This window comes from Tursiops truncatus, chromosome 7 (assembly GCF_011762595.2).
Source record: "Tursiops truncatus isolate mTurTru1 chromosome 7, mTurTru1.mat.Y, whole genome shotgun sequence".
NCBI lineage: Eukaryota > Metazoa > Chordata > Mammalia > Artiodactyla > Delphinidae > Tursiops > Tursiops truncatus.
In genome coordinates this window covers 66,234,793-66,378,971 of record NC_047040.1, presented here as the reverse complement: position 1 = coordinate 66,378,971, position 144,179 = coordinate 66,234,793, and the positions used below count along the sequence as shown (strand labels likewise).

At 35.6% G+C, this 144,179-nt stretch overlaps 1 protein-coding gene and 1 non-coding gene across 4 annotated transcripts; one reads left to right on the top strand and one right to left on the bottom strand.

Annotated features, from left to right (window-relative positions):
• Positions 1-27,216: 27,216 nt before the first annotated feature.
• Positions 27,217-121,364, top strand: SCN2A (sodium voltage-gated channel alpha subunit 2). 3 transcript variants are annotated; one of them, XM_073807621.1, is made up of 27 exons: positions 27,217-27,319; positions 29,125-29,335; positions 30,213-30,331; positions 40,872-40,961; positions 41,691-41,819; positions 42,395-42,486; positions 43,370-43,642; positions 46,596-46,659; positions 48,219-48,360; positions 48,502-48,708; positions 50,491-50,778; positions 55,720-56,067; positions 61,816-61,948; positions 66,198-66,436; positions 72,310-72,483; positions 74,392-74,748; positions 80,299-80,778; positions 90,464-90,584; positions 98,907-99,061; positions 100,653-100,826; positions 104,550-104,672; positions 105,670-105,951; positions 107,250-107,303; positions 110,291-110,428; positions 110,794-110,898; positions 115,662-115,932; positions 117,669-121,364. In XM_073807621.1, exons 2-27 carry the CDS (start codon positions 29,285-29,287, stop codon positions 118,862-118,864), a joined length of 5,805 nt encoding a protein of 1,934 aa, XP_073663722.1. In that variant the 5' UTR covers positions 27,217-27,319; positions 29,125-29,284; the 3' UTR covers positions 118,865-121,364. The 3 variants fall into 3 exon arrangements, with proteins under 3 accessions (XP_073663722.1, XP_073663721.1, XP_004314549.2); XM_073807620.1 differs by having other exon boundaries at positions 27,229-27,319; positions 29,018-29,335; XM_004314501.4 differs by lacking the exon at positions 42,395-42,486 and adding an exon at positions 42,208-42,299 and having other exon boundaries at positions 27,229-27,319; positions 29,018-29,335.
• Positions 97,923-98,028, bottom strand: LOC117313106 (U6 spliceosomal RNA). Its single transcript, XR_004527569.1, has one exon. It is a non-coding gene; the product is annotated as a U6 spliceosomal RNA (small nuclear RNA).
• Positions 121,365-144,179: the final 22,815 nt, after the last annotated feature.

The window sequence follows — 144,179 nt, the reverse complement described above, 5'->3', positions numbered from 1 at the left end:
TTAAGTATGAAATGACTAGGGCATTCAGTAGATTAGAATCCTTAATGCCAATAACCTGTATTTTTTTTTTCTATGTGAGTCAATTTTTGATGATATAAAGGAGGGGAATACATCAAATATTACCAGTGAGCATCTGTTATTTATTCCTTAAGGGCTAATTTGAGATGCATGTTGTCAACTTTATAGACAAAGGAAGACTAATTTTCAACTTTATCAATGGCTATCAGGTGAACTGAAGGCATAGGTTGGGTTATTCATATTCGACTTTCTTACTGTCAAGAAGTAAATTTGGGGCATTTGTGGTTTGCAGTGGCAAATAGACATGGTAATGATAAGTCATAGTCACACTTCTAAACAAAAAAGATTGCTTGAAAAATGATGATGGGATAGTTGCTGTGCTGGATACATATCATTTGTTCCTCTACTCTTCTAAACCATGCTTTGAGACCTGGGAGGTTCTTTGCTGGCACTGTATCAAGAGGCACACTTGGCCTGTGGCTTCTGGCAGGGATGGCCAAAGATGGGCACCAGCAGGGATTGGAGAGTTGGAAGAAAATGAAGTTAGGGTGTTTATTTCTCACATATCTCCCTGTCAGATTGCCATGGTAGAATATGAAGGCCATAGCTCTTGCCAAGAGGCCCCTACTCCCTCTTGATTGCAGGAATCACTTCCTTCTCTTGCTTCCTACTGCCCCTAGCCCTGCGGTGGTGACCATTGCTTTGTTGGTTTTCCTTAACCCTAACATGCCTTTGTGAATAGTCATTTTTTGTTTTAATCTCTTCAATTAAATTCTCTTATGCCATCTATTATTCTGTCAAGAACACAGGCATACCTCAGAGATATTGTGACTTTGGTTCCAGACCACCATAATAAAGTGAACATTGCAGTAAGGAAGTCACATGAATTGTTTGGTTTCCCAGTGCATTTACAAGTTATGTTTACACTACATTGCATTCTACTAAGTGTACAATAGCATTATGTCTAAAAAATGTACATAATTAAAAGCAACTTTATTGCTGAAGAATGCTAACCATCATCTGAGCCTTCAGTGAGTCAAAATGTTTTTGCTGGTTTAGGTCTTGCCTCAGTATTAATGGCTGCTGACTGATCAGGGTGGTTGTTGCTGAAGGCTGGGGTGCCTGTGGCAATTTTTAAAAATAGAGACAAGTTTGCCACAGTGATTGACTCTTCCTTTCACAGCTGACTTCTCTGTAGTAGGCAATGCTGTGTGATAGCTTTTTACTCACAGTAGAACTTCTTTCAAAATGGCAGTCAGTCCTTTCAAACCTTGTTGCTGCTTTATCAATTAAGTTTATGTGATACTCTAAATCCTTTGTTGTCATTGCAACAGTCTTCATAACTCCTTCTTTACCAGGAGTAAATTCCATCTCAAGCAACCACTTTCTTTGCTCATCCATAAGAAGCAACTCCTCGTCCACTAAAGTTTTATCATGAGACTGAAGCAATACAGTCACATCTTCAAGCTCCACATTTATCTCTAGTTCTCTGGCTATTTTCACCACACCAGCAGTTATTTTCTCCACTGAAGTGTTGAATCCCTCCAAGTCATCATGTGGCGTGAAATCAACTTCTTCCAAACTCTTGGTTATATTGATATTTTGGCCTCTTCCCATGAATCCGGGATGTTCTTAATGGTATCTAGAATAGTGAATCCTTTCCAGGTTTTCAATTTAGTTTGCTCAGATCCATCAAAGGAATCACTATCTATGGAAGCTGTAGCCTTACAAAATGTATTTCTTAAATAATACGACTTGAAAATCTAAATTACTGCTTGAGCCATAGGCTGCAGAATGGATTTTGTGTTAGCAGGCATGAAAACCACATTAATCTCATTGTATATCTCCATCAGAGCTCCTGGGTCACCAGATACATTGTCAAAGAGCAGTAATATTTTGAAAATAATCTTTTTTTCTGAGCAGTAATTCTCAAAAGTGGACTTAAAATATTCAGTAAACCATGTTGTAAGCAGATGTGCTGTCATCCAGGCTTCATTGTTCCATTTCTGGAGCACAGACAGTAAATTTAGCATAATTTTTAAGGGCCCTAGAATTTTTTAAATGGTGAATGAGCATTGGCTTAAAGTCACCAGCTGTATTAGCCCGTAACAAGAGAGTCAGCCTGTCCTTTGAAGCTTTGAAGCCAGGTATTGACTTCTCTTCTCTAACTATGAAAGTCTTAGATGTCCTCTTTCTTCCAATAGAAGGCTGTTTCGTCCACTTTGAAAATCTGTTGTTTAGTGTAGCCACCTTCATTAATAATCTTAGCTAGATCTTCGGGATAACTTTCTGCTTCATCTTGTAATTTGATGTTGTGATTATAACTTCTTTCCTTAAACCTCATGAAACAACCTTTGCTAGCTTCAGTCTTCTCTTCAGCAGCTTTCTCACCTCTCTCAGCCTTCATAGAATTGAAGAGAGTTAGGACCTTGCTCTGGATTAGGCTTTGGTTTAAGGGACTATTGTGACTGGTTTGATCTATGCAGACCACTAAAACTTTCATCATATCAGAAATAAGGCTGTTTCACTTTCTTGTAATTTGTATATTCACTGAAAAAAAAACCTTTTAATTTCCTTCAAGAACTTTTCTTCTGCATTTGCGACTTGGCTAGTTGGCACAAGAGGCCTAGCTTTTGGCCTGTCCTGGCTATCAACATGCCTTCCTCACTAAGCTTACTTATTTTTAGCTTTTGTTTAAAGTGAGAAACGTGATTCTTCCTTTCACTTGAACACTTAGAAGCCATTGTAGAGTTATTAACTGGCTTCATCTCAATATTGTTCTGTCCCAGGGAATAAGGAGGCCTGAGGAGAGGGAGAGAGACAGGGAACCATCGATTGGTGGAGCAGTCAGAATACACACAACATTTATCGATTTAATTCATCATCCTATATGGGCGTGTTTCTTGGTGCCCCTAAAAAATTACAATAATAACATCAAAGATCTCTCATCACAGATCACCTTAACAAATATAATAATAAGGAGACAATTTGAAATATTGCAAGAATTACCAAAATGTGACACAGTGGCACAAAGTGCTGTTGGAAAAATGGTGTCAATAGACTTGTTCAACACAGGGTTGCCACAAACATTCAATTTTTGTAAAAAATGCAATATTTGTGAAGCTCAACACAGCAAAGCATAATAAAATGGGGTATGCTGTATTTACTATAATATAGTCACTAGTGAAACAATTCACATAAATCAGATTATTTTATTCTCACAATGATCCTGTGAGTTAGGCACTATTATGACCACATTTAAAATATGAGGATTCTGAAAAACATAGAGTTTAAATAACTTGATGGTCACATAGATAAGAAATGTGTAAACCAAAATTGAATCTAGGGAATTTGACTCCATAGTTGAACTTAGATGTGGTAGTAAATTAATTAATATGCTTTAAAAGATAATCTCGTATATTTGGTATCTATATAAATCCCATAAACAAGACTAAGTACAGAAAAAAAATAGAATAAGTAGAACAAGACAGGAGATTTAGTTCATAGGTAATAAAACTAAACACATAAGACACAGAGATATGGATTTAGAAATAGTCTGAACATGCTCTGCATATCTGAATGCTTCAGGATGTTATTCAGTATCTTAATTTTTTTGAAGAATGGAACTGAGGACAGCCTTTTTTACAGTACACAAAGAAAACCTTTTATTAATATAAGTGTATCATAAAATTAATTAAAATAATGTATTTGCTGTCTGATTATTTTTTCAGTGATCAAAAACAGATGAATTAAAGGTGAAAAAAACTACTTAAGCCCCTAAATATTTGTAAATGTAAAATCAGTAAATGCATTTAACTTACTATCTCCCCAAATTCACACTCCCTGTTTATATATACATATACATTTATTTATTTTATTTTATTTTATTTTTAATTTTTTTGGCCATGGCATGTGGCTTGTGGGATCTTAGTTCCCCAACCGGGGATTGAACCTGTGCCCCCTGCAGTGGAAGCGCAGAGTCGTAACCACTAGACTGCCAAGGAATTCCCACTGTCTTTTTTAATTGACATTTCAATTTTTAAAAAAGCATCATGACTTTAAAACAAAAAGATGAAAACTTTATTTACTGGGAAATTCTTGCTGATCTTCGCATAAGGGTGTGTCAGAATTTATCGTTATTCCATCTACAGAAACTGGAAGAGAAGATGACAACTATTTTTCTTAAACCTTTCAGTGTCTCCTATCTACCTTTCCTAACCCTTATATTCAAAATTTTCTTCCCACTGATATCTAGTAGTAAAAACCTTTCTCCCATGAAGTTTCTGAAATTCTTCACGATGTGACATAGCCTCTGACAGTGCTGTCTGATCCGCATAATACTTATCTGAGTGATTTGTGGTAATACCACTGATAGTCCACTTATAACCTATATCAGGGGTCAGCAAACTACGGCCTTTTATAGCCTCTTTTGTTTAAAACAGTTGGGAAATAAAGAAGAATATTTTGTGATATGTAAAAATGATATGAAATTTGAAGTTTAGTGTCCATTAATAAAATTTTATTGGAATGTCCATGCTTATTTCTTTATATATTTTCCATGGCTGTTTTTCATGCTACAAAGACAGAGTTGCATAGTTGCAGCAGAGACCACATGACCCACAAAGCCTGAAGCATTTACTAAATGGCCCTTATAGGATCTGAGTTACAGACCTCTTGGCCTATATACTCACATTGCCGTCCAATTGCAAAGTGTAGGTGTTTGATAGTATTTAAACTTTTGGATGAATGATCTTTTACAGTGAAATGTGTTGGTATACCTGTATTACAGATATAACCTACTAATTTTACCATTTTTACAGTTGCTTCTTTTAGCCTAAGTATATAATTTTGTCTGTAAATAATTATGATAATTATATCTACTCTTTTCCAATACTTCTAATCAATGGTTGCTCTATTTAATCCTAAATATTGTTTTCTTCTAATTACTATTGGCAGATTATCCTGGCAAAAATTAATAGTGAAAATTTCTAGCTTTTTCCTTACTTTGAAATAAATATTTATAATATTTCATCACTAAAATATGTTGACATCAGTATCCATAGTGATGTAATTGTATTGATGCAATTTTGATTTGAGACAGATAGACATTATCATGTAAGGATGTTTATTTCTCTGACAAAAAGAATTTATAATAATTTACAAGTAAATGTGAGACATTAAATGCCATTTTAGCATCTGGATATAGTTCATATTCTTTATTGATCCCCTGACATAATATATTTCATGAATATATTTTCTTATATTATTTTTAATTGTTATTGATGTTGCTTTTTGGTGTGTTATTAAGTAGCTGATGAATTTTATTTAAGATTTTTATATCTGTATTCATTAGTGGTGTTGGTTGTAGATTGCATTTTTGGTAAAGTTTTACTATCAAGCTTATATTTGTTTCTTAAATCTTTTGAGTAATTTACTGCTTTTCTATGCTTTGAGTCAATTTAAAAATGTGGAAATAAAATGTTTCTAGATAATGTCAATATTTATTTTCTAGAGGATATCAATAACTCTTCTGTAAAACAACACCTTAATTGTTATTTTAAAGTAGTTTTACATATCTGTTCAATTAATTCCTTTACAATTTGCCTGGTCAAGTTTTCTACTTCTTACCTTATAATATTTTGACAATTTCATTTTCATACATGATAAACATTTCATAGAGGATTTTAACTATTTATAAATTTTAAAATAAGTTTTATAAGTTTAATGTACTGTAGTCAAGGAATGGGGGTTAGGTCCACAAATTCTACCTTCTAGAGTTTGTTAAGGTCAGATATTTTGGCTTGTATAGTTGCTTGTTTGTTTTTTGTTGCTTTGTTGCTGTGCAACTGATCAGTTTAGGAAATTATAAAAGAAATTTTTCTCTGTACAGTACAAGGTTTGGTACCTAGTTATTAAAATAACAGTAATAATTATTTTATTCAAATCTTCAATGCCTTTATCTTGCTTTTATACTTGATCTCTCAAAAACTGAGAAATGAATTGATGTCTTCTAAAATTGTGTTGAATTATGTTGAATTTCTAACAGTTCTGCATAATAACGTACTACTATTAACTTTACAAATTTATGACTAGTATAACTTTATTGGAAGATTTACCTTTATAAATATAAAATTACCTTATTTATCCATTTAAGTTATTTTTGCCTTGAAATATATTTTGTCTCAAGTAACATTGTAAAACCTACATTTTTGTTTGTATTTGCCTGATATATTTTTGCCTATTTTTTAGTTTTAATTTTGGCAATTTCTTCTATGCTTCTTTTAAATAAACAGCATCTGTTCAGCTTTTGCTTTGTGATCTAATTTGGTTCTTTTTGTTATTTAATATGAATAAACCAATTCACAATTTATTATCAAAAGTTTTAGGTATATTTGGTCTTTCTTCTGATAACTTGTTTTGTGATTTCTACTCTTATTCTTTAATATTTTTCCTGATTTGTCTATTGGACTATATCAGCTATCATTTTTACTTTTTTCTTTTTTTCTCCCTCTTGTTTTTTTTCTAGTTATTTGGAATGCATACATGGCCTTGTTTTCATTCCATTATTTTAAAAGAAATTGCCAGCATCATGAATGAAACAGTATCTATTAGTTACTTCCCTATATGATAAAAATATTTATTTTTCCTTCCCTGTACAACTATTTCCTAGTGTTTTTTTTTAAAGTTAATCTGGTATTTTATACAAATTTACAGAAACATTCTTAATAAGTGTATTGTTTTATATCCATGTTGACATGGATATACATATAGTGATTTACATATAGTCCTGTGGTTTAACTCTGTGTCCTAACTGAGAGTTCTTTTATACACAATTTTGACATATTTTTCGCATCATCTTCTGTAGAGCTGAAGTGTATCTTAAAATCATCTTTCCATGAAGCATACATTGATGATATATTTTCTTACCTCTCGACGTGTGAGACTGTTTCTCATATAGGCATGACAATTTCAGTTGGTATACAAATATTTTTCCCTATAATATCTTGTTCTTTTATTCTCTGACATCTAATGTGGGGAAGATAAGATACAGCCAGAATTTTGCTAGTGTTTTTCCTCTTCTTGCAAATTAACCATTTTTCCCTACCAGAAATTTGAAAAATTTGTATCTGTATCTTTTAACCTTCTCTAGCCTAACAGAATATGTCTAAATTTGGGTTTATTTTCATTAATGTATGTGTTATTTGCTGGCCCCTTTTAATGTTCAGACGCTTTTTGATATAAAATTTTCATTCTTGAGATTAGAAATTGTTGCAACTACCATGTTTGCTTTAGTTTCTCCTGAATTGCTAGCTTTAATTATATCATCTTCTGGGCTTTTGTCCTATACATTTTTTATATTTTTAATAATTATTTCTATCTCATTTTCTCCTCGCTCTTAAATCTGTGGAAATTTTTTGAGTTTGTCTTTTATTTAGTGGATTTAATTTTCAGCATTTTCAAATCTCTTGTTTATTGTTCATATTATACATATAAATTTAGCTATTTTTGGACGTATCCTTGCAGGCTCCAATTGGACTCTCTTGTTGTTGGCTTTACTTTCATATTTAAATTGTCCTCTTAATTATGGCTAATATTCCATTGTATATATGTACCACATCTTCTTTATCCATTCATCTATTATTGGACATTTAGGTTGTTTCCATGTCCTGGCTATTGTAAATAGTTCTGCAATGAACATTGGGGTACATGTGTCCTTTTGAATTATTGTTTTCTCAGGGTATATGCCCAGTAGTGGGATTGCTGGGTCATATGTTAATTCTGTTTTTAGTTTTTTAAGGAACCTCCATACTGTTCTCCATAGTGGCTGTTTCAATTTACATTCCCACCAACAGCGCAAGAGGGTCCCCTTTCTCCACACCCTCTCCAGCATTTATTGTTTGTAGATTTTTTGGTGATGGCCATTCTGACTGGTGTAAGGTGATACCTAATTGTAGTTTTGATTTGCATTTCTCTAATGATTAGTAATGTTGAGCATCCTTTCATGTGTTTGTTGGCCATCTGTACATCTTCTCTGGAGAAATGTCTATTCATATATTTTGCCCATTTTTAGATTGGGTTGTTTGTTTTTTTTGATATTGAGCTGCATGAGCTGCTTGTGTATTTTGGAGATTAACCCTTTGTCAGTTGCTTCATTTGAAAATATTTTCTCCCAGTCTGAGGGTTGTCTTTTCCTCTTGTTTACGGTTTCCTTTGCTGTGCAAAAGCTTTGAAGTTTCATTAGGTCCCATTTGTTTATTTTTGTTTTTATTTCCATTTCTCTAGGAGATGGGTTAAAAAGGATCTTGCTGTGATTTATGTCACAGAGTATTTTTCCTATGTTTTCCACTAAGAGTTTTATAGTGTCCGGTCTTACATTTAGGTCTTTAATCCATTTTGAGTTTATTTTTGTGTATGGTGTTAGGAAGTGTTCTAATTTCATTCTTTGACATGTAGCTGTCCAATTTTCCTAGCACCACTTATTGAAGAGGCTGTCTTTTCTCCATTGTACATTCCTGCCTCCTTTATCAAAGATAAGCTAACCATATGTGCATGGGTTTATCTCTGGGCTTTCTATTCTGTTCCATTGATCTATATTTCTGTTTTTGTGCCTGTACTATACTGTCTTGATTACTGTAGCTTTGTAGTATAGTCTGAAGTCAGGGAACCTGATTCCTCCAGCTCCGTTTTTCTTTCTCAAGATTACATTGGCTATACAGGGTCTTTTGTGTTTCCATACAAATTGTGAAATTTTTTGTTCTAGTTCTGTGAAAAATGCCATTGATAGTTTGATAGGGATTGTATTGAATCTGTAGATTGCTTTGGGTAGTAGAGTCATTTTCACAATGTTCATTCTTCCAATCCAAGAACATGGTATATCTCTCCATCTATTTGTATCATCTTTAATTTCTTTCATCAGTGTCTTATAGTTTTCTGCATACAGTTCTTTTTTCTTCTTAGGTAGGTTTATTCCTAGGTATTTTATTCTTTTTGTTGCAATGGTAAATGGGAGTGTTTCCTTAATTTCACTTTCAGATTTTTCATCATTAGTGTGTAGGAATGCAAGAGATTTCTGTGCATTAATTTTGTATCCTGCTACTTTACCAGATTTGTTGATTAGCTCTAGTAGTTTTCTGGTGGCATCTTTAGGGTTCTCTATGTACAGTATCATGTCATCTGCCAACAGTGACAGTTTTACTTCTTTTCCAATTTGGATTTCATTTATTTCTTTGTCTCCTCTGATTGTCATGGCTAGGACTTCCAAAACTGTGCTGAATATGAGTGGCAAGAATGGGCATCCTTGTCTTGTTCCTGATCTTGATGGAATATTACTCAGCCATGAAAAGGAACGAACTTGGGTCATTCATAGAGATGTGGATGGACCTAGAGTCTGTCATACAGAGTGAAGTAAGCCAGAAAGAGAAAAACAAATATTGTATTTTAATGCACATATGTGGAATCTTGAAAAATGATACAGATGAACTTATTTGTAGGGCAGGAATAGAGACGTAGACATAGAGAACAGACATGTGGACACAGCAGGGGAAGGGGAACGTGGGGCAAATTGGGAGATTAGGTTTGACATAAATACACTACAATGTGTAAAATAGATAGCTAGTGGGAACCTACTGTATAGCACAGGGAGCTCAGCTCGATGCTCTATGATGACCTAGATGGGTGGGATGGGGGTGGGGTGGGAGGGATGTCCAAGAGGGAGGGGATATAGGTTTACATGTAGCTGATTCACTTCATCGTACAGCAGAAACTAACACAACATTGTAAAGCAATTTTACTCCAATAAAAAAAAATTTGTCCTCTTAATCTTAGAGTATATTTCAACATTAGCATATCCTCTTTTGTAGTAATTTTGTTTCATAAGGAGGTATCTGCACCGATTATTACAAACATACACCTTACTTTAAACAATTATATGTCTGGAGATTTTTCTGTGTTCATTCATCCTTACAGAGAAAATTCTATGCTGTATAGTATTGGAATTTGTGATGGTTCTATCAAGTATTATTGGTTTCCTCTAATTATCTAGAGATCCTTTAGGCAGAAGAGAAAGCTTTAAATTCCCAGTTGTTATAACTTTGCCATTTGAACGGTCCAGTGGCCCAAGGAAAACAAGAGCTAATCACAGCAGGGACAGTGTAAGCTTGGCAGCCAGGATCGAATCTTGGGAAATAAAGCATTATTTCCTGAATTCAGTTGTCTTCATGGGGAGCAGTATTCCTGTTATTTGTCTGGCATGGCTGCCTGCACCTGTTGTAAGCTGTGCAGAGACTTTGCCATCCAGTGAACATCCCAGAAATATTGGTGAAATCTGCAGTGTCCTATGATTGCTACAAAACCTACTCTTCCTCCAACCTTTGCCACAGGCTCCAGCAGTGATGATGCTGTTCTATGGACACATTTTTCATTTATTTCTGAGTGAAAACTGATCTATCTTATGCCCGCAGTTCTGCATATGTTTGGCTTTCCTTCAGTCTGCTGCTGGTGGTCTATATCTAGAAAGACACTTATGGCATGTGCAGATCTGTCTTCCTAGTTTCCAGAAATGATACACATTTTCCCTCCTCAACTCGTCTCAGAGTGTGCAACGCTCTTTTCACTTGCATCTGACATTTGAGAGGGTGGTGCATTGAAAGGAGAGGAATTCTGTGTCTGTGATTGAGAGACTGTTTCACCCAAAGTAAGTGCCTTCAAAACCTAAGATTAGTCATGAATAAAGGAAAGAGATATAGTAGAAGTATTCACTGACTCTAATAAATATGTATAGTTTCATTAATAGAAAACAATTCCCATTTTTATTATTCAGTTCAAATAACTTTTGTTCCTTTTCTTTTTAAAAATCTCATAGCTTGTTTCTCTTCTTTAGAGATAACAAATCATTACCAGTGAAAAGAGGACTGGACTGGGAATCAGAAAAACAGAGCTCTGGGCCAGATCTGATACTAACTACCTATACTCTTAAATTCTATAAGCTTCAATTTTACCACCATTAAAGTGAAAAAAAAAATGGACTACATTCTCTCTGAAGTGCTCCATAGTTCTTCTAGTTCATATTAATAGAACCATTGATGATGACATGTTCAAAAAACTATAGAGTTATAGGTGGACAAGGTTATTTCTTGTTTAGAAGACACGAGGTTCCTCTCAACTCCACGTCTGGAATACTAGTAAAACAGAAGTTATGCAGTAGGTAAACAGAGTGCTGTAAATGATTTATACTTGGCTTTCCCCTACTAACTTTCTCGGTCCTATTGATTTTGTATCACTTGCAAAAATAAAGTATGCTGAATTACCTGAAGTAGGGGTACATCTTTGAGGTGAGAGTGATTCGGGGGATACCTCATATGGACCTTTTTTTTGCTGCAAATTATCCTTAATAGAGAATATTGCTATGGTTCCTTCTTCACATGCTTGAGCATCCCATCATTTTATCACTCTGCGTCACTGCGTATGATGTTGAATGTGTTTTAGCTGTTTGAAAAAGAGAAAAGTTATGATCTTTCCATCTTACTAAAGTGTTGATTTGTAATAAATTGTAATTTACTATCACTAATACTGTTTCTTTGGGTATTGCTTAATCTGTACAATGAAAAGTGGCTTTTGAGTACTATAGTTATCTCTCGAATGGAATGGCTTCTGTTTTTTTTTTTTTTTTGCGGTACGCGGGCCTCTCACTGTTGTGGCCTCTTCCGTTGCGGAGCACAGGCTCCGGACACGCAGGCTCAGCGGCCATGGCTCACGGGCCCAGCCGCTCCACGGCATGTGGGATCTTCCCGGATCGGGGCATGAACCCGTGTCCCCTGCATCGGCAGGCGGACTCTCAACCACTGCACCACCAGGGAACCCCGGCTTCTATTTTTTTTAACTGATAACGAAAAATATTGCAAGCGAAAAAAAAAAGTTGCAGTTCAAAGTCTTAAAGTCAACTAGTGTTTTATCCAGATGGCTATCCTGTTTGGAAATGGTAAAAATGTACAGACTACGGTTCACAAAATACTGAGGTCTGGATGTTTTGCTTTTCTGTGTGTATGTCTTTTATGTTCATCTCTAATAATGATTGGTACTCTTTTAGCATGCTCTTCCACCTTATCCCTTAATGATGAAGCTGCATTTTGTTGAATTTTTAAGTATTGGTGGCTTTTTTTTGTTTCATTATTGGCCTCTTTGGTGAAGCTTTAACTCAACTTTCCTTTAAATGAAAATTCCTTTATTCACTTTTTATATTGATTGACTGTTTAAAATATTCTTTCTTAATTCTTTCTTAATATTCTTTCTTAATACTATTTTCATGTTCAGCCAGGCTAACAAAATTCAAATAAAGGAAAAGGTTATTTTTTTACTTTTTTGTTACATTTCATTCTACTATAATAATTTTTTCAATATTTTATATTAGTAAAAGATAAATCTAATTTTTCAACTCCTTTTTCTGGAAGACTATTATTTTTTTCCTTATTATAGAAAAAACAGTCTATGATAATCTAATGAACTATGGAAATATCCACTTTTAAAAAACATATGTATCTTATATTAATAAAGGTTATGTTTATTAATCATTCAAACTTCACTCAGTTTTTTTTCTTTTATGAAATAATAAGAAATATTCATTCTTCACAGTTCAATATCCAGCTGACTTGGATTTCTTCCTGCAAAAGATTCCGCACTAGTATCCTTGATTTTACTCTTCCTCTTTCTCCAATATCTCAAAGCTGAATAATTTTTCTTTAATAAAGCTTCCATTCTTTTTCCTCTATAAATTTGGGATGGCTTCACGTGCAATTAGACTTTAAAGATGAAGATTAGTGAGGGCTGGGAAAACCAGAGAAGTTGTCTACCTCCTGTGCATCAAGTCCCCTGGACAAGAACCCTGGAGTCATTTTGAGCTTCTGCAGTTCTCCTCCACCAATGTGAAAACGTAAAGCTTTGCTGAAGCAACCTCAGAAATGCTCAGATCATCTCCTCCTGATCCCATCGCTTCTGCCTCATTTTGACATTCGTTTTCTTTCATCTGGGCGCTTACAATAGGCTTTTGTCTTACCTTGCGCCCTAAAAGGCTTCACACTCCAGACCTCTTCCACACTATCAGAATAATATCTAAGAAACAAACCTGGTTGGGTTGCTTTTCTGAATAATGTTCCCCAAGAATTCCTGTGCCCTTAGTATAAAGTCCAGATTGCTTAACTTGCACTTGAACTCCACCCCATGGACTTTATACTCCAGTCCATATACATCCAGTTCTACTGGATACAAAGCCTGGGGAGATGGCAATGGTCACAGTCTGACCTGGTATAGTAGACCTAAAATAAAATTTTGAAATCTTAACACTGTAGCAGGAAATAGAGCCATGGCTAACATTTTACAGTTTATATAGATGATTTTAGTCAGCGTGCATGGTTAAGAACTTGGACTCAGACATTAGGTTGCCCCAGTCTAAATTCTGACTTTTCTAGTTAGTCATCTGTTCTTGGGCAAGAAATAAACCTCTTTGGACTTCCTTGTGTGAAATAGTTGTTCCTACCCCATAGGTTATTGTGAAGATTGAATTAAATAATACAGTGAACATGTAAAACATTTAGAACAGTACTTGTCCTTAGTAAGATTTCAACAAGTATTAGCCTTTTTTGACTAATTTTTTTAAATGTTGGTTATTATGATGTTCTATTGTGTTACATTTCTGGAGAAATCAGATAGTAAATTTTTCCTAATTTTAAGCTTAAATTCATCTCACACAAGGACATCATATCTTCTTTTATTCAAATGGGGAAAAATGCTAATATAATAATGACACTATATATGTATGAATTATTATCTAAATTTATGTTTTTTTAAAAGTCTCCTCCATTTCTCTATTTTTATTATTATATCTTATTTCTTTTGTAAACAACCAAAAAATCTGCTTCTTATCAGTGATAATTTAAATGACCTTATTATTCTTCCCTGTATTTTCCAATCCAAATCTTTTCTTCTTTTTTTAAAATCAATATCTGCACAGGACTTTACTCAGAAGATTGAGGTGATCAGATGAATTTGATCTTCTCTGTTGTCAATCTTAATTTAACTGTATTTTCATCCATTTAATTGGACTTTTCCCCATACTTAATGTTATTCTTCTTGATTTCAAAGCTTAATGATTTATTCTTTGTTCTTGACCCTGTCCTATCCTCATATTCCAAGAGAAAGTCCCCTTAAGCAAGTACTCTCTCCATATCTTTAATTTCCTATTCTTCATTAACTCCTTTTGTTCTGCCTTCGAGCAAGCATAGCTCTCTCTTACATTGAAAAATGATGTGCTCTTTGGTTCTATTTTGTCCCTGTTTTTCTTCCCTTGAAAGTGAATTTCTTAAACAAGTTTTGTGTACCAATTTCCTTTATTTCTTTATAACATACTTGTTGCTTATCTACTCTCACTACTGTACTAAAATTGTAATCTTACATGTGTATTAGTTTAGTATTTTCATATTAATATTTTATAATATTTAAGATATTTTATAATACACACTTTTCTTCTTAATATTTCATTTTCCTTCTTAAAAACTTCAGCAAATTGCACTGACCTTTGACATTCTATTTGACACCTTCCCCGCTGTCGCCTCTAATATCCTTCCCTGATTAGATCTGCAATTTGATCTAGGCAAGACCTTCCACTTCAGTTCAATTGATCTTTTCATTTGCTATTGCCCTGACCTGTCTTGTTTTCTCTTGTAGGTCAGAGCCAAGCCCTGCTTAGGGCTGAGCCTTTGATTATGATTTCCCTTCCCATAGGAATGTCCTCTTCTTCTGGTACAGCTTTTAAAGCTTAGCCTAAGTTCCACCTCATCTAAGAAGCTTTTGTTGATCACTTCAGCCCTCAATGTCTTTAACCTCTTATAAACAGAGAGGGATATAAAATGAATTCTTTTGGGGGGAGACTCAAAATATGTAAGTTGCACTCTTGCATCTGTTGTGTATTTGCTGTGGCCAGTGACATAGCTGACTAAAAACTTTAGCTTCTTCATCTATTAGATGAAGTTATTCATACGTCCCTGATCTACCACCTAGGGTTTTTGTAAGTGATAAATACATAACATATATACAAACATTTTGTTAAATTAAAAAAAATCTGTCACAAACAAATCAACTTGTTAGCTGTATTGTTTTTGTACATTTTTCTCTTATACTGTTACTGTACTCAGTACTGTCATTTAAATTTCCATGTGTTTATTTGGACTAAATTAGGTTTCAAATTCTTTGGGCGGGGCTGGGGGGGCAAGGAAGATTGATAGTGATATGATCAAAGACCAAAAAGAGCCAACTCCCAATGATCTTAGAGCTAATTATCTTAGGTGCATAATTGGCTTGTACTTCCCTTTAAAGTGTGAATCCATGTCAGAGGAGCTTATAGTCTTATCTCGACCACATGGAGAGAGTAAATTGAAGATACCTGATAGAAACACTCTATCAACTGAAAGAGGGTCAACAAGAGAGTGAACAAAGATGGTTAGCTTGCCTCAGCTCACCCAGATCTGGCTTGGTGTAGTCACACAGACTTACTGGAAAACAGGAGGTAGAAGAAAGGCAGTAGAACTTGGGCTCATCCCATTTTCTTTAGTTGAAGTATAATTTGCATAAAATAAGATATGAATTAGTTCAAGTCTTGACAAATGTATTCCTTGTGTAACCACCATCTTGATCAAGATGTAGAACATCTCTATGCCCAGAACATCCCCAATGCCCTTTCCTGGGCAGTTCCTTCTGCCTCCAGAGACAAACACTGTTCTGATTTCTATCACCATATCTTAGTTTTGCCTGCTCAAAAACTTTACATAAATGAAACCGTGAAGTATGTGGTGTTTTTTTCTTGGCTTCTTTCACGCAACACAGTGTTTTTTTAGATTCAGACATTTTGTTGCATATATAAATAGTTCATAACATTTTGTCAAGTGGTACTCCATTGGATAAATACACCTTTATTTATTTTTCATTAACCTATTGATGGATATTTGAGTTGTTTCTTAGTTTTAGCTATTATGAAAAAGGTGCTATGAACATTCCTGTATAGGTTTTTTTCACTTCTCTTGAGATTCTCAGCAGACTGGATAAAAAACAAGATCCAATGATATGCTGTTTTTAAGAGACACATTTTAAGTATAAAAATACAGACGGGTTGAAAGTAAAAGAATGGCAAAAGATATAGCCTTTAAACACTAAGCAAAAGAAAGCTGAAATGCCTATATTAATATCAAATAAAGTAGACTTCAAGACAAGGAATATTAATACAGATAAAAATGGTCATTTCATTGGGATAAAAGGTCAGATTTGTAACGAGACATAGCATTCTTAAATGTGTATGACAAAATCATAACATTCTAAAACAGAAGAAAAAAATGACAGAACTAAAGTGAGAAATAGACAAATGCACAATTATTTTTAGAGATTTTAACAGTCTTCTTTCAGTAATTGATAAAACAAGTAGAAAAAAACCTGTAAGGACATAGGAGACAAATAGTATTATCAATTACCAAACATGAGGCTCAAATTGACAGTTATAGACTATTACAGTCAACTACAGAATATACATTCTTTTCAAGTGCACATGGAACTTTCACCAAAGATCATATGCTGGGCCATAAAATAAGTCTCAATCTATTTGATTATTTGGCTACAGTGGAATTAAGTTAGAAACCAATAACAATAAGACATCTAGAAAAAGTCCTTTTTTTTGAAAAATTAATCAATTCACTTTTAAGTCAATCCATGAATCAAAGAAATCATAAGGAAAATTAGGAAGTGTTCTATACTGAATGACAGACTACAACATGTTAAAAGTCTGTGTGTTTATGTCTTTTAACTATAATGTTGTCTCAGGAACTGATTAATCAAATTTACATTTTCTTCAGAAGAATTGGGGAAGAGAATGGGCAGAAAAGCAGACTAAAGGCTTAGAATTATAGGGATCAACCCACCATCAGCCAGTGGTTTTTTTTACTACAGTTGTTATTGAGTCACTGTACCTTGATTGAACTAATAGGTAATATCCTTTCAGTGTCAATAAAAAGAATGCTAAATAAATGTTTTGGCAATTTCACCCTGATAAATCCCATACTGAGATGTGTATGGTGCTTCCATTTCCATCCAATGAAACACTAGCAGAAATAGTCTGGATAGCGTTAATATTAACAGATTATAACTAAAGAGTAAGTTAGATGGTGATTAAAGAGTTGAATAGACAACCAAGGAAAATTGAGAAATCTCTGTTCTGAGATCTGAGACAAAGCCATCTGTCTCTGATTTTAGTTCAATCCTTAATGAATATAAGTAGTCTGACTAAATGATCTCTTGGGAGGCCCCCTTCCAAACACAAAACCTATGATTTTAATTAGCATTGGTTATGGTGCCAATACAAGGAAAATAATTTGCTCAGTGCCATAAAGAAAGTAGGGGTTTAATTCTAAATATAAATCATATCTTCTAATTTGCAAATTCTTTTATTTGGAAGAACATTTTCTTTATAGAACTCAAACCATTCTCTCTCTCTCTCTCTCTCTCTCTCTCTCTCTGTATCTTTTATGAGAAACCAAAAGAACATTCAGTTTGCAATTTGTGATCATGATTCGAACTTTTAAAAAAATGTGTGTCATTTCTTGCCCTTTGATAATTTCCAAGTGATGAGGCTGCTTTTACCGATCGGTTCTTGCTTTTAATGATTTCAGTATATTTTGGTTGGGAGTGAGAAAAATAAATGGGAAATGTCATTCATGAATATGAGCCTGGAAGTGAATATGTAGAAGGCAAATGATCACTTTATTGGGGAGAGGCTGTATGTTTTCCTGAGGCTTTTGCCCTTTTCCCTTTTTAAGCCTGCTATTTTTCCTGTTTTAGTTTGCAGATGAAACTGGTACAGCAATATGGTGGGAGGGAAATCATGTGACCTGACATATGTGGGCTTCTGCATCTATGTGCATGGATAGAGAGCTGTTCAAAATCTAACCATCTTATGAGTTCTAACCATACTTTTATAATTCACATACATGGAGTTATGTAGGGAAACTTTTAAACATAGAACGTAAGTGGTCATTTCTTTTTGTTTAAAATACCCTTTCTCCATTCATTTCTACAGGCAAATTTAATGTTTTAATAATATGAAGAAAAATAATAAAATGAGTAAACAATGTTATAGGGCTCTACAGTTCAAAAAATGGTTTACTTTAAATAATCTAATTTCATCCCAACAGCAACCTTATGGATTTGATCAGGACAGGAATTATCCTTGTTCTAAAGAGAGGGGGAAAAGAAAGAAGAAATAGAAATAAAGAAAGAGAGAGAGAGAAGGGAGGGAGGGAGAGAGGCAGGAAGGAGCCCTTAAGGCTTGAGGGAGGAGTGGCTAATTCTCTATTTGTTCTCTCTAAAATGTATTAGGAGTGATTAGAAGCCAGGGAATATGCTAATGAAGATAGCTGCCACCATGTTGAATAGACAAATGCATTAGCAGCACACTTTTCATACATAAAAACAAACAAACAAAAAGTTTTGTAAGCAATACCTGTTTCACAGCTGTGATTTTAATTGGTGCTATATCTTTTCATTGGTCTATTTTAAAACTGCATCACAGTCCCAAAGGAATATCCCTTTTCTAATCTTTTAAAATTTCAACAAATATTTCTAGGCATTAAGGATAGGCAGCATTTTGCTTTGCCTGCTTCTCTGATGTTGAGCTGTTTCTAGCTGCTAAATTTGGCTCCTGTATACTCCGTTTCTATCCATAAGGCGGTTCTTGGGTCCACTCTGCAGACGGCCATCCAGGTTTAGATTTTTCTCAGGCACCGGGCATGGCTATCCTGCTTTTAACATCCCCATTTTGTGCTCAGGCTAAGGACATTGAGTAGCAGTGAGCTTTCCTTCATTTCTGGTATGATTGTTGCTTCTCAGGTTCTGGCTTGGGCTCTGATCTTGACATTTATGTCACAGGTGTCCCCGGTGAAACTGCTGGGAAAGCAGATGGCAGGCCTAACTGAGGTTGGCAGCATCTGCTGCTATGCTCACTGTCCCTGCTACCTGCTCCACTTTCTTCTTCCTGTTGATATGTGTTGCTTTGCATGGTCATTTCATTCCTTCAATGTTATTTACCTTTCTTTAGGCCTTTCCAAACCTGAATACCTTTTTGCAACTCTCGATGCGTTTGCTTTGCTTGCGACCCTGTCGTCCAGGAAGGCTCATGACATGGCTGGCTTCTGTGAGTCCTTCAGGGATTTTGCTTGAATGTTACTTCCTCAGCAAGACTTTCCTTGACCACTCTATTTCAAATTACAACACACCCTTCTTCTCCCTCACTCTCTACCCTTTTTTTTTCTCTCTCTCTCTCTTTCCTACGTTATCTTTTTCCATAGCAATTACCACCACCTGCTATATTCTATAATTAATTTTCTTGTACATAATCTGTAGTACTAGGATACATAAAATATAAGCTTCATGAGGGCAGAGATTTGTCTGTAAGCGTCTGGAAGAATGCTGGGTTTTAGTGAGCGCTTAAAAATTTTTTTGGTAAATGATAAACTGGATTGTAAATAGCAAAAGATCAGACTTCTAGCTTTATATTTAGTCTTATTTATTCTGCTTCATACGGTGTTATTTGTAAGAACTTGAAGGGGTCCTAGCGTCTGTCATACAGAGTGAAGTAAGTCAGAAAGAGAAAAACAAATACCGTATGCTAACACATATATATGGAATCTAAAAAAAAAAAAAAAAGGTTCTGAAGAACCTAGGGGTAGGACAGGAATAAGGACGCAGACGTAAGGAATGGACTTAAGGACACGGGGAGGGGAAAGAGTAAGCTGGGACAAAGTGAGAGAGTGGCATGGACATATATACACTACCAAAAGTAAAATAGATAGCTAGTGGGAAGCAGCAGCATAGCACAGGGAGATCAGCTTCGTGCTTTGTGACCACCTAGAGGGGTGGGATAGGGAGGGTGGGAGGGAGATGCAAGAGGGCAGGGATATGGGAATATATGTACACATATCGCTGATTCACTTTGTTATACAGCAGAAACTAATACAACATTGTAAAGCAATTATACTCCAATCAAGATGTTACAAAAAAAAAAAAAGAACTTGAAGGGTATAGGAAAAAAATGGAATACGTAGCATCTTCTGTGTGTGCTGGGTAATTTACTTATCATCTTCAATCCTCATTATAATTCAAGTACTTTGTTCAAAGAACCACAGCTAGAAAGTAGCAGAGTAAGGATGCAAACTAGTTCTGTCTGGCTCCAAAGTTACTGCCTTTTCTTCAGAAGCCTGGTGTACACCAAATAAAAGTAAGTCAGTTAGAGCTCCTCAAAATGAGTGATGTTGCATAAATCAAGAAGATGAGTGCCAAAAAAGTTTGGTGGGAAAAAAAAGAACCTTAAATTAGCTCCCTAGAAAATAAGCAACAACCCCAAAAGAAGGAAATCCCAAACTATTTAGAGCCATAACCCTCTTGGCTTAAGTGCCTGGACCTCCAAGGTAACTAAGTTTTAAAAGGAAGACATGTATCTGGACACATATTTGCTGAAAATATATTTTTTACCATGTGAACTCAACAAAGACAAATAGATTCATTCTTTATCCTAAAAAGAGGCAAGAAAAACTTCTACCATTGCTTTTCAGTGTTTTCTTATTGCATTCCAAGAAGCAGTAATTGATTGTATTTTTAAAACAAGCCAGATTTTATGTTAAGATCCTTTTTTACTGTGTCTTCTTTCTGACCTCTTTTGGTCTAGTTATGCAAATGCAAATTAAGTCTCATTTTTAATTCAGTTCCACATATTTATGGAGAAACCACATGATGCAATAAGCACTGGAGAAGAAGGTGGTTAGCAGGTCCAGACAAGTTCCCTGCCCTCATGCTGCTTATTACCAAGCAGCGGCAACCACTGATCAGGGAGACAAAATGTTTTTATCACCATCTTCTGGATATTGTTATCTCTAATCCAGAATTTATGTAAAATACCATAATAACTAATTTAATTTTGTCTCCATTTTTCTTACTTTAGTAAAAGATAATTTGATGCTCTGGTTTTTAGGCAATCATACAATCTGGAGGTTGGAAATATTTTTGGAATTGTTTATTCCAATTATTTGCCCAGACAAGCATCCTTTCTACAGTATCAGCTTGAATATCTCTGGTAACTGAGAATTACTTCTTATTAAAGAGTAGCTGTTTTGCTTTATGCAGGTCTAAGAATTTGAACATTATTATTTATATCGAATCAGTTTTTTTCCTATGACATTCACATGCATCTTAGATCTGTTCTCTTGAGTCACAAGAGCCTGTTGTACATCCAGGCCCCCTTCAACATCACAGCTTGTTCAATACTGTCTCTTTGAGATCTTTTGTTATTCATTTCTTTTATTGGGTATCTACTTTGTGCAAGGTATTGCTTTATGAACTTCAAGAGTTACAAAGAGGGGGACATCATCCACTTATCTCAAGGCAGTTACATAAATACAACAAATAATGTGTAAAAAACAAGTGTTATTTAGCTCAAAAAAGTGAAGAACATAACAGGATGGAAGGATGTGGAAGTATTTATGGAAAATGCAGTATTTGAGATTTAAAACTGCTATTGTCTCATCAGGTTGAATTGGTAATATAGTGAATGTCAGGTCGTGCAAACGGCATAATCAATTGCTTGGAAGTGAAGGTACAGAGATCACAGTGCAAGTTTAGGAAAACTTGAACAAATTATTTTGTCTTTATGACAGGTAGGGGTAGGGGTTGACAGGATGTAAGACTGGAAAGAAAATTTGGAGCGTCCTTTAAATGTCAGGCAGGGGAATTTGTACTTTATGTGGATGGTAATGGAGAATCCTTGACGATACTTGGATGAGGATGACAAATGTAAGGCTCTAGTTTCATTAAAACTGACCTAGAAATAGTAATTTAGGGACAAATTAAAGCAAAGGAAAATGTATGTAGAGGTATGCATTAAGAAGTAAATACTGCACTATTTTTCTACCATAAATATAATGGAAATTCAGAAAATGAAGAAGAAATTTCTTAACGTTTTCCAGAACAATGGCTCGTGAAGAATTGATAAGATTGTGAAAAGCAAATACATGAATGTTGAACTTTCTGGGCTGATGAAATAAGCTAGAGAAACAGAAACAAACATGTCTGTGTATATGTGCACAAGTGTGTGGTGTGTGCATGTGTGATGGAGAGGAGAGGCAGTGACGATAGTAGTCTGACTTTAGGTTAAGGGCACGTATTAGGAAAGGTGAGGTCAGCTCAAACTATAGAGGTGCCATAAATGTATGCGGTCACGTATAAAGTTCTATATAACTGAAACAACGACCACAAAATCAGAAACCTAGAATTAGTTGGTGTCATGACACATAAATTATCCCCAGAAGGAAAGAAAGTGTACTCAGTAAAAAGACCAAGAAAGCTCCTGAATAAATATAGGGTTACAACTGTTAATTCGTCAGTGATTTACTGAACGGTTTATCTCAGGTGAGTACTATGCTGGACACTGGAAACCACAAACAAAAATGGGATAAGATAAGGAAGATGGGATAATGGAGAGAGAAGCTTTACAGAAATAACTTTAATAAAAATTTCAAATGACAAACAACAGCACTAAGGTATCTCTGAAAAAAGGAAAAGAAGCCAGCATTTACTAAGCATCTGCTATGTCCCAGTCATAGTGCTTAGTTTGTTCTTATAAATTTATTTCATAAAACTCAAAATGAGCCTTCACATCTACTGATGAGAACACTGAGGTTCAGAGTTTAAAGCTTATTCCAGCGGAAGTCAAGCAAACCCCACAATACCAAGATTATGAAGGGGAAACTGAATTACCCGAGTGGGTCACCGGTTTGTTTAATAGCAGTGAGCTTAGTGTACCCTACAAACATCTTAGCTATAGATGGGGATCCAGTGACTTAAAAAAATCAGACTTATTTCACATTATCCTTTTCAATTTGTGTATCAATGATATATTTCTCACTCCTGAGGCAAAATGGGACAATGAAGTATATTTGAATTTGAAATCAGACACATGTGAGTTTAAATCCTGGCTCTGTGTGACCATGTCAGGTTACACAGCCTATGTAAGCCTGGATCACCATCACATTAGAAAAGTGACCACAATACTACTTCCTTAACAAAATATTACAAGAATTAAATGTGGCAACTAATAGCAAGAACCAGGTAGAGTGCCAGAATTTAGGTCATGCTAACATGATGTGAAGAAACAAATCCATGGTCTCTTACGCACTCATTCTCATTTCTAGTTCTTTGTCTCTCTGAGGCACACACATGTGCGCGCGCACACACACACACACACACACACACAGGCATGCACAAATTTTGTATCTAGGACACTTTGGAATGTAGCTATCTTTTGAGTATCATTTTTCATTCCAAAGACCTGCTCCTGGATCTGCCTGATTGTTCTCTCCTGGGGAAGATGCCCAGACATTCAGATTTACTATCCCACTTACGAGGTTAGAGGCCACTTTTTTCTCCCCTATAAAAAAGGATGAGGGCTGAGGGGGACAGTTTTAGGTAGCAATCCTCAGTGAAACAGAAGGAAGGAAGAAAACTGAGCTGGAAATATTCAAACCTTTGGAGAACATGGAACTGTCTCACTCTCATGGGGAGGACCATACCTTAGGAAATTTCCTTCCTTAGTTGACTCTTAAGATCCAGAAGTAGAATTCAATGATTCTAGTATGATCAATCCATCAAAAACAAACTAGTATGTAATCAGATTAGAGGTGAACTTCCAGTTGATAAGTCATTTTGGCAGGGTTGAAGTATTTCACGGATGTGAACATGCATTTAATATATCTGAAGATAAAGAAAGGATGTAGAAACAAGTTGCCACCCTACCTGCAATAAAATGAAAATGCTTGTATAAAAATGGAGGCATGTTTTCATATATAATTTATTTTTTCCCAGGAAATTTGATTAAAGTGATTATTGTTACCTTGAATGATATTTCCCAGGGATCACGATAGCACTGGAGTACATCTCTGTTAAAGAAAAACAAAATGTGTTTAAAAAGATAACAGTCATTTAAAGGAATATCTATACTTCTATAAAGAGTGTTGCTCAACAAATATCATATGATTATAAAATATTGAAAATAAGGTTTTTAAAAAGTGTTGTAACTAAAACTAGCATTTAAAGAAAAATGACATTTTATCTGAACAGTACGTACTGAGCATATGTCTTTTATTTTCTGTTATGCTCTTTTTCTAATCTGTAGTGAGAAAACATGTAAGTCTGGTAGTTCAGAACTTTCTCACTCTTACGGAAATTGTTAGTTACGGAAATGAGCTAGTGGATCAAGGTTAAAGGAAGAAGGATGTGCAAAAACACAGTAAGTGACAATCAAAAAGTTCATGAGAAAATAGAGTCAAACCTATAGATTAAGGAAACTAGAAAATACAGAAAATTAATCTCCAGGTAATACTTAGCAAATCTTTCCTTAGCTTATGTTTCCAGTATTACTTTAATGTGCTGAAGAAAATTAAAAATTACAATTGTAAAATAGGATTAAAAGATCACTTTCAGAAAAAGATATTCCTTAGTCTTTCTCAGCTTTCTTAACTCTTAGGTACAAAATCGTCTAAGGTTTTTGAGCACTTATCCACAATCATCAATTATAAACTATTTTATAGTTATTTCCTTATCCATAAAATGTAATAAGCCACTAATTTTCTTAGTATAAATTTAATTTTAGAGTACTTATTAATATAAATGTGAATCTTTGTGGAAAGGAATTGAGTCATATACTGTTATTTCTTTGTTTTGTTATTGCTCTTTCATATCACTGTAATACAACTTTTTGTAGATATCAGCATGTGTAATAATATCGTTAATTTTTCTTTTATATTTTAATTTAGAAAATTAATGTTCCTCTTTTATAAGTGAGACAAATTTTAAAAACAAGACATCGAAAGGAAAACAGAAATGTCATTGGAATTTAGAAATCCAATTCTTAATATTCTTTCTAACCACTTAAAATTATATTGCTTGCCTTTCCCATTATTTATGGGTCTTCCAAATACAGTGTCTGGCCTTAAAAGTTGTAATACAAAATCTTCTGTCTGAAAAGTAGTACAACTGAATGAAATTTAAAAACCATGTAACATATGTCATTTAGCATTCTCATAAAATGTCAGCATGATGTTAACAAGGGTCAGGGCAAATGCAAGAAAAACTAATATGTTGACTTCTGAAAATGTCATCCTGGGAAATCAGAAACAAGAGACCGTGATTCTTATCTATATTTTACAAAAGACATTTTGAGACAGAAAAAATAGTCAGGTGTTGTTCATCGTATGTCTTGGATGTTTTGGTAAAATATTTTGTGTTCACCATTTTAAATATCCTAAGACACATTCACTGGCTAGGATCAATGGGAGAGAAAAGGGTAACCCTACAATTAATGTAAATGCACATAGCTTGGTGTGTTCCTGTTACTGAGCGATTCCACAACCCTGACTGTTCTTAGGTTTCAAGTAGGATTTCCTCCCTAGTCCAGGATGAGGCATTGGCTTAGGAGAAGCCAATCAGCACAAAGCATTGCATCACCCTGGACAGCCTGATTACTTCAGAATGAGCATGTGACCCAACTGAAGCCAGTGAGATGTGCTGAGAGTTTTTCTGGGTCTTTGTTCCGATTGGATTTAAATCTGGGAGATTGGGAGGCCAGAGATGCTATAGCATCTTACTACAATGAGGAATGAAAAGCTATCACCATAGAAGTCAGAGCCAAAGGATGCAGTATGATTAGGTGCTGGTAACATCAATTGGGCATGCCTATAGCTAGCCCTAAACAATAAACCTTGACAATGAATTCCCATGTTGCTTTCCTTTCTTTCTTTCTTTTTTTTCTTCGTCCCTTCCTCTTCTTTTTCTTTCTTTCTTCCTTTCTTTTCTTCCTTTCTTCCTTCCTTCCTTCCCTCCTTCCTTGCTTCCTTCCTTCCTTCCTTCCTTCCTTTCTTTCTTTCTCTCTCTCTCTTTCTTTCTTTCTTTCTTCCTTTCTTCCTTTCTTTCTTTCTCTTACCTAAGCCACTTTGGGTCATTCTTTTGCTTCTATAACCAAAACAGACATGCTAGAATGAATTAAAAAATTCTTTTTGGCTATATCTTATTCTTGCTTGTTTCAATCAAATACCTTTTCTAATGAAAATGGTGAAGCTAGAAAATATGTAATAAATATATTGACTTAATCATTATGACTGTTTCTGATTATAATTGATGCCACTTACTGATTTTTATTTAATCTTTATTTTAGGATTTAGTTCCATGAGGTGTTTTCATTCTTTGTTTTTGTTTTTATTTTGTTTATGGCTGAATAAAGCTCACAGATTTTAAGTTTGAATCCTGCCTGTGTGATCTTAGGTAACTTTTCCTAACCTCAGTGTACTTCCTTTCTTCAGTTTTCAAATAAGGATCATGAAAGCCTTTATCTGATGGAGTTACAGGGATGATTAAATGATATAGTGCATACAGACTCAGCCCGGTCAGTGACAGGCACATAGTTAGCCTGCAAATCTTAACTATGTTATTAAACTAAGTATTGGCATCTAGTATCTCACTGGCTTTCATTTTTTTCTGGTTTCTTTTCAGCCACTTAAATTAGAGATAAAATAATATTGGTGTCCCATTAGTTTAGTTTTATTTCTAGAGAAAGTTAACTTAGATAGCACAAAGGCCACCTCTTTGTTGAACTATCAAAGCCCTTTATTGGATTTCAGATACTCTGGGGCTGAGGCTAATGTTAAAGTTCATGTATGTAAGACTTTCATTAATATAATTGCTGTGTTATGAGTTTTTATTTTTAACCCTTCTTTATTTACTTTCTTTTTACTTTGAGTTATTTGTGTCGATTCAGTTTGGCTTAGCAAATAAAAAGCATGAATGGAAGCATTATCAGTTAACAAAATTAGTAATTCAAACCAGCTAAGTCTTAATGTTCTGTTCTAAGAAAAGCTTGTAGAAGATTAGAGCTCCATTACTGAGAGCTTTGGGCTGCTTCAAACATGCTTCTGTGTGTACACTGAGGGGTTTCTCTTCACAGTTCCCCGCCCTCTAGTGGTAGTTATAATAATGCCATTTTGTAGTCCCCGCACAGGAAATGCCTGTTCTTACTTCAGTTACCAGAATCCTTTCACAGGAAGTTAGGTGTGGTCTTTGAAGGAGAATTAAAAAAAAATGAAAAAAAGAAAAAAAGCATGATGGAATTTTAGCTGCAGTCTTCATGGTGCCAGCTTATCAATCCTAAACTCTGGGTGTAAAAGATTCTGCAGGGGTAATGTTTTAATATTCTTATTATGCTTATTCTCTGTGATGCTTCTTTACCTTTACAGTAGAATCCTTGGGGGAATCTGCAGAGGACCACTTTCATTTTGAAGCTGCTGTCTGCATGTTTTAGCATGTCTCTTCTATTAGAGCATCCAGGCATGGCAGGTTCCTCCTTGAAATGTGCAGGGACCTTCTTCATGCCTATGCCTGTCACTAGGCCTAAGGGTCTCTGGGGATGGGTGAGGAAAATGAGGGAGGTATTGGAGGCTCTGTGATACTGAGAGGGCAGTCTTCTAGCTGGTGGCTGAAAGGTCCTGGTCTACTTCAAAAAAAAAATGTGGAAATGGTACAATAACTTATGTTATTTTAGATTTCCCTGTTTGATCTAGCATATCTACAGAAATGATCTGGATGTGAATGAATTTTACTTTTAGAAAATGCACCTCATGTAATTAAATGGTAATTCTCATTCCTGTAGGGTAAGGGTTAAAATGGATTGATATTTTAAAAGAAGGAAAAACAGATAAGTGATTGTATATAGATGGCATTCTGGAGTCAAGATTTTGGTTGTATTATTTCAAAAAGCATAGAAACTCTTGCCACTGATTCAGAGATAACGTTTGAAATGATTGGTGTGCTCTCTTGAGCTATATATGTTAGCCCAGTAAAATATGATTAGAATACAGTAAAACTCCATTTATGTTATCACAAAGACCAGCGTAATAGGAGTTCATGTAAAAGATAAACTATCTTAAACTTACTATTTTTTTCAAGTCCAAATCTGCTACGTGGATTCTTAAGAAATGGGCACTGTTTGAGAAAATGAGCTATCTCTACAGTATTTCCTAAGGTACTGCAAATTTGTTAATCTAAGAAGCAATTACACTAGCTAGCAGCAGGTTGCTAAACCAGGGGGTCCAAGCTCCAGACCTCTTGACGTGGGTGACTTCCTGCCTGGTTTGGCAGGAGCTGGGTCCCTTCCTGTGCAGCTTCCGAGCAGTTCCAAATGCAATCCGGCATTCCCTGCTCCTTCCCGCTCCCTTGCTTTCAAGCAGTATCTACCTATGTTTCCACAGCCTGGCATTTCAGGATTTCCAGAGCTCTTTACCAGGTGCGTTGATTTTGAATAAGCTCTTTGAGGTGGAAAAGTAGGCCAAAGGGAACATGGAAAAAAATGGAGAGATACATGCAAGATCTTTGCACAGCCCAGGTTCTGCAATTTTTGATAATTATTCATCTCTTGTTATGGATCTCAGATATTTTTTTCAGAAGGGATGCTGAAAAAGATGGCTGCCAAAATATTCACACAAGTGAAACAGCAAGCACAAACCAGTATTCTCCATTTCTGAGCTCTGAGTTGGATATTTTCACTTAAAACATTTTGGGAGTGGGAGATTAGATTACCTCATAGACACCTACTGAATGTGAAAGATAGATCTCCATGCAAGCAGATGAATGCATGCAGGAGAATCCCCCGAGTGCCAAGTGCAGCTTCCTTAGTAAAATATTACAGATAGCTTGGTTTATATATTTTATCTCAGTATCATGTAATTGGCCACAGTCACATTTTATCCTAATGACCGTTGCTTTTTTTCCCTCTCTGTCTCTCTCTCTGTCTCTCTCTCTCTGTCTCTCTCTCTCTGTCTCTCTCTCTCTGTCTCTCTCTCTCTCTCTCTATCTCTCTATCTCTCTCTCGTTTCCATAGCACTTTCTTATGCAAGGAGCTAAACAGTGATTAAAGGAGCAGGATGAAAAGATGGCACAATCAGTGCTGGTACCGCCAGGACCTGACAGCTTCCGCTTCTTTACCAGGGAATCCCTTGCTGCTATTGAGCAACGCATTGCAGAAGAGAAAGCTAAGAGACCCAAACAAGAACGCAAGGATGAAGATGATGAAAATGGCCCAAAGCCAAATAGTGACTTGGAAGCAGGAAAATCCCTTCCATTTATTTATGGAGACATTCCTCCAGAGATGGTGTCAGAGCCCCTGGAGGACCTGGACCCCTACTATATCAATAAGAAAGTGAGTTCTTAGTCAAGTTGCCTTTACTTCCCCTACTTCCTAATTGCTTCCGGGCTAGGGCCAGGGATGTCAGGTGAAGAATGTTGCACCTCCTCTGTCTGAAGTATCATTAGGGTACTAGGTAGGCTTGACCATGTAATGGCCCCATTACCCTAGAAGCCTTTTGGAAGCACTCATTTGAACCCATGTCCAGGACAGGCAGAGAACTGAAGGGGCATCCTGCAGTGGGGGAAATGAGGAAGGGCAAAAGTCTGTTTACCTTACAGTGTGGTGAAGCAGAAAGTTAAGACAAGGAGTATATTTTTTTATGCATTAAAAATATTTCCAGGAGTAATATCCAAATTCCTCTTTACAATATCTAGCTCTACATAAGGTACTTTGATCTTCAGCAGGTTTATTCCTTCACACCATAAACTTTGCCCATTCCATGGCTCCCCCCAGAAGAAATAAAAGCAGGTGGCTTTTAAGTGCCCAAAAAAGAGTGTGATCAAACAACACCTCTGGAAAACCCTGAAGTTCCTCTGAGAAAATATTTATCTAACTGAAAAACGAATCAAAGCCTCATTTTTGAGCTCTTTGTGGATTATAATTACAGTTTTAAAATACTGATATTAAAACTTGATAAGGATGCTAAGTATTCCTATGGCAGTGACTACAGATTTTCTTTATGTTCTTAAATCCTCATATCACTTATGAAATTTAGGAGAGTTTATAGAGAAAGTACACAGCATCATGTCATATGTTGGTAATTAGTATATTATTATATTATTTTATAAGACAATATTTCTAAAAAGTTGTCTCACTTTTTTCTTAAAATATTCTTAATTTTAATACTAAGATTCTAAATTCTGTTTTATGTGTTTGTTTTCTTTTTCAGACGTTTATAGTATTGAATAAAGGGAAAGCAATCTCTCGGTTCAGTGCCACCCCTGCCCTGTACATTTTAACTCCCTTCAACCCTATTAGAAAATTAGCTATTAAGATTTTGGTACATTCATATCCTTTTTTCAAATAGTCATTTAATATGATTTTGCTCTTTGACTGACTTATTGAGTTGGGAATTTTTCAGAAATATGCGTGGTTGGCAATGTTATGTGCTCTTTCTTTTTCCCTCTTACTCAACAGTTCGCATTATTGCAAAATGGGATCATAGGTAAGTGAAACACTTTGCCCCATCTTCCAAGTATTTCTTCTTTCCCTGACTTACTACTTCTTTCTTTCTTCTTTCCTCCTCTTCTCCCTCTGAATTACCTACTACATCCAAGACTTCTTCATTAATTTTGACAGTATTACCAGGCTCTCCTTTTATAAGTCTTCAAATTTTACAAGGTTATCTATATAATGGGTAAATTCTGTGAGTTAATTTTCTTCACTACTTTACATTTGGAAAATATATGCATAATCTGAATTATACAATTTTATATCTTTTTCATCTGAATTTTACTACTTTCTGCTTTTCATTTTAGCATTTGAAAGCTTTGAGTTATAAATGTTTATAATTTTGATGGAATACACATTAGCCTTTCAAATGTCACTTTTTTGGGTCACTTGTTCCTATGTTTTATTCAAGTCTCAGGTCCTGCTACAATTATCTCTTTCCAAAGGTTTAATTTCTATTTATACATATACATCCTCATTTCATGCTTCATTCTCCTCATGAAGTGTCTACTTCCTAGAGATGGGATTGATGACGCCTTGGTGGGAGATGGTGATTTGATTTACTCCTGAAGGTAAATAGAGTAGTTGTGAATGAGAAGTTTTATTCCAGGCCAGGGACAGTGATCTGGCTGACAGCCAGCCCTGCAACAACCAAGGAAGCAAAGGTTTCCAAGACTGGCTGTGCTACGCAGAGGCATTTACAGGAAGCGCACAGAAGCCTTGGGATGAGGAACTGATATATATCAGGACCTAGAGGTAAGGAAGGGGAAACTGAAAGTTAAGCAAAGTCTCAGGTAGGACAACTTTAAATTTTGTTTCCTAATTAGAAAGAGTCATTGCCTGCAATTTACAACATGGTCAGCCCAGGGCTTGGCTTTAAGGCTTACAAAGTAAAAACTTAACTTCCTCTAGCAGGCCCAGAAAATATTTGAATTAGATATGGTAGGGAATTAGAAAAGATAAGGAATTCAAGAGATGGGATAAGCTTGGTACAGGGAAGTCATCTAATTTCTGGGTGGAGGGGCTGTAAAGCATGTCCCCAGACTTGCCTGGCATTGTGGCAAATGATTTCTTTAGAAGCATGGCATTCTGGAATTAAGTTTCCTTTTAACCTCTAGGTCATTCCTTTTCCACCCCCACCCCCAGTTTTGCATAGACATCAACATATTTTAATTTCATACGTTAATTTCATGTTTTAACATTTAATAATTTCTTGTGAGTTTTTTTTAAGCAATAATGATTCCTTACTTCTGTTTTTCAAGTAAGAGAACCCAGTTGTACAGGGAGAAAAAATGCTTTGAGTTAGCTTTAGGAATGAATAATGAAATTGAGATTCAGATTTGAGTCTCTTGAACTATAAATTATGGTCCATTATTATGTTTGAGTATTTATAATCTGGGCACTGAATAAATCTTTCCATAAATTATTTATTATATTTGAAAATAATTGTACATCCCTATATAATCACAATTTATACATGAAATTATGTGGAAAATTCAGACTTAGCCCAATGCTCTGTTCATAGTAAATACTGAGAGAGTACATATTGAATAAATAAGTGACAAATGAGTCAAGAGGTTAAATAATTAGATGCAAAACAAGTGACAAAATGGAAGGTTTGAAGAGGTCAGAAAAATCTGTTTTTCTTGAAACTGAAATAAAATTAAGAATGCCCAATGTTAAAGGAAAAGGCAGGATTTTTTGTTGTTTTTGTTGTTTTAAAACTTTTGTGGAGAGATAGTATTTTTTTTGAAAATCTATAATCTCCACTCCAAAAAATTCTATATTAGGAGACCCAGGAGCCCTAACTTAATGCCGTTTGGGAAAAGAGACTTCCAGTGGTAGAGGATGAGAGCAGTTTTAGAAGTTCTGATCAGAGACTCTGGGCATTGAGGACCGAGTTTATGGTGGGGGCTATTCAGGAATCAAGATACAATTTAATTTGAAGGTTTGCACTTGCTTCCCAGTAAAAAAGAAAACCTCCAAGGGGCAAAGTTGTTAGGAGGCCTGCAGTGGTGCAAGTTGAAATGTGAAGGCAGCCAGGTAAATCTAAGATTTGCCAAACTGAACGGTTGACTCTCCCAGAACCTTACAAATGGCATATAGTTACAGGTTTCTTCCAACGTAGAAAAAGTAGATTCTTAAAAATCTCTGATTGCCTGAATTAAAATACTATATTTCAGATATCTCACCTTGGAGTAGAGATATGAGAAAAGGCAGGTAGACTGATAGACACATTCTTCAGTCTTTTGGTGATAAGGCACATTTGCCTAGAGATCCTAGTAAACTTTGATGTAAATAATACTGTACAGTTTGCAGGTGATTTTCCCAGTGATTTTGTCTTATTCCTCACAACGCAAATCCTAAGCTCAAATCCTGGTTTTCTGACTTCAAGTGTCTTTTGCTATAAGATAACAATGCTTGGGGTTGGTAATGGTGGGTCTTGGGCACAGTTAAGAGGTTGTTGTGTATTTATTATCATTAGTTTATAATCCAGAATATGGCCAGTCACAATCAAGAAATTTGTATTTTAAACCTAGATTGGTATCTCTATTTCCACCGAAAATCCTGACTTATTTCTTAAAGAGTTGTTATCTTCATTAGGAGCTGTTGCATATCAAATTAGCTTTGTTTCTTGATTTTGGCAGAAAAATCTTAGCTTACTATATTTTTGTCAGGGTATATTTTGAAAACTGAAAGTGCTGTTGATGTGCCCATTACCTTGTTTCAATAGTTAAAATAAAATATGGTTATATTTTCTAGATAGTAAACAAGTGAAAAATAATCCATATTCCTAAAATTCCCTATCAGAATTTTCAATGTGTTTCATGTCAGTTTTTATTATTTTACTTTAATAAGCACACTTTCCTTTACTTTGCATTTGTTACTCATTCATTTGTTCATTTGCAAATATTTACTAAGTACCTACTGTGTGGCAGATGTTCTTCTAGACACTGGGATGCAACATAGAGCCACACCTAGTCCCTGCTCGCATGTGGTTACATTCATGTGTATGTGTGTGTTTGAGAGGAGAGAGATAATAAAAATAAATCAGCTAGTGATAAGTGCTATTAAGAAAACTAAAGCAGTGTAAAAAGAGAAGAGTGGCAAGGTCCTGTTTTAAATCATATGATCAGGGAAGTCCTCTCTGAAAAAAATAGCATTTGAATAGAGAGCCAAAGGAAGTGAGGGAGTGAGACATGGAAATCTGAGGGGAAAAGGGAATAGCAAATATGAAGGCAAAGGATAAAAGTCGAAGTGTACCTGGTGTGCTCTAGAATCAGCCACGAGCCCAGAGTGCCTGGAGGAGAGTGGGAAAGGCAGAGAGTAGGAGAGGATGAGGTCAGTGACAGTGAAGGTCGGAGCTGAAGCTGTAGGCTGTGGTGAAGACACCAAATTTATGCTGCATGAGATGGGGAGAGATGACTGGAGGGTTTTCAGCAGAAGAGTGTCATCACCTGACTCAAATTTGAGAAAGATCACTCTGGCTGCTGCGTGGAGAACAGGCTGCCTGGGGGGAAAGAATGGAAGCAAGAAGATAGATTGGGGGCTTACTGCCATTATGAAGGCAGGGGACGCCGGTGGCTTGGCCTTTGGTGGAAACAATGAGGGTAGCAGATGTCATCAAATTCAGATGTGTTTTTCAGAAGAGCTGAACGGGATATGCTGAGCAGTTGGACATGGGGTGTGAGGGAATGAGCAGAGCTAAGGAAGACTCCAAGTGTTTAGTCTGGTCAAGAAAGAAAAATGTAGTTACTTGAGCTTGGAACAACATTAGGTGGAGGGATATGCTGGGTAAAATCAAAAGTGTGGATTTGAACATATATTTGTTTTTTTGAGGGGTCTATTAGACATTCAGTGGAGGAGTTGAGAAGTTAAATGGAAATACAAGTCTGGAGTTCAGAAAAGGGTTGGGCTGGAGGTATAACTAGAGATGTCAGTGTATGGATGGTATTTAAAGTGATGGCAAAGACCTGAAACACTCCAAATCACACAATAATACAGAACTACCTATCATTCATAAGGGGTAGGAAAATATACAGCTTTTGGTTTCAGAAAACCTGGATTCAACCCCCACCTCTGAGATTTACTTACTGGCTCCATGACCTTGGGCCAAGTTACTCCAACTGTTTTGAATCTCAGTTTCTCCATCTATAAAACTGCAATCGTTATTTATACATCAGTAATAATAACTACATAAGTACCTGACACCGTGACTAACACTTGGTAGGAACATGATAACTGGTAGCCAGGACAGCTATTGTTGGTAGTAGTAGCTACAATTCTAGGAGCAGCTGCTGCAAGATTAGCAAAGGAGCACTCTCATATTGTTTAAGGAATTCCACAAAGAATTCTGTACAAATCTCTACTGTCTTGAGGCTTGATTTTGCAAACAAAATGTTTATACAGCACCAGAGTTAGGAGCTGTTAATCGACCAAAACATAATGGGGTCAGTTCCAGCCTTCTCATTTTGCAGATGAGTTCATTGAAGCCCACACATGTTTAGTCTTTTTCTAAGACTACATTTTATATAAGTGGCAGAGCTAAAATTTCAGGTTAGGTCTTTTGCAATTTCCATCTAACAGAAGAAAACTGATTTCTGAACCCTCGGGTATAAATAATGTACTAGGGGCATTGCCAGTATCTCTGTCTCTGTGTATTTCAAAGGTTATTTTCAGTGGCTCCAACTTACTATTTCATTAAATAGGAAGCGAGCTTTTTAGCTCATCCCAAAATTATATGGTATCTATGTAGAAATTAAAAAATCACGGTTTTCATCTATGTAGAAATCAAAACCCCAAAATTATATAGGTCTAAGGGAAAGGAGGGTAAACAGCTTATGATTTCTATTTTTCCTGCTTTAATGCTCAAAAGTTATCACATAGTTAGGAATTTGTTAATAACAAAATTAACTCAAGAGTTAACATTATGTGTGTGTCACATATATATGTGACATTTAGTCAATATTTCTGCTGTCTCACAAATACGCATCAATATGTAGAAAGGCCTGTCTTACTTTGCTTTGAATTCTCCATTTTTATGTTAGAAAACCTCTTACATAAAACTATCTTCTACCTCTAGTTCGTATATATTTTAAGTTGAAAATTTCTCTGCAACTTCTCTGGATATCATGTATTATTACAAAGCCCCTGGACAGAACAAACGATGTCTTCTCCTTAAGAATAACAAAGAAAAAAAAGAATAACAAAGAAACGCCCTACATTTTTATGTTAAATAAACAAATGATTAATAGTAATAAAAATGACTGTATCCTCTAAGAAAAGTATTAGTACTCTTATCTGCATTTACACAAGAAAAATGAGCCTTAAAGAATTAACTTGCTGAAGCCCATGTGTTTGGTAAAGGATGCATCTGATCCACAGTTCATCACTTTAAAACTCATGCTGCTTCATCCTACCTACATGGATATAGGGGTGGACATCTAGTTTCCATGTCAAAAGTTACATAAACCATTTTCAGTATAAACTTGAAGTCTTTCCTCATCTTACACACATAGGAAATATTTTAGACTTGCCAACTGACGGGTTAGTATCAATCAAAAGGTTAACACATTTTTATTAATACCTGGTATAGAGAAATTAATAGATTTTAAAATCCTTTTTTTCCTGATATTATATGAGGTTAACTACCTCTATTTTATTTTATATACAAAGTCTCTTAAGGAAATACTATTCTAGGATTCATTGTTCTTTCGAAAAATGTACTTTAGTTGATGTCATGGAATATATATTTAGAAAATAAATATATGCATTTTGTTACTAGTTCTAACCCCTTGAAATCTACCTTGACATGGAGTTTCTATACTTTTTCAATGTATGGTATCACCAATACCATGTCTACATTTTTTTCCATATTTGTATATTTGTTATCATTATCTGAAATCCTACTATTTCAATCACTCACAAACTCGGAGAATCTTAAAGATATGTGACTGATAAAATACATTTATAGTGATTTTAAAAAGTAATGGGTTTTGAAACTCTCTATTTAGAGATTATCTATTAAACTAATAGCATAAAAACCTGACTCTAGTTATCTCTTATTTGGTTTAAAAGCAAAATAGTTTTATTTGCTTTCCTTTTTGAGCATCTGTCAGGATCTTTAACTTAAGCATATTTTTATTATTAAAATGATAGTCATACAATGTGAAAAACATGAGTTTGAGTGTAATGATTTATTAATTTTGACTTACTGGGTAATATTCACTCTTTCTATTATTTATTAATATTTGAATATATTTTTTACGTTATTATATGTACTTAATTTTTACCATTATAAGGAGTAAATATTTTTAAGGGTCATAAAACCATGGCTTAGTCTGTTATGTGACATAAATCTCATGAGGCTATCAATTTCCACTTTATATTTATCCAGTGTTCTCTCTTTCAAAAAAAGTGTAGAAACTTGTGAACTTGATATATGTGAAAACAAATTTCATGCTGTATTTCTGATCCATATTAATAAATATATCATTAAAAAGGGAAAATTTACTTCACTTAGTAATAAACAATCTTCCGAACTGACATCATTCAATAGTCAACGGACACTGCAAAATGGCAAGGGTATGGTGGTGAACAATAGAGACATGGCCCTCGTGAAGTTGACTGCCTAGCAGAAAAAAAATCAGTGTTAAAATTAGTCATTGGAGGAATGGTATCAGGTGCTACAAGTATGTATTACTGATAGACCTAATCAGGAAATGTGCTATTGTGCACAGCATTTCACTGAAAATAACTTTTAATCTGAGTGCTGGAGAAAAAGTTGGAATTGGCTAGGTGAAGTAGAGAGCATGTCCAGGGAAAAGAGGTGATATTTGCTAAGATCCTGACTTGAAAAAGAGCTTATTTAATTCCATGACCTAAAACAATTGCAATAATATTGGACTGAGGAGAGTGGAATGAAGAGTAAAGAAGCTGAAATTGGAGAAGTAGAGAGGAGTTAGATCTCCTAGACCCTTCACTCTTTGTAAGATATTTGATCGCCATCCTAAGGTTGTGGAAAGCTATTGAAATTACATTTACAAAGGTCATTTGGTACAGTATGCAGAAAGGATTGAAAGGAGTCAAACATGGATTCAGAAAGACCAGTTTAGATGAAATTGCAGTAATCTAGGTTAGATTTGATGGACACCTGGGCTATGTAGTGATATGAGGATTGGGGGAAAAGTTCACTGAATCCAGGCATAGCAGGTAGAATTGACAATATTTGGTGTTAAGTTGAATGTGGAGGTTTAAGGAAGAGAAAAATGCAAGATCACTCTTAGGTTCCTGGCTGGATCGTGAGCCATTTTCTGTGATACAGAGATGTCAAAGGGGCAGTATTTTAGAGGAGCAGAGGAATAGGATGGAAAGATTTTTAGTTTAGTTTTAGAACTGAAAAAATTTGAAGTGTCAATGAAATGAGTAAACATAAATGCAGATGTAATATGTACAATTGGGTACCATGGACAGTTGAGTTCAGAAGAGAGGGCTAGTCTGGAGAGAAATACTTGAGATCAGTGGGCATGTAAATGTACTTGGAGCTATGTATGTTGATGAGCTTTACTAGGATAAATATAGCAGGAGAGGGAAAAATGGCTTGGATATCCGATGTCCTTTTCAAAAAGGGAAATATAACATTTCAAAGGTTACAAAAAAATTGTCCATGAGACATGAAAAATCAAGGGATTGGGACTTCATGAAAGCAAAAATAAGAGAACATAATGAAAGGGGGAAGAATCATGCTTGTCAAATGCTGCTGAGAGAGCAAGTCAAATAAGAGCTCAAAATTATCCTTTTGTTTTCAGGGACAAAACATGAAGATGTTTGTCTTATTTAGAAAGAAAACTGGTAGGCTAAGGAAGTGATAGATAAATGAGGGAAAGTAAAGATAAACATCTCTTCCAAGAAGTTTGGCTGTGAAATGGAAAAGAGAAGTAGTTAGTAGTAAGTAGTTAGAGGATTGTGGGTTATAGGAAAGTATTTTCTTTTTTTCCTCCAAGATGAGAGAGACTTAAGCAAGTTTGTGCTGATAGGAAGAGGTAGATAGAGTGGGAAGTGTTAAAGGTAAGAGAAGGAAGAGATAAGAGATTTCTGAAGTGTTCTGGAAAGGTAGAAGGTGTCCAGAGTATGAGTAGAGGGATTGAAAACTCCCCCCATTGAAACAAGAAGGAGGAAAGGATCTTATTACAGAGAGGTTTGTCAATTTGGGGGTGGGAAGTAAAGATATGGCATTCTGATCCTATCTCTTCTCTCAGTGAAGTAGGAAATAAGGTCATGAGTTTGAAACGGGGAGGGAAGGAAGAAGACTGGAGATCAGAGACGAGTGGAGAATATTTGGAATTGTCTTTGCAGAGTAGGAGGTGCAGTGAAGTGGAGAAATATTTAGACTGTGTTGAGTGTGGGTGAGGCTGGGAACCATGTATTTTGAATGGCGCCAACCGACCAAGGGGAGTCATTTTCTCCAGTAGAGCTTAGCAGCCTAACAGACACAGAGGATCCTCTAGTTTTATATACTAATAGCAAGTCATCTTTAATTTTGTCTTACTCTTTGTTTCTTTGTAGCAATAAAGGAAAAATGTTTCTTCTTTGAAATGGTGTTTTTCTGTGTTCTCTAGGTTGTAGTGCCCTCATGTGGCTGATCCACACCATTCACTTATGACTGTTTTCATGTGGATGCATTTTTAACAAGCTGAGAATCAAGCATGTGCCTTGCATCACTGCCAGTCAAAATGAAAACTCAATGATTGCTTTGACTAAAGTCAGTTGCGGGTGCAAAGAAGCTTCCTTTATAGATTAACACATAATACATAACACAACATATAGATAACACAACACTATTCTATTTTACTACACTTAAAATCGTGCTGATATTTTACTATGTGTAAGTAATGTGAAGATTTATAATAAAAATAAAGAGTGAGGGCTTCCCTGGTGGCGCAGTGGTTGAGAGTCCGCCTGCCGATGCAGGGGACACAGGTTCGTGCTCCGGTCCGGGAGGATCCCACATGCCGCGGAGCGGCTGTGCCCGTGAGCCGTGGCCGCTGAGCCTGCGCGTCCGGAGCCTGTTGCTCCGCAACGGGAGAGGCCACAACAGTGAGAGGCCCGCGTACCACAAAAAAAATAAATAAATAAAAATAAAAATAAAGAGTGAGAAGTGATATTAATAGCATTTATTCACTGGAATTTTTATACAGTTTCTAAATCTATATTGATAAAGCTCTTGTTTTGCATAAGTACAGCTGAATCCTTCTTGTGCTTTTTATTAACTATGAAAGAAAGTTATTTCAAGTATTACTACTGAAAGTTTTCTTAAAGCGCTTTTGTTGCTGTTTTTCAGTATAAAGGAGAGTGAACTGCATTGGCTATGTCTACACAGGCAAAGTGGGGTAGAGTGAAACAAACCACATGTTTCTTATAAGTAGTGTTCTCTATGATTTAGGAAATTAAGAAAGTAATTTATTGAGTATCTACCATGTACAAGGCACATTAAGTTGTAGGAGGTTTAATATATTTTAACTAATTTGATCCTGACAGCAATCCTGTGGAATGGTTATTCTTTCTCCCTTTTATAGCAAAGTGAACCAAGGCTTAGGGAAATTATAAGTAATTTGGCCACAGTTACAAACCCAAGAAATGTCAGTACTAACACCAGCCATCTTCTCTTACTATTCAGAATTTAACGAGCAATCACTGTATATTATATATTCCACTTAGAAAGAATTTTATTGAAGATATTCCACTCAGATGACCCTTAGGATGGAGTTATAATGCATTCAGTTACAGTCGGCCCTCCCCATCCATGGGTTTCATATCCATGGGTTCTACATTCGCAGATTCAACCAACAGTAGGTGGTGTACAGTGTTCAGGATCCATGGTTCCTTGAATCTGAGGATGCAGAAACCATGGATACAGAGGGCCCACTATGGGACTTGAGCATCCGTGGATTCTGGTATCCGCTGCAGGTCCTGGAACCAATCCCCCACGCATACTGTGGGACGACTGTAATTATTGGTATTCTCTTGTTGAATTTTTGTCAGAGTTTTCATACATGCTGAGCTTGCACTTCAGTCGTTGAGTCTGTCGTTAAAGAAAGAAAAAAACTTAAATTGATAAATTACTTACCAATGAGCTAATTTCTTTTCATTTAATCTTTTTCATTACTAAAATCACATAAGTAGCCTCCAAATAATTGATGGCTTGGCCTGACATGACTTGGTTATGGAGTTGTTAAAATTACAGAAATGGAAAAAGCAAACTCAATAATAAAATAATAAGGGCATAAAAGTTCTAAACTTCATGGTGGTGAAAGACATAATGGTGTATGAAAGTGAAATTTTCCACTGAATTTTGTCTTCCTTGACGGTATTCTTCTACTTTATTCAATGTGCTCATTATGTGCACTATTCTTACCAACTGTGTATTTATGACCATGAGTAATCCTCCAGACTGGACAAAGAATGTGGAGTAAGTAGAAGATTTTAAAAAAATCTTGCAATATTGTTGTCCCTTTATGTGCATTTAACATCTTGAGACCTCATCAGTTTCTTTAGCAAATCATACTAGCTACTACAAACCAGTTAGACAGTGATTCAAGTTCATTTCAACCACTGATTTTCTGTAGGACAAAGCTTGCACTGGCTCATTAAGTTGCTCCAATTACTGCACTGATTTGACTGCCAATATTTGTAGCTCTTTATCTTCCTTATGAGTCTCACACTCTTTCAAAGGTAATCAGTGATTACTAATATCTGATGATAAAAATTATACCTAGTTTGTATGTTCTTTTCCTCATGGCTATCACCTTTCTGTTTTATTGGTATATATTTCATTGCTGTTAATGATGCACATTTTATTAGACAAAAAAATCTTCATTTATTTTTGTTAATAACTATTTCCTTAAATTTGACCAAAACTAGTGTATTTCGGGTAATATTTTCATATAGAACCATATTATTTGGGCTTTCAGATGAATTAGTGTAGCAAGTACAATACTCATTTATAGTCAATGAGAATGTCTTTCAGAAGGTAATGTTTCTTTCTTCCTTAAGTACTACCTAAGGTCTACATTATAGGGAGACCAATATAGAACTATATGGAAGCCTCTAATTTGTATTTGTTGTTTTTCTCCTTTAAGATATGTACATGTAAATTACCTACTAGATCTTTAATGTGGGCTTGGCTATTTTCTCTCAGGTACACCTTTACAGGAATTTACACTTTTGAATCACTTATAAAAATACTTGCAAGGGGCTTTTGTTTAGAAGATTTCACATTTCTACGGGATCCGTGGAATTGGTTGGATTTCACAGTCATTACTTTTGCGTAAGTATCTTAATACATTTCCTATCCGGGAAGAGTAAATCATTAGTGGGAGCCTATACTGTATTTCTCCTTGGTGGTTTCCCTTAACAGATCAAGCATTTTTCTTGGTTATTATGTGAATTTAGGATATTTTTCTTCCAATCAGATTGTGCACTTTGGAGAAATTAGGGACTATCATAGTAAATTACATGGCTTTGATTTCAATTAGTGCTGTAAAGCAATAAAATAAATTTCCCAAGTAACAGAGATTATGATTGATGACAGTGCCATTTTTCTCTTAATTGGGAAATCTGATGGCAACACTCATTGAAGCTGAAAGATCTTGATGAAAGACCAACTTAGACTTAGATTTCCCTAAATTCTGAATAACTCTGATTTAATTCTACAGGTATGTAACAGAATTTGTAAACCTAGGCAATGTTTCAGCTCTTCGAACTTTCAGAGTCTTGAGAGCTTTGAAAACTATTTCTGTAATTCCAGGTAAGAAGAAACTGGTATAAGGTGGTAGGCCCCTTATATCTCCAACTGTTTCTTGTGTTCTGTTATTGTGTTTGTGTGTGAACTCCCTATTACAGATATGTGACAGAGTTTGTGGACCTGGGCAATGTCTCAGCGTTGAGAACATTCAGAGTTCTCCGAGCACTGAAAACAATTTCAGTCATTCCAGGTGAGAGCTAGGTTAAACACCGAGGCTGACTTTAGCAGCATTGGTGCTACAATCACAGCTTTTGTGCGTAAGCCTTGTTGCTTCTCACCTATTGCAAATAAATTTGTAAAAAAGCAAGAATCAGTACATCATATTTTGGGTGGATTTGATTCTTTGCTTTTACTAGTTGCTTTCTTTAAAATGATCTGTTCTAAATCAGCCTTTGAGTTTAACAAGTTTTTGCATGAGGCATTTGCAGTAACAGGCTACATGGTTTGTGTCCTGTAACATCAAGCTTTCTGCATAGAAGCTAAACTGTAAGGCATTCAAACTGCTGCAGATTTGACCAGTTAGGTCTAAAACTGGTAATTTTCTTAACTTCAGATAAATGAAAGAGCAAGGGATAGCATGAGTGCTGCATGGGGCTCAGTTTTCAGATGTCTTCCTTTTTTAACCCATACTCAAGCTTGCAGAATTCACAAATATATAACCTCATAACTCAGTGACTTCAAGATTTCTTACTACTTTATTCATATAGATTTTTATAAAATCAATAAGAGGTTAGGGAGTAAGACATCTGCAAATAAAGGCAAAAAATTTATACAAGGTTGATGTTTAAGCATGAATAACAAAACCATTTCTTTTGCTCTAAGGAGTATTTGGAAATACACTTTTGGTTTATTTCCATTCACGGTTTTCTAATGAACGTACAAATTCTGCTTTCATTCATTTTCACCGGCTAGCAGGCTTTTCATGAAAATGTTATTCGATCACAAACATTAAACTAATATTGTTGGCATTCTGCATGACATCTTTATTTTCCAGGACAAGCTCATGATGTTTTTGTCTGTGAAGTAGCTGTCGAATAGTATATTTAAATTCCTCCCTTTGATTTTATGTGTAGGCCTGAAGACCATCGTGGGCGCCCTAATCCAGTCAGTGAAGAAGCTCTCAGATGTAATGATCCTGACTGTGTTCTGTCTGAGCGTGTTTGCACTAATAGGATTACAGCTGTTTATGGGCAACCTGCGAAACAAATGTTTGCAATGGCCCCCAGATAATTCTTCCTTTGAAATAAACATCACTTCCTTCTTTAATAACTCATTGGATGGGAATGGTACCACTTTCAATAGGACAGTGAGCATGTTTAACTGGGATGAATATATTGAAGATAAAAGTAAGATATACTCTTTTGACCATTAAGCTGTTTAGTCCTTTAAATATTAAAATATATATATAGTGAAAATTGTCTCAATTTTGATGTGAACCAAATTACTTAGACCAATTTAAGATAATATATATGATACAGAAATCAAATGGTATCTTACTCCTTTTTCCTTATCTTTCAATCAACGCGATAAAAGTTACCATTTGAAGATGTGTTCTTTTCCTAAACCAGTCTTGACAGCAATACAGTATAATGCTTTATAAACAAAAATATTCATTTGTTGGGGATTGATCAGGAGTTTTCAGTCATCTTAATAAATAAATCAGTAGTTTGAACTATTCAATGTATTTTGCTGAAATGGATTATTAAGAAGACTGAGGAAAAAATAATCTGGCCCTATTTGGTTTGACTCAATGTATGTATTGAGTGCATATGATGTATCTGGAAATGGAGAAACTAAGATGAAATCTGAATTTGTGTACTCATCAGAAAGTTAAGCAACCTCAGTCCAGCAAGTTACTTATTGATGAGAAAGTGTAAACCCAAAGCCTACCTTTATAATATTCTTATTCCAGTTTATCTCTTTGGTATTAATCATTGTGTTAGAGTTGTTTATCAATACAGTTTGATTTTATTTTATAGATGGACATCAGAATATACTTATGATTTAGTATAACTTCTTATCATTGAAGCCTGCCCCTCTGTCATTGGAATGTCCAAGTCCCTCCCTCTCTTTTTTTTTTTTTAAATTAATTTATTTTATTTATTTATTTTTGGCTGCGTTGGGTCTTCGCCGCTGTGCGGGGCTTTCTCTAATTGTGGAGCACGGGCCCCAGGTATGTGGGCTTCAGTAGTTGTGGCACATAGGCTCAGTAGTTGTGGCTCACGGACTCCAGAGCACAGGCTCAGCAATTGTGGCATATGGACTTAGTTGCTCCGCGGCATGTGGGATCTTCCCAGACCAGGGCCCGATCCCATGTCTCCTGCATTGGTAGGCGGACTCCCAACCACTGTGTCACCAGGAAAGCCCCCCTCCTTCTCCTTGTGCAATTAGCTAGCCTACTTCCATTGATCTCTTGATTATCAATACTCCATTGGGATACTTAGTCTGAGGTATCCTTCATGGTTTTTAGAACCATGTGAAATTTTATCACTTCTCACATTATATTAATGTTTTATGAATTAGTATTCTCATGAAGATTTTTACTGAAGAGATTAACATTCTTTGGACAAGTGAATAAATAAAACAAATGATTTCATTATTTATGAAATTTCCCATTTATTAATGTTATAATAACAGCACAGTGACAATCTTTGCACATAAATCTTTTCTCTATTTCTGATTGTTTCCTTCAGATAGATTTCTATTAGTAGAATTTTGGGGGGTTAAAGGGTATGACGACATTAAGGCTAGGGAGACATAGTGTCATATTGCTCTCCAAAGAGGTCAGACCACTATATACCTCCTATAGCAGTGGCCATCTTACTGAATTCTCATTAATATTGATTATTACCATATTTTAACATCTTCTGATAGAAGGAAAAGTGTATCCTCTTTTTAATTATTAATGTAGTAGAATCTAAAATTGTTTATTAGTATCATTAGCAAGTTATATATTTAATGTAATGTGAATTATCTGTTGACATTTTTACCTGTTATTCTATCAGGTGATAGTATATTTTGGGAAATTCATAAGATCTCTATAATTTATCAAGTATGTTAACATTTTGACTTTTTTTGGCGAATATATTCTCCAGCTTGTTTTTTCTTCTTATTGTTTGTTTTTGATCCCTAAGTGATTCTAATTTTTAGGCAATCAAGTCATCAAATTTGTTTTCTTTTTTTCTATAGTTAATATTATAAAATGCTTCTGGATTCAGAAATAATAAAAATTTTCACCTAGATATTCTGCATGTAAAACAGCCACCTATATATTCTGCATTTAAACAGCCACCTGTATAGTCTAGATTGAAAAGAAAACCTACATATTTTTATATTATATTAATGGACTTGTCTTTAAATCTTTAATCCCTAAATATCTAGAATGATTTTTTGATATATGTTATGAGGTAAGGATCTAAAATTTTTTGTGAAACTATGACCCAGATTGACCTACATAATATATTAGGGTATTCCTTGAATATAGGCTTTTAAGTATTCCTGAAAACTATAGTAAAATTTTTTTGTGGGGGTTATGTGTGTGTGTGTTTTTTTAATATATATGTGTCTGTATGTTTTTGTATGTGAATATGTAAATATGTATGTTTATATATGTGTATGTTTCCTGAGATCATCTTTGCAACTTATTAAATTTATATATAAGGTATTCCTTAAGAATAAAAAAAAGTATACTTAGAAAATACATATCTCCAAAGAAGCAAATTTATCTTGAAAGACAATATTCAAGCCAAAACTCAAAGCAAAACACTTACTTACAGTATCATGGAAAGAGCAAACAGCTCAGTCCACTTTTCACAAGAAATTAAGTTAAAATTGGTAGGGAAAACAAAGGTCTGAATCTAGTTTGGGTCCAGGCAAAGCATAGTTGTAAAATAAAATGTTATTTCATGGCAGCATTTAGAAGCAACAGGGCTTTCCTATCTCTCACTTTTTGTGCCAAACAGCCTTAATTTGACAGCTATTTTTTGAATTATCCCAAGCAATTTGAGTTTATATTTGCAATAAATTCTGATAGAGAATGCTATAATAGTTATTCCTTACCAAAAAATTTCTTTCTAAATCAATTTTCTAAACATTTGTTTAATCAAAAATGTTTTTTGATATTTGTTTAATATTCAATTATTATTAAAATATTTTCATTTAGCCCTATATGCATTTATCATTTTATCAATTTCATCATGGTTTAAGAAAAGGTAAGCTTTGTTACCTAGGCACAATGGCTGAAGTGTTTTGAGGTGTTTTTTTTTAATGATTCTTTCTATTCTTTGCTCTTTTAAATAGGTCACTTCTATTTTTTGGAAGGGCAAAATGATGCTCTGCTTTGTGGCAACAGCTCAGATGCAGGGTAAGTGATGTTTTGTGTTGAGTCTCAGTCCACACTGTTGCATCGGCCTTAATAACCTGCTACCTTCCACCCATCCAGCCCCCGCTTGCTCCTCATTCAAAGCCCTGCGTAAATTCCACTTCACGCTGACTCTCATAATAGCTGGGATAAGTGTGGATTCTCACCTCCTTCACACACTCACTCATACGCAGCAATTATTTTTCCATACTAGGTCACAGCTAATCTTGCAAATTAGTTCAATGGAAAATATAGGGAAAAGCAGTACATATACATAAGAAGCTTAAGTTAATAGAATTCATAAGCATGTTCTTTTATAAGTGTGATATTCTATATAAGCTAATGTGGTCTCCATGGCATAAAATGTAAGATATCTGAAGATAATGTCAATATCTGAGGTGTGATGAGTACATGTTTAGCATATTTCAGCAAAGCGGTTAACAGCATAGACTGGAGAGTTTACATGAATTCAAACCCAGACTTCACCATATAATGTCACCTCTCCTTGCCTTGATTTCCCCATGTGATAAATAGGAATAATTATAGGGTGGCTGTGAGAATTAAATGGATTAATGAATGTTTAGCTATTACAGCATTCAATAAGTACTTTTAATTATTATGATTGGCATCATGTGAATGCTTATTATTAAGAAGTATTGTACCTGGAGCTAAAGCAAGGAGGAAAATTCAGAGAAATAGTTACCTTTCTCTAGTTGACAAGATTTTAGAATCATAGACAGAAATCTAATGTTCTTTCTGTGGAAGATGATATTGTGGACATTAGTAGCTAATACCTGTAGCAAAATTCCCAATGGTATCAGCATCAGGCTTTTTATTTGGCTCATGTGATAAAGATTGTGCTGCCTTTATCTCCAGATCTTATAAGTAAAACAGACTGATTTTAACTCTTTCTCTGTACTATATTAAATGTTTTACATATGATATCATATTCAGTGATTGTAAGTTTGGGAGGCAGGTTCTGTTATTAGCCCTTTCTTACATATGAGGGTTCTCCAAGACTAGCAAGTGTGGGAAACTTGCCCAAAGTCTCACAGCCCAGAAGTGTCAGGCACAATATTGAGGCCAGGTCAGCTTGATCATTAAGGTCATACTATGAAATCTTCACTCTGCAGACTCATTCATTCCTCTCAATGTGCCCCCACCATCTTTTCTTTAGCCCTCTTGCCTACCTCCACATTCAGCACACTTCTGCCTCTAGATATCTTCAGTGAAAATCAAATTTTTCCCTGTAGACTTATTTTTCTGCTCATGTTCACAAATCCCAGAAGATAGTAATCATAATATGATTGCTTTTATATGGAGACATGATAAATATAATAATGACAATCATGAATCACAGAGGAATCCACAAATAGATTTAGCGGATTCTGTTGTTATGTAAATCAGTCCACTTAAGTGCTGGGTTGAGCACTGGCTAAAGTGAGAGAAATCTGCTTTCCCTGGTGTCTCATAAAATGGATATTGGCGTCTATAAAAACAGGAAAGCCAGCCATCCACCTTATAGTTACTGACTTCCTTTCTTTCCTTTAACCTAATAACAGCCAGTGTCCAGAAGGATACATCTGTGTGAAGGCTGGTAGAAACCCCAACTATGGCTACACAAGCTTCGACACCTTTAGCTGGGCTTTCTTGTCCTTATTTCGTCTTATGACTCAAGACTTCTGGGAAAACCTTTATCAACTGGTGAGAACAGATAAAATGATTCTTCTGGGAAGCATGAAATACTGAGATCAAGAGAATTGCTATAATATACTTTATTACTTAGAGTGTGAGCTCATAACATCCTGTATAAAATTTAACAAAATATCTCTTCCATTTTTGCAGACATTACGTGCTGCTGGGAAAACATACATGATATTTTTTGTGCTAGTCATTTTCTTGGGCTCATTCTACCTTATAAATTTAATCCTGGCTGTGGTGGCCATGGCCTATGAGGAACAGAATCAGGCAACGCTGGAAGAGGCTGAACAGAAGGAAGCTGAATTTCAGCAGATGCTTGAACAATTAAAAAAGCAACAAGAAGAAGCTCAGGTATAGTAGCAAACTTCGAGCCTTTTTGTGTTTGTTTATCTCAGCTCTCTGACCACACTGTCGAGATCAGAGTCATTTAACACACAAAATCAGCAGTGGTAACTGATGTTCGAAACAAGTCATATGTATTTGGTAAGTGTTAGGAGCCTGTTTGGTTATTAGGAGATTATTATTTTGTTTTGATGATTATTTACGGTCAATAGTAATGGCATCCAAACATGATGAATTATAATGAACTTTGTTGACCTTTTTTTCTCCCTTGTGACCTTTTATTCACTCAAGCTCACAAAGTAGTTATACCTACATGCCTTCAGTCGAAGTATTAATCTTCTGAGGAAGCAGAATTCAGTTATAATTGCTTCTTCGTTAGTGTTGCTAGAGGTGGGAAAGGTCAGAAAACCAGGGTCAAACTGAGAAGATTATTTCATAGAGTCTGGAAGAAAGACAAAGACCTATTTAATATTTATTTTCTATTTCAAGTGTTTAAATGCAAGTTTGTGGATTGCATAAGGAAAACACTGGTACATAAACATACTAAATCATTACATTCTTTGCCTACCACTCTGTAAATCCTATAATTTGGACTGTTGAGGCTTCAAAATAAGGCAAGAATTTCTCTAGTTATGTTTGTTTGACTTAATGTCACTAATCCAATTGCCTATATTCGTCTTTTCTTGAATGTAGAGTACAGTTCCCTTTTAACACAGAATATCCTGAATATCAATATGTAATAAAGATCAGATAAATAAAATATACGGGGCTAGCAGCAACAATACTGAGCACTTTATCTTTCCAATAACTGAACTGTTGAAATTTACAATATCAATATGTAATAAAGATCAGATAAAATATACTGGGGTAGCAGCAACAACATTGAGCACTTTTTCTGTCCAGTAACTGTATTGTTGAAATTTACAAATTCATTCAGATGCCATGATCTGGGATTTTCTTATATACAATCTATAATCTGCTTTTGTTGTGCATTTCTTAGTGAAATAATCATTTTAAGTCAAAGAGAAAAAAGGTTTATTGAAACGAAATACTTGACTGAATTAAATTTAATAATTTAGACTGGCACTAAAAGTCATTGTCAAGTGGAAGTGTGATGGATCAGGTTAAAATAGGAAACCTTTAGGGCTTCCCTGGTGGTGCAGTGGTTGAGAATCCGCCTGCCAATGCAGGAGACACGGGTTCGAGCCCTGATCTGGGAAGATCGCACATGCCGCGGAGCAACTGGCCCCGTGTGCCACAACTACTGAGCCTGCGCTCTAGAGCCTGTGCTCCGCAACAAGAGAGGCCGCGATAGTGAGGCCCGCACACCGCGATGAAGAGTGGCCCCCGCTCGCCGCAACTATAGAAAGCCCTCGCACAGAAACGAAGAGCCAACACAGCCATAGATTAATAAATTAATAAATAAATACAATTAAAAATAAAGGAAACCTTTAGTTCTTAAATTCTTTCCTTATGATATTGTTTAAATCACAGAAAAAATCATTATGATATTTGAGTATCGTATTTATCTTATTAGATAATTAGAAAGTGTAGTGTGAGGCTACAGGTTGAAGATCTTCATTAAAGTCACATGTATCATCTTCCACTTTTCTTTTCATTTTAATTCTTTAATCGGTCTAACGACAATGCATTGTTTTACAAATACATACTAGAATGGAGAATCATTTTTCAAAATCACATATTCATGATACCAAAATTAAAGTAAGCAGTAACATAGATAGAGTTTTTCAAAGTGTATATACAACTACCATCTCCCTTGAACCCTTCTAGGCAGCAGCTGCAGCAGCATCTGCTGAATCAAGAGACTTCAGTGGTGCTGGTGGGATAGGGGTTTTCTCAGAAAGTTCTTCAGTAGCATCAAAGTTGAGCTCCAAGAGTGAAAAAGAGCTGAAAAACAGACGGAAGAAAAAGAAACAGAAAGAACAGTCTGGAGAAGAAGAGAAGGAAGATGGGGTCCACAAATCTGAATCTGAAGACAGCATAAGAAGAAAAGGTTTCCGTTTTTCCTTAGAAGGAAGCAGGCTGACATATGAAAAGAGGTTTTCCTCTCCACACCAGGTAAAAATATTAGATTATGTAAATTGCATTGTCATAACAAACACAATTCTTTTAAGATTTGCCAGAATTTGTTTAGATAAAACTGCCTTCTTCCTGGATGGCACAATGCTTTCAGAATGGTAATGATCATTGAGTGTTTTGGTTATTACCTCAAGGAATTTGTGAGTTTTACGACTTTTTGGAATTCAGGAACGCATTTTTAGAGCATAGATCCCACTGGGCTTGGGAAGGCTTGTGATTCTGAGACTTCTCAGGGCAGTTTTCTACATGAGGAATAATCAGCAGATGATTACTGTCCCTTCTTAGCTGTGGTGCCTGGACCCAGTGAATTGTAGGTTTTCTGAGTGACAGGTTCCTAAAAGTGAAGAGTGGATTCTTTCAGACCATCTGTGCAGTTGTTCCCCTGCATGTGTGAACTTCATATGAGGAGTGTATTCTTCGTGTCCTTGTTTCAAGGGAAACCGAAGCAAAATTTTTCTAAAAATGTAATCAAAAATTTTAGGTAGACATGCACTGAAGAAGATTTATGACACTAAGTAAACAGTTGTGCTTAATTGCTCTTGATTATCTTTGTCTCATGTTTAATGAGACTTGCATGAAAAGAATATCTTGGCTTACATAGTGTAGAAAATGATATCTAGATGCTTCTGGCTTATGTACCAACACAAGCTGCTGAAACTTTGAAATTTAGGATCCTTAATTGTCTTTGAAATTACCAAGAGAATTACCAGAAATACAGTTTTTCAGTAGTGAAAGCTTAATATCCATACAGTTAACAGTCACAGTTTGAACAACACCGATAACAGTGATAATAGCTAACACCTAGGTGGTGCATTTCTACTTGAAGCCGCTCACTGCAGCCCTAGGGTGGTACTATAATCTTCATCCCCAATCTGCAGATGTGAAGACAGGGGAAGGCTGGTATTCTTCGCTGAGTGCCTGTTTTGTGCTTGGCATTCTTCTTACTCTACCATAATTAATGTTAACAGCCCTGCATAGTACTACTTTCACTATTTTTTAGGCTCAGTGAAGTTAAATAATTGCCCAATGTCATCTGGTTATTAAAGGTTGAAGCGGCATTCGGATTTGGCCTGACACTGATACCCTTGAACTTTCCACTGTATCAGGCTGACTAGAAAGAATATCTTTAAAAAAAAATCTTTTTTTTCCCTGGCAGTCCAGTGGTTAAGACTTCACCTTCCAATGCAGCCAGGTGCAGGTCCGATCCCTGGTCAAGGGACTAAGACACCGCATGCCATGTGGCATGGCCAAAAAATTTTTTTTAAATAATAATAATAAAAGAAATTAAAATATTTTTAAAAATCTTAAGGAACTGTTGAGGAAATTTACAATTTGATTTCATTTAAAAGATACGTATATTTAGGATTATACATGCTCTTTGTACATTTTTTAGTATACACAGTCTCACATAGCCTTATGTTTAATACATATAAATTTTTATGTCAGCCTGATTCATTCCAAGTCCAGGTAACATTATAAGATAGGATAAATTAAAGGCTTAGTGAGGTTGAATTCAAATTTGAAGTAGAATTTGTTTTTAAATAAATATCAACATTTACTTACCCCTATTCATGTTGTTGTCACAGTCATTATGATTACATTAGTGGAGATACTAATCTTAATAAATGTGAATTTTTAAAAATCAAATCCCCTTTTTAGAGCATTGTTTATTTTGAAGGAAGGGAAAAGGAGAAGGAGGGAAGGAGGAAAGAAGGAAAGTAACTTACCTGAGGAAAAACTACCTAAATCTGAACTGCAAACCAACAGATACCACAGAGTTATTCCAATTTGCTTCATTTCAAGTCCTATAGAACTAATTCTAGGCAAAATAGTAAAGTCTGAAAATGTTAGGCTCTATCCCATCTGTTTCTGTAAATTTTGTCCAAAGACGTAACATTTTCCCCATACTGTCTTCTTAAAACCTCTGCTTCCTAGTTGGGCATTATAGGTGATCACTCATACAACATGTAATATCTGGCTCAAATTGATATTTGTTTCTGAAGTGGTGTGTGTATAAAAATAGAACTAAAGATTTTTATCTGATAAAGAAGTAGACAAGTAACTAAGAAGATGGAGAGGGCAATGGAGAGGCACAGAGAGAGAGAGGGGTAAAGGAAGAAGAAGAAAGGGAGGGATGCTGAAATCATATTAATCCCACTTTGCAAGACCCTGTAAGTACTACTGAAAATAGTGAACCAGGTTCTTAACCTGGGTACAGTGATGAAGGGTCCATAGCTTTTGTTAGATTTTTCAAGGGCCTAAGGCCCCAAAGTATTAAAAACTATTGTTTTGTAGTGACATGATAGGCAACTGTGTTGGTAACCATTTCTACTTTCATATTGAAAAAAATATAATGTATACTTTTATCATAGGATTATAATTTTCTCAGTAGAGTAGGTGGATTGTATGAAATATTTTTTAGACTTCAATATGACTTGTTAGTGTGGGAGAAGGGAAAGAAGAAAGTCAAGATTGCAATCTCTAATGACGTCTCAGGACAACCTGAATATTTTATTTTGAAGCCTTTATAAGATACTGTTGACTTTCTGAAGTTATTATTTCCCTCCATATTTGTGATAAACAAGGAGTTTTTAGAGATCCATTTGGTATGGCAGATTTTTTTCTTACTGTCCATCCTCTATTTGTGGCATAGCATTTGATTGCTATGGATTTATGTAATCAATGTAAACAGTGGAAGTTGATGCTAATGGATGGGAAACAATCATTTTTCATATAGCTGCCATATGTAAACTATGCTCTTGTGTGGCATAATTCACCTTTGAACTTTGAGAAACACTGTGTGCAATTTAATAACATTTCTCTCCAGCCCTTCTATTGGCTCTAATCGAGGGGAGTACTTGTAGTTAAAATAAAAACTCTTACTAAGAGTGGTACGTATACATAATTTCTACTTTATTTCTTATTGCCAAGCATTTCTTATCTGGCTTCTTTTTGAGGTAATGATAACCAGTAGGTCAGAAATTCTGTAACTGTTATGTCCTTATAGCTAATTTAAAGTCCCTTGTGAAGGGAGAGAAAGGAGACGTGAAAGAAATTGGATAGTGTAGGAGAAGTTTAAAAAATACTCATATTGGGGACTTCCCTGGTGGTCCAGTGGTTAAGACTCCACACTCCCAATGCACAGGGCCCGGGTTTGATCCCTGGTCAGGGATACTGTGTGCTGCAACTAAGACCCAGCACAGCCAAATAAATAAATAAATATTAAAAAATAGAAAAAAAAAATACTCATATGGAAACAATAAAAGAAAAGAATAATGAAGTTGATAACAGGATGATAAAACATGGGTATAGGAAAAGAAGAAATAAGTTCTGCTGTGGGAGCAGATCCGTATTCTTAGATGTGTTTCTGTAAATAATGAATAAGATCATATAACATAAGATAGTGTTTAAAGATCATAGACATTTTATAGATGTTTATAGATGTTATTGAGAAAATAATTCTTTAGCTGAAAATAAAATTAAATGTATACTTATTAGTCAGGGAATGTTAAAAATATATAGGTACAAAATAATAATTTTAGTTAGCTTTAAATCCTTTGGAGATAAAAAGATGAAACTAGTAATGGTTAAATGATAAAGTTGGTATTCTATTAATAATCATAGAAATCCAACTTAAGCCAGCTTAAGCAAAAAGGAGGATTAAATTATATAAATGATATCAATGAGTAGTTTTAGGCACAGCTAGATGCAAAGGCTCAAAACATGTTATCAGGGCCAAGTATTACTCCACATCTCCAGGTTCCTCCAATATGCTGATAAGATGCCCACCATGGCTCCAAACTTACATTCAATATTTTTTAGCAACCTCAATCGAAAATGCACCTCTTTCTCAACAATTGTACAAGAAATTGGTGGCTGTCAAGGGACCATGCAGGGTCTCCTTCCCATTTTCAAACCAGGCTCTATGGCCAGAGGCATGGAATACACTCATTGACTAGACCTGGGCCATGGTCTTGCCTGGGGGGCAGTTCTTGGAGATAATCGGGGTACTGTCAACAGAAAAAGAACAAATGGGTATTGGACAAACAGAAACAAGTGCTCACTAGAGTGAGGTTGTAAAAATAGACTAGTAATAAACAGGAAATGATTCGTTGTGCTCAATGGTACTATGTTTGAGAATCAAAGTAAACTGAATGATAACAGTGACATTGTAGTCATCTAGAAAATTGTCAAATGGTTTTGACCAGATACTTAGTGAAGACCAGGTTTGTAAATATGGTGCTCTTTAGATTTCTTGAGACAGAAGAGTGAAAATCAGGGAATGAGTCGTACAGTTCTTTCAGCTAGATTTGTTTAAATTATTCATGAGGACTGTTATAAAATATGCAAAGGGAAGGAGAGAAGTTGCTCCTTGTACTATAATTAAACAGACCTACTAGCAAGATTGGTTTTATTTTCCTTGGTGGTGAGATCTGCATCTGGGTGTGGGCACTAGTGAACTCTTACTGGTGTAGTTTTGGCTTCAAAGGATCAAAACTTAGTTGTGTACTTAATTGCTTTCCACTGGATTGTTAAATAAGAATAGTTTCTAGAGAAGGGTCTAGCAAAGATTTCAGTTCTAGGTGCCAGAAATGAGACAAAACAGTCTTTGGGGGGGGTACTTATGACTATCTGAAGTCATGGGTAAAGTAGAAGAAAATGGTAGAAAATGAGAGCTCAGAAGATGAAAATCAAGGAAAGGAGGAAAAGGGAGAGCAAAACAAAAGACCTGTACCTTGTAGAAAGTGCCAGAACCCCACCAGCAGTTGCCACAGGAGCCCTTGCTTCCACCTGTCCAATGCCTTACCTTTGGTGAGTCAACAGCTATGAAATGAAGAGTCCAGGCTCATATTGTTCAGGACACCAGCACTTAATTCTGTTCATCTGTTTTTTGTTTGTTTCCTTTCTTGTTATTGATAGTCTTTATTGAGCATCCGTGGCTCCCTTTTCTCTCCAAGACGCAACAGTAGGGCGAGCCTTTTCAGCTTCAGAGGTCGAGCCAAGGATATTGGCTCTGAGAATGACTTTGCCGATGATGAGCACAGCACCTTCGAAGACAATGACAGCAGAAGAGACTCTCTGTTTGTGCCGCACAGACACGGGGAGCGGCGCCCCAGCAACGTCAGCCAGGCCAGCCGCGCCTCCAGGGTGCTCCCCGTTCTGCCCGTGAACGGGAAGATGCACAGTGCTGTGGATTGCAACGGCGTGGTCTCCCTCGTCGGGGGCCCTTCTGCTCTCACATCTCCCGCTGGACAGCTCCTGCCAGAGGTGAGGCCAGTGAAACCTGCAGCTGTTGGCGAGGGAGCTGTGGCTGGTTGCAGGCAGGAATGGGTTTCGATATCCACACGTGTGAATTTTACGGAGTCTAACGTTCAAAGGCCGAAATAAGTTATGAACTTACTTTGTCAAATTGTTCAATTCAGACTTTTCTCAAATGAATTAAAAACGTAGGTTGGGTCTCATAGACTATAATTAGAAGTATTCCTTCATCATTATTACTACAGAATGAAACTTGCCAAAAAGTATAGCAACAATTTATCATGCATTATGATTAGTTAATATAAGCAAAGTAAATGCAAGAAGTGATATAAATACTTATCTTAAGGATCTTGTTATCTCTGTTCCTTTAAAAGAAGAACTTGATACTTCCACTTGAAGTAGATAGTATTACTAAATACATCTAAATCCTGCAATGCAACATTCTTCCTCTTGGAAGGTCAGAGTGCTGTAACATTTTTCGCACCCAGATGACCATTGTACATCTGTGTGGTAAAGAAGCCACTCGAAGTACCTGGTAAAGTCATGTGTTGTAATTGTTAGGGCAGATTTCAATTTTTATATTACCGTCATGAATTTTTTAATTAACATAGTGGCCCTAAATCATGCATATGAAAAAGGGTTTCAACTAAATACCAGACACTTACAGGGATATGTTATTGACATTTCCTTTGTAAAACATAGGTGCTTTTTAAGTTTGGTATTAAATAAGATTTCATTTGCCAATATAAAAATATTCTAGCAATGTCATTAGTTATACTTTATAGCTTACAGAGTCATATTAAAATCTTCTCAGTATGATTTTTTTTTTTTACACAATTCTACTCATTATAGTTGGACGAGCTCTTTAAGCTACATTAAAATCATATGGAGTCAGCTTTCAGTCACCTAATAGAGGAGATTCTTACCTTGGATTATAGACATAGCCACTGATCTTCACTTTTTTCACATAGCCTCTCCCCACCACTTTCTCCCAGAGAAATGTCCAGGTATCCTGGAGTCAGGTCAAATCATGAAAAAAGTAGAACTCTGTTGTGAAAGAAACTGGACGAATGCAAAGGGAATGTCAACTTCTCTTAAAAAATAATCATGGCTAACTATGTACTAGATACTGTCCAGAACACTTTACGTGCATTAATTCATTTAGTCCTCACAACAGCCCTTTATTGTAGTTACTAATATTATCCTCATTTTATAAGGAGGAAACTGAGGCCTGTGCATGGTGGAACTAGGGTTTGACCCCAGGTATGCTGACTACTGAACCTACATTCTATGCGTATTGCAATATTACCTCCCATTAATTTTCTTAAATGGAAAAGAAGACATGGCCAAGGAAACAAAAACTTTCATTTTAACCCAGTGTATCTCAAAATATATTTCATCCTCAGACTACTTACATCAGAATTCCGTGGGATACTTTTCAAAGTGGAAATTCCTCATTTCCCCCTCCCTCCACCCCTGGCAACCACCATTCTACTCTCTGCTTCTCTGAGTTTGATGACCACAGAGTCCAAAATTTCATTTATGCAAGATAAATAAATTCTGGATATGTTACTATATAGTATAGGACCTAGAGCTAACAATACTGAATTGTAAATTTAAAATTTGCTAAGAAGGTAGATCTCATGTTAAGTGTTCTTACCCCAAATAGCAACAACAACAATAATACGAGGAGTGGAAGGAAACTTTAGAAGGTGATGGAAATGTTTATGACCTGACGGTGGTGATGGTTCATGGGTGTATACTTATCCCCAAACTCATCAAGTTGCGTACCTGAAATATATACAGCTTTTTACATGTTGATAATACCTCAATAAAGTGGTTTAAAGAAAGAAATGGAGATTTCTGGGCCCACACTTACTCAGACCAAAAGGCCGAGGAGAGCAAGATCAGAAATTTCTTCTTCCTTGAAAAGTATCTCACATGGTTCTTACACATAATAAAGTATGAGTATCACTGATCTTGATAAAGGTTAATTGAACAAACAAAAATAAATCCACAACTTCTTTGCATAAATACAAAGAGAATGTAAGTCTGTCAGAAGATATTTAGCATTTATCAATAATTACCAATCAGAGAGGGTGGTATAAATCTCTGAAGGCAAATTGGGGCAGTTTGAAACAAAGCCTAGTGTGATCTCTATTTCCTGCTGCCTTGTGTCCATCCTTCAGTGCTACAGTCAGGTGTGAGGCAGGGCACTGCAACATGAGCTGCAACATATGGTGTCACATGAGCTGAAAGTACAGGCCAAAGAAGGGACTTTGCAAGACTGCAAAGAGGAAAAGAGAACAGAAAATAAAGAGCTGCAAACAAATGCCACCCTCCAAAGCACACAATATCCTACACTTTAACATAAATTCAACTGAAGCAATGTAACTTAAGAAACAATTTCCTTGGTAATATCATTAGAGATTTTGGAATCTAGCACTAAAAATTAGACAGATATAGGATTATACATATAATTTTATATAGAGCAGAAGTGACTAGATGACCTTTAAGCGACCCTATTTTTTCTTTCTTTCTTTCTTCCTTCCTTCCTTTCTTTCTTTCTTTTCGTTTTAACATCTTTATTGGAGTATAATTGCTTTACAATGGTGTGTTAGTTTCTGCTTTATAACAAAGTGAATCAGTTATACATATACATATATTCCCATATCTCTTCCCTCTTGCGTCTCCCTCCCTCTCACCCTCCCTATCCCACCCCTCTAGGTGGTCACAAAGCACAGAGCTGATCTCCATGTGCTATGCGGCTGCTTCCCACTAGCTATCTATTTTACATTTGGTAGTGTATATATGTCCATGCCACTCTCTCACTTTGTCCCAGCTTACCCTTCCCCCTCCCCATATCCTCCAGTAGGTCTGTATCTTTATTCCCATCTTGCCCCTAGGGTCTTCATGACCATTTTTTTTTTTTAGATTCCATATATATGTGTTAGCATACAGTGTTTGTTTTTCTCTTTCTGACTTACTTCACTCTGTATGACAGACTCTAGGGGCATCCACCTCACTACAAATAACTCAACTTTGTTTCTTTTTATGGCTGAGTAATATTCCATTGTATATATGGGCCACATCTTCTTTATCCATTCATCTGTCAGAGGACACTTAGCTTGCTTCCATGTCCTGGCTATTGTAAATAGAGCTGCAATGAACATTGTGGTACATGACTCTTTTTGAATTATGGTTTTATCAGGGTATATGCCCAGTAGTGGGATTTCTGGGTTGTATGATAGTTCTATTTTTAGTTGTTTAAGGAACCTCCATATGGTTCTCCATAGTGGCTCTATCAATTTACATTCCCACCAACAGTGCAAGATGGTTCCCTTTTCTCCACACCCTCTCAAGCATTTATTGTTTGTAGATTTTTTGATGATGGCCATTCTGACTGGTGTGAGGTGATATCTCATTGTAGTTTTGATTTGCATTTCTCTAATGATTAATGATGTTGAGCATTCTTTCATGTGTTTGTTGGCAATCTGTATGTCTTCTTTGGAGGAATGTCTATTTAGGTCTTCTGCCCATTTTTGGATTGGGTTGTTTGTTTTTTTTGATATTGAGCTGAATGAGCTGCTTGTAAATTTTGGAGATTAATCCTTTGTCAGTTGCTTCATTTGCAAATATTTTCTCCCATTCTGAGGGTTGTCTTTTCATCTTGTTTATGGTTTCCTTTGCTGTGCAAAAGCTTTTAAGTTTCATTAGGTCCCATTTGTTTATTTGTGTTTTTATTTCCATTTCTCTAGGAGGTGGGTCAGAAAGGATCTTGCTGTGATTTATGTCATAGAGTGTTCTGCCTATGTTTTCCTCTAAGAGTTTGATAGTGTCTGGTCTTACATTTAGGTCTTTAATCCATTTTGAGTTTATTTTTGTGTATGGTGTTAGGGAGTGTTCTAATTTCATACTTTGACATGTAGCTGTCCAGTTATCCCAGCACCACTTATTGAAGAGGCTGTCTTTTCTCCACTGTATATTCTTGCCTCCTTTATCAAAAATAAGGTGACCATATGTATGTGGGTTTATCTCTGAGCTTTCTATCCTGTTCCAGTTATGAATATTTCTGTTTTTGTGCCAGTACCATACTGTCTTGATTACTGTAGCTTTGTAGTATAGTCTGATTCCTATAAGTCAGGGAGCCTGATTCCTCCAGCTCCGTTTTTCTTTCTCAAGTTTGCTTTGGCTATTTGGGGTCTTCTGTGTTTCCGTACAAATTGTGAATTTTTTTGTTCTAGTTCTGTGAAAAATGCCAGTGGTAGTTTGATAGGGATTGCATTGAATCTGTAGATTGCTTTGGGAAGTATAGTCATTTTCACAATGTTGAGTCTTCCAGTCCAAGAACATGGTATATCTCTCCATCTATTTGTATCATCTTTAATTGCTTTCATCAGTGTCTTATAATTTTCTGCATACAGGTCTTTTGTCTCCTTAGGTAGGTTTATTCCTAGATATTGTGTTCTTTTTGTTGCAATGGTAAATGGGAGTGTTTTCTTAATTTCACTTTCAGATTTTTCATAATTAGTATACAGGAATGAGAGATTTCTGTGCATTAATTTCATATCCTGCTACTTTACCAAATTCATAAGTGACCCTATTTTTTCCTTCCAACTTTGCCTTTCTCTGACAATGCAAAATATTTTAAATTCTGAGAGGCAATTTTTGATTTAAAGAGCTTTAGTTTCAGAGAGGGGTTATTTCTTTTCTCATTAATTTTACTTTTCTTTCACAGTAAAATTAATTTTAGAGCAACCTAAATGAATGTTTATTCCCATTAATGACAGTCCTATCAATTGAGTGGAAAGTCTGCTTTTGATATGTATGCATTAGAGGCATGCAGGTTAATAAAATAATGTTAAATATTCGTAGCACAATAAAGTAGATGAACAGGACTCATATTACTGTTTTAGAAATAAGGAAACTCCTCAGAGAACTAAAAGTGACTTCTTATTTATTATTAGCACTCAGACCCACATTAGGAATGCTTGAGTTTTGCCCTTTTTTCCTGTGACCATTAACTTCATTATTTGAGCTCCTAACGTAGGAATAAATTTCTGCCCATATTGAAATTCTGTTGAGTTTATTTTGGAATAGAAACATGTCAAGTCATTACAACATTGCTAAAAATCAAAGACCCTCCCCCCCCAATTTGATGTTTTGCCTTAAATTAGAGTTTCAATGCCAAGGATGGGTTGTCTTGTAAGTGTAAGACAAAGTTATAGATAGTTCTAAAAATTAGTTTTATTATTAAGGATGTTGGGAAATGTTACCTGTCTATAATGAACAGAAGCATTTTAAAGTGGAATTCTCATTTTAGGAGAACATATTAGGGAAGCCTTTAAAGTTCTTTTCATACATTAAACCACATGAATGTATATAAATAAAGATCTAATAGCTCAACCTGTGAGTAAATCAAGGAGTGATATGCTTCAGTATGAAGTCCTAGATAGGACTGGCTGAAATGCTAAAAGGTTATCTATCCTGTAATAGGCATGATCCCTCCAGCCCAAAGCTCCAAGATGGAAGAATTAGAAAAGTCCATCTTGATCACAAACCCAGGCATCCCTGAAAGCTGAGAATATCATGGGCTTTTAAACACTTCCAAGAATGGTGATTCCAGCAATGTCTTAATGAGCTGTTTACATCTGAGAAAGCATGGTGAATACTTGGTTAAGTAACACCTATTACAGGAACACTTTGGATTTTGCTACCCTTAAAAATAATAGTTATTTCATATGAAATTTTTTTTAGGGCACGACTACTGAAACGGAAATAAGAAAGAGACGGTCCAGTTCTTATCATGTTTCCATGGATCTGTTGGAAGATCCTACAGCAAAGCAAAGAGCAACGAGTATGGCTAGTATTTTGACCAACACCATGGAAGGTATGTCAAAAGTCTTACAGCACAATTACTTTGCGGTGCTCTGGTAATGATGAAAAAGCTCTCATAAGTTCCAAGAAAATTCTTCCTGACTTGACACCAAATCATCATTATGTCTTTTACTAAATAAAAGTAAAATCCATGTACAACACATGGATTCTATTGTCTCATACAGATTTTTACATTTAGCCTCCAGGAATCTACTGCAAATTCGAGGTATACTTGGAATACCACTTTGGTAGATTAAGTTCTAAGTTGTTGAAGCTTCTTATGTGCATGACATAAAAAGGAATGTAATGATAAATGTTTATTTTTATGGTGATGCTAACCCATTTAAATTGTATTGACTGCTTGAGACTCAAGCTATAAACTCTTTTGATTTAACCAGATGTATAAATGAAAAAATGAGAATTAGGTTTTGATATTAACGTCTTTGAAGCAAAGTTTTCAAAATTTTGTAAAACTACTTTTGTCTCTCTCTGATCAGATATTACAATATCTCAGCTTTCTCTTTAGTTGCAGATTATACGTGAGTAGTGAATATATTGTTTAGAGGTCTGGATCTTATAATTCCAAAATAAAGACTTTGAGGACAGCTTGATTTGCGATCAATCATTGGCTCTGTGTGTTAGCTTGAGACTCTACACTTGTTTCTTCATCAGTAAAGTGTGGATAATGACGTTTAGATTAAAGTTGTTGTAAAGATTAAATAACGCCTCATATATAAAGTACTTATGTATGTAGAAGCACCTGGCATGTAGAAGACAGTCAATAAATATTATTATTGGTTGTTTTATTGTTGTTTTGTTAATTCACATGTTTGTGCCTTTCCATACTGTAAGTGAATTCAAACATCATCCACTTCAGCTACTTGGAAAATACTTTCATGTAAAATATATTCTATCCTCCTCCCTTGCTGTCCTTTCCCCTTCTCTCCTTTTCTCTTTTATAACCCCTCCCTTTTCTTCCCCTCCGAAGTGTGTGTGTGTGTGTGTGTGTGTGTGTGTGTGTGTAGATGTGTCAAAGGAAAAAGAAAGATGGAGAATGAAGGAGAGAGCGCGAACATGTGCTTATGCCTTTCTTCCTGTTAGTTATAGTTTCTCTTGACACTGGATAGATTCTTGCAATAATTATTTTCCAGTCTGAAGGCAAAGATCCCGTGATACTAATATCAGTACCAAAAGCCTAAAAGTCACAGCTAGGAAAATCTCACAGTGTAGATGGCCTTACATATCACAGCCATGTCAGTTACTGCAGGACCCAATTTTCATAATGTCCTAATGCAATATCAGAAATCTTTTCACTGATTTCTATGGAATATTAAACTCAGTACGTTCTTCCCCAACCTCGCCTGCGTTAGCTTGCACTCCCTCTCCTCCCCCAGCTGCCAGTAGCTTGCTCCTCCCTGTCCCTCCAGGTAAATCTTTTGAAGATTCTCTGGTCTTCTGCTCCTTGCCATAGCAAAACCACTGAGAGGAAGCTGCCAGTGGTTCTGCTACCGATGTCAGCAGCATGTCTGCTCCCTAAAGCGAGAAGTAGAGAAGGAGACAGGGTAAGTCTAAATTAACAGTCCTACTTTGAACTTCTGATAGCATTAAGTTTGGGCTAACTTAAGAAATTACTTAAAAAACATCAATCCACCACCACAAGATTGGACTTGTCCACTAATTAAGATACAGAGTTAAAAATGACTGCACCCACGTCGCCCTCCATGCAAATGTGTCTCATGGACTTGCTTAGAATGAAAAGGATGTCCTAGAGATAAGTGTAACTTAGGAAGCAGGAGACTGAGTGTTTGGTTTTAATATCTGCAGAGCTTTTAACTTTATATTTATGTGGGGAAAAATGGCTGAGTTTTCATTCTGTTTTTCATTGGTTGTGTAGAATGCAAACATTTTGAATCTGACATTAATCAAGGCTTGTTGTTAGCAGTACATAGCATATACATGCAACTAGAGCTGTCTTTAATATAATCCTTTTTTGTTCCTAATAACAGTGGAAAGGTGTCTTAGGTTGACATAATCTGTTTATTTGGAGATCCTTCCTTCTATGTCTAATCATGGTTTAGTTCACCTTTCCTTTTTGGAACCAGGCTTGTTGATCCAGGCTGGCAACTTTTGTTTTCCTTCTTTTGAACTACAGCTAAGTCTCCATTGTCCAGGCAATGAATGAATGGCCTCCTACTTAATGACACTGTAGGAGATAAGGAAAAATGAATTGTTTGCTTTTCAAGTTTTTTTAATGCAAAAACCATATGGAAATGTTTCCAGGTCAAATCCTTGGGAAGGTGGTGGGAGGTTGAGGTACAAGCACTGAGGAATTGAGGGGAGCCAGCAAAAGATCTAAACTGGGCTGTAAATGATTTTCAGTGTGGATAACCCACCCAGGAAAAATGGAGACGTGGCTGTAGTTCTCCCTGAGTGCTTTGTTTTGTTTCAAAGTGTGATATTCTTTTTTATTTTTTAGCATGAATAATTGAATGATTTTATTTTAGACTTTAACAACTCCGCTCCACTTTTTCCTGGTGTCAAGACGAGCAACACTGGCTGCATTTTGAACTTTTCTCTGATTTACTTTTTTCCACACAGTTTCTATTTGCTTCTCTTTATCTGCTAAATTACAAGTAACATTTTAAAAAATACTTATTCTGACTGTACACAGGCAAAGAGCTTTTTCAATTCTCTTTTGTTATTTACTGTAAGTAGTAAAGCCTTTTTACCTTCAGTATAAATATGAGTTTATTCGGGAGTCTTAAAAGTTTCTACAAAACAGTGCATAATAACTATATTTATATTTTTCTTCTGATTTACAATTCAACTATTGTTTACTGTTTACAAAATTACATTTAAGAGAAAAGGAAATAAGCTGGGTGCTTGAAGAATTTCAGTATATAAAGAGACAATTGAAGAATCTACATCTCATGGAATTCTGTTAAAAATAATAAGGAAATTAATTTACTTTAGGGAAATAGTAAACTTTATAATATTGGTAGTGAATGTTTATCAGCAAAGCAAAAATCACTACCTATGGTCATGTTTGTCCATTGCATAAACTCTCTTGAAAAGTTTAATTCTTAGTAAACTGTACCAGGTTTGGAGGGATAGTCCAGTTGCCACAGTAGTAATACTAAAGTGACCAACCAGAGTCATGCTATGGATGAACAAAGAATCTTTTCCTCTATTTTAGTGCTAATCGGTGATGGTCTTACATTTGGCAGAGCAGGTAACAGAGTGCAGCAATGATATTGGCAGAAAACAACAACTTCTGAATTCTTTTCTCACTCAAGAGTTGATTAAGAGAGAAATATACCAAAGGAAAAGAGCAGATAATTACCCACTTCCTAATTCTCCCAAATTCTTTGCCATTATTCACTAAGTTTCAGTATTTACAGTATCACCTTATAGATCTGTGCATTTCTGTCTTTTCTCTCCTATTATTTAGTTGAAATTCTTTTTGAAATCATTGTATTTTTTAAAAATAAATGTATTTTTATATGAAATCTTATATCATAGGTTTGGTGTGATAGTTACACATTTTAATATATTAAAATAAATGCATACCATTAAAATTTATGAATTCTACATATGTTCTACCTAAGCTCCTCTTGTATTTTACCAGTAGTACATAAGTCCCATTTTGTGAAACAGTGAAGTTCTCAGTTTCTTAGGTTTGATATTTCCTCTTCTTTTGTGCCATCTAGTTAAATTAAGAATACTGCTGAGTTTAATATACAGGCCTATATCTAATTAGGCTTAACTAGAAACTTTTTAACTAAGACTGGTGACACTGACAAAACTATCTCATTAAAATACACAAAGAACATATCTAATCCAAGAAACTGAGATTCAGCATGACTGATAAAGGTTTTAAAGACATCTCCTGAGAGGTGTTCTTTGATAATATATGTCTTGCTCTATCTGGAACATAGATGAGCTTTAAGTATACTTAACACAAGTTCTACCCATTAATTTCTGATAGCCTTAAAGATAATTAGCAGACTATTTAATATTGTAGATAGAATCTTGGAAACCATGTTTAACCAAGATAAATTTGGAAAGTTTACTAGCCTTTCTGTGCCCACACTTTTTATGACAGCTAATCCATTGTAAGTGCTTTCCTGCTCAACCATCAGATTAACCCATAATGCCTTTTAACAACTTTAGATTTTTTAAAAATCACTTTCAGTTTAAACCAAAGGCTGCTTAATAGGAAGGAAACAGTTTTCATAAGTATTCTAACCTTTTTCTTCCAGAACTTGAAGAATCCAGACAGAAATGCCCACCCTGCTGGTATAAATTTGCTAACATGTGCTTGATTTGGGACTGCTGTAAGCCATGGTTAAAGGTGAAACATCTCGTCAACTTGGTTGTGATGGACCCTTTTGTTGACCTGGCCATCACCATCTGCATTGTCTTAAATACGCTCTTCATGGCCATGGAGCACTATCCCATGACGGAGCAGTTTAGCAGTGTGCTGTCAGTTGGGAACCTGGTAAGGCTCACTGAGGGTTACTCTACCCATTGAAAGAGTTCATGATTGCCTTAATGAATTTCACATATCAGTCTCAAATTAAATATGAATTAATTGTCGTATATACCTGGACAGCAAAAGTTCAGCATCACTTTTTTATAACAAAAATATACTGCTACACTTTAGCAGTGGAAGAGATTCAAAGATTTTATGTATAGTTTGATTTAGAATTAAATATAAATTGCCCATTCATTATAAAGATTATTATGAATTATGGAGGATATTGATTTATGATAAAATCCTGATGTGTTTCTCAGGTATTTAGAATAGATTCCTTCAGACATGTCTACATTTGCCAAACAAATTATAAAATATGCCAAGTCAGATAATTTTGAAATATCATCTGTTCATAACTGAAGATGGATTTTTAAGAGAGGAAACATCATAGAGGTTATTATTTCTGTTTGAATTTGTCCTATAAATTTAAGAATTTATAAATGATTAATTTTTGCATACATTTTTACTTAAAATTTTGTATTAACATTCATGGATACATGGTAGAATGATAGAAATGAAAGTAAAGTGGTCTTTTACAGAGAAACAAAATGAATAAATTCAGGCAACAAAAGTATATTAATATCAATATGAGGCTTATTAAGTTCTCATGAACCTCCCAACTTGATAAATGAACATATAAACAGGTTCTATATAGATAGTAAATGATATATTCTGAAGTATAATACACAATATTTTTAGGCTCTGAAGTAACCACTATTTTTTTATTATAATCCAGATAGCTCTTAACTGATAAAGTTAACATATATATGCTGACCACTTATTTTGTACCAGGCATTGTATTAAATGGTTTATGTAAAATCCCTCTCTCTAGGTTCCCACAAAGTCAGTCCTCAGGTAGATACTATGAATGTCTGCATTTTACAGTGGGAGAAACTATACCCATGAGAAATTCACAGAGCAATGGAAGCTCTGAATACTGTATCAGAGACTCTAAAAGATATTTCGGAGACTATTTTAAGCTCTGGCCCAAAATCACAAAACTTTAGGAAAGAACAATAACATTACCTAGTCCAAATTTTTTCACATATATAGGAATCACTTCAACATTATCTATAAAAAGTGAGCAAGAGATCAAAGAAGCGTTATGGAGGTGGATATTAGGAAACAACTCAAATGGGCTTAAGCAAAAATAAAGCTAATTCATTACTTCAAGTAACTAAAGTCCATTTGGGCATAGATCCACATTTTAATCTGGCTAGATTCAGGTTCTCAGTCAATGTCATTGGGAGTTAGCTTCTTGCCAACTTTTTCCCAGTATGTTTTTTCATCTCTGGCTGGGTATTCTATTGATGGCAACAGTCTACCAAGTTTTATCCTGACACAGCTCTTTAAGCAGAAGGATTGTGCCTCCTAACTAGTGGTTCCAACAAAAGCCCAAGAATTGAATATCATTGGCCTGGTTGGAGTTACATGACCATTTCTAAGTCAGTCAGTTAATCTGATTCTAGGGTTAGAATGCCCTATTTGGCCAAACCAGAACCATGTCTTATCACTGGAAACAGAGTAAATGAATACAATTATGAAGAAGAAAATTAGGTCTACCATTATCAGAAGAAGAGAGAGTGGATGCTGGAAAGACATAAACAACAAATGGACAGTTCAAAATAGGACTTGTCTTATGTGTTAAGGAAGATAATGAAATAGTAGAAAATATATAGACAGGATTCACATTCTTCTCAAGTACATATGGAATATTCCCCAGCATAAGCGATAGGTAGGTCATACAACAAGCCTCATTAAACTTAAAAAGATTGAAATCAAAGTATTTTTTCTCACAAAAATAGAATGAAATTAGAAATCAATAAACAGGAATTTGGAAAATTTATAAATATATGGAAATTAAAAGCAGACTTGTAAATAACCGATAGGTTAAAAAAGAAATCACAAGAAAAATCAGAAAATACTTTGAGATGAATGAAAATGAAAACACACCAAACTGAAATAGTGCCTAGAGGGAAATTTATGCTGTAAATGCCTATAGTAAAAAAATAATACTTCAAATCCATAATCTATATTTTCATCTTAGGAAACTAGAAAAAAGAAGAGCAAACTAAATCTTAAACTAGCATAAGAAAGGAAATAATAAAGAATAGAGTGGAAATGAATGAAATAGTGAATAGGAAAACATCAGAAAAAAATCAACAAACCCAAAAGTTGATTTTTTGAAAAGAGCAATAGAAATGACAAATCTTGAGCTATACTTACCAAGAAAAAGAGAGAAAATTCAAATTACTAAAAGCAGGAATGAAGAGGGGATATCACTATTGATCTTACAGAAATAGAAAGGAGTATACAGAGTACTATAAATAATTGTACCAACAAATTAGATAACCTAGAGGAAATGGAAAAATTCCTAGAAAGTAACAAACCACTGAAACTGACTCAAGAAGAAATAGAAAATACGAAAAAACTTATAACAAGTAAAAATTGAATTAGTAATCAAAAAATGTTCCCACAAAGGAAAGCCTAGGCCCAGATGATTTCTTTGGTGAATCCTACCAAATATTTAAAGAATTAACACCAATCCTTCACAAATTGTTCCAAAAAAAAAAAAAGAGTAGAAGGAAATACTTCCCAAGAGTTTGGAATTTAAAGCTGACCAAGATGGAGAAATTGAACAAAGACTTTGGGCTTTCCTTTAAAACCCCAAAGGGGTTACACTTAAGGAGTGAAGGCTATGTCAGAGAACCAGAAGATTCAAATAGGACAAAGAGCAAACCAAAATAGCTGTGCCCTACTTAAGTATTAAACCTAACTACCATAAGTTCAGAGTGGCCAACCTATAATTTAACTTCCTGCTAGGACAAAAATCAGTACTTTTTAGAGGAAAATAATTGAATCAAAACTCTCTACAATACATTATTCACATCACATAAAAAATTACATGATATATGAAGAAATAGGAAACTGTAACTTGAGAGAAAAAAATACTCAATAGAAATAGATCCAGAGATGGCTGAATTACTAAAATTAGCATTAAAGGACTTTAGAGGACCTATTATAAATACATTTAACAAATTGAAGGAAAAAAATGGTCATCAAGAATAAACAGATGGAGAATATGAGCAGAAAAAATGGAAACTATATAAAAGAATTATCTAGACATTTTAGAACTGAAAAGTACAAATTCTAAAATGAAAAATTCACTGGATGAGTTTAAAAGAAAATTGCAGATGTCAGAAGAAAGTGTCAAACTTGAAGCAAACCAGTAGAAATTATCCAATTTGAACAACAGAGAAAAACTTACAGGAAAAATGAACTAAGTCACACTAATCTGCAGAATAACATCAAGTGGTCTAATATTTACATAAGGGAGACTCAGAAGGACAAAAGAGAGAATGGAACAAAACAAATATTTGGAGAAATAATGGCCAAAATGTTCTCAAATTTGATGAAAGATATTAACTTAGACACCTTAATATTAAATTGTAAAATTTCAGTGAACATCAACAAGGATAAATATAAAATTAACTACATTGGGCACATCTTAGCCAAGCTGTGAAAACAAAAGAAACTTTTAGAAGCAGCCAGAAGAAAAATATATATTATATACAAGGGATTAACATCTCGTCAGAAACAGTTCAGGCCATAAGAAAGTGGCCTGATGAAAAAAAGAAGTTAAAACATTATTCTATGGTGAAACTATCTATCAAAAACTAGTGTGAAATAAAGAATTTTAATATAAACAAAACCTTAAAAAAGTTGTTACACCTGAATTATGCTGCAAGAAATGCTAAAGGAAGTTCTTCAGGCTGAACGGGAAGAATGTATTAGATGGAAATTTGAGAATGATGGTCACTAGAAATGAATAAATGTGGGTGAATAGAAAATACTGTTTTTTTTCCCTTATCTTAATTTCTTGAAAAGACAACTGATTATTTAAAGCAAGCATTTATAGCATATGTAAGTATAAAATATATGAAAATATTAGCACATGTGATTGGGGTGGCCAAGATTTCTTGGAAAATAGACAAAAAGTGCTATATATTATTTAAATATTTATAGAATATTCAAACAATAGAATTCTACTCAACAATAAAAGGAGGAAAAACTGGTAATACATGCATGGGTGAATGTCAACTTTAAGTATTCAAGAGATATTTGGAAAAGTTAGCAAGACTCTCATGTTTCTGAGCTGGCCACCGAGGTAGAGAGCCATTCCATTTACTGAGTTAACAAATATCAGAAGAGAAGCAAGGCTGTGCAGAGAAAGTGATGAAATGAATTTTGGACCTGTTGAATTTGAGGTACCTGTGAGACAGTTATCCAGTGGAGATGTTGAATAAGGAAATAAGGATGTAGTTCTGGAATTCAGGGGATATGCTTGAATGGGAAAATAGATCTCAAAATGTAAAGTTATTGTAAAAAGAAAATTAGATTAAGAAGGTTGAGGACAGAAAGACCTCTGAAAAAATCCAGTGTTGAATGATTTGTTGGAGGAGGAAAAGCAACTGAGAAGTATCCAGGGAGATGTGGATCACTGAAGCCAGGACAGAAACTATTTTAAGGAACAAGGAACAGACAACGTTGTGAAAAACTCCTAAAGAGGCAAGCAAGATAACTATTAAAAGTTCAATTGAATTTATCAATGGCAGTTTCGGTTATGTTGGTGAAATTGGTTAAAGCAGTTTGTGCTGCTGGCAGGTCAGGGGGGTAAGTTAAAGAAATGGAACTAGTGAGTACAGACAAGTACACAAACTCTTAACGAAGTTGGGCTATGAAGAGAAGACAGATGGTGGTAGCTAATGGGGGAAGTAGAATACAAGGAGAGTTTCTTTTATGATGCTGGTGGTAGTTTTAAGGTGGAGAGGGACTGAGTATCTGTTGATACTTGTAAAATCCCAAAAGGAAGCAGTCAGTAGCAGGAAGAGGTAGAAACTACAGGTTAATTGAGAAAGTGAATTCTTCAAGAAGTCCAAAGAAGATACATAATTGCAGCTGCAGAAATTAGAGCAAAGCAGTGACATGTCTTTAATTTTTAACAGGAAAAGAAAAAGCAAAGTATGGTATGGATGTAAGTAGTTTGGTAGATATAAGGAAACTGAGTAAGTTCAGGTTGACTGACTTCCATTACCTCTGAGATGCAGAAGTACTGAGAGTGGAGAATAAAGAAAAATCGTTGAAGACACGTGGAAAATTTAAAATAGTTGTAGAGGAAGAAAATGGAGAATAGAGAATGCTGCTTCTCTTTGGCCAGGAAAATAATTTTTTTTTTTAAAAGCATCCTTAACATCTATAGGGCTAGTGGTGACCTTGTTTATTACAGCCAATATAAAGCCTTTTTAGCACCAGCCTTGCCTGCAGGGCCAAGGGAGGGAACCAAACTATTAGGTAATTATTTGGTGAGTTTTTGGAGGGCTAGGGAGAAGAATATTAAGTTTATTGTCTTAATTCTTTATCACTTGATAAACCTTAAATATAGTAAACAATTAAATATTGATTTGAATACAAACCATTTGAGGATACTAATTTCCTGGACCCAAACCAATTTTTTTTTGTGTGTGTATGGTACGTGGGCCTCTCACTGTTGTGGCCTCTCCCGTTGCGGAGCACAGGCTCCGTACGCGCAGGCTCAGCGGCCATGGCTCACGGGCCCAGCCACTCCGCGGCATGTGGGATCTTCCCGGACCGGGGCACGATCCCGTGTCCCCTGTATCGGCAGGGGGACTCTCAACCACTGTGCCACTAGGGAAGCCCCCAAACCAATTTTTAAAACTCAGAATTGAATTGTGATTTGTTGGGACTAAATTAAATTGCTCAATAGTTATTTATGTTTTCAAGAGTTTTCACTTGTGTAATAAACATTTCTCCCTTAGGTCTTCACTGGGATCTTCACAGCAGAAATGTTTCTAAAGATAATTGCCATGGATCCATATTATTACTTTCAAGAAGGCTGGAATATTTTTGATGGTTTAATTGTGAGCCTTAGTTTAATGGAACTTGGTTTGGCAAACGTGGAAGGATTGTCAGTTCTCCGATCATTTCGACTGGTAAATTAACTGAGAGTAAACATAATGTTTTTATAAATAATTTAATTAGTAGTCACTCCTTTCTAGAAAAAAATTACAAGATTTCCCATAGCTTTAATATTATTTGAATATACTTCTAACAAAGCAGGTGGTAATTTCTTCTTCGTCATAGTTTTAATGCATAGATTAAGTTTATTCAAATGAACAGGAAATAGTTCTGTCCTTAGTAATTGAATGGCAAGGCTAATGGGGAGAGAGAAAATGGAGGTCATAGATAAACGCATATCAAATTAAACAACACAATATGTACCTCTCAGCTATATAGGGTTTGCTTACCCATGATAAAGCTTGGTTGGGGCTTTGGGTGGGCTCATCTTTCTACCAGAGGCTAAGGGATCATGGAGTTGCCCACTTTGGCCCCGTAGAAGCCAAGACCCGGGACTGGGTACAGTGTACAGGGAAAGAAGACAGAGCTCCTACACATCTGCTCCTTCAGCCAGGTCAGGAAGTCACCAAATACACTCTCTGAGAAGAGTTGCCTGTGTTATACTTTAATTTTAAAGAAAGGGTCTTTCATTTGATCTTTATATTTCAAAGTTTATGGATCTTTTACAGATGAGACAAAATATCACTTGACACATTGCCATTTGAAGTTTGGTATGTTTTATTGTGCTGTTTATTTGAGTTGGCTCTAACTTTTTGTGATTTATTTTGAAACAACAGAGATTGTATATAGTTAGTAAAGACAGATTCTTATAGGCAACTTATCTTAACAGTGATTAGTTTCAAGACTTTGTTGTGAAGTCTGTTTAGAAACTCCCTTACCACTTTCAAATTTGTGTTAAGATCCTTAGAGCTGTGATTTCCTTTCCTAGTCTTCATGGATAGCTGTAGATCTTAATTTGAAGCTAGAAGGATGCAAAAAAAAAGCCAAAAAAAAAATTAGCAATGATTATATAACAAGTAAATATGGGCAACTACTTTTAAGAAGCTTAGTAAATCTTTGTGATAATGTGATGCAGTTTGGGGAGATAGAAGGCATAATATCATCAGTGTCTTGCTTAGTGTATCAGGCCCTTTTGCATTAATTATTCTCTGGGAATAAATTAAAATTTTTGGTTCTTATATCTGCTCCTTTGGGTCACTTAGTGGCCATTAAATAATGCACTACTCTTGACCTGACATTTACTGAAGCATCGGAAATAAAATGCTGCTGCTATTTAATGGTAAATGGTACTCTAGAGGCTTCTAATACAACCAATGTGTCAGGCACAGTAGTGGAGAGCCATTCACACTATAATGAATTGATTAATTAAATCACTGAAGACATAAAGGTTGACAAAATACAGCTTTTTACTCAAGTCCAAGTATTTCTTCCTTGAATATAATAAATCTCCTTTAAAATACAGCCTAATATTACAACAAGCTACAGATATAGCAGTCCAGAGATTTAAAGAAATTAGTTGGTTTTTCTCTTGTACCTTATATAAGTGTTGTTTGCACTTGTGCATTTCAGCATTATATTTCAAGTACAATGAAAAATATATCCACTTTGGGCTTTTAAATAATGAGAGCCTCTACGTTTCTGAAAGAGTCTTTTCTAATTAATCACCACTAATGTTAGGTATCTCAGTTCCTTAGAGAAAAACAAAAAGAATAGTATAAATGCTTATGTAAGATTCAGGAATATTTGGTGAATCTTATTCTTTGAATGCTGATGAAAAACTGTATAATTATTTTATTTACAATATAAACTATTTCAAAATGAAAAATATCCCATGGTAACAAACTAATACATTTGCCAGATAATAGTTTGGCACATGAATAATCCATCACCTAAAATTGAGACACTGTAGACTTTTCCTACAAACAAATATGCAGATTCTTCAGAATGCAGAGCAGTAATGGCCTTCTTGCTTTTGTTTCCAGCTCAGAGTTTTCAAATTGGCAAAATCTTGGCCGACTCTGAACATGCTGATAAAGATCATTGGCAATTCAGTGGGGGCTCTGGGTAACCTCACCTTGGTGTTGGCCATCATCGTCTTCATTTTTGCCGTGGTCGGCATGCAGCTCTTTGGTAAGAGCTACAAAGAATGTGTCTGCAAGATTTCCAATGATTGTGAACTCCCGCGCTGGCACATGCATGACTTCTTCCACTCCTTCCTGATTGTGTTCCGAGTGCTGTGTGGAGAGTGGATAGAGACCATGTGGGACTGCATGGAGGTCGCCGGTCAAACCATGTGCCTTACTGTCTTCATGATGGTCATGGTCATTGGAAACCTGGTGGTATGTGGTAAAACATTTTTCTCATTTTCAGTAAAAGACAATGTAACCATGAAAAAGTATGTTCAACTGAGGAATGTTTTGAATGTTTTTTTTTTAAATCATTCTCAATTTTCATGATGGCAGGAGTCAGGTGTAGCTCAGACTATTGAAATCCACATGAACTCTTTTAAAATATTTCCTTATTCATTATTTTTATTTTTTCCAGCAACGTAAACTCTTAAAATGTCTTTTGAACCAAAGCTGTTCTTCATCTCTGTACCTCTTATTGATCATGGAGAGGGCCAGTTTTGGCTTTTATATTTCAGTTCTTGTACTAAAGCATGGAAGTGCCATGAAGAGCAGTCATTCATTTTATTTATAAGTACTAATAATAGTATCACTTGAAAATGTTTCAAATTTGGGTTCTCTACAAGTTGGAGTTTAAAAAAAATAGTGATAATCTCAGTCCATTAAAAGCACATAAGGTAATTGTTGCCTAGAAACTACAGTATGAACAAGTAACACTGACTCAAGAATCACTTGTTTATCATTTCTGTGTAAAATGAACCATGTCCAACATATCTCTGCTGAGTCCTGGAGGCATGGGAAAGATGATAGGAAGATATATATGGCATTGTGATATGACATTTACCTAAACAGGAGTAAAAATAGGAACTAGTAAGTGAAAAAATGTGAAAGTGAAGTGTTATATGTCAAGTTCACAAGATGGAAACTTTGCTTTACAGTGGCAAGGATGATCAGGCAAGGCTTTGTCAAGGAGTTCAGACCTGAAATATCTTTACTGAGATGTAAGATTTAGCTCGGTAAGAAGAAAGATAGACTGTCCCAAGCCAGGGAACAGTGGACCCAGTGGTTGGGGAAGAAAGGACAGTAGATTCTCTAAGAGGGATCAGGCTCTTATACTTTAAATATAAAGTTATTATACTAAGGTGCTTGATTAAGCCCCAGTCCAGTGGAATAGTCATAACCAATATTTTAAAGTATACAATTTATAGACTTAATTTCCTTTCACATCAAAGCAACTTCCAATTCCCCAGAGGAAAAGAAAAGGGAGGGGGGGAAAAAAGCAAAAGATTATCATTTATTTCTATTTATCCCAAGATTTCAACCTCCTCAGTATTAGCTTAGATAATTCTGACCTCTTCTTAAAATAACAACAGACATGAACAGTGTACAGTCCAGAAATATGAACAGTGGCCTAAAACAATAAACATTTATTAATTGTTTCATAGTGGGTCTGAAATTTGGGGGCACCTTATCTGGGTGCTTCTGGCTTTGGGTCTGTCATAAGGTTGCTGTCAAGATGTTGGCAGGGAACTCAGTTATCTTGACTAAGACAGGAGGATCAGCTTCTAAGAAGGCTCACTCTCATGGCTATTGGCAGGAGGTCCCAATTCCTCTTTGTTGGCTGTTAGTAGAAGGCTTCAGTTTTTCTCCACATGTATCTCACCATAGGGTTGTTGATTATTTCATGACATGGCAACTGGCTTCTCCCAGAGCAGGTGACACAAAACAAAGGGCAAGGAGAAAGCCCTCTTTATGTTCTAATCCTGAAGTCACGTACTGTCACTTCTGCCATATTGTATTCATTAGAAGCTAGTCACTAAAAAGAACTCACACTTAAGAAAAAGGGATTAGGCTTTTACTTTTGAAGAGAAGAGTATCAAATAATTTATATACATAAATATATATATATATATTTTTTGGTTTTGACCATGCTGCATGGCATGCAGGATTTTAGTTCCCCAACCAGGGATCAAACCCGTGCCCCCTGCAATGGAAGTGTGGAGTCCTAACCACTGGACTGCCAGGGAATTTCCCTGTAGATTTACTTTAAAGCCACCACAATTCCGAATACAACTTGCTTGCTTTCAGAAAAGTGCAATATTGCATAGAACAGAAAGAAATGGTCATAGGGTTAATAGAAAAGAAACAAGGAAAAGGTCATAGGTTTGATTTTAGATTTGATTTGATTTCATTTATATATTTGGCATACATTGGAAGAAAAGAATAAAAGGCAGAGAACAGAACCCTTTATGACAACAATGAGTGAGCAGATCAGACACAAGCAACAGGGAATTCATAGTGGGAGTAGTGGAAAGTAAATTTGGGGCCAAACTGTGTAGAGTTTAATTTATGAAAAGGCTGACTTTGCATAACAAAATTGGAGTTTTTCTGTAGGCAATTCAGAGCTACAGATGGCTTTTTATCAGGAAAGTGACAAAGAGCAAGTGGGATTTTGGTAGAATTCATGTAGCCAGAAAACACAGAGTGAACTTAAAGAGAAGGAAACACAACATATCACATGTCATCTATTAGTTTACTGAAATAAGACACATGTCTCTAACTGTACGGAAGATTCAAGTTGAAAGAGAATTTCAGGAAGTATCCATACCTATGGATGACATTTAATATTAATTTGGATGGCTGTATATGCATAAAAAGATATAGCCTATAAAATAATAATTTCCATCTATTGGCATAAATTTAAATTCTGTACCTTTAAAAAATTTTTTTTTTATTTTTGGATGCATTGGGTCTTTGTTGCTGTGCACGGGCTTTCTCTGGTTGCGGCGAGCCGGGGCTACTCTTCGTTGCAGTGCACGGGCTTCTCATTGTGATGGCTTCTCTTGTTGCGGAGCACGGGCTCTAGGCACACGGGCTTCAGTAATTGTGGCACGTGGGCTCAGTAGTTGTGGCTTGCAAGCTCTAGAGCGCAGGCTTAGTAGTTACGGCGCATGGGCTTAGTTGCTCCACGGCATGTGGGATCTTCCCAGACCAGGGCTCAAACCCATGTTCCCTGCATTGGCAGGTGGATTCTCAACCACTGTGCCACCAGGGAAGCCCTAAGTTCTATACATTTTTTTAAAAATTAAAGAATCTCCCTTTTTTTTTTTTTTTACTATAAGTTAAAAAATAGTCCTCCTTTTGTGATATCTTGGATATTTTTTCTGGAGTTACTAGGTAGTAATAGTATCTGTCATGTTTACCACTATTAAGGAAATGTGTTCATATCACATTTGCTTAAATAAGACTGACTGAAACTGATGCAGTGCCTCCTACAATCCTTCCTTCTCATCCTCACCAGAAAGGATAATGTCCGCCAAAGACAAGCTGACATAACTTCCTGTTAACACATGTAAACTTCTGTATGGTGCTCCACCACGAGAAGTGTGAGTAACCACTGCCTAGTCCACAGACAAGACAGAGGTTTGGCCACAGACTGCTTTTCCCCAGGCTATTATTCTTGGTTTGCTAACACTGTGGCCAGAAATCCTTTTATAGGTTCAAGGCAAGTGCTGCAGAAGGAAAATACGATTTTTTGAAGATTACCACTTCTAGAAGTAGCCACCGCAGTCTCGTCTGTGTCTAAGAGAAGGCAGAGCATTAGCACACAGGAGGGATGTGAAAGTTTTGGGTTCTTCTCACCAATTAGGAATCAGGATGGAGGGACTTCCCTGGCGGTCCAGTAGTTAGGACTCCACATTTCCACTGCAGGGGGCACGATCCCTGGTTGGGAACTAAGATCCTGCGTGCCCGTGGTGCGGCCAAAAAAAAAAAAAAAAAGAATCAGGATGGAGACAGTATTGATACGTGCAATATATTTCAATCCTGAACCCCAAATGGAAATTATTATTCCAAGAGACTGGGGGACGTGTGAGTCATTTTCACTCAATGAGCTATCAGGTCTGCCCATAACCACGTGTGAGACAGGTTTCCAGGTTTCAGTCCCTGAGTAAGCTAGTTGAACTGTATTCTCTTAAATTGCCTTTGATCACAACCAACACCTTGGCCAGTTGTTATGCAGATCAATCCCCTGTGGTAACAAAGGAGCCCTAGAAATGTTTGCTCACACAAACATTTCCAAGAAAAAAGATAAATTGAAAGATAGTATAACAGAGGGTAGGTTGTATCGTAGTATTAATAACATTGATAATAACAGCTAAACTTTCTCAAGGGTTTACTATGTGCCAGTAGCTTTGTGAGAGCCACATGGATTTTCTAATTGAATCCTTACAACAATCTTGTAAGTTTAGCACTGGGAAAATTGACAGAAACTGGATTCTTACCCAACATTATAATTCTAATGAGAAAGGGGAGCAGGCCATATAGATATAACAGTAAATGACACAAGTAGATACCTGTTCCAATGCTTTGAAGAGGAACTATAAGTTGGATCTCACTCTGGGAAGGTTGATTGATATTTGTCAAGAAAAAGTTCCTAATAGAAAAGTTCATTAATAAACCTTAGGAAATCAAATCTAGAAAAAAATTATGGTACCAAAATTGTTTTACAATGGATAAAACCCAAACGTAGCATTTAATTTTTTTCTCTTGCATCTGTTTTTTCATCCAAAAAGTAAATTCAAGGCAAATCACAGTAAAATATAACTTTATTGGTAAATTTCTGATGTGAAGGAGCAGATCTTAGTATGAATACTAACAGACATGGTATAGCAATTGAAAGATGTCAATATAGACTCACAGAATTATGTGCAGTCCTTGTTGGGTCTTATAGGTTTTTACCTTTCTTACCACAATTGGTTAGACTAACTCGTACTGCTTAGACAAAGGAACTCTGAGCCTCATTAGCTTATTGGAAAGATAGGAATATAGCAAGAATGCAGCATCCTTTTCATTGGAGTTTTACTTAAAATTTTTTCTAGGATTCCTCTTCTGTACTATTTACTTTTTGTCTTTGGATCCCTTCAGGGCCATATCCTTCTTTTTTGTTCTGTATGCTTGAATAGTCAGGGACTCATGAACATTATCAATCAAATTCTGAAAAAAAATTATATTACTTGGTCTTGTGCCTATGGGAGTACTCTGTTCCTTAGTAAATTACCTCTTTTTGAGTGTACACAGTGGGTTTATGGTCACTAATCTTTTCACTCACTCATATCAGTGGGTCCTATTTTTGGAGACCCAAGTTATAGACTAATTAGTGGTCTCTAACCATTTCTTTATAGTATTTCCAACCACTGTATAAATCTAGTGGCCATTATTTTCTGAACCAAAAACTGGGAACTTTGATCTAGCAGTAGGTATATATATTTTTTAAATAGACAAGTTATCCAAAGTGCAAAAATTGGTACAAACACATAAAAATAAAATCATATTTAAATATATTGGAATCATCTTTGGCTTCAGGAATAAAACTATAATAAATTATCAGTGTCCTGGAAAACCCAAGTTACATGGGGAAAATTCTTAACATCCCAATAAAAGGTTTGTTTCTTTTTCACTGTATAGATATCTAGATAGCTAAAATTTTAAATTTGGAAGTGAACTTAATATAGAAGTTTTACGCAACAGTGGTTTCACTAATTTTGCAATGACTAAAAAGGAATTAGTGTTAATAGTATTGTTTTATATTGGCCAGGTGTTTATTTCATTCACCTTTTTTTTTTTCCAGGATAGTTTACCATAAACTAGAAAGAAAACCTATCAGCAAAAAGTGAGGTGTAAGAACAGTTTTGGAAAATTTGTAGTTCGGAGCAATAGAAACAACAGAATGTTTTGATCACCAATTTTCCTATTGTGTTTTAGGTTCTGAACCTCTTCCTGGCCTTACTCTTGAGTTCATTCAGTTCTGACAATCTTGCCGCCACTGATGATGATAATGAAATGAATAATCTCCAGATTGCTGTGGGAAGGATGCAGAAAGGAATTGATTATGTTAAAAGAAAAATACGTGAATTTATTCAGAAAGCCTTTGTTAGAAAGCAGAAAGCTTTAGATGAAATTAAACCTCTTGAAGATCTAAATAACAAAAAAGACAGCTGTATTTCCAACCATACCACCATAGAAATAGGCAAAGACCTCAATTATCTCAAAGATGGAAATGGAACGACCAGTGGCATAGGTAGCAGTGTAGAAAAATATGTTGTGGATGAAAGTGATTACATGTCCTTTATAAACAACCCCAGCCTCACTGTGACTGTACCAATTGCTGTCGGAGAATCTGACTTTGAAAATTTAAATACTGAAGAATTCAGCAGCGAGTCAGATATGGAGGAAAGCAAAGAGGTAGGAATTTCTACGTCAGAAGATATTTTGGTGTTATGTATGCTTTAAACTATCAGATTTTTAAAAATTATATTTTCTTTCTGTAAGAAAATAGGAAATATCTATTGACACAATTTCTATGGCAAAATTGGCGATAAATTGACAGTACCTTAATATATAACTAGACAAATGATATGTTGACTCATTTTTTCAAATATTCACCATTTTGAATTATTGATAATATGAATATTCTGATTAATATTTTTGCAGATTTTAAATAATTTTTGATTTGTGAACAGTGCCTCAGTTTATACACTTTCTTCCTTATAATTCTCCCACAATGGTGTTTTTTTGTATGTACTAGAACAATACTTGGTGAGAGAGCAGTTCCAATTCTCATTTTGCTACATTCTTGGCTCTTATGGAATAATTTATAAACTGTGATCTTATTTAGTTTTCACAGGCATATTTATTAATGGAAGTATGATTGGGATATTGACTTGATATTTACATATAGTTTCATGTTTCCTGAAGTAAATAATTTTTTAAAGGAAGTGAAGGTAGTGATGCAGAATCAGGTTGAAAATGTTTTTAACCCTACTGAACCCGGTACATGCTCTCTAAACAAACAAAAAGCCTTGATACATTATAGAATGTAAAATTCTAAATTTACCAACTACAGTTAAGAGTCTTGGTAGTTTAAAGAATTCTTTGATGTACTAGAAGAGTATAAATACCAGGATATGTTCCTGGTTTGTTTATAGGTTAATAAGCACAGAGTTGGGAATAAAGAGAAGGAATTAAAACCTTGATGTTTAACTACACAAAAATGAAGACAGAATTCCCAACAATTAAAGCTTGCATAAACAAATAAAAATAACAACGAAAAACAAAGATTCATTCTTTTTTTGTCATTTGAAGTGATTGGCAGGGAACAAAAATACCTCTATTATTATTCTCATCCTAAGAAAGATGATTTGGGGGAGTTTGGGATGCTGAAGGGTACAGTTTAAGTAATGCAACAAAGTCACAAAAATTAGGGATCAGTTAATAAAATTATGAGCAAAAATATATTTCTAAGAAAGGAACCTTAGATATTTCAATCAGTATTACTATATTTATTCTATAAAATTACTGAAGAAGATGCTATTTCCATTTGTTCTTGTTTGTAAGATAGGTAGTATTGCTAATTCAGTGATTACACAGAAGTAGATGTTAAATGTAAAATTCAGAGAAAGTTTAAATATAGGTACTAAAATTAGCATATAGGTAACAAGGCCATAGCTACTAGTTTCACAAAATAACAGATGAGATTAAAGGGGAAAATTTTAAAACCTTATAGCCTGGGACAAATAATTGCTGTAACTAGTTGAACTCAATTGTTCACTAATAAGATCATTATTTTAAAACTGACTAATATCTTAAGATCTAGTTAATAAAATGTTGGATAATAAGCATATTTGATTGGGCTATGCTGAAAGGGTGGGGACTAACTTCTGGCATTGTATATTACTAGAAACTAAAGTCAGCATTTGGAAGATAGAATTTGGTCATTAAATTTTAATATATATTCCCCTCTCATTATTTTGACATTATACCTAATAGCAAATATCTCCCTTACAGTACGGAAGTCAATTTTTATTTTTAGCTAGTAAAAAATGTATTAACTAAGAATGAATTATGGAGAATCAAATGTTGAAGCCATCAGTCAATTTAAACTTCCGGCTGAGGATCTTTTGAGGTATGGTTAACTCATCATCCAGTCTTCCTAATTTTCAGAAATTTTAAAGCCTCAGACTTCTCCAAAGGAGCATGTATTTTGCCTCATCTCAAACCATTGTGTTTGACATTAGAGAATTATCTAGTTAAGGTGGGGCTTATAGAAGGAAAAATCCAAACTCTTCCCAGTTTCTCTTGTTACCATTGAGCTTTTTCATCTGTTTTCTGTTTGAGTTAGGTACTCCAAAGTAATATATGTGAAGTCAGTACTTTGGAATTGGAGGCAGAGAACTGATCTGCCAGTTGAAAGTAGACAGCATTATTTTATTGCTTTAGCTGTAGAGTCCTTTCAATACTTTCCCATCATAGTGATTGTTACTTGTGTGCTAAAATTTATTATTTGGTGAAATTTTTAATTATGGCTTTATATCAGACTTCCTAACTATAAGCTCATAGACAAATAAAGTATTAGAGCAATAGTCTAGGAAGGGACTATGTGCATGTTTTAATTTTTTGGTATTTTACCTTGTAACTCTACACTAGAAAACAAAAGAGAACTGACATAATTATTCAAGAATTGCAAATATTCCCACCTCAGATATCTTTTTAGTGTTCTGCCTTCAAGTTAGTTTTGTCTGGTCATTTTCTTAACTGGTAGGTTTGGATTGTGCTGTTAAATATCACATGTGGAGTATTAATAAATGGAATAAGGCTAATTGACATTCTTTTCTAAATGATTTGAAAAATTAAAGGAAAAAAACGGAGCACCTTTTAATTTTTGGAATGCCTAATGAATTCCTTTTTATAGGGCAGACTAACCAAGTGGACCCAGAGGTTGTTTAGGTGTTTGAACTAAATCCTCTTCTATTTTATCTTTGCCAAATTTGTGTGATTCTTTGACAGCTTTCTGTAGATTCTCTAGAGTATATTATTTTAAATTCATATCTTAATTATATGTTTTAACTCATGTTATTTTGACTATATATAATGTAATTCCTTTCATACTTTGTGATTTTGAATGATTGATTTTTCTTATAGAGTTTTAATAATGTTGAAGCAGCAATGATTATTTTTCAAAGTGAAATTTACTAGTGCAATATGGTGACCTTCACTGCTTACCGTTCTTACTTCTCACAGGGGTAAAATCAAGCTGGAGCCATCAAGAATGCAGCTCTGGTGTTTTTTAACCAGCCAGAGGCTCGTGCCACCACTTTTATCCAGGTTACCTAAGCAAGTTGTACATATATAAATATAATTAGTTTCTAAATGAATTTTGACTGGCCTGCATGTTACTCAGCTACATTCCTTGCCCATCCATTGGCAGTAAAATAAAAACATGCACAGCTGCTCTTATGCTGAGTCATAAAGCATGGTCAGGCAAGTCTGGCAACCCTAACTTCTTTTAAAAAATGAGTTAGCTGCTAATTTTCTTACATAGATTTTTATAGAAATTACATTCAGTGAAAAGTAAAAGTGCATGCCTTTATGAATTATTTAGTTACCATTTAACATTACAGAGTTTTGAACGTGCTAAGGGTCTAAAAGGAGAAATATAAGATACTCTTTGAAAAACTCTTGCAGAAAGCTTTCTCTCCCCTGCCCTTTCCTTAAATAAACAAAGCCCCAATGAATGTACTTTGTTGGTATTTTTTTGTTCAGTGTCATGTTAAATTTTTCTGAAGGGTAATCTGCAAATTAAAGCAATCCCTTATTCATGTGCAAACTTCCTAAAGGATGTTTTAATGTGATTAGAATGTAAATGAATTGGAATGTTATGTTTTGGCTGCTACCAGCATGGGTACAATTTTTATCTGCTTCATTTCAGAGAAAATGCCATCTCCCTATTTAGCAATTTACCAAAAGTTCTTTGTATTTAGAATACAATTCCCTTGGAAAATCTGTTGATATTTACCCCTAAAACTCTTGAGAATGAAAGAAAAGGAAATACATTTTATACACCAAAAGAAAGGAAGGAAGCAAGGAAGGAAGGAAGGAAGGAAGGAAGGAAGGAAATAAGTGTTATAGGTGGTATATTCATTCTGAAAAGAAATCTGGAATCCACTTTCTTCATCGTGTTGCTCCTCTGTACTTGGTGTTTTTGTCTCTCTTTTATTTCATCCAGACCTGCTGGGAAACTTTCTCTTGAAGAATATTATTTAAATATATCATGCACTGCAAGTTCATATAGGAAGAGAATCAGTGTGAGCTTTTGCTCCTTTCGTGTTTATTAAATGAAGGGACCTCCTAGTCACGCAACTAAGGCGGTGAATGTAACACCTTTCTATGGGCTCCATTTGGAGGACCTTTCATTTCCTGATGTTGAAATCACAGTTTTGTGCTAAAATATGTTAACCAAATTGCTCAACCCAACTTAGTTATTTTCAAGAAATGTTAATTAAGTGTTTTGTCACTTAGATGCAGTTTCCTCTCCTTCTACCATTAAAATCATAAAACAACCCTAACATAAGCATATTTGCCTCTTTGGAAGGAGCAATAATCATGCCATTTTGGGAACATTCTTTTATATCTTAGAACAAAATATTCAGTCACTGGCACTCTACATTCATGAAAGATAATGCCTTATATTGGAGGAATGAAACCAATATCATTGGTCATATAAAGTGAGACCCAAGGTAAAAAATGCTCACAACTAAACACAGATACATACTAAAAACATATACACAGGGACTAGAGAAAATTATTTTTTCCTATTATTTGTTAATTCTTCAGAAAAGTGTGAGATTTGACTCCTTAGGATAATGGCTTGTTTTTCCTAGTTTCTTAGAAAGAGGTAAGTTAGTTTTCTTATTCTCTGAGTATCATTTTCCAAGTTCCTGTGTAGAGAGGTGTATGAGGGAAAGTGACAATCAGGAATATCAACTACCAGTATTTAAGAGATTTAGCTGGAGTAAGTGTGGTGGAACACAAACTAAGTAGAACTGATGCAAGTGACTTCATTTATTCTCACCCTCACATTATTACACTTTCCAACTTCCTTGAATATGTCTCTGGCCAGAAAACATTGTCTGCTCCCTAAAAGAGTAGTATACTGAATTCCAACACAAGGGGTAGGAAGGGAGAGAAGGATGTGTAGAGATGGTTTGGGTAAGCAGTGGTAGAGTGGTTTCAATAGAAACCCATCTATAATTTTATACTGGAGAATGTGTAGTCTTCAAGGGAAAGTTTTCCAGTGGGATAGTGATTAAAGGATAAAAAAAGCTCTAAATATCCTTAATGTAAGAACAAAATTGACCAAACATGTGTCTTTGGGGCACTGTTAATATGCTGAGGGGTAGGTCAGCACGACATAAGGGTTCCTTTTGCCATCCCAAGACATATTTAAGACCCTGCTATTTATGGATTATAGAATTTTATAATGTATCTATTATAGAGACAAAAATGATTATCTGATAATATAGTATGATGATAATGATAGTTTTGATTTTGCCTTCTTCCTTATTAAGAAGAGCAGTTCCTTTCTAGTATTAATGTATCACTTTGGCCTTAGGCCTATCCCAAAGTAAGCATAACCATCACTTTCATTGTTTCGATGTTAAGATTTTTCATGTAAAATGACCTAGAGTTCTTTAAGTACAGATTAGGATCCATGTGGAACAAAAGATTGCCATTTGTGGTGACCAAAATAGTTAGATATGGAATATTTGATTTAATCTATATTTGAATTATCTCTTTTTAAAAAAAATTCCAATTTCTTTTATTGACTAAGTTTAGAATATACATTTTCCCCAAAATATATACAATATTTACTAATTACGTTTTCTCAAAAATATATCTTAACTTCATAATGAGAAAAAAAAGTGTGCCTTTGAAAAACTTAACAAGAAGTGATGTTTTCCCTCCCTTTTTCTGTTGTGATTAATTATTTTCAAAAATACTTTTACTTTCTGAAAGAAGGACTATGAGTCTGGCATGTAGATGTTTAACAATAGTTTGGAAAGTAAAAGAAGTATAATGTTTAAAAACGTGAAGTGAAATACTGTGTGTCTTGAAATTTATTTATTACATCATTAAGCAAAATATGATTCTGCCCTGTTTAACTCCTATGATTATAATTCCCCAGCACTTAGAGGAATCCAGCAGATTTTCAATAGTAAGAGCCCTGTAACATGAAGTTTTCACTAAAAAAAAAGTTCAGCTAATATTTTCATCTGAAAATAAATGATTGTCAATGCCAGGCATAGCAAATAACAGTTTGTTATTCCTGTTTGATCTCTTGACTATCCTGACATTGAGGGAACATCCATATTTTCTTAAAGGTTGAATAAGGAAGGGCTGTTCTAACAACATCATTCAGTCCACTTGTCTTCCAGCAAATAAGCACAAATAATAAAAAAGGAACCTAAAAATCTAAATTTTACCAAAGGGAAGAATAGAACTTGAAAATAAAAAACTGGTTCTATTTCTAAGTAGTTAATATATTGGTCTCTTACTCATGTGGCATTTTACAGTGAATGGTGCCTAGATTGGAGAATTTACAAATAATCTTTATTTGAAAATTCTTCTTTTAAGTATATGAGTACTAATAATTCCATAAAATGATGTGTATTTGATAATTCTAATGGGTGAATTTGCACTGTAGTTAAAATTAATCATAATTATAACCTTATCTGAAGCTGAAGAGTTTTATATTCTTAATTTGATTCATTTGGTTTTTATTGGCTCTTTATACATTTTAACTGTTTTCGTCAACATATTTTATGATATTTGCCTCTTATGTGATTTTAAGGAAGTCATTGAATTGATGTTATCAAGAAAGATTTTATAAATCAGAATTTCTTGCCTATATCTCAGGCTTATTGTTTAAAGTAAACTTTTGTTTATAAAATATCCCAACATATGTTTAGCTTCATTCTACATTAATACATATAAAGATATGAATATAAGAAACCAATACTAAGTTCATGGTCATGAAACATGGGAATCAACAGTATCCCAACACTATCTTGAACCTACGATGTTTAATTACATATCACATCTACTAAATGTTTTAAATTGATAAAGATTGGCTTAACTTATGGATCATCAAAGAAATTCTCTAGGGAATCCTAGCAAAGTGGGGTACAGAAGACCTAGAGTCCAGCTACTGACTCAGTATGACTTTTGACAAGATGATTAAGGCCACATTTCCTTCTCTAATTAGACACTGGATTGGTTGGTGTTGAGGATTAATGTGTACCCTAGATTTTTTATTTGTAGACCAAATAAAGTTATTCAAGTAATAAATGTGACAGGTAGATCCTGTGCTGTTCCACATCAGGGAAAAGATGGAGGAGGATGAGATATTGCCTTTCCTTAGAGAGGTTTCATTCTTTGCTGGGATTGTAGATCCATGTACATAGAGTAGAAACAGGAAAAACATTGTCAAAATGAGTCAGTTTTAGTTTTCCTGACTCCAGAGTTAAAGTACAGTTTACTTCGTAGTTTCATCATAGGTCTGGTTAATTGGAAGCCTGATGTTTAGACAGCACTTCAGATTCTAAGGGTTGTTGGTCATTACCTACACAATTTAGAATCTTGAAGGATTTGTGTTTCTCTGTACTTACATGAGAATATTATATGTATTCCCTTGAATGTAAAAGTAAGTATTAGATAGGAGGTGTTAGAAGTAGTTAGTGGTAGAATAAAATAGTGCATGCATTGGTCATTCATTCATTTACCCAATAAACATCTATTAAACACAAACATTGTGATGGGTCCTAGGGATGCAGAGGTGGCAAAAGCATGATCTTTGCTTTGAAAGATTGTCTGGTGAGATACATCTTCTAGAAAAGCAGAATACTTTTATGTTGTACTTCTGAAAAAGTAATGATTTGACCTTTAAATATATAAATGTTTGGCTTCAATTAAAAAGATATCTATTAATTCTATGTCAGTACTAAGGCACTGCACTAAATGAAAGGCATTGTAGTTGATGTTACAGAGATCCTCTGGAAACTTTTGAACCAAGATTCCCTGGAATGTGTTGTCTGGTGACTTCTCCCAATCACTGTCAAGGACTAGCCTTCATTCTGTTATGAAGAAGTTCATTCATTCATTCATTTTTTAAAAATTGTTGAGTACCTGACGTGTAATATAGCCAGCACTGATGCAGGCTCTGATGCAGTCATTTGCCAATGTGGACACCCTGAGTATGGATTCTCATTTACCCCCAGGTCATCCCCCAATCTGTAATTGCAGTGTTATCCTTTTTCCTAAAAGGAATGTTTTCCATTTGTTATTGTGGGCTGCTTGTAGTTAGATTATATATGACCAAGCTTCACTTATTCTGATTACCTATGTCATGTTTCAATATCCAGTAAATGAAAAGATCAGTATTTTCAGGTCCCTAATGTGTAACAGCTTTATGTGAATCAGATGGATGGGATTGGTAGGTTAATTTAGCTATTTCTTAGTCAATTACATGTTTATAAACACAGCTACACTTATCAAAGAAAGAGTCTAATCAAAAGATGAAGGACAGGAAATGAGAAAAAGTCATATAATATTTCATTTAAAACAAAATATATTCAAATTTAACAGTAAAGATATTATAATTGAGTGTCTAGTATTGTGATATACTTGGTGAGTAGAAAAAGAAATCAACAAACTTCAGGCACCTTATAATATATAATCCTTGATTTAAGTAGTTTGGTTAGATTTAAAAATAATTCTGAATGAGTTCTAATTGAGGATACATATATATTTATGCTTCTATCATTGGTATTGTTAAATTACACGCACAAAAGCATTTTCAGTCTTATCTATAGCTTATATAAATATTTTTACTTTATCAGCACCACTATGCCAAGGAAATATTTTATATAAAGAAAATTATTTTCAGGAAATAAGGGAACCAGCTTCTTCTGGAAATCCATAGAATCCTTAGCCCAAATATAATGTTTCCAGTACTGACTACAACATCTATTTTAGAGTGGGTTCAACATATTTCAATGTGCATTTTATCATATGCTTACCTCATCCCCTCTATAAAGTAGCTCCTATCAGCTCAGCCATTTCCTAATGTTATGCACTAATGGTAATAACATTGTAACAGGTCCGAGAATGCTGTGGCCCAAACTACTCTGATTCCATGTGGCACTCATACCTGGCCCTGTGTCATTCCTGCAGCATTTGAAGACCAGGTTAAAGACTGGATCCCTTCATTTATACTGATCCCATGAACGACCTGACCTGGCTAAAGTTTGTTGTATTTCAAGATTTAAAACAACTTCTTTCTATTATATTTTTCTTTTGGTGGTATTTGATTTAACCTAAAGGAAAACAAAACAACAACCAAAGATTCATTTCTGCCTTTATTAACCGGAGAGGTAAGAGTGCCAGAGTAACAAGTAGTTTCCAAATGCACAGTGAAACACAGGAGTGCATTGGCCAAAGAGAATGCAAAATATCAGCTCTTGCTATAAAGCTAACAATGTGCTGCTCTCTTCAGAATTAGAAAACTATAGAATATATTTAATAACAACAAGTGGTATATGTTTTCATGTCAATGAAAAGTGGGTAAATTTAGATTGTTGCTGTTTATGTGCATCTGATCAAATCTTTTCTGCATTTGACATGAAAATACACTCATACAGCTTTTGTTGGTTGGGTCACAATTTTAGAATAAAACAAACTAGACCATTTGCAAACTAATTTACAAAAGCAAGATCACAGACCACAATACTACTCTGGCAGCTTACGTAAGCTCTCTGCATGATTTTATTTCAGAATCTCTCTCTATGCAGGAGCTTAATCAAAAATTATTTAAGTTGTTAGCACCATATTTTTAAAGGAAAAAATTTTGTGGTGCTGTATCTAATCTTGTGACCCCCACTTCTACTAAAGCGGACTGGCATTATGTTTAAGATATTCTTAAATTACAGATCAAGGAAATGAATACAGAAGACTTAAGGGCACGCCTTTGAAATTTTTATATTGTAGATTAAAGAAAATATTTTAAAAGCTTTTCTGTGGAATTGATTTTCAGAAGCTAAATGCAACTAGTTCATCTGAAGGCAGCACTGTTGACATAGGAGCTCCCGCTGAGGGAGAACAACCTGAGGTTGAACCTGAAGAATCTCTGGAACCTGAAGCCTGTTTTACGGAAGGTGAGGAAAAAATGTGTGTACGCTCATTAGACTTCTCTGATCTAGCCATCTATTCTCTCCCTCCCGGGCTCGCTCTAATCGTCCATTATCTATCCAACAACTGTTCCTTTACTTGTCTGTTCATTGCTTTTTCTATATCAAAACACAGATGATTTTTGAAAAGGTAAGATTTAATTTATGTAATCAGATATTCTATTTTTGTGAATCCTGTTCCACTTTAAGAAATGCTGTTAACTATCTGGGTTTTATGGTGGCCTTCTAGAATCTTTGATAGGAGAGAAAGCCAAATCATACATCTCTCTCTTTAGCTTTAAAAAGAAAAAGAAAAAAATTTTAAATCAAAGAAGTAATTTATTGTTTACTGTTTTGTCAGGTCATAATGGGTATGAATTGATTAATGTATATTTCAAACTGTCCATGAATAACAATTACCTGTATCTGTCAAGGTCAAATATTTTTTATTAGCTCCAAATGATACTAGATTGTAGATAATGAAATGCCAAGATATACTGAGCCATATAATACAGGGCTCCATGCCATTGGAGTAATACTAAGAGGATTTTGTGAAGAAAACTAAAATTATTTTATTTGAGGTATGCATCAGTTATCTCTTGAACAATAATGTTGTGTATCAAACCACCCAGAACTTCTTATCATATAACAAAAAAACGTATATTTTTGCTCACAAGCCCATGGCTGGCTAGGTGGTTTTGCTGATCTTGGTTAAGATTAGTCATACGGCTGAGTTCTTAGATGAGACTGCTGCCTGACTCAGCTCCATCCACACACTGGCCCAGGCTTGTTCTCATAGCGAAAGCAAAGGAGCAGGAGAGGAAGCCTAAATGCCAAGCACTTAATCCTCCACTTACATCAGGTTTGCTTCTGTCCTGTTCACCAAAGCAGTCACCAATCCAGATTCAATGTGGGAATGCGCTACATACAAAGAGGCGTAAAAAATTAGTGCAATATTACAGAGTATGAAATTCCTTATATTTCTTATATAAATCACTATTGTAGGTACAGAACTTTTTCTCTAAAGCCCTAGGAATCACTTCATTCTTAACTCATTTTTTTAGTTAACAGCTATTTAACAATTCATACTATGTCTTAGACCCAGATTCAAAAGTAATTGCTTAAGCAAAAGTTTATTTTAATAACAATGACTGTAGTAATGCTATTTAATTACAACTAATTCTAAAAGTGTTTCATTCATTTTCATTTTATTTAAGAACGTTAAAGCAGTTTTAATTTAGACTTAAGCTAACTTTAAAAATATGTGATTAAACAAAGTTAGAAATCAAAATTGAGGTCAATAGATTCAAGGCTTTTGCAGATGATTATGTTGCATACACCTATTGCTTTTGGACTTAAATGCATTGGAGAAAACAAATATTTATATATTAATTGTCAATTTTTAAATTATTTCAGAGAAAGAGCTATTTGTTCAGCATAAGTTATGAGGGAAGCCACTTTTCTTCACTATTTCCTCCAAAATTCTGCACACATTTCAGTGATGTTGATTATGAAAAAATTATGACTTCACAAAACATTTAAGTGGTATATCACAAAAATAATTTCTGTAGCATTAGTTATTACTCCTTCCCAGACCATTAGCTTATTTTTAGGGTCACAATATATGCATAATAATATTTATGGTAGTATCAGCATTTGTCTTTTGTGAAGTTAAAAAAAAGCATTTAAGTCTGAAATGTCACCAACATAACATTATAGAAAACAAAAATAATACATAGACACCCACCAACCAACTTTAACAATTTGAATATTTTTGTAATATTTGCTTCAGACTTTTTATTTAGGAATAAAACAGATACAGATTTGGCCCCTTTTGTACCCTTTCAGTATCCCATTCCCTTGGTTTTCTCTCAGAAGTGAATCAGTATCCCAAATTTGGCATTTATCCTTCCCACTAATGTTGGTCTTTTTATGTTAAACAGTGTTTTTTCATCCCATATCCTCTTTAGGGGAAAAAAACCCCCTTAAATCCAGTTCCATTTAATTCATTACAACAAATATTTTCAGGGCATGTAATTCTTCTTAATCCTTTGGGAGTCAGAAACGTGAGAAAGATCTTGCCTCAAAGAAACAAGAAATACAATGCTATTTCTTTCTTTCTTGAGAAACTAATAACATTTAAGTGGACTTCATTAAATTTTCATGAAACAAAGGATATGATCTGGCTGACATTATAAAGTAGCATCTGTTAAATATTTATGCATTAAAATATTAAGCTCCTTCAAAATGAGGTTTCCATTTTTCTATTCATTGAAGGAGAGCTCTCTGTCATGGTTAAAACTCTATGTCATGACTCCTCTCTCACACCCCAGCTCCCCAATATACTGTGTGCTGCCAGGTCCTGTCAACTCAGCAGTATCTTTTGATTCCTGACCACTATCACTAGCATTACCCTTGCTTTCACTTTCTTTAATGTTAAGTTGATTGAATCTCATAGACTCTGGACTCCTTTTCCATCTTCTCTCTTCTAGTCATCCACTGCCTTGTGCAGGTAAAGATCATTCTAAATCAGTATTCTTATCAGGTAAATCTCCATAACTCCCAAATAAATCCTTCAATGTTTTCCCCATTATATAGCACATAAAATCTAAGTTCTCTAACTGAATCATTCGAGTCCTTTTGAGATTGGCTTTCAAGTGTCTTTTCTAGTCTTGACTCCCAATTCTCTGCTTCATACAATTTCTAGACTTTTCCATCACCAAGGTTTATTAATATCACTTTTTCTGCATTCCTTTACAGCTCCATGTACTAGACCTGATTCTTACACATCCTTCAAAGTCTATCCCCAAGTCCACTTTTTCTGTAAAGCTCAGTATTAGAAATTTATTTTTTAACATCTTTATTGGAGTATAATTGTTTTACAATGCTGTGTTAGTTTCTGCTCTATAACAAAGTGAGTCACCTATACGTATACATATATCCCCATATCTCCTCCCTCTTGCGTCTCCCTCCCAACCTCCCTATCCCACCCCTCTAGGTGGTCACAAAGCACCAAACTGAGCTCCCTGCGCTATGCATCTTCTCCCCACTAGCTGTCTGTTTTACATTTGGTAGTGTATATATGTGCATGCCATTCTCTTACTTCATCCCAGCTAACCCTTCCCCCTCCCCGTGTCCTCAAGTCTGTTCTCTACATGTGCATCTTTATTCCCGTCCTGCCCCTAAGTTCTTCAGAACTTTTTTTTGTTTTAGACTCTCTCTATATATATGTTACAATACAGTATTTGTTTTTCTCTTTCTGAGTTACTTCACTGTGTATGACAGATTCTAGGTCTGTCCACCTCACTACAAATAACTCAATTTCGTTTCTTTTTATGGCTGAGTAATATTCCATTATATATATATGTGCCACATCTTCTTTACCCATTCATCTGTCGATGGACACTTAGGTTGCTTCCATATCCTGGCTATTGTAAATAGAGATGTGATGAACATTGTGGTACATGACTTTTTTTGAATTATGGTTTTCTCAGGGTATATGCCCAGTAGTGGGATTGCTGGGTTGTATGGTAGTTCTATTTTTAGTTATTTAAGGACCCTCCATACTGTTCTCCATAGTGGCTGTATCAATTTACATTCCTACCAACAGTGCAGGAGTGTTCCCTTTTCTCCATACCCTCTCCAGAATTTATTGTTTATAGATTTTTTGATGATGGTCATTCTGACCAGTGTGAGGTGATACCTTATTGAAGTTTTGATTTGCATTTCTCTAATGATTACTGATGTTGAGCATCCTTTCATGTGTTGGTTGACAATCTGTATATCTTCTTTGGAGAAATGTCTATTTAGGTCTTCTGCCCATTTTTGGATTGGATTGTTTGTTTTTTTGATATTGAGCTGCATGAGCTGTTTATATATTTTGGAGATTAATACTTTTTCCATTGATTCATTTGCAAATATCTTCTCCCATTCTGAGGGTTGTTTTTTTTGTCTTGTTTATGGTTTCCTTTGCTGTGCAAAAGCTTTTAAGTTTCATTAGGTCCCATTTGATTATTTTTGTTTTTATTTCCATTTCTCTAGGAGGTAGGTCAAAAAGGATCTTGCTGTGATTTATGTCATAGAGTGTTCTGCCTATGTTTTCCTCTAAGAGTTTTATAGTGTCTGGCCTTAGATTTAGGTCTTTAATCCATTTTGAGTTTATTTTTGCACATGGTGTTAGGAAGTGTTCTAATTTCATTCTTTGACATGTAGCTGTCCAGTTTTCCCAGCACCACTTATTGAAGAGGCTGTTGTTTCTCCATTGTATATTCTTGCCTCCTTTATCAAAGGTAAGGTGACCATATGTGCATGGGTTAATTTCTGGGCTTTCTATCCTGTTCCATTTATCTATATTTCTGTTTTTTTTTTCGCCAGTACCATACTGTCTTGATTATTGTAGCTTTGTAGTATAGTTTGAAGTCAGGGAACCTGATTCCTCCAGCTCTGTTTTTCTTTCATAAGATTGCTTTTGCTATTTGGGGTCTTTTGTTTTCCCATACAAATTGTGAAACTTTTTGTTCTAGTTCTGTGGAAAATGCCATTGGTAGTGTGATAGGGATTGCATTGAATCTGTAGATTGCTTTGGGTAGTATAGTCATTTTCACAATATTGATTCTTCCAATCCAAGAACATGGTATATCTCTCCATCTATTTGTATCATCTTTATTTTCTTTCATCAGCGTCTTATAGTTTCCTACATACAGGTCTTTTGTCTCCTTAGGTAGGTTTATTCCTAGGTATTTTATTCTTTTTGTTGCAATGGTAAATGCAAGTGTTTCCATAATTTCTCTTTCAGATTTTTCATCATTAGTGTATAGGAATGCAAGAGATTTCTGTGCATTAATTTTGTATCCTGCTACTTTACCAAATTCATTGATTCGCTCTAGTAGTTTTCTGGTAGCATGTTTAGGATTCTCTATGTATGGGATCATGTCATCTGCAAACAGGGACAGTTTTACTTCTTCTTTAACGTTTTGGATTCCTTTTATTTCTTTTTCCTCTCTGATTGCTGTTTGAAAACTTCCAAAACTATGTTGAATAACAGTGGTGAGAGTGGGCAACCTTGTCTTGTTCCTGATCTTAGTGGAAATGGTTTCAGCTTTTCACCATTGAGAACGATGTTGGCTGTGGGTTTGTCATATATGGCCTTTATTATGTTGAGGTAAGTTCCCTCTATGCCTACTTTCTGGAGGGTTTTTGTCATAAATGGGTGTTGAATTTTGTCAAAAGCTTTTTCTGCATCTATTGAGATGATCATGTGGTTTTTCTCATTCAATTCGTTAATATGGTTTATCACATTGATTGATTAGTGTATATTGAGGAATCCTTGCATTCCTGGGATAAACCCCACTTGATCATGTTGTATGATCCGTTTAATGTGCTGTTGGAGTCTGTTTGCTAGTATTTTATTGAGGATTTTTGCATCTATATTCACCAGTGGTATTGGCCTGTAGTTTTCTTTCTTTGTGACATCTTTATCTGGTTTCGGTATCAGGGTGATGCTGGCCTTGTAGAATGTGTTTGGGAGTGTTCCTCCCTCTGCTATATTTTGGAAGAGTTTGAGAAGGATACGTGTTAGCTCTTCTCTTAATGTTTGATAGAATTCGCCTCTGAAGCCATCTGGTCCTGGGCTTTTGTTTGTTGGAAAATTTTTAATCACAGTTTCAGTTTCAGTGCTTGTGATTTGTCTGTTTATATTTTCTGCTTCTTCCTGGTTCAGTCTCAGAATGTTGTGCTTTTCTAAGAATTTGTCCAGTTCTTCCAGGTTGTCCATTTTATTGGCATATAGTTGCTTGTAGTAATCTCTCATGATCCTTTGTATTTCTGCAGTGTCAGTTGTTACTTCTTTTTCATTTCTAATTCTATTGGGTCTTCTCCCTTTTATTCTTGATGATTCTGGCTAATGGTTTGTTGATTTTGTTTATCTTCTCAAGGAACCATCCTTGAGTTTTATTGATCTTTGCTATCGTTTCCTTCATTTCTTTTTCATTTATTTCTGATCTGATCTTTACGATTTCTTTCCTTGTGCTAACTTTGGGGTTTTTTGTTCTTCTTTGTCTAATTGCTTTAGGTGTAAGGTTAGGTTGTTTATTTGAGATTTTTCTTGTTTCTTGAGGTAAGATCGTATTGCTATAAACTTCCTCTTAGAACTTCTTTTGCTGCATCCCATAGATTTTGGGTCATCGGGTTTTCATTGTGATTTGTTTCTAGGTATTTTTTTATTTCCCCTTTGATTTCTTCAGTGATCTCTTGGTTATTTAGTAGCATATTGTTTAGCCTCCATGTGTTTGTATTTTTTACAGATTTTTTCCAGTGACTGATATCTAATCTCATAGCGTTGTGGTCGGAAAAGATACTTGATAAGATTTCAGTTTTCTTAAATTTACCAAGGCTTGATTTGTGACCCAAGATATGATCTATCCTGAAGAATGTTCCATAAGCACTTGAGAAGAAAGTGTATTCTGTTGATTTTTGATGGAATGTCCTATAAATATCAATTAAGTCCATCTTGTTTAATATATCATTTAAAGCTTGTGTTTCCTTATTTATTTTCATTTTGGATGATCTGTCCATAGGTGAAAGTGGGGTGTTAAAGTCCCCTACTATGATTGTGTTACTGCCGATGTCCCTTCTTATGGCTGTTAGTATTTGCCTTATGTATTGAGGTGCTCCTATGTTGGGTGCATAAATATTTTCAATTGTTATATCTTCTTCTTGGATTGATCCCTTGATCATTATGTAGTGTCCTTCTTTGTCTCTTGTAATAGTCTTTGTTTTAAAGTGTATTTTGTCTAATATGAGAATTACTACTCCAGCTTTCTTTTGATTTCCATTTGCATGGAATATCTTTTTCCATCCCCTCACTTTCAGTCTGTATATGTCCCTAGGTCTGAGGTGGGTCTCTTGTAGACAGCATATATACGGGTTTTATTTTTGTATCCATTCAGCCAGTCTGTGTCTTTTGGTGGGAGCATTTAATCCATTTACATTTAAGGTAATTATCAATATGTATGTTCCTATTACCATTTTCTTAATTTTGGGGGTTTATTATTGTAGGTCTTATCCTTCTCTTGTGTTTCTTGCCTAGAGAAGTTCCTTTAGCATTTGTTGTAAAGCTGGTGTCATGGTGCTGAATTCTCTTAGCTTTTGCTTGTCTCTAACGGTTTTAATTTCTCCGTTGAATCTGAATGATATCCTTGCTGGGTAGAGTAATCTTGGTTGTATGTTTTTCCTTTTCATCACTTTCAATATGTCCTGCCACTCCCTTCTGGCTTGCAGAGTTTCTGCTGAAAGATCAGCTGTTAACCTTATGGGGATTCCCTTGTAAAAAATATGGAACACTTCATGAATTTGCCTGTCATCCTTGTGCAGGGGCCATGCTAATCTTCTCTGTATCATTCCAGTGTTTTATATGTGTTGCCAAAGTGAGCGCAGTATCAGAAATTAATCTGCTAGTAAACTCTCACAATACCTATTTTGCTTTCTATAACTGTAATATCTGTGGGCAAATCTCCCCTACTCAAAATACACATACTTTTTAGAACAAGGCTGTGTTTCACACATTCTAGTTTTATAATTTGTCCAATATAATTCCTTGAATAAACAGTTATTCAATAAATATTTGTTGACAAGCCTTTGATATAGTAGACTGCAAAGGTGTCTATTACATTATTGCTGATAATAGCTAGAGTTAAAGAAACATAAATATTCAATAATAGGTGGTGTGATGACTTGGGAGACTGGGATTGACATATGTACACTAATATGTACAAAATGGATAACTAATAAGAACCTACTGTATAAAAAAATAAATAAAATACAAAAAAATATTCAATAATAGTGGAATCTTTATATAAATTTTGTTTATGTCTGGTAATCTTATTTAGAGAAGCATGTGAAACCTTTCAAAATTCTATTTACTTGTAACAAAAAGGGAAATGTTTATATTATACCATTAAGTTAACTAATTAGAAATCAAATATATATAAAGTCTGTATATGAGTGGAATCATACTCATAGGATAAGGATAGGATGGAAATATCAACTTTTGGTGATTTTACTTCTTTCTGTTGTTCTATAATATGTTTTTATAATGCAATATAATTCATTATAATAGTTCCATAAACACTAAAAAATGTTGAATGAATGAGTAAAAAAAGTATAGATGATTTCTATTTCTACAAGTGAAAGCCATATTAACAACTAGTTATTTACAATATATCAGGTAATAATGTAGATGAATCTCACACCAGCACAAATATACATAATCAAAGAGTAATTTTTTTCTTCATTTACTTTGACATATTTTAGACTGTGTGCGGAAGTTTAAGTGTTGTCAGATAAGCATAGAAGAAGGCAAAGGGAAACTCTGGTGGAACTTGAGAAAAACTTGCTATAAGATAGTGGAGCATAACTGGTTTGAAACCTTCATTGTCTTCATGATTCTACTCAGCAGTGGGGCACTGGTAGGTGAAATATGATTTGCTCTTTTACTTTTACCTGAAATCCTTCACCTTTCCCCTTAATGAACCTCCTCTTACATGTTTTTACAGCAAAGGTGTTTGTGAATATGAGAGACATTGTATGACATTTTTAGCACAGTACTTAAAGAGCAATTTTCATTGTTCTGGAATAGGCCTCAAACTGAATCAAATTTAGATCAGTATGATTTTTTGTGAATATTTAAGGAAGGATCTTTTTTTTAGTCATCAGAACCAGTTCCTGTTAAGAATGAGTATGTAGACATGATATGGGATTATCAGCTAAATATCAAACTGTTTAACATAAGCTCCATTGCTACATAAAACCCACCTGTCTTGTTCATGCTGATTCACTAGTGCCAATCACATTGAATGGCAAATAGTAAACTAACTTAATTACCAATGAGTAGCAAAGTGAAAGCATTACAAACTTATTTTATATCTGATTTCATTCCACAGAATGGTCAATTTGGTCAAAATATTGATTAATATAATGAAAACAGTGTGTCCCGTTTTCCATTTGTTAATGTAAATGTGGTTACCTTTCTTTTATTTGTTTATTTTTCTATTAGTTGCTAGTGTTTGGTGAGTTGATTTTAGTAGGAGGATCATGGCATTATATCTGGAGGCCTCAAAGCCCACCTCTGATTTGATTAAGGATTCTGCAGCCTGTCATGTACTTGGAGCAAAGAAGGTCAGCTCTGTGTTTTAATGCCAAGTAGAGAGGGAACTGTGACATCTTGTCGGTGACTAGTGCCCTTGCTGTAGCAGCTCACTGTTATCAATTACACCCAGTCAGAGATCACCAAAATGCACCAACATGCACAAAGGCTGGCTTCTGAGGGGCTTCTAGCTTCAGCTATAGATAGAGTTGAAAAGCATTTAGGCCCTTGTATTGAGCCCCACTTACAAGCCCAGATCCCCCTTTTCTCCAAAAAAAAAATAAAATTCTCCTTTCTCCTTGATCCAGACCACCAGGTTACCCTGATAGTTTTTCTTGTAAGAGGACTGAATTAGATAAATGCTCTTTTCATTCCAGAAGGCCTAGGGACTCCGGCAAATGAATTCCCCCTCCCTTTCCAAAGAGCTCTGCAAAATAAGGAGGTTCTAGATATACACCACACACATGCCCAGACTGAGCAAGAGAGATAGAGGAGAAAGCTAGAGATCATAATCCATTCCCCTTTCCCAGGCTAAGGGGGCTCCTTGCCTTACATTTGCATTACTGAAAGGCTACAGTCCACAACTCTGCACTGAACAAAGCAGATCTGCTTGCAGATGATTTTCTGCCTCCTGCTGTAGAGAGAAGCAGCTGGCAATGTCTCAAAAATTTTAAGCTCTTTTGGGGTACCCTGATACCAAAATTTAAAAATTATTTGAATTAATTGGTTGATAAATGCTCAGTCAACAGTCATTTGCATATAGATAACTATAAAGCAAAGTGCAGCTCTGGGAAGCACAAAGTGTTCCACCCTTAAGCACCTGAGAACAGGCTTGCAGCATGTTTTTCTCTAATAAAATACCAATTAGAGACAGTTTATGAAAATGAAATTCAGTGAAGCTTTTTCACTTACAGGCCTTTGAAGATATATATATTGAACAGCGAAAAACCATTAAGACCATGTTAGAATATGCTGACAAAGTTTTCACTTATATATTCATCCTGGAAATGCTTCTCAAGTGGGTTGCATACGGCTTTCAAGTGTATTTTACCAATGCCTGGTGCTGGCTAGATTTCCTGATTGTCGATGTGAGTATTCTGCACATTCTTGATTCATTCTGTTGGCATGTGAATGATATGTGCTAGCAATGGTGCCTGGCATATAAAAGGCACTCAGTAAGTACTGCATGGCCCCAAATATAAATGATGGTTCCCATCTTCCCAATAAGAAAATGCCCCAAAACAATTTTTTTGCTGGTTTAAATGTATATACTTTCAGAGATGAAACAGTCAAATGGAACTTATTGTATGTATTGATTTAGTTTAAATTAATATTTAAGATTCCAAGTTATACAAAATAATATATTACCATAGAAGTTTTGCTTTTATCACTCTCACATTTCATACAATAACTGTATTTAAATTCTTCAAGGGCATCTTTGATGTTACTATATTCATCATCACCAGAGCCTGTTGCAAAGTGTTTGTCCCACAGGTGGATTACTAATTCCAAAAAATTTGAAAGTCCAAATAGCAAGAGACACTTCTTGATTTGTATGATGGCAGAAACAGATTGGCTATTGGACCAATTATTTAAAAGTTTAGTGAAACCACGATGGTGTTGAAAATAAAGATGCAGTATCAGAATATGAAGCTTTAAAAATATGAATATGAGGTTATTCCCTGATTTTTGAGGGAAAATTCTGAGGAAGATCTCACCTTTTTTAATGCATATAATATCTTAACTAAAAAAAAAAAATTTAAATCACTTTCATTTAGTTTTGGAGATTTACTTCTTAAACTCCTTTTAAATTAATAGTCCATTTTGAAAGACTAGAAAGGAACTTAAAGGCCTTTTGTCTAGAAAAGACTAGGCGAGCCAGTGAGAATAGGGGACAGAACACCTGCGGGGAGGGGATGGGTGATGCTCAGAGCTAAGGGAGGAGGAGGGCTCTGGAATTTTCAGGAAAGCACAATGTGTTAAGTAGTGTACTTTAAAGATAATATTCTGTTGATTATAATAATTCCTTGGCAATTAAAGATGTATTTTGAAATATAAAATTTACATATGTTGCTAGCAAAGAAAAAAACGGACCCTTTCATGGAGAAAATTATTTTTTACAACTTCAGGTGAAAAATATATCAACTTTTAATTTAGTAGGAGTTTTCTGATCACCAAACAGAGGAAAAAATTTGTAAGAGACAAAGAGAATTCTTTGAATTTAAGAGACAAAAATATCTTTTTTCCCTTGAATCTGCCTAAAGCAAATCTATTCTTAAATAACATATAGAGCTACATGAAGAATTATATCAAAAGTTTACTGGCAATGAAATAAGACAATAACTAATACTTAAAACCACATCTGTGTGGACATTACAAACAAAGGAAAAATATACCAAGACAGTACCAGTTATTTTATTTGTATAATGAGATTATGGATGATACTTTTCTTTATTTTCTGTATGTGGTTATGATTTTTAATAATAATATCTGGCATTTAATATATCTATGTGATAATAAAGGCATTAAGTCAACACTACCTAAATATGAAGAAATTCTTAAGAGAAATCTAGTTGAAGTCTATAAGCTGCTACTCATATTACCTAGCATACCCTGATATTTACCTTCTTAGATTTAAGAAAACTATTATGATAATGCATTAAACTAATCCATACTTTGCTTTATGTCAAATATATTTATTGAGCATCTATTTTGTTATGGAAGAGACAAATATGAATGCCATTTTTCTGGGCCTATGGGAGCTTACAGACAACTAGTGAGGACAGATAGTATACAGCGAGAAGATGACATCTAGATTAAAAGTGCTATCTGCTTCACTGAGGAAGGAGCAAAGGCTTCATGAGGCCAGGGCAGTGTGAGCTGGCTTTTGAGGGATGACATGTCAGCAGGTACAGATGAGGGGAAGGACACCAAAGTCTTAAAGACACTGATGCATGCCAAGCAGGGCTTGTTCACAAAACAAGTGAGGGAAAGCGTTCTGTAATTGGATGATAAGGTAAGAAAGGTAAGTTGGAGAAGAGGTTGAAGGACCTGAGATGCCATACAAAGAGATTTAGATTTATGATTTAGTAATGAAGCCACTAAAGAATTGTCTATGGAAAGTGACAAGAAAAGCTCGCTCTTTCAGGGAGAGAAATTTGGTGGAGGTGTCAGTGATGGAATAGAAGGAGATTACTATTTACAGGCCAAAGACCAATAAAGATCAAAAAGAGAAGAGGGAGCTTCCCAGGTGGCGCAGTGGTTGAGAGTCCGCCTGCCGATGCAGGGGACACGGGTTCGTGCCCCAGTCGGGGAGGATTCCACATGCTGCGGAGCGGCTAGGCCCGTGAGCCATGGCCGCTGAGCCTGCGCATCCAGAGCCTGTGCTCCACAATGGGAGAGGCCACAACAGTGAGAGGCCCGCGTACCGCAAAAAAAAAAAAAAAAAAAGAGAAGAGGGTCTACAGGTATCTCCTTTTCATATTCAGCTACACAAGACATGTAAATTTGAATATTTTACTACTTCTTTAGCCAATAAATACTGCCCCGGTTCAGAATTTTTTTTCTTATGTCTAACTTTTATCTTTCCTCCTTTAATTTATGCCTATCTCTTTTTCATTTTGTCTTTAGAGAAGATAAAGTACTATAGGTCCTCTTGTTTTATATGTAGAAGATCTTCACAACAAATGATAATTCAGTAACTATTTTTCAGTTATCTGTGAAGAGGAGACTTACAAAGTCTAAAAGTTTAGATTTTAGGAAAAATATAAAAACCACCTCAGAAATTTTTATAGATTAACTTTTTCTAAATTTAAAGGTTTTTCTATCTCAGAGGACATGTGCAAAATTAGTTCGAATAAGTCAAGTTTTGTTGTAAAAATTTTCTCTGTGCTTCACTTATTTTTCTTAAAAAATGTATTTTTTAAATATACACTAACACCATATTCTTAAAACCTATATTACACATCTGTTTTCAGTTTTCTACTTTTGAAATTCAGGTGCACTTTAGGAGAAAATATCTTTTTTTAGTTTATATGGCTTTAATGAGTTTTCTATGTATTTTCAAAGGAAATCAGACATTTCTGTGCCACCTATGGCAGTTGTTCTTTTCCTTTTTAGCTGAGATTTTAGAACTTCTATCAACTGCATTTGTCATCTGTGTAAATGACTAAAGAAAACATTTTTCTGACAATTTCTAATTAGTTATACTAAAATCTCAACATTTTTTTAATGAAATATTTTAATTTTCCCTAATTAATGATCTTATGCCCTCACACTGACATTTACAGGAAGACTAAGCCACTGTTTAGAAACCTAGATCTTTCTGAATGTGTTTATATTCAGAGTCAATAGTGGTTTGCGTAGTTTACTTGCATACTTGTACTAAGTTTTAATTTCTCTTTCAGGTCTGCTCAGTAATATGAGGAATGATAAAGTTTTACAGATCTATAGATGAAAATTTCATTTCGGTGTCATTCTTTTTCTTGCTTTACATTTAATTTTTAAAAATTTTCTTGTCAAGAATCTTGAAAAAAAACACATATAGCTTCTTCTTTTTCATAAGTTTATAGCAGTGGTTTTCAAAGTGTGGCTCACAGGCCAGTATCATTAGCCTCACCTGGGAACTCGAAGAAATGCAAATTCTCAGGCCCTACCTCAAACCTTGGCCAGCGATTTGTGTTTACAGCAAGCTGTCCAGGTGATTCTGATACTAAAGTTTGAGAACTACTGGTTTATTACATAGAGCAAGGTTGAATTGTATAAGCATTTTTATTTGTAAATGAGAAAACTGTGTTGCTTTTTCTGTATAGGTCTCATTGGTTAGCTTAACTGCAAATGCTTTGGGTTACTCAGAACTTGGTGCCATCAAATCCCTCAGAACACTAAGAGCTCTGAGGCCATTGAGAGCCTTATCCCGGTTTGAAGGAATGAGGGTAAGACCAAATGCTTTAGAATTTGTTGGAATTAGAATTGAGAACAAACTGCTGCTTTGAACCTTAGACATGACAAATCCATGCTGAATTTGTGTCTTCTACATTCAGACTCACATAGCCAATCAATCAGTAATATTTGCCAGACATCCATAAACTTGACATTGTTGGAGGCACTCACAGAACATAATGCCTGAATGGTTGCTTCTAATTAGAAACAATTAGATTGCTTCTAATTAGATTTGTTCACTCTGTGGGAAATTTCTAGCATGTTGTATAGGCTTCTGATGTGAGTCAAGATTAGTTATATTCCTTCCATTTATAAACGTGCACAAAATCCCACTCACTGTAATTTGAAACCACCACATCGTTCCTCATCATTTTTCTTCCCTGTTCCATATGATGTATTTTGAGCCTTTTAAAGTTCAAATCTGGCCTTTTAGCTTTCAAACGAAGGCTGAGATGGCTAAAAAGTAGGTCAGCTGTGGAAATCTAACACTCATTTAGAAAGGTGGTACAAAAGAACTCAGAGGAATTTGTGCTGCCGTTTGTCATCCCCTGGGGCACAAAACCTGAGACCACATACCCTCAGCACTGAGGAAATGGTGATGCCCTGTCTCCCTACATTTAGCTATTCAAAAAAGAACTTTTAGATGCTTTTTTTTGTGATATTTTAAAATAGTTACTTAGGACTTTCTCTGAATGTTGCAAAAACAACCAGAAGCAGATGATGTGTGTAGGTGTGTGTGCTCCTATGTTTGTATGCACATGATTGCATAGAAAGGAATGGCTAGCTCTTAAATTCTTTTCACTTTACCAATTTAAAATCTACTGTTTTTGAAGTAGCTGTTTTAATTTTTTAAAAAGAGAATCAAACTTTCAGTACTAGAATGATTTTCATATTTTCTATATCAAGTTTGCATATATAATGACCTAAATTCCTAGTCCTTCCATAGATCTGACTCTCTTCACTTCTTTTTCCATCTCATTTCTGTGCCAGGTTGTTGTCAATGCTCTTTTAGGAGCCATTCCATCCATAATGAATGTACTTCTGGTTTGTCTGATCTTTTGGTTAATATTCAGTATCATGGGAGTGAATCTTTTTGCTGGCAAGTTTTATCACTGTATTAACTACACCACTGGAGAAATGTTTGATGTCAGCGTGGTCAACAACTACAGTGAGTGTAAGGCCCTCATAGAGAGCAACCAAACTGCCCGGTGGAAGAACGTGAAAGTCAATTTTGATAATGTGGGACTCGGGTATCTTTCTCTACTTCAAGTAGTAAGTAACCACCTTATTATTCACTGTGATGTATTATGAAAAGGAGTCCAAAATTCTTCTCAGTGTTTGCAAATACATACTTCCTCAAGCCCATTTGCCTAGATTCTTCCTCAGTCATGGCCGAACTGTCTTTTCTGTGCCATGTTGAAAACTGGACAGCTCTACAAAGTTTATAGTCTCTCAGACTAAGCCTTAGGTTCCCAGCACAGGTCTTTGTTACTGAGATTTCTGTGTAGGTTCCTACTGTTTTCCCCCATCCCTAATCTGAGCAAAGTAGAGGCAGTGGCCTGAGGGTGGGGTTGGAAAGGTGGTGGGGAGAGGCGTGGTAGATTTCTGTCCTCCTTCTCAGGTACCAGACAGTCTCTAAACCCTCGCCAAGTCTCCACCCGCCCAACCTTCACCAACACCGTAACCAAATGTACCCTCACACGAACTCTACCTTGATTCCCCTCTTCTTTCCTGCTGCTTGAATGCTTTCAGATAGGGAGATTGCTCTCTTGCAAATGAAAACCTTCCTATCAAGTCTACTATGTCTGCTATAATTTCATAAAAATCCATTCAACTTCTCAACTGACCACTCTAAGTCATGTCCACATGCTCCCTGAGATGATCCACCTACACAATACCCAACACTAGGTAAATATTGCAGGGTCCTGTAGCACTAAGGAACTGAAAAAAAATGTACAAGACTTGTCTTCAGGATTACTATGCCCACACAAACACACAAAACCAAAATATTTTAAAAAGTAAATTGCAATTAAATATAATGTTTGCTTCAGATTATAATGCTGCTTTTTATAGAATAACTGCCTCAAAATAGTATATTTAGCAATACTGAGGAGAGTTTCAAGAACAAACCATCATGATTGATGGTTAGTGATAATACCACTTAGAAAGGGATGAGCAGAAAAGAAAGCATTAAGATCAAACAACACAGCATATGTTTTCATTTGTCTGAAGGTAGTACTATATACGTGAAATTATTTCATGTTATATTCTTTAGATACAGCAGAGTCAAAAGTTATTGATAATTGCTTTTATGATAGCATATAGTTGTAATCCATCATGATTTCATTATAGATGTTAAAGTTGCATAAAAAGATGTTATAGAAGAATGCAAAGGAAGAGTTTTCAATGCATATGTTATAAAACTTTGCCCAAAGAGTTTAAATATTAATTCAAAACTATTTTATATACCCGTTTTGAATGAATCTTGGTCAATCAATCTGATATTTAATCTCTTTTCTAGAATTATAATTTGTGAGGGAAAAAATTAAATGATGTGACTTTTTTTACAGGCCACATTTAAGGGATGGATGGATATCATGTATGCAGCTGTTGATTCACGAAATGTAAGTCTGTTTAGAGAGAAAATTGTTTAATTTGATCCAGTGAATATTTCTGAAGTGTTGTTATTTAGTGATATTGTCAATAAAGTGAAATCATAGGTAAATTTATAGATTACATCTATATTAGAAAAATAAAATATTCAACCTTATATTACACTTTCCAAAATTTGATTTAAATGTATTTCTCTACTCACTGTGAATCTTTTAACATATCTTTCCTAGTATCTAGCATGGTGCCTGGCACTTAAAAATTTGTTGACTCTATTTGTAAAATGAGACATCTTATTTTTGGTTCTGATAGTTCTGACCATGAATTAAAAGCCTGCACAGGCACTTTCTTCATCTGTCACAGATTTCTTCCAGCTTTTGATCTTTCCTCTGATAGGAAGGATCTGACTAGTGGTGAAAAAAGCAAACAGAAAGCAAAATAAACATATAAAAAAAATCCTGGGCTTCCCTGGTGGCGCAGTGGTTGAGAGTCCGCCTGCTGATGTAGGGGACATGGGTTTGTGCCCCAGTCTGGGAAGATCCCACATGCCGCGGAGCGGCTGGGCCCGTGAGCCATGGCTGCTGAGCCTGCGCATCCGGAGTCTGTGCTTCGCAATGTGAGAGGCCTGCGTACCGCAAAAAAAAAAAAAAAAAAAAAAAATCCTAATGGTGTTTCTCTCTGGGAAGTGAGATTTTTGTGGTAGAAAAAGGGGCTTTCATAATCTACCTTATACACATCAGCACTTTTGAAATTTTTTGTATAATCTCCATTAATTTCTCACTAACAATAAGGGAGGAAATCACATTTTGAAAAAGAGATTGGCTTCTGATATATTGCCAGAGTATAGTAATTAAGCTCAAAATATTATATCCCTGACACCAAAAACCAGGTGGTAACTTAGAAAGAATTCCTGATTTTTTTTTCACCTTATTTAAAAAAAAAAAAAAAGAATGAAAGCGCTTAACACCCTGCATTGTATCTATTACTGTCAGGAATCCCAGTTATGGGTTTTTTTGAATAATAGTTACAATTTATTATGTATTACCACTCACTGTGCTGGCTTTCTTACATTACCTCATTTTTTGCAGTGGTTTCCTACCTATTTGATTAATTCATTTAAAATTCTCTCCACCTTTCTTATCAATAACCTACATGACACACAACTTGCTTTCAGTTTCTTCCTTAATAACCTAGCATACACTATCTGCTATGTAACCCCTCAGCATTCAAGCACTTCACAAAAGATGGAGTCCAATTGGCCACTATAATTATGACAGGTTATTCACTCTTACTCTCATTAGTTAATAGAGAAATGCAAATTTAAACCAAAATTAGATATTACCTACAAACCTTCCTGATTGGCAATATTAAAAAGTTTGACAGTACCAAGTGCTGCTAAGAATAAACAGCAGCAAGAACTCTAGTATGCTGATTGGGGGGAAATGGATAAATATTCCTTTAAAAAAGTTGAGTATTACCAACATTATTCATTAAAGTTCAAGATATTCTTTAACCCCACAATTCCATTTTTAGCAATATATTCTATAGAAACTTATGTACATATATAGGAGAATCTATGTATAAGAATGAGCATAACTTTTTTTCATTAGTGAAAAACTGGAAACAACTCAAAAGTAGTAGAAATAGGCAAATATTGAATATTAAACAGTATTGAAAATGATATATGAATCCAGTATACATAATGCAGATGAATCTTAAAATGTAACTGTTATAACAAATGTGTCTACTAGACAAAATGTAGACACAACTAACCTTATTGTTCAAGAATGCATACTTAGGTTCTAACTCTAGAGAAAAAGCAAGGAAATAATTACTGTAAAAGTCAGGATAATGATTACCTCTAGCAGGGATGGTAGAATTTATGTTTGGGAAGGATATACCAAGGGTTTCTGACATCTTGGGTTGTAAAGTTCACTTTAAAAGAGTTTATTACATCTAACACTTATGTACTGTGCACTTTTGTGTTTACATAGTATTTAATTTTAATACATTTTAAAATATTTTATATCACTGTCCACTACACACATGCATAAATAAAATAGAAGTCTTATCAAAGAATAGGCAGTTTTACAATATTTCCAATATTTTCTATTTTACCCTATTTCATTAGGAAAAAAAATTCCATGTTGGCCATTACCCTCTAAATTGATTTCATGACACAATGGGTCATTACCTGCATTCATTGTCACCTGTGACTAGTTAACTGAGTTGGTTAGAACAATGTCCTGTGAGACTTGAACTACAGATTACAGCCAAAGCTTAAACCAGCCATCATACTTTTTTCATCAGAACTGTGCTGGATGAGAGAGGGCATCATTGTTACAAAAACAATGCCTAAGGCCTGCAGAATAGGATGAATCAATAGACTCATTTTCAGAATGGAAAGATCCTACTGATGTACCTATGTCCACACGTACAGTAATAATTCTAGTCTATCAACAGAAATATGTACTAGAAATCAAACCTTTACTCTTAACCTTTTACTATTGACCGGGTGCTGTTCTAACACCTCTCATATACAATAGTAACATTTAACCTTCCCAACTACCATATGAGGAGTAGGCTCTATATTTTTCCATTTTACAGATGAAGAAGCTGAGTCAGAGAGGGTAAAATTTGAAAGTTTTTAACATAGAACAGTGTGACTACAACACCTCTTCTGTAGGAAGAGGAAATCCTCACTTTGCATGCCCCATTGGGGTCTTGAAACTGCATTGCAAGTGCATTCATAATCTAGGCATTTATTGGGTGAAATTAATTTTAATTATTCAGACTTTTCTATGAGTTGTTTCATTTTCTCAAGTCAGTGAACCTTATTAGAGACTCTTCAATAGGTGTTAGATTTGATGTTTCATAAAATCTGTTTAATTTTTTTAAATTTCCAGTGATAGAGACATGCTTTGAGAATCAAAAATTCACTGATGTCTTTTTTATGAAACATGGAGTAGGTCTAATAGTTATCATTTTTCATATTTTGTAGGTAGAATTACAACCCAAGTATGAAGACAATCTGTACATGTATCTTTATTTTGTCATCTTTATTATTTTTGGTTCATTCTTTACTCTGAATCTTTTCATTGGTGTCATCATAGATAACTTCAACCAACAGAAAAAGAAGATAAGTATACTAAAACTTCATCTTTGCTCTAAAATGTGAACTAAACATATCACACCGTTTCCTTTTGGCTCCAAATGCAGTCAACAAAAAGAAAGAATATAAAATTCAGAAATTGTTTTGAGAGACTTAATCATCTATGAGTTTTTAAGTGATTGATAATTCAGATAGCATGTACTGATATTTCCAGTATAGAAATCTGACTAATATGGCATAATTTATGCATTGAATATATGCATCTCTAAAATACATATATTAATTAGTAGCATTAGAATAGAATGTGGAGCCATTTTTCACACAATTACTAAGATGAATTTTGTAGCTAGCAAAGAACGTGATTTTTACAAGTTTTTCTTTCATTTCTTTACTTTGGAGGTCAAGACATTTTTATGACAGAAGAACAGAAGAAATACTACAATGCAATGAAAAAACTGGGTTCAAAGAAACCACAAAAGCCCATACCTCGACCTGCTGTAAGAATAACATACTTTCATCATCAATAAAAGCTATGCTATCTATCACTTTTACAGCCCAAATTGCTAGATACTAATTTTTGTGCATTTGCAAAACAAAGTTTTTGCCTTAGCAATGTGACTAGCTAGCCTAAATAGCCTAAGTATTTGTAATTTATATATACATACTATGTAGAAATTATGTAATATATTTTATATACAGACATAAAATACATATTAATAATAATGTTCAGACTTATATGCCAATATTATTCCATAGGATTGATGTCATTGAGGAGCTTCTAATAATGCAGAGAAGAAAACATATTCATATATACATAGTGTGGGAATATTGAACGTTCTCAGAGTGCAGTGGGGACCAATTGGGATAACTGGTACCTCTTGGATATGCCCCATATTCTGTCCAACTTTGCAGATTGAATGGAATCATTAATGGAAAAAGTCACAGTTCTTGTTTTTTCCTGGTTTTTAAGAAAGATCTATTTCCTCCTAGCATCTTGCCCCTAAATCAGATGACATCATTCTTTAAGACTTTTCATGGCTATTCCAATTGTATATTTGCCAATGGGTACTGGTTCTGTTTGGTTGCTTCAAGGAATTGTTGTCAGGAGAGTTCCTGAGTTTTTCTATGTTTCAGAAGTCCTCCCCCAAGGTATACATGGTACAAGGCAATCCAGTGTTCCCAAGGAATCATGACTCTATGACTCCATTAGTGACGATGTAAAACTGGCCAAGCTAAAACTGGCCATGCCCATGTTTTGTTTGTAAGTTAGCCAAAAGCTGAAAGAAAGTGAATAGTTATATTGGACAAAACATTAGGAATGGACAATTTGAGCCTACTCTTTGAGAAATAATACAACTTGAATGGATGGGGAGTAAAGCAGAGTAATGCCCTATATAAAAAAACATATACTCCAAAGCCATGGAAATAAATATTGCAGTGGAGAATAGTGATATATTTGAAATAGTGAGTAGTAAACACAAGGTTTTCTGGGTTAAATGAGTCAAGGTTACCACTATGAGTCTGAAGAAATCGATCTTAATTAAGCCAAATGAAAATATAATATAGTTAAGTGAACAGCATAGTAACGTGAAGAAAAAGAATTTTAGAGACTGGCGTGAGAAGATGTTAGAGACAAAATAGTGCTGGGCCTTGGACAAGAAGATGAGTCCACAATATGGGGTCATGCCAGTAGGACTGGAACATAGGAAATAAATGAGCCAACAAGAAGACTCAGTGGGATGAGGCAGCTATAAAATATAGGAAAAGAGGGAGGATTATTATTATCTACATTTCATTATGTAGATAATGAAAAATGTAAAACAGTTAATGTTTTGTGAAATTACTGATTGCACTAACATAAAGTTTTATAAAGGCATTTGGAAAAATTAGGTCTTATGAATATGAGACAAAGATTTTAGAGTTGTCATTGTCAGACATAATTCAGTTGAGCTCTGAAGCTTAGATTCATTTTTGAAAGATAATTAGAATATATATTTTAAAAAAAAGACCCAAAAAGTTCTGAGCATGAAGCCTTGGGCACTTCACCATTATAGGAAGAGGTAAATCAGTGAAGGAGTGAGATTTATCAATAGGCAACATATATATGTAGATAAATGATTGAGAAAGAAATTTTTAAATGGCTGTTTAATTACATCAAATGACACAGGTTTACCTGGACAGGGACAGGGATGCACAGGAAACGATCAGTGCACTTAACTAGACTATTATTGGCAACAATTTGGCAAATTAAGAAATGATTTGGTAAAATCCATCCTTTCAGTCATTCATTAACAATGTACTATGCTAAACATTTGGATTTAAATATCGAGCAATAAAGAGTCTATTTGGTAATCAAATAGTCACCCCAACAAATATAGAAATATCCAAGAAGGAAAGATCCATTTGGCTATGAGAGCTGATAAGAAAGAGGGGACTGATGAATCAGGGAAGTTAGGGAAGGCTTCACTGAAGCATGAACTGAGGCATGGAGAAGAATGAGGAAGCGTCAGTAGGCAATGTGGGAAGAGAAGAGGAATGTATATGTGAAGGCTCTGAGGTAGGAAAGCCAGTGAATTGGAGTGCAGAGGGTGGGGGTTCATTTGGGACATGGGGAGAATGAAGAGGTTAGGATGGTCCACACTTTTCTGGGCTTCATAGGCCATGTTCAAGAGTAGTCTTTGTCCTTAGAGCAATGGGAAGTCATTGAAGGGGACCTGGTCCGTTTGGGTTTTGTGAATATCACTCAACCAGCACTGACAGAGGCAGTATGTGCATTGTAGACTCGTTTTGGAACTATTTCAGAGATGATAGGTAGAGTGGTGTGGAGATGAATAAAATGGATGGATTTGTAAGCTATCACAGGAATGAAATTAAAAGGTTTATTAATTGAATATGAAAGGTGAAGAAGGAAGCAACAAAGATGACTTATGAGTTTCTGCCTCACACAACTGGATGAATAATGGTGTCATGCAGAATATGAAGTAGGGACATGAATGGAGAAAAAATTGGGGATGCTAGTTTACAGAATTTTACAATCAAAAAGGGAGTCTGAAAGAGAATGAATGTTTAGAAGAAGTAGTAAAATAAAGTTTCTAAAGATTGAGAGATTAGGTGCAGAGCAAAGCAGGAGTTCTGAAGAAGAAGAGATTGAAGAGAAAGGGAATAAATATAGAATAAAGTCGCGCAGGATGTGGCTCAAGAACAGTGTAGTCTAGGTTAGAGAGCAAAAGGGACTGAGTCCTCCAATGAATTTGGAGTAATATATAAAAAAGATAGGTGTGGGAGACAAGATAATATGAAATGAAAAAGGAAGTAGAAGAGTTTCTTTACACCAGTTGACTTTGGTGTTCTCAAAAAAGAAGAATAGAGGGCAAGAGAATGGGAAATTTCTGAGAAGTTTGAAATTATCCTGGGACCAAGTGAGGGACAAAGGATTGCTAATCATTGTCAAGGGCCAAGGTAAAGTGAGAGAACATAAATCTTTGGTGAACAAGGCCTCCAAGGTTATATAGCTTCCTCCAGCATATTCTGGGATTTAAATTGGAGACAGTGATCTATAACTGGGAATTAGAGTTGTATGTTGAGGTAATCCACTGGAAAACTAAATGGACAGGGAATCTAAGGAGCTTTTTATTGATCATGCTGATACGAAAATAAACACCAAGTTTCTGATTTTATGCAATTTTGAATCTACTACACTGTAGGTGCTATATCTGTGGAAGAGAAAAAGGTTTTAATTAAATAAGAGCAATTGATGTCATAAAATGTCATCACTTTTATGACAAATGTAAGCACAAAGTTTTCTGAGATCACAGAGTGCTTAAAACTTAAAACTGAGTTAGGATTCACCAGACTGAGAAGGGCTGTCTGATAATATCCCTTGACAGAGGTGTTAGGACAGAGGAGACAGATAAAGAAGATAAAATGATATGGTACAAGAGTGGTAGGAAGTATCAGAAGGGTAGAAATAAGGGGACCATAACTAGCCTTGGAAAAGTAAACTTCAGTACACAAGAGCTAAGAACGAAGTGTTTAGAACTGGAATTAGATGCATTTATTAGGTTGAAGAAGGCCCTAGAAGGACAGACCCAGCTGAAACAATGTAAGTCCAACCCAGCAGGCTAAATATGTATTCAGAGAAAATAGCAAAATATAACAAACAGGTGGTGTTTGATGTCCCAGAATTTCAATAGGGAGTAATGGATGCTTCTACTAGGGAGAGGACAAAACACTAACATAGAGAATCCAGACCAATAAATGTGTCGATCTGGGAAAGCAGACTATGAGCATAGAGGTAGCAGAACGTCTGTAGTTCTAGTTGAGAAGGTAGAGGACAACCTAGCAGAGGTAAGCCAAGGCCCAAGCTCTAGAGTGCCTCAATACCAAGCAGATAGGGACAAAAAGGAAGAAAATAGGGTCCAATGGGCTTAATTGGTTTACAAGATGAGGACTTAATTTCATAAACAAGACGTAAGGCCAGTTAGTGCTTGGAATAAGGTCCAAATTGAATAGGGCAGAGTTTGAACATTTGAATTGTGAACTGTAATTTTTTAAAGATAATTTATTCTTATAGAAGAGTTACCTCACAAAATCCTCACCCTACTTTCCTTTATTTTAACCTCTTACATAACCATAGATTGGTTAGCAAAACTAAGAAATTAATCTTGCTGTAATACCATAAAATAAAATGTAGAATTTAACTGAATTTCACCAACTATTCCACTAATGTCCTTTTTCTTGAACTATAATTCTAGAAACATCTTCTCAACTGAACCTTGAGGTAGAATTAAGGTAGAATTTAAGACGCTTTGGCTTTGCCGGGGGTTGGGGGGTATATAAAGGGAGAAGCTAGGGGGGGAAATGACAGGAAAAGCAAGAGAAGTACTTATTCATTAGTTCTTCAAAGTTAATTTTGATGCTCACCCCCAACACAGGCAATAACAAAGACTCATTATAGTGGCAAATATTTACTAACTGTCCATTGTACACATGGTGATGTTCTGGGCACTGAGAACTTAACAGGTGGTTCTTAACATAAAATCAGTTTATAAAATCTGGTATCATGAACAGTATAAATAAAACAAATACATTTGGAAAGAGCTGGATATTCCAATATACACATTTTCTTCCAAGTGTAAAACAAACGTAGTGTTTTTTAATAAAAGCTACATTTTCATATTGCTATATTAAAATCAGATAAGTTGAACTTGATTTTTTTTTTTTCAGTTTCTAAGTGAACTTTACATACTCTTTGTTTCAGAACAAATTTCAAGGGATGGTCTTTGATTTTGTAACCAAACAAGTCTTTGATATCAGCATCATGATCCTCATCTGCCTCAACATGGTCACCATGATGGTAGAAACTGATGACCAGAGTCAAGAAATGACAAACATTCTGTACTGGATTAATCTGGTGTTTATTGTTCTGTTCACTGGAGAATGTGTGCTGAAACTAATCTCTCTTCGTTATTACTATTTCACCATTGGATGGAATATTTTTGATTTTGTGGTGGTCATTCTCTCCATTGTAGGTAAGAAGAGCTGCTTTTACTCAGTTAAGGAATTTAGTAGTGAAAATTTGTGTTTTAAAGCTTTAAAGTTTTTTTCGCTAATCTTACTCATTCACCCCGAAATTTCAAATAAAAGTCTAATTATTAGTCCATTTTCAGCTTGTCATTTCTCTAATTGCATGCTGTGAATGAAATGATGTATAAAAAAAGGAATTTATATTCTGCAGGTTTCATTTATCATCTTGTCTCATTTCAGAAGAAAATAACTGCAACTTTAGCATAATACTCCTGTCCTCAGTCATACTCCTGTAGTATAGACAAGTATTGTTTTGAATAAACAATTCACACACACGTACACATATAAATCCTTACAAGTAGTCAAATAGTCCATAAATAATTGTCCTTGATAATTGGAATATCATGTTGTGTGTTTATATATATTCACACTCATACAAGCTTCATGTTATCTTTGGGTTCAGATAGTTTTCTATGGTGTGTAATATTCTTTTTCACAAGTACATATTTTGTTCAAAAATTCAAAGCAAATTCATTTCATCAATACATATTAAGTGTTTGTGTGTAGGACATTAAATCAGGTGCTAGAAGTAAGGTTCTGCTTGTTTGAGGAAAGAGAACATATACATAGAGAGACAAATAGTATTCCACTATTTATACACTTCTGCTGGTTAAATAGAAAGACAAGGTAGCATTCCATTTGATCCTGACGACTGTGATATGCAGGATAATACAGTGATTAAGGGATGAGACTCCTGGGTCATACAGACCTGACCAAGCGCTTCCCTATTTTCACTACTTACCAGCTCTGTGACCTATGGCAAGTACCTCACCTTTCCAATCCTTAGTTTTCCAAGGAACATTTTTGTGAAGTGGTGTTATGAAGATTAAATGAGATTATGAAAGTAAATGCACTTAGCACTGTGCCTAGCACAAAGAAAAGACTTAGTAAATGTTAAGCCTAACAACGACAACAAAAGTAGCTATTATCATCACTTAGCAATGCATAAAATCATTGCCAGGATTCAGTCCCAAATATGTCTGTCTTGAAAGCCTGGATTGTCTCCAGTACGTTGTGCTGCCGCCTCCCAAATAAGATGGATCAAAACCATCTCAGAAGAATAAGAACTCTCATATTCCTGATCCAAAAATCATATGCTTTATCCATTAAATCTTATGCAAACACTAGAACTAGTATTTAAGAAACATAAATTTCTTGGGCTTCCCTGGTGGCGCAGTGGTTGAGAGTCCGCCTGCCGATGCAGGGGACACGGGTTCGTGCCCCAGTCCGGGAAGATCCCACATGCCGCGGAGCGGCTAGGCCCGTGAGCCATGGCCGCTGAGCCTGCGCGTCCGGAGCCTGTGCTCCGCAACGGGAGAGGCCACAACAGTGAGAGGCCCGCGTACCGCAAAAAAAAAAAAAAAAAAAAAAAGAAACATAAATTTCTGTGCTTGGCCGCCATATACATTGTGTCCTTTATGGATGCTTTTCTTGAACCAGAAAAAATGACCATTAGTACCTTCAGTTAGTATAAAGGTGTTAATGTTATAACACTAAACATACCAGTTTCATTTTGCTAAACAAATATTACAGATTGTGTGTATGTAAATGTGTGTATGTGTATACCTAATTCTCATGTCCACATTTTGTAAAACTAGTTAGTGCTTACCTTAGAAATGTAAATTTTCATTTGCTGCCATTAAGTATAACCTTATTTTTGTTTTATCTTGGCTTTCCATAGGTATGTTTCTGGCCGAGCTGATAGAGAAATATTTTGTGTCCCCTACCCTGTTCCGAGTGATCCGTCTTGCCAGGATTGGCCGAATCCTGCGTCTGATCAAAGGGGCCAAGGGGATTCGCACGCTGCTCTTTGCTTTGATGATGTCCCTTCCTGCGTTGTTTAACATCGGCCTCCTGCTCTTCCTGGTCATGTTCATCTACGCCATCTTTGGGATGTCCAACTTCGCCTATGTTAAGAGGGAGGTTGGAATTGATGACATGTTCAACTTCGAGACCTTTGGCAACAGCATGATCTGCCTGTTCCAGATTACCACCTCTGCTGGCTGGGATGGATTGCTAGCACCTATTCTTAATAGTGGACCTCCAGACTGTGACCCTGAAAAAGATCACCCTGGCAGCTCAGTTAAGGGAGATTGTGGGAACCCATCTGTGGGGATCTTCTTTTTTGTCAGTTACATCATCATATCATTTCTGGTCGTGGTGAACATGTACATCGCTGTCATCCTGGAGAACTTCAGTGTTGCTACTGAAGAAAGTGCAGAGCCCCTGAGTGAGGATGACTTTGAGATGTTCTATGAGGTTTGGGAGAAGTTTGATCCTGATGCCACCCAGTTCATAGAGTTCTCCAAGCTCTCTGATTTTGCGGCTGCCCTGGATCCTCCTCTTCTCATAGCAAAACCAAACAAAGTCCAGCTCATTGCCATGGATCTGCCCATGGTCAGTGGGGACAGGATCCACTGCCTCGACATTTTATTTGCCTTCACAAAGCGTGTTTTGGGTGAGAGTGGAGAGATGGATGCCCTTCGAATACAGATGGAAGAGAGATTCATGGCATCCAACCCCTCCAAAGTCTCCTATGAGCCCATTACAACCACTTTGAAACGCAAACAAGAGGAGGTGTCTGCTATTGTTATCCAGAGGGCTTATAGACGCTACCTCTTGAAGCAAAAAGTTAAAAAAGTTTCATGTATATATAAGAAGGACAAAGGTAAAGAAGGTGATGGAACACCCATCAAAGAAGACATCCTCACTGATAAACTAAATGAGAATTCAACTCCAGAGAAAACCGATGTGACACCTTCTACCACGTCTCCACCTTCCTATGACAGTGTGACCAAACCAGAAAAAGAAAAATTTGAAAAAGACAAATCAGAAAAGGAAGACAAAGGGAAAGATATCAGGGAAAGTAAAAAGTAAAAAGAAACAAAAAATATTCCATTTTGTGATCAATTGTTTACAGCCTGTGATGGTGATGTGTTTGTGTCAACAGGACTCCCACAGGAGGTCAATGCCAAACTGACTGTTTTTACAACTGTATACTTAAGGTCAGTGCCTATAACAAGACAGGGGCCTCTGGTCAGCAAACTGAGACTCAACAAACCAGAGAAACAACATCGACAGGAGGTTTCTGTGTTCACAACCAGCTGACACTGCTGAAGAGCAGAGAGTAATGGCTACTCAGACTCTAGGAACCAATTTAAAGGGGGGAGGGAAGTTAAATTTTTATGTAAATTCAACACGTGACACTTGATAACAGTAATTGTCACCACTGTTTATGTTCTAACTGCCACACCTGCCATATTTTTATGAAATGTATGCTGTGAATTTATCACTTTCTTTTTAATTCACAGGTTGTTTACTATTATATGTGACTATTTTTGTAAATGGGTTTATGTTTGGGGAGAGGGAGTAAAGGTAAGAAATTCTATGTTTCTCTACTGTATAACTGGATATATTTTAAATGAAGGCATGCTGCACTTCTCATTCTCACATGAAAAGAAATCACATCACAAAAGGAAAGAGTTTACTTCTTGTGTCAGGATGTTTTCAGATTTTTGAGGTGCTTAAATAGCTATTCATGTTTTTAAGGTGTCTCATCCAGAAAAATTTTACTGTGCCTGTAAATGTTTCATAGAATTCACAAGCATTAAAAAGTTGTTTTATTTTTTCATAATCCATTACATGTACCTGTATATATGTATATATGTATATGTGCGTGTATATACATATATATGTATACACACACCACACACACACACACACACACACACACACACACACACACCCCATTACATAGTCATTCAGAGTCCTGGCAGCATGACTTTAACATTTTTGATAAGTGTCCTTTGGCATAAAATAAAAAATATCCTATCAGTCCTTTCTAAAACCTGAATTGACCAAAAAGCATCCCCTCCCATCACTTTATAAAGTTGATTCTGCTTTTTCCTGCAGTATTGTTTAGCCATCTTCTGCTCTTGGTAAGGTTGACATAGTACATGTCAATTTAAAAAATAAAAGTCTGCTTTGTAAATAGTAATTTTACCCAGTGGTGCATGTTTGAGCAAACAAAAATGATGACTTAAGCACAGTATTTATTGCATCAAATATGTACCACAGTAAGTATAGTTTGCAAGCTTTCAACAGGTAATATGATGTAATTGGTTCCATTATAGTTTGAAGCTGTCACTGCTGCATGTTTATCTTGCCTCTGCTGCTGCATCTTATTCCTTCCACTGTTCAGAAGTCTAATATGGGAAGCCATATATGTCAGTGGTAAAGTGAAGCAAATTGCTCTATCAAGACCTCATTCTTCGTGTCATTAAGCAATAGGTTGCAGCAAACAATAAAGAGCTTCTTGGTTTTTATCCTTCCAATCTTAATTGAATACTCTACGGTAAAAAGTCCGATGTACAAACATGTTGCAAGCTGCTTAATTCTGTTGAAAATATATGGTTAGAGTTTTCTAAGAAAATATAAATACTGTACAAAGTTCATTTTATTTTATTTTTCAGCTTTTTGTACATAAAATGAGAAATTAAAAGTATCTTCAGGTTGATGTCACAGTCACTACTGTTAGTTTCTGTTCCTAGCACTTTTAAATTAAAGCACTTCACAAAATAAGAAACAAAGACTAACATGCAGTGTAGGTTCCTGCTTTTTTTTATTAGTACAGTAAACTTTGCACACATTTCAGTGTGAAACAAATCTCAGACTGAGTCCAGCATTTATTTGCTTTCAAATAGTGATGCCTTATTATCAAAAGAGGCTTAAGGAACGATCAGTTGTTATTCTTGGCATCGCTTGAATCAGATGTTTCCACCTAGTCTTTTTATTCAGTAAATCATCAGTCTTTTCAAGTGTTTGTTCACACAGGTAGATCTTATTCTTACTGACCCATATGGCATTAGAACTTTATCAGATATGATATGAGGTCCAAGCTTTTCTTTTCAACAAAAATTATATAAGTGAAATTATATTACCAGTTACAGCAAAACACTTTGTGTTTCTTTCACAAGCAACATTAAATGTAGATTCTTTACACTAAGGCTATTGACTTGTAGTATGTTGGTGAAATGCATGCAGGAAAATGCTATTACCATAAAGAACGGTAAACCACATTACAATCAAGCCAAAAGAATAAAGTTTTTGCTTTTGTTTTTGTATTTAATTGTTCTGTCATTGTTTCTATCTTTGAAATGCCATTTAAAGGTAAATTTCTATCATGTAAAATGATCTGTCAGAAAAAATGTAAAAATACACATTGAATATAATAATTCATCTTTAAATTTTTTCGTTTAATGGAAATTAATTAAGAAGAGTGTACTGGATATCTAGTTTTAATATTGGCCCAAAACCTAGATATGGTATTGGATAGAGTAGTGGAAAATTACAAAAATTAATAAAAGATTGACTAGCATTTTAAGTTGTGCATCCTTTCTCCTTCCCGTCTACCTACTGCTTTGTTTTGTTTTGTTATTCTCTTTTCCATTTTGGTTCCTTCCCTATGTATTCTTGATGTACTTTCTATATACTTTTCCATCACTTCCTTGGGCTCTCAGTATTTTTCATTAAGGGTATTCTCATTTTTTCTTTTCTGTTCACCAAATCTCTTGCTTATTATAGTCTGTAGACAACAGATCTGTACACTTAGGCCCCTAATAATCTGCTGCACTAGAAAAAGTTCATATAATATCTTCATATTCATTTCTATAATTTTGGAAGCAAAAATTCCAAGTGAGCTTAGATCTCACTCTTTATAATATATAAACAAAATTCCCCAAATGACACAGATTTGGTTTTTCCATTTAATTATGAGAAGTTTGAAATGTTTTTGAGTTCTGATTACCTATTAGAAATACCTGAGAAGCTTTAATAAATGCCAATGTTTGAACCAAAAGCAGACCAATTGAATTCATATCTCTGGGGATGAAACTTAAGCATCTAATTTTTTTAAGGCTCCCCATTGATTTTGATTTATACTTAGGGTCGAGGACCAATGAGTTAGGGTATCCTTGCTCAATATGAAAAAATGTTCTGCAGAAAATGCACCTGTTCCCTTCAGCACTTCATTGTATAAGTCATCATATACAAGTTGCCGATATGATGGCTTTGGGGGTGTTTATCTTGCAGTGAGAGAGGTGTTTATCTTTTTTTTAAATTTTGTTGAAGTATAGTTGATTTACAATCTTGTGTTTAATTTTTGCCATACAGCAAAGTGACTCAGTTATACATATATATTCTTTTTCATATCTTTTTCATCATGGTTTATCACAGGATATTGAATATTGTTCCCTGTGCTATACAGTAGGAGAGAGGTGTTTATCTTTTTTTTTAAGCTTTTTTTTAAAAAAATATTTATTTATTTATTTGGTTGTGCCAGGTCTTAGTTGTAGCAGGCGGGCTCCTTAGTTGCAGCTCCAGGGCTCTTTAGTGGTAGCTCTCGGGTCCCTTAGTTGTGGCATGCAAACTTTTAGTTGTGGCACGCATGTGGGATCTAGTTCCCTGACCAGGGATCAAACCCAGGCCCCCTGCATTGGGAGTGTGGAGTCTTACCCACTGCGCCACCAGGGAAGTCCCAAGAGGTGTTTATCTTGAAGTGTGACATTGACCCATTTGTATCAGGGGTTCTTTTCTAGGACTGTAGTTGGTGGAAAGGGAATTCTATCAGAATAGTTTAGAGATCTTCAAATTATACATACACACACATACAAAATGGCACCCCAACTATCCCTAGTGCATATGGGGGTGGTTTAAGAAACAGTATGGATTCATAGAAATAGTCCTCCAGATGCCCTGTTGGGTAAGAACCATTAAATCTGGACAATGGGAGGCAGCTTATATAAAACATTCATTCGATTTGTCATTGTCAAGTCACATCTAAACAGGAAAGGCTTCCATTCTTATCTTGGGCACTCCTCATCATCACTTGTTTTCCTAAGCTCTGGTATAATACAGATCAATGTACAAAGAGAAGGGAGGAGTGAAAAAAAGAAGGGAGAGGATGAAAAGGGAGAGGAGAAGGAAGACGAGGGAAGAAAAATGGGAAAGTCGAGGAAAGGAAGGGAGTATAAGAAATAGGAGGGGGTGCTTCATGAATTATCCTCTGAAAAAAAAGTCTTTTGTTGTTAATATGTACAGCAATAGTGGGGGAAGAGGGAAGGAAGAGGTGTGGGTGAAAGAAATTTTGCTTGGTTGTCAATATGTCAGATCCACAATATAAATGTGATTCTCCTCTCTTTTTTTAAAAGAAAAAACACCTACGAAAAAGTTGAAGAGGACATTATGCAAGTAAATGTTATGTTTGCATGAATCGTGAGTTTTATTTATTTATTTATTTTTGGCTGCGTTGGGTCTTCATTGCTGCACGTGGGCTTTCTCTAGTTGCGGTGAGTGGGGGCTAGTCTTCGTTGCAGTGCACGGGCTTCTCATTGTGGTGGCTTCTCTTGTTGTGGAGCACGGGACCTAGGCACACGGGCTTCAGTAGTTGTGGCGCATGGGATTAGTGCTCCGCGGCATGTTGGATCTTCCCGGACCAGGGCTCAAGCCCGTGTCCCCTGCATTGGCAGGCGGATTCTTAACCACTGCGCCACCAGGGAAGTCCCTCGTGAGTTTTTTTATTTCATCTGAACTAAATAAATATTTGAGTGTCTACTACATATCAGCTTTATGATAGGAGCTGAGAGATCAAACATGAACTTAACTGTCCAAAGGAGGGTTGTAGCCAAAGGTGAAGAAGCTTGAAAGTTATGCTAAAGAGTCTGGAATTTATTCTGTTGGCAATGAGGAGTGATTGATTGCTCCAAGCAGTAGAATGAGCAGTGAAATCAGATACATCTGTACTTATTTAAGCTGATAGTAATAAGGGTACCTTGCCAGTTTTTTGCTAATATTTTACAGAGATCTCATTTTCCCATCTCTTTTTTTTTAAAGGTGTCTGTGTTTTTATCTTTTTAGTACATATTTTTAAAAGAATATACCTAGCTTTTATTTTATAAAACCCAATTTGATATTTTCTATTAATAGCCTATCTTAATCTACTTACATTTATTTTAGGTACAGATGTATTTTATTTTATTTTTATCACTATTTTGTGCTTTCTATTTTTCAAGCTTTTTTCTTTGTTTCTTCCTTCTTTGCTTTGTCCTCTTTTGCATTAATTTTGTTATCATCATTTTCCCCCCATCTCTACTATTGTGAAGATGCACATTATCTTCCTTCCTTCCTTCTTCCTTATTTCTTTTTATAAGTGATTACTTTTAAATTTTAACATGTACACTTAATTAGTGAAATATAATCAATAGTTGCACCCTTATCTGGAGCAATGAAGTTCCAAGACTGATTTCATATCATTGCTCACTTCTTGTGTTATTTTTGTCTACTATTTTAATTCTACCTTGTCTGGCACCCAATGAATTAAACAGTATTATTATTGTGGATTTATGTAGGCAGTGCTTTTTTTTTTTTTTTTTAGATGTTGGGGGTAGGAGTTTATTAATTAATTTATTTATTTTTGCTGTGTGGGGTCTTCGTTTCTGTGCGAGGGCTTTCTCTAGTTGTGGCAAGCGGGGGCCACTCTTCATCGCGGTGCGCGGGCCTCTCACTATCGCGGTCTCTCTTGTTGCGGAGCACATGCTCCAGACGCGCAGGCTCAGTAGTTGTGGCTCACGGGCCTAGTTGCTCCGCGGCATGTGGGATCCTCCCAGACCAGGGCTCGAACCCGTGTCCCCTGCATTAGCAGGCAGATTCTCAACCACTGCGCCACCAGGGAAGCCCGGCAGTGCTTATTTAGACTTATTTAGATGTTAATTCATTTCTTTCTTTAAATTTGCTTCTTTTGCTTACTTCTTCGTTTTGTGTTCTATTTCCTTCTTGAAATAGATGAGGAATTCTGTTAGCAAAGTTTGTAGATAGCAAACTAACTCAGTTTTTCTTTTCCTGAAAATGACTATTCAGCCACATTTTTAATACATTAGCTTATATTATAATTATTTTTGATGTTTTTAATTTTTTGCATCATTATAAAATTACTTTTATTAATCTGACTTAGAATTTATGCTAATATAATTTGAAGATATTTATTAGTATCTTTAATTAAGATAATTTCAGGAAAACTCTTAGCTTTTAGCATTAGAAATATTTTCTCATCCCATACTTTTCTATTCTCTCCATCTGGAACTTTTGAGGATTACATGTTGAAATTTCTAAATCTTTCTCCCATGTCTCTTAATGTCTCTCTCTTATTTTTAGTGCTTTTTCTGGATAATTTGTCAGATTTTTTGTATCAGGATAATGCTGTCTTCATAAAACAAGTTAGGAAGTGTTCATTCATTCCTGAAAGAATTTCTGTAAGAGTGGAATTATTTCTCACTTAAATATTGATAGAATTCACTAGTAAAGCCATCTGTAACTTGAATCTTCCTTGTGCAAAATTTTAACTTAAAGATATTAATTTCTTTAACAGATATGGGGCTACTGAGATTTTTTTCCTTTTTTTTTTTCCTTTTGATAAGTTGCATTTTTCTAAGAATTTCCTCATCTAAGTTATTGCATTTATGCATAAATTATTCAAATCACTCTCTTTTTATTCTTGTAATGTCTGTGGCCTCTCTAGTCATATCCCTTTTTTCATTTCTGATATTGAAAATTTGTAATTTATCTCTTTTTCTTGATTAGCTTATCTAGGGATTTCCTCAATTTTATTAATGTATTCAAAAATACTAACTTTTGGTTTACTGATTTTCTCTACAGTTTTTCAGTTTTCTGTTCCATTGATTTCTGCTCTTTTCAATTCTTCTACCATCATTTTCATTTTCTTTCCTTACTGGACTGACTAGACATCCATTATAACATTTAAGAGGTATGATGATAATGGTTAGCTTGTTTACTTTTGATCTGAGTATGGGGAAGATTTTAATAATTCACTATTAAGTATGCTGTTTGGTGTAGGTTTTTAAAATAGCTATCCTTTATCATCTTAAAGAGGATCCCTTCAGTTCCTAATTTTCTAAGAAGTTTTAAAACCACTTATAATACTGAATTTTATTAAATTTTTATTGTATTATATTTAGGTATTCATACTGTTTTTCTCCTTATTTTTATATTGCAGTAAATAACATTCATTGATTTTAGAATGTTAGATCTAATTATTTTCCTGGAATTGAATTCAGTTTGGTCACTTTCATTATCAATTTCATATATTGCTGTGTTTCTTTTTTTCATATTTTGTTTCATATTCTTACATCTATTTTTGTGAAAGAGTTTGGCTTGTAATTTTTCTTTCTTTTAATGTGCTGGTTAGATTTTGATTTTAAAGTTATGCTAACCTCTTAAAACAAGATGAAAAAGGTTTTCACCTTTTTGTTCTCTGGTAGAGATTAAGATTGGTATTAATTTTCCCTTAACTGTTTGGATAATTTACTAGTGAAGGCTTCTGGGGCTGAGTTGGTTTTGTGTACAAGTTTTTAGTTTTTTTCTTTAATAGAGAACCATTCAGATTTGCTGTTTCTTGTTTCAGTTTCTCTAACAAATTTTTCAAGGATTTGTCCATTTCAAATGAAATTTCAAATTTATTCACATAAAGTTGTTTATAACTTTGTTATCTTCTACAAATCTGTAGAATCTGTATTAATGACCCTTTTTTGATTCTTGATATTGGTATTTTGTGACTTTTTTCTTTTTATTATTCAATCTTTCAAAGAACCAACTTTTGGCTTTTGACATCTTTTCTACTGTATATCCTTTTTATTTCATTGGGGTTTTTTTTTTGCATTTATATTTATAACTTACTTTCTTCTATTTCTATGATTTTTATTTTCCATTATTTTCTAAATTATTGAAACTGATTTGTAGCCTTTATTTTTTTTTTAGTAAATGCATTTAGGCTATGTATTTCTCTCTAAGCATGACTTTAATAACATCTACAAATTTTGTTATATTTTATTTTGTTACCATTCAGTTAAAAATATTTTCAAGTTCTATTGTGATTTCATCTTATCTTATTGGAAGTTTAGAAGAGTACTGCTAAATTTCCAATACTTCAGGAATATCTAGATATATTTGTTTTGACTTCCAATTTAATTTCTGTTTATTCAGATAATATACCCTGAATAATTTTAACCATTTAACATTTGAGAGGAATTGCTTTTCAGCTCAGCATCTATCAAATGTAACATAAGTTTCATGTGTAGTTGAAAATGAAATGCATTATTTATTTATTAGATGCAGTGTTTTATATGTTTAAAAGATCAAGTTTATTGGCCTTCTCATTCAGAATACATCTTTATTGATTTCTTCTGTCTGTTTCTTCAATCATTTACCAAAAGGGTATGTAAAAATCTCCCAATGTGTTTATGAATTTGTTTGTTTCACTGTTAAGTCCTGTTAACTTCTGCTGTATATTTTTTGATTTTTATTTGGTTATTTGATATTTATTAGCACCTAAAATTTATAATTGCTACATTTTTGTAGTAGATAGACCCTTTTATCATTATGAAATAGGCTCCTTAATTTCTAGTAATAATAGTCATAATAATTGCTAGTAATAATCTCTAGTAATTGCCCTAAATTCACTTTGTCTGATATTACTATATCTACAGTGGCTTTCACTTAGATGGCGGTTGCATGGTATATCTTTTTTCATTGTTTTACCTTTAATGTTTCTGTAACTTCATATTCAATATTGAATATGGATGTTTTATTTTGTATCCAGTCTGACAATCTTCATCTAACAATCTTTCACACACACACACACACACACACACACACAATACATTTGGATTTAAATTGATGACTTCTTTTGGATTCATTATTGGTATTTTTTTTTATTTTATACATTTTGTTATTATATTGTTTTTAGCTACCCCACCAACTGCCACATGCTTCTGTGACTTATTAAATTCTAAAATAAATTAGGGGGGTACCTTCAAGATGGCAGAGGAGTAAGAAGTGGAGATCACCTTCCTCCCCACAAGAACATCAAAAATACATCTACATGTGGAACAACTCCTACAGAACACCTACTGAACGCTGGCAGAAGACCTCAGACCTCCCAAAAGGCAAGAAACTCCCCACGTACCTGGGTAGGGCAAAAGAAAAAAGAAAACATAGAGACAAAAGAATAGGGACGGGACCTGCACCTCTGGGAGAGAGCTGTGAGGGAGGAAAAATTTCCACACACTAGGAAGCCCCTTCGCGGCCAGAGACATGGGCTAGGTGGGGGTTGGAATCTTTGGAGCCTCGGAAGAGAGCACAGCAACAGGGGTGCAGAGGGCAAAGTAGAGAGATTCCCACACTGAGGATCTGTGCCGACCGGCACTCACCAGCCCGAGAGGCTTGTCAGCTCACCCGCCGGGGCGGGCGGGGGCTGGGAGCTGAGGATCGGGCTTCGGAGGTCGGATCCCAGGGAGAGGACTGGGGTTGGCAGCCTGAAGGGGGCTAGTGCACCACAGCTAGCCGGGAGGGAGTCCGGAAAAAAGTCTGCGCCTGCTTAAGAGGCAAGAGACCATTGTTTCCTGGTGCGCGAGGAGAGGGGATTCAGATCACCGTCTAAATGAGCTCCAGAGACAGGCACGAGCCAAGGCTGTCAGCCTGGACACCAGAGACAGGCATGAGACGCTAATGCTGCTGCAGCAGCCAAGAAGCCTGGGTGCAAGCACAGGTCTCTATCCATACACCCACCCTGGAAGCCTGTGCAACACGCCACTGCCAGGGTCCCGTGATCCAGGGACAACTTCCCCGGGAGAACACACGGCATGCCTCAGGCTGTTGCAACGTCACACCAGCCTCTGCTGCCACAGGCTTGCCTCGCATTCCAATTATAACTACCATACCCCTCCTTTCCCCTGGCCTGAGTGAGCCAGAGCCCCCTAATCAGCCGCTGCTTTAACCCCATCCTGTCTGGGCAGGAACAGAAGCAACCTACATGCAGAGGCGGGGCCAAATCCAAAGCTGAACCCCAAGAGCTGTGCGAACAAAGAAGAGAAAGGGAAATATCTCCCAGCAGCCTCAGGAGCCCTGGATTGTATCCCCAAAATCAACTTAATGTACCCTGAATCTGTGGAATACCTGAATAGACAACGAATCAACCCAAAATTGAGGCAGTTGACTTTGGGAGCAACAGTAGACTTGGGGTTTGCTGTCTGCAACTGACTTGTATCTGATTTTTATGTTTATCTTAGTATAGTTTTTAGCGCTTGTTATCATTGGTAGATTTATTTATTGGTTTTGTTGCTCTCTTTTTTATTATTATTATTACTTTTTAAATTGTTATTTTAATAATTTTTTTATACTTTTATTTTATTTATTTATTTTTCTTTCTTTTTTTTCTCCCTTTTCTTCTGAGCTGTGTGGCTGACAGGATCTTGATGCTCCAGCTTAGTGTCAGGCGTGAGCCTCTGAGGTGGGAGAGCCGAGTTCAGAACGTTGGACCACCAGAGACCTCCTGGCCCCACATAATATCAACTGGTGAGAGCTCTCCCAGAGATATCTGTCTCAACATTAAGACCCAGCTCCACTCAATGGCCAGGAAGCTCCAGTGCTGGATGCCCCAGGCCAAACAAGTAGCAAGACAGGAACACAACCTATATTTAAACTCTGAAAGGCATTATTGTTACAGCCAATACTCCCTTAGATTTCCCATAATATTAATGCTTTTTATTCCTTCTTGAATTTCCTTACTTATGAATCATTTGTCTTCTGCCTGAAAAAAACCTCCCTTTAGTATTTTCTTTACTGTGGGTCCACTCTTATTGAGTCTCTGAAGTTTAATTTGCCAAAAAGTGTTTCTTTTTTATTTTCAATTTTGAAGGATATTTTCACTAGATATAGATTTCTAAGGTGATATTTCTTTTTCTATTTTAGTATTTTGAGGGTGACATTATTTTCTGTAAAATGATGATTTCCCCCCAAAACACCTAAAACCATGTCTCTCATACAAATTTTTTAAAAGTCCAAGATTTCATTTAACTCCTTAATTAATGAGAAAATCCATAAGAACCCAAACAGCAGGATCAAGTGAGGACTGACTTACAGAGATCTATGATCTCTATCTGACAACACTGATTTGCTTTGCTATGAACAGGAATCATTTGCTGGCCGCAGATGGATTTCACATGAACAGAGACACTGCAGTTTCTTGATTCAAATTCCCTCTTTTCCACATAGTGCCTCCAGATATCTCTGATCCACTGTGCTTTTGGCTCTTTCATACTTCGCTTTCTACCTCTCCCATGCCAGAGCTCCAATGAAATTCTGGGTCCTCGTACCTGTTAGGAGCAGACCATGTGACATTGTAACCACCCTCTTGATTCTTCCTGTACCTACAGGACAGCACCACATTGCTCCCAGGATTTGCCAAATGGGGTCATCTCTAAACATCTTTCAAATGTCTTAGGCTATGTCCTGAAAAGTGCAGAATATGCCCTCTGCTTGAGAGTCACTTAAATCTATCTTTGAATGGTAATGGTCTACCACCACCACCTCCAATATTAGTTTCAACTATGAGGTGGGAAAGAGAATCAGGTCACTCATATCTAATCCCCTTCTCTTAATTTTTTCTCTTCTTTTGCTCCACTGACCAGTAACAGGAAATGTTTTCCCTTTCCTGTGAGACAAGAACTTCCCTTATATAATAAACTATTCTTCCCATTCTAGAGCCTATACTGTATTCAATTCTCTGAACTTTGAGTCTTAATATGCAAAAACTCAACATTACTATAAATTTATAAATATCAAATTTGGAGAGGAGCAATGTTTTTTCCCCTCCAAATTGTTGTAATTGATATATGAATTCCTGTTATTTGAAACAAGAAAATGTCATGTTTTTCAGATAGAAAGGATTCAAGAAAAGGAGAAAAACTTATTTAGAAGACAAAATGCAACAGGAGATAACTCAAACATCTTGGTATACATAAATAATCATATATATTTTAATTGATAACTCTTATAGCATATCATTGAACTCAGTCTTCATGGGGTAAGAGGGATTATAACCACATGCTCAATTCTAGAAAGGCTTTCTATAAAAGATTGGCATTATTAGAGGGAAATATAAGTAGCTATAACTATTGCCATTATTTTCCCCACTAGCAAGCATTCTCTTGCAAAACATGCCAATATTTTAGGAAACCATATTCTGATGTGTCTTTGTTGGCCCCTTTTTTTTTTTTCTTTTTGTGGTTCCTCAAAAAGTTAAACATGGACTTACCATATGACCCAACAATTCCACTCCAAGGTATTTAGCCACAAGAAATGGAAATATATATTCACACAGAAACTTGTACACAAATGTTTTTAACAGGATTACTCATAACGGAAAAAACGTGGAAACAATCCAAATTTCATCATTGAATGAACAGGTAAACGAACTGTGGTATATACATACAATGAAATATTATTCTACAATAAAAAGGAATGAAGTACTGATATAAACCTCGAAAACAATATGCTAAACGAAAGAAACCAGACACAAAAGTTCGCATATTGTATGTTTCCCTTTATGTGATATATTCAAAATAAGCAAATCCATAGAGACAGAAAGCATAATAGAGCTTACAAGGGGATGGGAGGGCAGAATAGGGAGTGATTACTCAATGGTTATGAGTTATTTATGGAGAGATTAAAAAGTTTTGAAACTAGCAAGAGCTGGTGGTTGCACAACATTGTGAGTACACGAAATACCACTGAATCATACACTGTAAAATGGTTATATTATGTGAATTTCACCTGAAAGAAAATTTGTTTTTTAAAAAAGTTTGCATTATTGAAACTCTATCCACTAGAGGACGCTGCTTCCATTGAGAAGCATGACTAGTTTTTGATGGAGTAGAAGGAGTTAGCCTTGCAAAAACATTTTCTGCTTATTTTCCTTCTATTTTAGGTGTTAAAAGAAAAAGTAGCCAATTTTTTCTAGGAAACATTCCTGGAAAAACTATGAATTTGCATTTGAATATACGTCTTCAAGAAAAAAAGTTTGTGAAACGTGTATTAAGAAAATATTTCTTTCCTTGCATATAGAAGACCTCTTAGTTCAAAAATTAAACCAACATGAATAAATTATGAAACTAAAGAAAAGGTTAATGGAAAGCATTTCAGAGACTCATATAAAACTTAATGAACAAAGTGTCCAAGCATTCTTATAAATACAAAGTTTCAAATACTTCTTCATTATTACTGTAAGTACTTGAGAGAGTCTTGAAAGTGTTTATCCATATTTTCATGAGCACAGTAACATTTAGTTATCCAACTCAGCTCATGTCTTAACTTCTTTCTCTGATTCATGAAATACTTCGTCATGTATTAAAATTAATAAAGCTACATTTGTGGAAGTCATATCAGGAATAAAATAATTAGACCATAATCTCCCTGAGCTACTGTGGCTAGGGCTTTTAACAAAGTAACACAGGAAATGTCATGTATCCACATGTGTGGAATATTTATTTTCAGCTCCAAAACCACACAGTCAGTTACTCTTCCTACAAAACGAAAGTCTTCCTGCCACCATACACAACAACTTCCAATTGCAGCAGGGAAAAATTAGCCCAAGAAAACGAGTCCACAAAGTAAATCTGATCCAAAGGGCTCTGATTAGTACCATACAATTATAGTATTGTACAGCCATTGTTGGGTTAATTTATAAAGTGGGCAGTCAGCCTTTTCCAAGGCATACTAACAGGAAGCAAAGACTTCCTTGGAAATCAGCTGATAAACACTATAAAGACCATGCTCTGAACAAAATCAGAATGATACTAAGTCCTCTATGAAACAAGAAGCAGGCATATCAGTATAGACAGTTTGGGACAAGACTCAATAGGGGCCTGGCTAAAAAAAAAAAAATCCAGAAACATAAGCTTAATCATAGGCCTTTAGCAACATCTGGAAATATACCAGAATCTACTCTATAATCAATATATAAATCATATATAGATTTTCCTAAGGTGTTTCAATTCAGTCATTCTAAAACCAACAAATGGAATATCTATTTGTCATCTCCACCAAATAACTTTCAGATATACATACATATATATATATATATATATATATTTTTTTTTTTTTTTTTTTTTTTTTTTTTTTGCGGTACGCGGGCCTCTCACTGTTGTGGCCTCTCCCGTTGCAGAGCACAGGCTCCGTACGCGCAGGCTCAGCGGCCATGGCTCACGGGCCCAGCCGCTCCGCGGCAAGTGGGATCTTCCCGGACCGGGGCACGAACCCGTGTCCCCTGAATCGGCAGGCTGCCTCTCAACTACTGCGCCACCAGGGAAGCCAATTTTCAGATACTTTTATGATAGCATATTAGTTTTCAATTTCTGAGTAATAACCACAACATGGTGGTTCAGACGTGTTTATTATCTCCCAGTTTCTATGGATCAGGAGTTTGGGGACCGCTTACCTGGATCCTCTTCTTAGGACATCACAAGGCTGTAGTCAAGGTATTGGCCAGGGCTGAGGTCTCACCTGATGCCTGAGGTCCTCTTTAAAGCTCATGTGGTCATTGGTAGAATTCAGTTTCTTTTAGCAGTAGACCCATGATGGCTTGTTTCTTCAAGGCCAGCAGAAGAGAGTCTTTTCTGCTTCAAGTCTCTGAGTTCACTCTAATGACAGACACATGTCATTTTACATTTGTCCAAACCCACAGAACGTAAAACACCAAGGGTGAACTATAATGTAAACTATGGACTTGGGTGATGATGATGTGTCATGTAGGTGAATCAATTGTAACAAATGTACCACTCTGGTGGAGGACATTGATAATGAGGGAGGCTGTGCATGTGTAGGGGCAGGAGATATATGGGAAATTCCTGTCCCTTCCTCTCAATTTTTCTGTGAACCTAAAAGTGCTCTAAAATAATTAAGTCCTTTAAATAAATTTAAACCAGTTGGATACCTTCATTACATCTCCAAAATGTAAAATATTTTATGAGACACATATTAATAGTATGCCCTATGATGAAACTCACCTGCTTTAGAGTTTAAAATTGGATTGATAATGTATTGCTGATTCTTGCTTTTCATTGCTAAAAAATATAAGTCCAAATAGGCTACAGAGAATGGTTAAAAACTAGCAATTGTATGCATTTCTGTTTGAAGTTATCATTGTGTTTAGTACTTAGTCACTGGGATAACAATTACTGATATCACTGAAGCACATGCCTCGCCCACCTGCCGTGTTGCTGTGGCCACGTGAGTCTCTCTGCCTCAGTTCCTGTGTTGCCCTCCTGGGTAGCAACCCTCCAATGCTTATTGCTCAGTCTCGCTCTACTACTTTTCTTCTGGTCCCACTTTAGCTCAACACAGAGGAGTAATTCAAGTCTCCTGTTGTCATTCATTTCTTACGCCAAGCTCACTGGTGAAAAGTGGCAGGGTACACATTCATACACGTAAATTGGCAGTGAGTCCAAACTTCAGAGTCTGAGATCGTGTCACCCCTGGGTAATCATCTGGGTTTACAGGCCATGTTCACTCAGCAGCTTAGAGGCAGAGTAGACCCAGTCCTGGGGAGAAGCTTGGCTTCCTGCTATGAACAAGTGAGAGGAGCTCTTCCAGTTAGCTAATGGGAAACATGGAAATTATTTGTTCCCTAGACAATCTGGGTCTGACATTATGTCCTCTGGGTAGCCTTCCTAATGTCTCAGGATTAGAAGTCTGGCAATCCGTCTCTTGGAGTCTGTGCTCTTGGCCGAAGAGTGGCAGCAATAGAGTCAGAGAAACCAGAGACTTACAGCTTGAGAGATATCTTATCACCAGGTAGGTAATGCTATACTAAGCAGAGAGACAGTGATGTTCACTATACCCAACAGAGAAGCAGGAAACTCTAACTATGAAGTAGCACAGAATAGAACAGCAACAGTTGGGGACTGCCACATGGAACAATGGCAGTGCCAGCGGGAGTAAATATGAGCACGTATATGTATTTATGCAAAACACAAATTTGTGAAAATTGGGACCTCCTAGAAATATTTGTAAGGCTGGAGACCATGTAGAACAGGAAGAACAAAAACTAGAAATATTTGGGTAGCTAAGGTGATCAACCATCTAGTTTACTTGAGAATTTCCTGGTTTTAGCACTGAAAGTCCCATGTCCTGGGAAATCCCTCAGTCCCAGGAGAAGGGTTGGTCACCCTAGTAATAACTCTTACTGTGTTTCAACTTGTCCTATATTCTGGTTAGACCTGGGGAAATTTGGATCATACATTTTAAAATTATATATACATTTTATTATTTTCTTAGTTAAAAATTCTAGAAGTGAAATTGCTGGGCCAGAGATTGTAGTTAACTTTGTCATTTTTGACACACATTTTCAAGTTGCCCTTGAAAGAAAAAGAATTAACCTCCTACCAAATATTAAGGCATTTTCAAAGCTATAGAAACTTAAATCGCTTGTACTGGCACAGGAATAGATATATCAATGCAATTATATTCATTCAAATCCAGAAATAGATTTAAATATGTATAGGATTTAAGATATGATAGATGATATTTCATATCAGTTGGGAAAATATGGATTATTTAATGCATATAGTTGGGCAGCTGTATAGTCATCTGAAAGAGAAATGAATCCCAATCTCCCTCCTTATAACAAAATAAATTCTAAATTTACCAAAATTTAAATATTAAAATAAAAACATAAAAATATAGAAAAACATGTCATTTTTTTTATTATCCTTGAGTAGAAAATGACTTTCCAAGTATACAAAAATCCGCAAAGTCCAAAGCAAATGACTGATTCTCTTGAACATGTATAAATATTTTTTAAAAGACATGCGTATTCAGGATAACATTCAATAAAGAAATCAACAGGAAAAATAATAAAGTGGAACAGTATTTTCAACACAAATGACAAAGAATTAATTTTTTTAAAAAAGAATTCACAGAAAACAAAATTCAAATAACCAATAAATATCTGATGTTTGGCATCACTAGCGCTTGAAAATGCAAATCAAAACAGCACATTTTTAACCATTATATTGGCAAAGATGAAAAAATTTGATAATATTCCGTCTAACATGGGTGTGGGAAAACAGGCATTTTTTTTTACAAGATTCTTGTAAATTGAAATAACATTTTGGGATGGCAATTTCACAATATTTATGACGTTTTAAATTAACATATCTCCTTTACCCAGCAAATCCATTGGTAGGTGTTTATCCTTTAAATATATTTACTCAAATACACAATGACACAAAAAGAAGAATGTTCGCTTCTGCATTAGTTATAAGAGCAAAGAACTGAAAATAACTTAATGCTTGTCAGTAGAGTTCTGGTTAAATAATGTGACAACTACTTAATATAATACAACGCAACTGTTGATAGAATGAGGCAGATTTATATTAACAGAAATGGATAGTTGCTGTGGCGCAGTGGTTGAGAGTCCGCATGCTGATGCAGGGAACACGGGTTCGTGCCCCGGTCCGGGAAGATCCTACATGTCGCGGAGCAGCTGGGCCCGTGGGCCATGGCCGCTGAGCCTGCACGTCCGGAGCCTGTGCTCCGCAACAGGAGAGGCCACAACAGTGAGAGGCCTGTGTACCGCAAAAAAAAAAAAAAAAAAAGAATAACACGTTTAGAATGAGTTTATTTGTATAAAAATGTATATACAAAAAGAAATATTCTGGAAGGATAAACATGAAACCGTTACTCATCACTTCTGGCAAGTATCAATAGAAATAGGGCCTAGAGGTTGGGCTGGAAACTTTTCTTTTATATTACACTCATCTGGATGATTTTGTTTTGGCCACAAGCATGGGTTTTTAATAATAGAATATTACTAATAGGAATTTTAAAGGACATACCAATCTGTTCTTTCACTTGTTTGCCTACCTTCATGATATCTTCCCAACAAGAATGGATATTTCCTGAATGGCTTCATTCAGGTTGATCACAGTTGAATGTCAGGGAGACGAGGAAGCATATCAGCCTTTTGCAGTGTGTGATGTTCATTCTGTTTGCCCCACTTATATGAATTTTTTCTAAATTAAGTGAATAAAAAGGTTCTGAGTATATCCCCTAGCCTTAGTTCTGGAACATGCCTCTTAAACTCATAAAAAACAAAAAAGACTCCTCCTACCCCCACCATCTCTCCCTTTTTACTAATCAGTAATCAAATCATTAACAAATGGCCCTGGATCAGTGGGTGGTGCTGTCTGTTGGTCAGAAACAGAAACTCAGACTACCTCACACTGTATAAGTTTGATAAAGGGATATGTGTGGAAATCAGGAAGGCAAGAACCCCACAGAAACTCGGGAAGAGTTGAATGGTTGAGATGCAGTGAAATTGAACAAAGTGAGGTAGAATTATCCACACAGCATTAGGGTTCATTTATTTGGTCACCTCATTAACCGAGCACATCCTTCTTGGGCAATGATGGAGACTTATCTCTGCTCCCACCAGCCCCCACCCAGCTCGTGCATCTCATTTGTAGCTTCTTCTTCTCCTTCATGTCTTCACTTCACTCATGGCTCTCATGGCCCTGCCTCAATATGGTCTCCTGGGTATCTTCTCGGCTTCTGTTCCCACATGGTCTTCTCCTGCAGATTCTCTCTCTGTTTCCTGGCTTAAATTCCAGAGAAGGAAACTAGCTCCCCTCATGACTTACCTGTGCTTAGAGATTTCTATTCCAGGCCACTTTGGATGGTTGCCTTTGGGATAGGAACCCGTCTTGTGCACATAAAGGATTGGAGAATATAGACCTGACTTACCATAGGTTGGGGCCAATGTGTAAAAGTGAGAGAATTATTCTGGATTTTTTGCCTAAATAGCTTTAAAAGATCTCTGCAAGGAACTGTGGAATTTATATAATAACAAGAAAATGACACTTCTGCTATTACGATTTAGACCTCTCCTTCAGCCATATAATCAGGTAAAAGCAATGAATCTTACCTGATAAAAAAAATCATATCTAATAAAGAGTTGTCCAAAAAACATTAGACATTATCAAGTCTAGAAAAAGATTATGTAATTTATCCTTCTGATTTTCTGGTTTATATATATTTTATAATATACACAATATACTAATATACTATTAGATGAGTAATTACTAAGTAGCCATAGGTAATTAGGGATATGTTTAAAAATTAACTGATAGTGTTTACATTCAAAAAAGTTATAAGCTACCCACTTGACTGTCAGCTTTATGAAGTCAGGGCTCCTTTCATTTATCTACATTTCTCACTTGGCACCTAGCATTTAACCATGTTGAGAAGCTCTTGTAAGCCAGACCAGATACTAGTTTGTTTATTGTATACCACAGTCCTGAGGATCCATGTTCTTTTTAGAAAGGGGTAAATCAGTATAGTAGTCAATGACTTCAGCAGAAGTAGTACTTGTGGATTTAATGTGACAGAATCAGTGTGCCCATCCTGTACAATGCACTGTGCCTGCCCAAGCAGTGTGCAAGGGCAGGAATCCCACCCCATGACTGAGAGCTGAGAGCTGGAATGGAATGAAGGGCTCTTGTCCAAGAAACATTCAAGCACCGCAGGAAAGGGGTGCAAGGCTAAAGAGCTGAGAGGTAGCGCCTTGTCCTGGCATGGACACACTGATCACAGGGATGTATAATTAGGCCTCTGGCTGTGTCGCCATCCTGGGAGGTAACATATAGGTAAGTTAACAGGTCAGCAGGGCCATTAAGTTGAGGCACAGAAAAAGGTTTCAGGGAGGAGCCAGGAATCTGGAATCCTAGAGAAAAAATTGAGTCAGGAAAAAAAATGGGTAGCTCTCTAACAGAGACCAGAGCAGATAGAGAACCCAGGGAGGAAGCTAAATAGGCACTCAGCTAAATAACTGCATCAGGATGGCCCTTGTTAGTTTTGTTAAACTGCTAGTTTCTCAGTGACTTTTCTTGGACCAATTGGAAACAGTTTATAAGTATGAGGTAGATCTTCAGAAACATGGTCAAGGGCCATTCTCCCTGTTAGAATCTTTTTAGATGCTATAGTCTCACCAAACAGAAGTAATTCAGGTATGGAATATATGGAAATATATCCGGTATTAGGAAGAGATTTTCTATTATTAAAAAGATAAAATTCTTAGGCTACTTTCAAAGATGCTTCATAAAATGTCCCCAAACTTCTGTCCATAGCTTAGCATTCATTTTTATGTTTCAAAATACCTTGGAGTCAAGCCACACAGACCAGAAGTCTTTACTCATGCAACACACGCATGTTCAAGTCTCTATATTTCAATGCCTACGGGTTGGTCCCTGTTGTATAGTGAAGAATTTAGCTGGTCTTTGTCTTCAGTTTCTGGGAAGTAGCTTCTAAATCCTTGGAATTTTCCAAGTGATAAGGGTATTTTTGTTATTCACGATGGTGGTCCCTGACACTTTATACTTGTGACCTACTAGTTCCCTACTCATAGGGAGTTTATGCTGAGATGACTCAGGACCAGCCATGTAATTAGAGGGTTGGGGCTTTGAGCCATGTGACAGAAGCCCAATATCCAGGAAGAGGAGGGTGGGTATAGATTTAGTTCCATCATATGGCCCGTGACTCACTCATTCATGCCTATGTAAAGGGAACCCAATACAAATTCTAGACACTGAAGCGTGGGTGAGTTCCCCTGGTTGGCAATACTCTGTTGACTTAAAAAACAAGCAAACAACACTCCCAAATACCATTTATTAAACATCTATTCTGTTCCAGGCACTATACCAGATTACAGCAGTGACAAAAGCTGCCAGTGCCCTCTGCAGAGCGGAGGTGAAGACTTTGGGGTCCTCTGCTGTGAAAGCTGCAGAGTTCGCAGTTGTCACCGGAGCTGTTGAGCTCCTCGGGGACAAAGGCTGCCGGTGTCCTCTGTGCAGCAGGTCACTGAGGATCTCGATGGCGCCCGCCACGTGGTTGGTGTCGATGCTGATTCTGAGAGCCCCTGACCTTCTTTTCTGTTTCCCGCTTTCTCCAGATGTTTCAGCCAATCCAGTCTCCTCGGCAATCCTCTCTGTGCCGTCATACTCTCTTTCTCTTCCCTCCACTGAGTTGCTGTAGGATCTTAATTGAATGCTTGAGCCCTCCCAGGGCTATTTTTATTCATGAATAGCAATCTGTTTTTATGGGAGGATGAAAAGTAAGGATTTCCTACTCTGTCTGCTAGCTAAAGTCCTAGATCTGTCTCTCTAATCACACCGAGTATTTAAAAGACATGTACTTAAGGGTCAAGATTTAATAAAATTAATTTTTACTGCTTCATTAACATTCTTAAGTGAAACTGGCTTTTTCTATCTTTCTTTTTCCCACGTGTTTGTGGCAGGAAGAATAAAATTACTAGAAATGGAGGACAGTAGGGTGCCACTGATGGTCTTTGTGCTAAAGCACCAGCAGTTTTACCATTATTGCTTCTGCATCATCTATGCAAATGTCAACAAAGTGGGAAAGAAAGCAGATAATGTCTTAGTGGTATTATGAAAAGCATTTTGATCTCATGGACCCACTGAGAGAGTACTGGGGGCCCCAGAGGGTCCATGGAACACACTTTGAAAACTGCTGATGAAATAGCACTCCCTGTTGCTTAGTGATGCTTCCACTAAAATATAAGCTTCTTGGAGTCAGGTTCATGCCTGTCTTGTTTGTCATTTTAGTTTCAAAGCCTAGAAAACTGCTCAGCATGAAATATTGCAAAGTAAATATGTATATAACAAACGATGTATTTAATGTTAGTCATATCTGAAGCTTGCACTCCACTGTTTTGCTTTCAGTGTTCCCCTAATAAATGTCTATCAGTTATTTTGGCTGATAAGACAAAACAAAACAAAACAAAACAAACAAACAAAAAAGCAGACTCTATAAAGCTGGTCTCTTAAAAGGCTTACCCTGCATGTGATGATATCCTAAAAATTACGTAGTCAAAAGAGATCGTCTTTAATTCCATAGTGGAACTGGTCTCGTGCCTGAACGCAGAAGTGGCTTCTGATGCATGCTCTAGTAACTTCCCATCCTTGAGCCCTGCATGGAAGGTCAGCTTTTCCATGGCAACCTCTATAACAAATGGTGCAAAACACATTCTTTCCTTTTTTTTCTTTCCTTGACAATAGCTTCCCTTAAAAAGGCAGTGGGGAGGGTAATTATAAAACATTTAATGTCCACTTGCCTTTTCAAGCACTTTAAAAAAAAAAAAAGTACTTGCTTCTTATTTCAATTATTAGTTGCTGTGAATAATAGAGTATTTTTCACCACAGCTCTGACTGTATTTATTCCGTAATGAACTTGTCTGATGGAGAGCATAACATCCCCATCAAAAGCCATGCTGCAAGGGCAAGTGCCTCCCCGCATTTGCACCTGCTGTTTTCTCTGCAGAGAATGTCCTCTCCCCGCTAAAACCTTACCTGTCATTCAAGCCTTAACTCCAGTCTCACCTCTTCTCTATGGCCTTGTGGTCTTCCCCACATGCAAGTTATGTTTCCATCTGTTTCCCCCTGTCATTTACACATACCCTGCTGCAGCACTGATCATGATGAAGTTTAGATCTTTACCAGCAGGGATGATGTAATCGTCAACTTTGGGTCCCCAGGACCTGGTACAGTGCCTGAAACAAAATAGGTATTTAACAAATGGTCCTTGGGATTGTTGTTGTTGATGTTTTTTAAGTCAATACTATTATCCTGTCGAGAGAATCTAAGCAAAGTTGTTTTATCTTCTGATTCTCATACAGATACCTCATGATATATGCTCCACTATGAGACACATTATCGCCTCAGAGAAACCAGATTTCATAAATGCTATATAAATCCTGGCAACACGTGGTCCAGTCCTGCCTTGAGCACATGCAAAAAGGTAATAAAGCAGCAAGAAAAACAATAAGAAGCAGTTTAATTCTTCCGTGTTTTCCAGAAACTTCAAGGAAAGTGTGCTTTCATAAAGGTAACAGCCCAACTCCTTGATACTGTGGCAAAGAGTGGTCCATGGAAGCATTAGCTTCACTGGGAGCTTATTAGAAATGCCAAATCTCAGTTCCCAGTCCCAAAATATCCAGTTTAACAAAATCCCCAGGAGACTTGTATGCTTGTTAATGATTGAAAAGGACTAATCTAACTTCGTAAAAATCACCTTCATCCATTTCTCTCATTTTCATTGTTTTCAAAGCAGCTGTTCCCATATCTCTCATCTATGGGTGCTCTGTGATTCTAAATTTCTGCCAATGGGTAATAGAGATATTTCTAGAAAGTAAAACAAATCCCACCTCATCCCCATCCTTCTACAGAGGAAGGAAGGACTGTGAAGGTAAGAAGAAAAGGACCCTGGGAAGGATGAGGAAGAAGCAAATCTGAAGAGGGAAGGTGCTTGTAGGTGTGAGTGGTTTACTCTGGAACATCTGTGGTTTGTTGTATAGTCAGTGAAAAATAGAACAAATTTTATTTTTATCTTTTTAAAAAGTGTACACTCTTGAAGAAAACTACTTCCCTATTAGAATCCAGATTACTCTGCTCAGATTCAGCTTTTTGGAAACAGTATTAATTAAAACAAAACTAGTAAATCACCATTGGTGATGGTCATGTGAGTTCAGAAAAACATTGTAAAGTCTCTGATCTTTAAAGAGTAGAAGGATAAACCACTGATTTACTCTAATTATTTTATCTCGGCTCACCTGTCTGTGATCTGTGATTTAGCAACTCAGAAGTGTCTCCTTAAGAAAAAAAAAAAAAATGTTTTTCCCTAAGCTTATTAAACTGTCGACTTGTGGTTCTAACTCATTCCACTTAGCAAAAATATGAACTCCAATAAGAATCTGATACAGACAATCTAAGGAGCCTTAGATGTTGACTTTTCACAATGCACGCTGTCTTTTTTTAAAAAAAATATATTCATAGCTTGTTGCTTTATATTAAAGGGATCCAGAATAAACCACTGTGGCATAAAAAATTATTTTGAGCTGAAGACCTTTGAGTTGCTGAAATCCCTTATCTGCCTAAAAGCAGAGCCTCCCCAAAAGAACCCAGCTGTCACAAATCACCTCCCGGGGGCAATGCTAATTTCTTCTTGGAGACCAGTAGTCAGTACTGCACCCAAGCAGACATTGCTACAAAACCATCCTATCTCCCATCTATTCTCCTAAAGCCCATTTATCTTTTAAAAAGTCATTTGTTTTTCCATAAGTGGCCTTTTTAATCCCCTTCTAAGGAGTCATTTGTTCTCCCAGAAGTGCCACTCTGCTCCCCCCAACTCCCTCTTAAGATGGTATATAAGCCCCAAATTCACCTCCTTAAGTCACATTTCTTTGTGAACTCCCTTGTATACACATGTAATTAAATCTGGTTTCTTTCTTCTTGCTAATCTGTCACTTGTCAGTTTAATTGGAGGTCCCAAACACTTAACATATGAGGGTAAAGTTTTTGGTTTGCAGACAATATTCAATCTTATCAAATTTGAGGCAATCTAAATTGGTATTAAAATGGCAGGCGTACCCAGACCAGAATTAGTATGATTTAACCATTTTATAACTATTTACTCTTTAAAATTTTGGCAAATGTGAGCTGAATTCACTCTGCATAATCAATAGAACCATAGGAAGCGTGGATTAGCATCAGGGACGCCAACAGTGCATTTACGTGACTCTGATTCTTAACCATTCAGGGCTCACAAATTCGTGTTTTCTTCAGCCGCATGGTATTAAAAGAAACGGCGAATTTTGACTACCTTTACGAGAGGCATATACTCTGGTTTTATATCATTCCCGCTCCTCTGTAGTATTCGACATACTTGCTTCTTACATATTTTTAATAACTTTATAGCACCTGAAGGCAGTTGAGCAAGTGTCTCCTGATTTTAACTAGATTGCTCAAGATAACTGTAAATATCCACTAAATTCTGAATATCAACCTAAACAGAGAGCGAGGCCTAAATCCATATCGTTAAATTACATTTCAGCAGATTTTTGTTATAGCAACATTATACAAAAACAACAGTAATTCCCATTAACAATAAAATAGTACTCAAATTGATTTCCTATATTAATAGTTCTAAAACTTTTGGGGGTAACACACACTAATTAAGAATGTGATAAAGGCCATATACTTTCTGTCCAGCAAAATGTACTTGCTTTCCCTGTCCCCCAAATACTTCACAAGCAACTTTAAGTTGTTTATGGAAGCCCATTTATAGAGTGCTTTGCCATTAAGTACTTAATGTGGTGAAAACTAAGCAACTCGCAGTTAAAAACTGAGCTTCTGAAGAAGCTACTACATTAAGTGTGTGTTAGTGTAATGGTGACGTTATCTCAGATCTCATATTGAATGTTTTAGGTTACAAA

Excerpts from the sequence above, each read along its gene's own strand:
- SCN2A (XM_073807620.1), top strand. The coding sequence starts at position 29,069 with ATGGCACAATCAGTGCTGGTACCGCCAGGACCTGACAGCTTCCGCTTC. Across the intron at positions 50,779-55,719 it reads GGTTTTCCTCTCCACACCAG|TCTTTATTGAGCATCCGTGG; the intron begins GTAAAAATATTA and ends TGTTATTGATAG. Across the intron at positions 105,952-107,249 it reads ATCTTTCTCTACTTCAAGTA|GCCACATTTAAGGGATGGAT; the intron begins GTAAGTAACCAC and ends CTTTTTTTACAG.